The sequence below is a fragment of the Falco peregrinus genome, chromosome 16 (assembly GCF_023634155.1).
Source record: "Falco peregrinus isolate bFalPer1 chromosome 16, bFalPer1.pri, whole genome shotgun sequence".
Taxonomy (NCBI): domain Eukaryota; kingdom Metazoa; phylum Chordata; class Aves; order Falconiformes; family Falconidae; genus Falco; species Falco peregrinus.
In genome coordinates, this window is record NC_073736.1 from 4,564,776 (window position 1) to 4,667,638 (window position 102,863).

Sequence of the window (102,863 nt, forward strand, 5' to 3'; positions counted from 1 at the left end):
AGAGGGGACATCCCCTCCTTGCCGAGCCTGGTGGCACTTGGAGCCTGCAGGAGGATGGGGATGGGCCTTTTGCAGCTGACCTAGGGTTGGGTTTTGGTGTCCACGTGGCCGTCAGTGGCTTTGGGTCTGATGCCTCCCTTGCAATCAAATGGAGACCTAAAATTATAACAAGCCCACAAATGCATCTCTTAGAGCCTACGATGGGTTGGCAGTGGGATATCCAGTTCCTAGCCAGGGAAGGTTTGAGGAGGGTGGAGGGATGCAGGGAAGAGCCAGGAGCTATTTCAGGTCCCTGTGCCACCCCCTTCCTCCTGCTGCTCCAACTTGAGTGCTAACAAATGCTTTACAGGGAGCTGTGCCAGCGATGCTCGGAGCACGCAGCACGAGAGCAGATCGTCGCCCTGCCCCGTGCAGGGAAATCCCTTTGATGCTAAAGTGGCTGCAGGGGGAAGGAAGAGGAGTGGGCACAAACGCATCCCGCTCAGAGCGACGGGCTGGTTCATTGAGCAGAGCCCTGGCAGACTCTGCCACGTCCTTCTGCTGCTTTTCAGTGATAGCTGTCGGATTTGATAATTGCAGCACGCTGGCTTTCTGCCGCCTCGCTGGAAAAATGCTGTCTTGCTCCGTGCCTCTGTGCACCCACAGCGAGTCGGGTCTCCTACAGCTGGGAGAGGAGGCTTGATGCATCCCTGCCCTCAGGGGCATGGAGGGGAGTCTGATGTTGGGGGACAAAGATGCTCGGCACTTGGGATGCAGCTGGAAGAAGGGGCAGAGTCTATTAAGGACAAAGCCCAGAGTTTTACAAGCATCCCGTTGTGCTCCCTGGTTTCCCCTTCCTCCTGCCTTCGCAGAGCGAGGGGAAGCGTTGGCAACCTGACAGGGCTCAAGTGGCCTCTAGTAGCCGCTGGGATATTTTCTGGGGGCGGGGAGGACCTGAGCAGTGATGCTGAGGCTGTTCAGTGTTGTCATCCGTGACGCAGATGTGTCACCGTCCCCCGGGGTCCCCATATAGCAGCTTGTGCCAGCTCCTGCCGTCGTGACAGTCTCTGACTCCGCAAGCGCAGGCACCTGGGGCCGGAGCGTCTGTGCCCGCAGTGGGAAGCTGGCTGGTCATGAGCCCCGGCTGCCCTGGGAAGGGCTGTGGTCCTGTCCTGGGGATGGACATCTCTACCTGGCCCCGGAGGGCTCAGGGGAGGTGGGGGAGAACATGCTGGTTCTGCCTTCTCCCTTAGACACCCCCCCATCAGCACGAAGCGAGGTGCTGGAAGCGCGGCGTTTTGGCCCTGCTGCAAAGCTTGCCTCTCCCTGGGTTTTGCCAGGGTTGCCTGCAGCCCCGGGATGGAGACAAAGCAGGAATGTTGGGTGCAGAAAGACCAGGGCACGTCACCTTTCCACGGGCGATCCTGGGAAATCCAAGGGAAGAAACATGGAGCCAGGGTTAAAGCCTTGCACCAGATCTCAGCAGACGGAGCAGCTGCTCCAGCTCTGACACAGCCTGTGTCAGACCATGGGCTCCCACACATGAGCAAACACCCAGGGACACCCGCAATCACCTCCTGGCAGTTCTGTGTGGGACCCACACTCCAGGGACTGATCCAGGCCCCCCCACCGGGCAGAGCATCCCTGGCGCCAGCCCCAGCGCTGGGTTTTGCTGGGGAGGGCAGTGGTCCTGCCGCAGCTGGGGGGATGCTGCTCCCCTCCACGGTGGCTCTGTCCCCCTCTCCCAGGCACTTTTCTGTCTCCCACGTACCCCCCAAACCTGCCGATCCCAAACCCCACCACATCTTGGTTCTCGTCATTTCTTGAGCCCTGGTTGTTGTCAGGGGTTTCCCCAGAGCCCTCGCTCCTGCCTTTCCCCAGCAGCCTCTCTGCAAAAACGCTTTCCTAAGAACTCTGGAATAAAAAAAAGAAAGAAGAAACAGCCCCCTTGTTCTGCTGCAATGAACTGGCTCTTTTTCCAGTCACAAGGGCGAGCTGAAGCAAAACTTTCCATACTGAGCAGGAACAGAAAGAGAGAGAAGGAACGAATCCTCCTTTAAAAAACCCCAACAATAACAACAACAACAACAAAAAAACCTAACAAAAAACAAAAGCCAGCAAAGCCGAGCACTGTCTTTCCCCCATCTCCCTCCTTTTTGGAACAAGCCAGCAAGTTTGCAGAAGTGTGTTTTAAGCAGGAGCAGATGCCTGCGTTCCTCGGGCCGGGAGGGGCAAGCTGAGCCCAGGAGGGACGCGGAGATAGAAAACAGATTGCAGCAAATATTTGTGTATTTAATTGCTGCGCGGGACGGTTGTGCGAGGGGTGCTGGGAGCCATCCTGCCCTGCCGTGAGAACGTGCCCTGGCACTGCCGGCTGCCCACCGCTGGCTCTCCTGTGTTCAGCACCTTGAAATATGGGTGTTTAGGGGGTTTTCTTGTCTGTCTGGTGTGTGTGAGTTTCCTGGCTTGCTTGCTTCAATGGCCGGAGAGCCAGAAATGTGGTTTAAAGGCTGAAGGTCCCCATGAAGCTTCAGGATGCTGGGAGCTGGGGCTGCAGTGAAGCCCTGGCTGAGGAGGGACAGGCATCAGGTGCTGCCTTTGGGGCTGGGAAATCAGCTGAGACCTGCCAGACGCTCTGAAGCTTTGCACAGGAAGGGAGAGATGTTCAGATCCAGGTTTTTTTGCATCCTGCTTGCCCTGCAGCATCCTGTGCTTGCCTGGAGGCAGGGGTGCACCGAGGGGTGCGCGGGAGGGTCCGGGGCCCTGTAGGATGCTGGGGAGTGATCTCTGCTGCCTGGAAAGCAGTAGTCCTGGTTATCAGCAGCACTATTTCCCACACCGTAGTAGGAACCAGAGGTCCCAATGAATCAAGAGCCGCACGGAGAAAGGCTCTGGATGCGTGCGGGGGTGGCGGTCCTTGTCCCACAGTGCTGGCTCTCCACGCACCGAAGTGATGAGCCAGTCCCCCAGGGAACAGCTTGCTCCAGGGCACCTCACAGAGCTTGGTTCCTTGACCCTCATTTTTTTGACGTTATAACCCTATTCAGTGAGTTTGTTGGGTGGTTTTCTGGTGCAGATGTGCCCATTAACAGCATCTACAAAAAAAAAAAAAAAAAAGCTAAGTCAAATTGAGGTCACCTCACTGGCTCACATAAAACCAGCTGCAATGCTAGCATCTGCCCGTCACTGCTGCTGCTCTTGTGATGCCTCTGGGGTCCTCAGCCCAGAGAAATGCCAGCCTGGCCCCTAGAAATTCAGTAAGTTTAAGGAAGGGAAAAGGGGTCAGAAGGAAAACTGGGCTGTACAAGTAGTGCTGGTGTCCTGGCACACCGGGACAGCAGCCGAGAGGCTGGCAGAGCACCGGGCTGTCTGGATCTGCCTGTCTTTCTCCAGTGTCAATCAGCTTTTCTGATGAACCTGTTCTTCCCAAAAACTCAGCTCTAGGTTCCTCCTATTAGCAATGCCCTCCGTCCTGCTTCTGCTAAATGATTCATCCCAAACACCCTCGTTATTGCTCCCATTAGTCACACTGACATAAATTCTTTGACAAAACGCTATATGTTTCTCATCAACTTTGCACAGCCCTGATGACTCGTGTCCCTAAAACCCCATCCAAATGATGTGACTTTTCCACAGCCCTCCCTCCCAGTAATTTAAAATGATGCACCTGCTTTTGCTTTTTAGCCCATGAAGGGGGAAAAGAAATAAAAGAGGGTAAAGAGCAGCCGTGCCACTGCTGGCTTGTCCCTAAAGGGCTCCAGGAGCTGGGCGACCCTGCCTGCACACTTAGTGGGGGCAGTGGGATGGATCCCAGCCTCCCAATGCCAAATCCTTCGGAATGGCTTCAAGAAGCAGCACATGGTGTGATGACATAGTCTGGCTGGAGATGCTCATTTCCAAAGGCTACCCAAAAACTCCGTCCTGCAAGAAACTGCCTCCTTGGGAGGCTGGTGTCCAGCTGCATCACTCCTCACCCTTTGCAAGGGACTGGCTGGGATGCAGGCAGCAGCAAGCCAGGCTCCTCCACCCCAACTCACTCTCCTGCAGCATCTGGGGGTGCTTTAGTCTCGCTGGGTCTAGGGGAGGCTTTGCCCAAGGGTATGGAGGGCGTCTTGCTGCGGCCAGCATTGCACTTCATCAGCGGCTGGCTCCGCAGCTCGGGCTCAGCTGGAGCGGTGGGCACACAGCCTCCCTCCTCCAGCCGCCTGGAGCGGGTCCCAGCCCTGCAGCACGGGAGCTCCGGGGACAACAGTGACAGCCTTAAAAGGGGTGACAGGAGCAGCAGCCTGGCCTTCGTGTGACCGGCTCAGGCTCAAGTAGGAGCACCATGCTGGGAGGAAAAGCAAGGACGCTCCAACAGCGACAATTCCCCAAAAATTTCCTCCTTTCACCATCTCTTTCCCAACATCAGCATCATGTGCCGGCTGGGGGACATGTCCCCTGCTCGAAGCAGGGCGATGTGACCTGCACAGAGCAGGGACGGTGCTGCTCTGGGGGGGCTGTCCCCTGCCACCACAGCCCTGCCGGCACTCTCGGAGCAGGGAAATGTCCTGGCTGCGACACCGGCACTGGGGAGCAGCCACCCAAAATACTCTCACCATTTTTCTCAGGAAGGTTAGAGGTTGTTTGTGGAGATGATGTGGGAAAGAAGAAAATCCCCCCCCCCCTCTCTTGAGGTGACCCTCCCCTGGGGAAGCAGATTTCACTGGGAGCTGATTTCTGTCATTTCTGGAAAGCAGCGCTTTGAGCAAACTATTTATAAACTGAGTTTTCTTTAACTCCTGAAATTGAGCCATAACTTCAGACAAACAGAAAAAAAAAAAGAGAGATGCAGGCAAATAAATGCAGGCAAAAATAAGTATACAGGCAGCCTAAATTTGCAAAGCTACTAGTGATTCTTGGGAAGGGTCTGGGTTTGAAGGAATCTGCAACGGGGCTGGAAAAGGGGCTTCTCAAAAGGCTTTCCCGTGGCCCTGGGGGCTGAGGACCAGCAGTGGCACTAGCTGCGGGATGGGGTTGGTGGGATTTTGCCCAGCTGCCCAGCACTGCAGCTACTCCACGACCGAAATCCTGCTGATATTTCAACCCTGCATCACCTCTGCCCACCAGTAATTGCTGCGGTGGAAAATGCCAGGCAGCATGACCTTCCTCAGCGCACTCTGCATCACTCCTACCTGAATGTGCGCATGGGATTTATGGCCCCGCATCACTCAGGCTTTTACGTTGGTTTGTCACCACCACCTCAAATGCCAGCGGGGTCGGGCGATGCTGCCCAGCCTGTGCCATGTGCCGCAGGGCATGGCCAGGAGAGCACGGGCTGCTGCATCCTGTGATGCTCCTGCATTCCGCATGGCACCAGGGACTCGTTTCATGCTGTTGGGTGGGTGACACCTTCCTTTCCTAGCAGACCACCTCTTTTATTTTAAGCCTTTTTTCCAGCTCGTGCTGCCATGGGACTCACTGGCACATGCTCGCCCACGGTGTCTCCATGTCCCCCTTCCCCCACTGGCACCCCCAGCTCATCCCTAAACACATTCATCTGTGTTTCTGCAGTGGGAGAGACCAGCTTCGGGAAGCAGGTCCATAAATCACCAGCAACGCCTGGAAATAAAAATCATTATTGTGATGAATGGGGTTTTACTTCTCTTTTAAGAAGAGGCATCATGAAAGACCAGGGCAGGGGAGAGCAGCGAAGAGGAGGTGTTGCATTTTCTATTTTTGACACGTTGAAGGGGATAAAGCTAATTGCATGAGAGCTGTTGGAGGAGAGAGGGGAAGAAACAAGTGTTCCCTGCATATCCCTTGCTGGGGATGGAGGGAACACGAGTGTGCGTGAAGGCTTACTGTACGACTCTGCATTATTAAGACAGTATATTACACTGCTCAGGGTCAAGCTCATGCCCCAGAGAGGTTGTCTGGCCATGGTGTGGTGCTTGGTGTTGTACAACCCCCCAACAAAACGTTATCCCAGGCCCCAGTCTGCGGGTAATTTTCTGCTGGCCCCACCAGCATCCGCAGTACCCGCATCCCACAGCACCCACATCCCTCAGCACCAGCTTGGCTCTTGCTGGCACCACAGCCACCGTGGGCTTGGGGAGCATCTCCTGCAGCCAAGGGGAAGCTTTGCCCAGAATGACTTCAGGATTTGGCCCCGGGCTCATGAGGATGGGAGTTTATATTAATTAAGCAGCAATGAGCCAAGTCGCAGGGCATTTCCCGGGGATTAATGACTGGCTGGGAGGAGTTAGTGACTTGAGACGAATCCAGAAATCCCATTTACCCCAACTAGTGCTGAGTCCCAGCACACACTTTGTGCCAAGGTCAGCACCGCCATTTTAAGTCAAGTTTTAAAATTATTATTAATAAGAATAATAAAGTGTTGGAAATGGATTCTCCTTCCCACCATGGTGATGCGGCTCGATTGCCAGGGGCAGGCTCTCAGGGAGAATGAATAACTCAGTGTGTCAAATGGAAAGAGCACCCCTCTCCCTCAGGAGCCCCTCCTGGGGACAGGAGGGTCTTGGGGACACCGTCCTCAGCCTCTGCGTGCAGTTTCCAGCCCAGCTGCACCAAGGTGGCGATGCTCAAAAGATGCAGGTTTCAAAGACAAGAGGAGCAGTCGGGCAAGAAGGCAACCTGCCGCAGCGTTGTGCCCGGAGTAGATCAGGATCCAGCCCCTCAGCAATTATCTCTGATAAATGTTTTAGGGTTGTCATGGCAATGAAAAAGCCTGGCTAATCCTTGGGTTTCCTTTCTTCAAAGGGAAGAAAGTTTGCATACCTGACTGCAGGCATGAGCAGCCCGGCAGGATGCTGGCTCTCTTGGCTGCCAGCCCTCCCACGCACGTACACGCTGGAGTAAATGCAAACCGAATCCATCCTGAGGAGCGGGAGGGCACCTTGCTTCTGGTCTCCTTTGCCATGTGGTGGTGGGTGATCCTCCTTTTGTGATCACTAGTTATTTATTTGCACTACATCCCTGTCTGCATCCCTGCCTTCCCCACCACAGAGGGGGACAGGCGGGCGCAGCACCAGGGTTAAGCTCTAGATGCGACCCCAGGCTCCGAGCAGACCACAAGCAGGGATGCAGTTTGGAGGTGGCTGCAGCCAACGTGATACTTGGGGAAATGCGATCCAAAATACATCGTGCCCAAGCATCTGCTATCGGTGGAAAACAAAACCCTGGGCAAATCCTGCCCTTGGCCTTCCCCCTTGCCCCAGCCAAAGGAGAGCAGCCCCAGCACGAGCAGACGGCAATGTCGTGGGTGCCGTGGTGAAGAGCATCCAGCCCAGCAAGCATCGCCGTCTCCTGGCCAAGGGGATAGCTCCAGCCAAGCAGCTCGTCTTTCTCTGCAGCCAAAAGGGAACTCAGCACTTTGTGAGCAACTGGGGACCGTCCCTCCTCTCGGCAGGAGAGGTGCTTATCTCCTAAACCCTGCAGGGAACAGCACTGCTCCCCTGCTACAGCTCCCGAGCTGCTTATCCCACTCGCACTCCTATTACTGGAAAGTTTTATAGCCACTCACTGTTTGTGATTAATCATTTTGTTTTAATTGCTGCTCCTCTGGCTGGCAGAGGCTCAGCAGAGATTTTATGCCTCTTGGCTGCTTCCCTCAGGTATGTTCCAAGACTGGCTGGCTGCAAAGCACCGAGCAGGAGCAGCCCCGCGACAGCGGACACCCAGGTTTGGCAGGGTGCAGGTTTGGGTGGTGTCCCTGCACCCGATGTCAGCTCACAAACCAGCATCCTGATGGAGCCTCAGTGCAAGAATGAGCTCCCTCCATCATGCAGCCAAACCTGCAGCAGCAGCAGTTCTCCCCAGCACTGCAGGCTGCAGCAAGGGATGGGGGGACTGGGGGTGCTCTGCACCTCCCCGGTGCTCCCCATGGATGCTGACCCCCTTCTGCTGAAAGCTGGAAGCGCAGAGGAGGGGTGAGACCCAGGAGCTGTTAAATATGCTTCGGTGGTGTTGCTGCAAACAGGAATGAAATGCTAGCAGCAGCTTCAGTAGGGAAATAAGAAACACCCAAGCTGGAGCATGGCCAAGGCGGGGTGGGATGCCCCTGCCTCTGCAAACAATGCGGCGCTGGGGTGTTCCCATGCTCAAGCTGGTCGCAGCTCCGCATCGCTCTGTTGTGGGAAACGATGGCATTTGAAAATGTGATTTTGATTCAAACAATGCTCAGGGTTTGATTGTCAGCTGGGAACCCAACAGAGCTGCTGGCATCCTGAGGATGGCCTGAGGTGCATCCCTCCGCGACCTGCCCGGTGCCATCTCGGTGGGTGACACCAGCCAGCCACACGTGTGCCTGGCCAGACCCCATCCCACCAGCGCAGGAAGGAGCCAGAGGGGCAGAGACAGCTTCTGCCAGTGCCCCGACGAGGCTGTGGCCCCTGTCACCATGGCCCTGGGCATCCAAAGCACGTGACGAGCATCCTCCGAGGGTCCAGCATGTTGCTGCTTTTCCTGCCTTTCCCAAACCTCCCCCAGGCAGGAGATGAGCAGGGATGTCCGTCCTCTCCTCGTAGACAGCTCAGACCCCTGCCCAGCCTGCCAGCTCTGCAGGACTGGCCCAGAGATGAGAGCAGTGGAAATCTTCACCTTGACCAGCCTTGGGAGCAGGGGGACTGATCCCCGCAGATCCCACTCCAAGCAAGCCTTGGGGCTGAGGACACACTGTGAGCCCAGAGCTCTGCTGCCAGGAGCAACTCCATGGCCAAAGCAACAAATCCAAGGAGCGGGGGAAACCAGGCAGCAAATTTACGTTTGCAGCAAGATGTCAGAGCATTGCCTCCACCCTAGCAAGGCTTCAGCTGGCTTGAGTGGCCTCTTGATCCCTGGGAGAGTTTTCAGGGGAATTAAAATGATTGCATTGGAACAGGCTGCCCAGGGAGGTGGTGGAATCACCATCCCTGGAGGTGTTTAAAAAACACGTAGATGTGGTGCTGAGCGACATGTTTTAGTGATGGACTTGGCCACGCTGGGTTCACGGTTGGACCTGATGATCTCAAAGATCTTTTCCAACCTAAATGATTCTATGATTTTGCCAGTGAAACAAAAATCATCCATCATCCCTGGAGGGACAAGTGTCCAAACCTTCGACCCTGGAGGTTTTTCCCCACACTGCGGGGTGGCAGGTCTCTGGCTGGCTCTGCCTGAGCTCCCCAGAGCATCCCCATCCCACGTGGCCACACTGCCACAAGGAGAGCCTGGCGGCTCAGGACACTGCTGCCAGAGCTGCCTACACCTTGCTTGTACTTTGATGCTGAATAATTGAAAGCTCATGCAACAGCCACAAATATTTTATAGCTTGTTCATCAAAAATTTACCCTTGTTAAAGCCATCATTTTAGATGTCTGACAGGGCTGGAGAAAAGGCAGTGGGGAGGCATGGAGAGGGCAGCAAGGAAGAGATGCTCTGGCCAGAGGGAGCCATAAATGATGGTGAATTAGGGGATGCCATGGTCTGTGGGCAGCTGCTGGCCTGGGCAGGGGGCTGCCCCAGTGGTGGAGCCCTCCTTGCTGAGCACAGGGGTATCAAAAGGCATCTGAGCATGATGGTGCCACCATCTCATGCTTTCCCCTTCCATCTGTGCTTGTACAACAAACCCTGCCCCAGGGAGGGCATTGCATGAACTCAGCCACTTCCATTAATTCCCCATCCCTTGCTCCTGGCTCAAAGCCACCCCAGCACCCTCCGGGACCCACCACGGTGCTGGATACATCCAGACGGCGCCCGTGGCTGGTGCCTGGGCTGGGTGCAGCCCCTTCCAGCGCTGGCACATCACGGCACAGAGCCAGCCCTGAGGGCAGACCAGCTGCCTGCACTCTGATCGCTTTTCTCCTTGGCTGCCAAGCAGGCAGTGGGGATGGTTTGAAGGCCTGGAGCCTCCACAGCCACCGGCAGTGATGGCAGAAAGAGATATAAAAGGCCGTCCTACTTAACAGGGTTTATGTAAGGAGGCGTCTCCATGGCAGGATGGGAAAACAGACGGGTATTGGAAGTGATGCTTTGAACACCGTCTTCACAGGGGCATCCCTGTTGATGGGTGATGTGGCACCTGAAACCCACTGTGGCACCTCGGGGTCCCAGCCACCCCCTGCTGTGTGTCCCCTGTATCCCTACTGCAGCAGGAGCAGTCCACAAGGGGATCCTCCAGCAGGTCAGCCAGCTCCTCCCCATCCCACCTGCTCTCCCAGAGCTTTCTCATCTCTAATTAACACTCCCATTAATTAATTTATGTAATGGCCTCTTTGCATTCAGCTTATGCAGGGCTGTGACCAGCAGGTCAGTCTTTGCTGCTGGATTCAGGGCTAGTGAGTGGAGGTGCTGCATTGCTGGGGGGGGGGGAAAGCTTTGGGAGAATGGGGGCTGCAGGTGGGCTCTAGTCCTAAGCACCCTGCAAAGGGTGCCCAGCAGATACTGGGCTTCAGGATGCACCCACTGCCCCTTCCCCACCTGGCCCCCAGTGACCCGCTGGCATGGAGGCAAGCCAGGAGAGAGCGGCACCTCCGCCAGCAGCGTGTGGTGCCAGCAGGTTCGCTCCCCTTATGGAAAGGCATGTCGTGAGCCGGCTCGGGGATGTGTTTATTCCCGTCAGCCCTTGGCCGGTGGCAGGGAGCAGGATTAGTCGGTGAGGAGCGGGCACCTGCTGCCAAGTTCCCCCCAAGAGGTGTGTGGGGCTGGGCATGGGTGACCCTGTGCTACAGAAAATAGCTGGGGGGGGGGGGGGGCTTTTTGCAGAGGGTGTTGATGGATGGGAGCCCTGTATCATCAGGGTCCATGCCTTGGCAGGGTGGGTGCCTTCCTCTGTCTTCCAGGGACCCGCTGTTCCTGGGAGGAGCACAGCTCCGCAACCACAGAGCCTGCAAATTAAAGTGAAGAAAAGGAAAGAGAAATGCCCGTAATCACAGGGCTCTGGGAGCAGAGGCTTTGGGAGACACACCAGATTTCCTCGCAGCTTGGCTCCTCCGACAGCCAGCGTGTCGGGGCACTGTCACCACTGAAGGCCAGGGGAGCAGCACGCGTCAGGAACGCTGGTAAGGCAGCAGGTGCAAGAGGATGATGCCCTGCAAAGGGGCAGGGGGCAGGTGCATGAGCATCAGCCCCAGCACAGAGCTCCACCGGAGACCCGGCACCGAGTCCCCAGCGCTGCCTTTGCTCGGGTGCAGGCTCTGCCAGTCCCCGGATCTTCCCACATGGGCTGCGGGGGATGCTCGGAAGTGCTGGGTCTAATTAAAAGCTGGCTGACGTGGCCGGCAGCCGCTGGTGGAAAAGCAGGTTAAAGTCCTGGTGGCCTCGGGGCTGGCTGAGGCACAGGGCCAGGGGAGGCAGCGGGCAGGCAGGGCTGCAGCAGCCCTGGTTCCCTCAGCCCCTCCGAGCCTGGCAGGAAAGCACAGCTGAGCCTGAATGCTTACCCATTATCATAATTAATTATTATTTATCAGGTGGCTCTCCTCCAGAGGTAGCACTGGTATGCATGCTCCTTGCACGCTGCCTCTGCCCACCCTTCTCCCCTCCATCCACAGGGCATCCACAGACCCAGCGCCCGCCGCCTTTCTGGCCATGCAGCCGTCTGGCCATGTGCTTGTCTCCCTGTGCCTCCACATCCATCACTGCCTGCTTCTGCCTGTCTTGTGCCCAAACATCATTATTGCCCGTTTTCCTCACAGCATCTATTTATCCATCTCACTCACCCCCCATCTGCCTGCCCAGGTGCTGGCTTAGTGCTGAAGGGGATGTTTAGGGGACGCTGCTTCCCTGTCTGAGTGCTCTCCCGAGCTTTCTCCAGGCTATCCTCATTGTCCTCAGCTGCCTCATCAGCTGCCAGATAGAAGCAGCAAACAAACTTCCTTTGGGGCTCCCCTAAGGACTTGGTGATGGATGGCAGAGCCCATCTGCTCCTAGGTGGTCGGCTCAGCCCCATCCTGGCTCACGGTGGCTGGGAAGCACAGGGATATTGACGAGCTGCAGGGGGGAATACAGCTTGGTGGGGCTGGCCAGGCTTGGAGCTGCTACCTAATGTGGAAATCTGTCCCCATGAAGAGCAGGACCAAAGGCACTCAGGTCCTTGCCACAGAGCCCATCACCCAGGGACTGGTCATCGGTCACTCAGCCTTGAGTCGAACCAGTCCCCAGGAGAGCTGGAACTGGTCGGCCGTCCTCAGCGTGAGTCACCCGAGCTTCCCCTGTCAACCAGCAGCAAACAGCTATTCCTGCTTTAGAAGTTGCGTCCCAGTTTCTCTTGCTGTTTACATTCGTCTACCTTCAAGGGTTTGCTTTGCTCCATTTTTTTAATGTAATCTCAGCAGCCATTAGCCCAGAATGCAGCTCAGCTCCTCTGTCACTCCTCCTTAACACGTCTTGTTTCCTAAACATCTTCAAGAAACTGTGGAGCTGCTTTGGTAGCAAAGGCACCGAGGTCTTCGGCCCCTCACCATGACCCTGCAGCGGCTGAGGGAGCACGGAGCTTGTGCATCACCAAAACAGCCTGATTATGGTAAAACTGCTAAAAAAGAGCCAAAACTGCATCCTCAGCCTGCTGGGAGCCTTCAGCTGCTGCTCCCCAGGCCCAGGGAACGGCTCTGCGGCTTTTTCACCTGCAAGCTGGTGATTTCCTGGGTGGTTTTGGGTGGAGGGGGGTTAATTTGTTTCCATGCAGATGGTATTAGGAGGGAAAATTAAATGCCAAGGCACAGAAACACTTTCACTTCCCTTAAAGCTAATAATAGCACCCAATGTTTTCAGGGGTGATGGCAGCCAACAGGCTTCCCGTGTCTTATGCACCCTGCGGTACGGGAGGGGAGGGTGGCGGGGAGCTGGGGAAACTGAGGCACGGAAGACCTTAACCTGGTTTTAGGGGGAGGTTAGGAAAGGGTTTGCGCTTTTCTTATGCCCTGCCTGTGTCACCCTGCTGTCTCCGGTGAGGCTGGTGATGCCACGTGCCAGGGGACGTTCCCTGTCCTTGCCTGCTGCCGGGTCCCATGAGCTGACCCCAGTGACTCCCCAGGTCTGCCAAGCGCCCGTGGCAAGGGGAAAAGCCTGGGAGAAGTGAGGCTCCTGCAGCCTGGGCAGAGCGCTCTCCCGAAGGCTGGCTGATACCTGGAGATGACTCAGAACAGCTAACTCGGGGTAATCGCTTGGGAAGGATCGTTTCAGTCGCAGCTCCCCTCGGGGCTTGGATGTGGTGACAGAAGCAGGGCTGGGGTAAGCCGGGACACCGGCTCTGCGTCACGCTGGGTGCAGCTCCTTGGGCTGCAGCGACAGCCCCTGGGGCTGGCAGCACCCACGAGCATCATCTCTGCAGCAATCCCAGAGCCATGCAAAAAAAAAAAAAAAAAAAAAAAAACACCCACAAAAAAACCCAAAACCAAAAACCAAGCCAAACCACCAAAAAAGACCCCAAGCCCACTTGTCCCAAAGCCAGGCACTTTCGGCTGGAAACCACCAGCCTCCACTGTCCCCCGGCCAGGTACGGAGGCTTGACTGCTGTTTTGACACTCTCTTAATTAGTCATGAACTGATTAACTACTCTGCTGCCTCCTTTTCCAAACATCATCTGTGATACCTGGTCACCAATGAATGATTCCAGCAATTAATTGCAGGGGTAAGTCCACTCCTAATTAAGAACAGATTTAGGGAAGGAGCACTAGGAGAGCTCTTTGGCTGTTGGTTGCCTCTAGTTGAGCACGGACTGGGGATTATAGTCTGTGGGGCTTTTTAATTAATAATTGAGAAGTTGATTAAGGCTGAGTTAGTGTACTGGAGGAAGTGGGCTGAGCAAGTCACGGGGCTGGAGATGCTGCTGCGGTTCGTGTCGGTGGTGTGGGCTGAGGAGCCAGGCTGGATCCAGCCTGGCTGGGAATCGTTCTGCTGCCAGAAAAGAAGGTGTGAAGGTGGCCGGGAGCTGCGGGGTGGCCGGGAGCTGCAGGGTGGCCGGCTCAGCAGGTCTGGCTCTGTCAGGGAGCTGGAGCAAGGCTCCCTGGCACCTGGGGGTGAGGCTGTTGCCAGCTGCTTTTCAGATGCCCAAAATGTGCTCAAGTGTCTGAATTTTCCATCGTGTTATCAGGCTGGTACCTGGTGGGGTAACAGGCCTGTCCCTTTTGGATGCTGAGGTGCTGGAAGCCTGCCTGGCCCTTTGGGTTGCTGCTTTTCTTCCTCTGAAGCTTGTGCTGCTGTTCCTGGCTCACCCAGACAAATCCCAGGGAAGAGGGACTGGCTGCATCCAGCTCCTTCCCTGCTCCCTGGCTATCCTTACGCTGCATCTCTGGAGCCTGTCTGCAGCAGAGCTGCACCCGGAGATGCTGGAGTCAGCCCCTGCCGTGCTGGTGGGCTGTGCTTTGTATCGTGCTGTGCCCAGGGCTGGCTCCCCTTTGCTGGGGACCCCCCGATGGCCCGTGTTGGAGCTGGGCGCAAGGGAATGAGGCACCTGTTCTTGTGGGTCTCCCATGCTCAGAGCAAAACCACGCGAGTCCCCTGCTCGGAAGCAATAGCTCAATGCCAGAGATGATGCTCATCCTCTGAGGGCAGTCAGTTCAGGGCAGATGATGCTAAGAGACAGCTGGGGAAAATAAACCCAAACCACCCAAACAAACCCCCTGGAGAAGAAATGGCCAGAGACTCGGCAAGTTTCCATCAGCGCTGCAGAACGATCGGTCACTGGAAAAATCTTAGTGGGGAGCAAAAGGGAAGGAACCAGCTTCTGCTTTCTGATAGTGGTTCCTGCCACAGCCCCTGGAGCAGAAGGGTGTGTAAAGGAGCGAGTTAGTCATCACGGGCAGATATGCTGCCTGCACCACGGGCCTCTTCAGCTGCTGTGGAGCCTTTTCCCTTTAAAGGCATTGCCTGAATTACGCTACCGGCGAGGCTGCGCTTCGTCTGGCTCCATTGCCCAACTCTGCCGTGCTGTTCATCAGCTGGTAACGAACGACAAAAAGCATCTGATCTATCCACAAGCTGGATACTGTTCTCCTGGGCTGCTGGAGGGAGTCACCTCGGTCCTGCGGCTGCTTCGTCTCCTCTTGCTTTGCTCTAAGATTTGGGTTGAAAGCCATGTTTGCTATCCCTGCCCAGGTCCGCTTGGGGAGGAAAAAGCTGATCGCTGGTGCTGCAGGCAGGGATGGAAGCAGGAGGGGAGGATGAATGGGAGGAAGGATATTAGTCACAGAGGGACCAGGACAAAGGATAAGTGATGGGGCTGTGAGCTGGGCAGGGCTGGAGGGCTCAAGCCTTCCCAAGCCTCGGTGCACATAGGCATCTTTGCCTCCTCTCCCTGCTGCAGACACCCCCTTACCTTGTTTCCTCCTGTGGCTGGTTTGCACGGGGAGACCTGAGCCCACATGTGCTGCCATGGTGGACCCGAGGGACCGCATCAGTCCTTTTCCTCCTCCCCATCTGCTCGCAGTGTTGCCCACAGCTAATGACTGAACAGTCTATTCTTCAGACCCAATGCCTGGGTAATGGTATCTGCAGCCAATTTCCAGCTTGGCAGAGCAGAACAATTTCTGTCGAGCTCAGTAAAGAGCGCAAAGGCTCCACTCCCCAAAGGTTACACTCCCGTGCAGACAATTGCAGGCGCTTGGCTCGCGTCTTCCTCTGCAAACCATGGGCTTAGAGTATTTACAAATATGCGTACAAAGCTCCACGGCTGCCAGACCACACAGCACACAGCCCTGGCAAGTGCTGCACCAGTCAGCTGAGCACACAAGTGTCCTGGCCACAGGCTTGCATCCCTGCCTCTGGCCACCTGGCTTGGATATTTGCATCCTTAAACACAAATGAGCAGCAGCCCAGTCCTGCCGGGATGCATGCAGCTTCATCCCTTGTCCCGACTGCTGCGATATCCCCTTGGCCGGGGCACAACCGTGTGCTTGGGCTTAGGGAGGGATGCTCGCTCACCTTCCTGTCTCCACACGCTGTTGGCTTCCCAGCGCATGTTGGTTTTCTCGCTCTGCTCTAGACTCATGCATACGCATCCTTTACGCATGCGATGGGTCACGCATGACCTGGGTTCACCGTGAGCTGCCAGGGACACTGCTGCCTGGCGAGGCCAGCCCAGCCCTTGGCCTCTGTTAGCTAATTGCTCCTCGGGAGCCTGGGATGTGCCAGCCTTTGGGCCTCCCAGCATCACTCAGGGTGCTTTATCACTGCCTGTCATGTCCTACATGGAGCAAACTGGGGCTGGCAGAGAAAAAAGGGAAGGAAGAAAACGTATTGGTGCCACTGGAAATTAAGGGCAGGTTCACACATCACAGCTGAGGAGCGGATCAGCTGTCTCAGCAGTCAGCGGGGAAATAAGTTGCTGGCGTCACCACTGATGTGAGACACATGCACGTCTTGCAGAAGAGATACATCTGTGCCATATTTGCAGCACAAGCTAATCCAGCTCGTGTATTAGTATTAGGCATTGCAGTGTTAGGTTTGTTGGCATTTGGGATTTGAGGTGTTTCCACAGCACCCTGCCCGCTGTCCAGTAGCAGTGAGGGGCAGAAAGTGCTGGTGGCCAGGAGGCTGGGTCTGGTTTAGGGGGAGCAGAGCCTTCAGCATCCTCATGGCTTTGGGGACCCCGGCGTTATAGTTGCAGTGCTACCCCGACCATGCTGCTCGCTCACACGGGTGCCTGGGAATGGAGCTCGGCGTCAGGCGGGGACGGCTGGTCGGGATCCAGGCGAGGCGTTCAGAGCCTGACCATTGCCGGTGCCATGTGTCAGGGCAGTGCCTTGCCTGACAAGCGGGTGGGAGGCTCCTGGCACCTTTCCAAATGAGGCAGGGATCTGTCTTTCCAAGTCTGGCGCGCCTGGACGCCGAGCCAGGGCTTGATGTCTGCAGGGCTGTAGAGAAAAGTTCTGCTCTTGATGGGAACGCACAAGACAGGGCCAGGGAAGGTGCCCTCACCCACAGAGTGGCTATCACCCAGCTCCCCCCAGCATGCCCCATCGGGTGTCCTGTGCCTTGACTGCTTTCCATTTAATCTCCACCCTTTCTCCCAGCGCATCAGAGACGGTCACGGCTCCAGCCAGCCCTGGCCCTGCTGCTGGCTCTCCTTCCTTCAGTGATTTGCAGATGCTGTGAGCTTCATCTCTCCCTGTCATGACTCATTTCTTTCTCACTGGGGCTTTAATTTTTAAAGAGGCACTCTGAGGCACAGAGGTTTTAATACCTGCAGAGGCTCCCAGCAGGTGCCGTTGAGTTTTTCCAATCAGTGTGGATGGGGATATGGGAGGAGAGATGGCTGGGGCTGGTGGCCCTCAGCAGCACTGCAGTCGCGCCCAGGACCACGCTGAGGGAGATACACAGTGGATGGCCACCAGGCTTGGACCTGGGAACGGGGGTCCCACGCTGCCTGTGGGATTGTCCCTCTGCTCAGCCCACAGACAAAGGAGGCAGAGAGGATGGGGATGTCCCCGCCGCCGCGGAGTGCCTGGGATGGCTGGGAAGCACTGAGAGCTGTGAGGGAAAGAGAAAACATTTTTGGCCTTGGGAGGGTTCTCCTGGTCCTGCCACGCTGCAGTTTCTGATAAGCCACAGCCTCCCATGGCATGGGGCAGCTGCAGGGACCGAGCGGTTTGTGGAGGGTGGGGAACGGATCCAGCTGCGCAAAGAGCCTCGACCTCCCCCAGCTCCAGCTCTGCTGATGCTCTGCTGATGCTCTCCTGGCTGCCTCGGGGCAAGCGTTTGCTCTCCAGCTGGAGACAGCGGGTGCTGTCCCCATCCAGGGTGACATTTGCTGGAGGGCTGGTTCCCGCTGCCTTCCCACCAGGGTGAGGAGGGGCAGGGGCAGAGGGGGTTGCTGGCGAGGGAGGGGATGAAGTGCAGCGAGCCCAGCACCCAGCCTGTTTGCCCCTCTCTGGATATCGGGGCTGCTGTTTGGATAGCGATGGGGGGGTTGCCAGCTGGTGTTTGCTCTGCCTGTGTGAACGTCGGGGTGCGAGGTGCAGGGGTGCTATCCTGCTCCCCCGGGCTGCAGCGGCAGCCACAGCCTCTCCTGCACCCGGATCCCACCGGCAGCTGGGAGAAGCGTTTGCAGGGTGCAGCGTGCTGCATGGCTCGGCTGGTGGCAGGTCACCCCCCTCCTGCAACCCTGGCGGGGAGGCAGGCTGTGCCCGAGCCCCCCGACCAGCCCCGGACCACCAGGGCCACGGGAGGCAGGACCCTGCACCAGACTCAGGCTGTAAAGCACAGCCCTGGCAAGGAGCATCTCCAGCCTCACCTGCTGGGTTTTTCGAGGCGGGGCGGGGGTGTCCCAGTAAATATTTGCACTCTTGTGTTTCCCAAGGAATCGACAGTGCCTGTCCTGGACCTGGTGTGCTGCCCACAGCACCTGGCAGAGGTAGGTCATCATTGCCAAGTCACATTTGCACCCTCCAGAGCAAACCCCAAACTGCCCATCCCCGGCACCCAGGGACCCTCCAGAGCTGCTTTGGCCGTGGGTGTTGGGCATGTGCTCCTCAAGAAAAGTTTCTCCTCCGTTTATGTGATTAATTCATCCCTCCCACCACGGACGCCCGCAATCGCATCTATATCCGTGGCTCCCCACTCCTCCTCGGCTGTAAAATATTTATAACCCCCCACATTAGGGCTCCTCTTCTTTCTCCTCGCCTTTTTTCTTCTTTTATGCCTTCCACCCGGGCTCCCCAGCTCTGCTGAGCCATGCCGCACCAGGAACCGCTTCATTTTAATATAACTCAGCGAGCAGAGAAGCTGTGAGGAATAATTTAGATTTTGCTCAGGGAATGCAATGCTTTTTTTAATTGCAGTCATCTGCAGCTTCTTAGCAATGTATTATTGATGGTTATTATTCAAATAAAACAGTCGTTTCTTTTTGTTTTCCTGTGGATGCCGTTGGCGGTGTTTATGGTTTTCTTTTCTCCCTCTTTCTCCATTTCGGGAAGTGGTCACCTTTTCATCTTTTACTTTTTCAACCCACCTCCACCAGCCCTCTCCCCAGCACGGTGGGTGTTTGCAGGGCCTGAGCTCACCCCACCTTTGCCCTGTGGCATCGACACCAACAAAATACCAGTGATGCCCCTTAATTATATATCCCCGGGGCCCAAGGAGCATCCTCAACTAAGGGTTAGGGGAGGCTTCGCCTTATGGCTAGTAGTGTGCTGGAGCCTGCCCTCGCGCAGAAGCACGTGGGAGTGGAGGAGGTGGATGTCTGCAGGCTCAGGGTGGCTTTGCTGGGGCAATGCCAGCCCTGCCAGGGCTCCACATGCAGCGCGGTGACCTGTGGCTGCTCTTCCCTGCTGCTTTGGGCTCCAAAAGCGGGGTTTTGGGGAGCAGCAGGGCAAATCAGACTAGAGGGAAGTCCCTTCCTCTCAGAGGGCTGCTCCTGATCCCACAGCATTACAGAGGGGCAGCAAGAAGGCACAAATGCCCCCTCTAGAAAGGGGCTTGCTGGGGTTAACCCTGTCTTTGTTGTGCCGTCCCCATCCCTGCCACATCCTGGTAGCACAGCCCCGTGTGGGGGCTGCAGCGTCGCCACACCAGGTACCACAGTGCCCAGGCTGGGTCCAACAGCATCTCCAGCCCTGGGGACTGGCCTCCGGCACAGCCTGGCTTTTCCCTGTCTCTGGAAGGCAGGCACTAAAGTAGGACTCGGGTGCTCCTCCGCCTCCCCAGCTCCGGGACTGACAGCTTGTGAGTGATGGGAGAGCGGCTCTCCCGCGCTGTCACTTCTCTCTCCTCTCTTCAGCACTACCCACCGCATTGTCACTCCTGGCAGCAGGGACTTTCCTCAGTCCCACTAAGGTCCCGGAGCTGTTACCGTGATGCAAACACCGAGTACAAGGTTCCTCCTTGATGTGAGGAATGAAACGAGGTCGGAACTGGAGGGAAAAATGTTCATTTTGAGAGGGAGCTGGGGATCTAGCTGTTGCCCTCCAACTTCCTCGGGAGGGGACCGGGGGTCCCCCAGATCTCAAGGTGGGGCACACGCATCACCCCAACTGCTCTGGTGGGGTGCTCCATGGAGAAGGAAGCAGCCCCGCCATGCAATCAGCCCTGGTGAGGCTTCATCACATCCCTGCGACATGGCATTCCTCCTCACCCTGCCCACAGGTTGCTTGGGAAGAAGCAGCTCAGAGGCTCTTCCTCAGCTGTTGCAAATATTAGGGATTTAATAACAGGCGCTAATAGATTTAGAGCCTCTCATGGCTCCAGCTCCAAATGGGAACGTGTAGGGGTGGGGAAAGGAAAAGCACCGTCAGTCGCAGGGCTCCCAGGGAAAACACAGCGTGGCTGTCAGCTCACCGGCAGTTTGGAGATGAATTCCTTAGGTGAGTGAACAATTTTGCCTCCTAATTACATCCATAAAGCAAAACTGGGCCCAAATCCCTCCTCTTCTCTTTTGCTTTTTAATTCCAGTCCCCCTCCCCAAATGAAGAGGCTGCTTAATTAGAAATTAACAGGGCTGTTAGAGTAATTGAGAGCAGAAGCAGACAGGAGAAGTTGATTAGCAATAGCACGGCCATGGGTTTATTAGCAACCCCACAGCTGTGGGACTTTCTGGGCGCTGTGAAGCCACGGGGAGCAAGGGGAAAGCTCAGAACCCAGCGAGGTGAAGCAGGCAAAAGGCAGAGAAGGGAATGGGGGGCCGTGACGGGACCTTTCCCACCAGCAGCACCAGCTCCGAGCCTGAGTCTGAGCCTTGCAAACCGGCACCTGTGGGTGCTGAAGCTCAGCAGCGCTCAGGGCTGAGAAGGGAGAGAAAAGGGGAAGAAGAAGCAGGAAAAAAAAACCCCAAACCCCTCTAGCACCAGCCCCACGTGGCCGTGAGCATCGCCTGGGAGCATCTCGGCCAGCCCTACCTCCCCGCAGGGACCCTGTGGACCCCCTGCCTTGCCCCACGGGGGGGGGACCTCGGAGCAGCGGGACCCCCTGTCAGCCCCTGGCATTTCCAACAAAGCCCCTCCCGCAGCAGCGATCGGGGGTTTATTTATCCCTGAGCACTGAAAGTCAAATCCCTGGCGCTCTCTCTCCCTATATTTAGCCCTTGAATGGAGAGAGATTTTACAGACGCCCGACTCTGCCTTGTGCTTAAGAGTCAGTCAGTGTTTCCATTAGAAACCCTGGGGGTCCAATCCTGCTCTCTGCTATCCGGCACCATGACAAAAATCTTCCCTGTTGATTCCAGTGGAGCGATGCTGGATTTATACCCATGGGGATGAGATCAGGATCTGGCCTCAGGTTTTGATGGGTTTGTAACTTGGCTGATACAACTTGGCTGATTCAATTCATTTTGGGCTAAAACTCCACCTACAAGTTCCCAGCCTGGGAGACATTAAAGGCAAATTATTACAAAGTTTCATACTGGTTTTAAAGGGAAATCATCAGTTAAGCCCGATTTTTACAGAAGAACCTGGTGGACTAATACTTTTTTTTGGTTGTTTTTTGGGTTTTTTAATTTTATGTTGCTGCTGGTGTCTTTTAAGACCAGACACCACTCGGGCCAGGGACGGCTGTCTGCTTTGGTTGCAAAGCACCCTGCAGAAAAGCATTTGGAAAAGAAAAGAGGTGCCAAAATACAGCTGAGGTTCCCATCACAGCGGGGCTCCCTGCAGGGTTTAGGTCCCTGATCCTGGGCTCTGATGCTGCTGGTCACTGTGGGAGCCTTTGCTCCTTCTCCGAAGCAGCAGCAATCGCCTGTGGGAAGGCATAGAAGGAAGATGCCTCCTGGGCTGGGCTGGGGCTTCTGCTCCTCTCCTGGCACTGCCCTGCCTGCCTGCAACGGGTGTTGAGGCAAAGTGTCAGGGAAGAGGGGAGAGCAGCGAGGAGAGGAGCTCTGGTCCGTGCATCCCACCTGTGGCTGGTGCTCGGAGCGCGATTCCTCGTGGCCGCATCCTGGCTGTGAAAGCTGATGCGCTCCCTGCAGCCACGTGCTGGGTGCGGAGATGGCCTGGCATGCGTGGCCGGAGCTCGCTCTGGGCAAACAAAAGAGAACAAATGAATATCCAGCCATCATCCAAGGCGAACGAGGAGGCCAAAGGCACAAGCACAAAGCAGTGGGGCAGCCCCGCAGAGACTTGCCAGCAGGATCCAGTGTCTCCCTCGGAGCTCGCCTGTGAGCGCCTGCCAAGAGCCAAACGAGAAGCAGCCTGTCCCTGCTGCCACCCCCGTGGGTGCCGCAGCCCGAGCCCCAGCTAATCCTGGGAGGTCCCTTCCTCGGGGCTGGCCGTGTGGGAGACGGTTAGGGAGCTTTGCTGGCTTGAGGCTTGCTTCCTTCTCCCCCTCCTCTGGGTGCAGGAGTGCGGAGCATCGCCTGTTTGCCCGGCAGAGCAGCGTGGGGACACCCCGGTCACCTCTCCAGGGATGGCAAAGCCTTGTCTTGTCCCAGGAGCAGGACCTGTGGCTCAGCGGGATGGAGGAGCGCTGGCACCAGCAAGCGCCAGAGGCATGATCCTGGGAAGCGGAGGCACACGGCGGGTCTCCACAGCAGGTTTAGATCAGCATCGCCCATGGGCCTGTATGACCCCAAAATAACCTACGGAGGAGCTTTCCGCTTGCTCTGCCCCGCTTTGCTGTGGCGTGTGGGGACGCATCGGTGCAAGCAGGGTCCGGCAGCTCGCTCAGAGGCGATGCTCCTGCTCCCACTCCTGCTCCCGCTCTAGCCAGGCTTCTGACTTTTCCTCCATGTGCTTTTCCTTAAATGTAAAATGGAAGGGGCTTTCAGCCTCCGTGTTTATGGTTGCTCTCGCTGTAATGGAAACACACCAGGCAGGAGCTGCTAAGTACCAGCTCCGTAATTGCAGGCTGCCACTGGATGGGAAGCACGGTTTTCAAACGGATTTTGGCTAGTTCCTTCAACGGCAAGTGCCCGGGCTGTAAAATCCACCTTTCCCCATTTCAGCCCAAGCCTAAGGAGGCTGCAAATTCTCAGCATTTCTGAGAGACGAATTGCCCTGTTAACAACAGGTTCCCCAAGGCAGGAAGGCTGATTTCCTTTCAGGAGTCCAAATCCAGATGGTCAGAGATTCCTTCCAAGCTCAGAAAACCTGTTTTAAAAGGCCATTATGTCTCAATAGCAGTTTTGCATCCCGGCCCACTGGAAGCAGTGTCTGCCGTCTGTACCACCACCTATTTTCCAAGCAGTTTCGCAGTCACCTAGACCCACTGTGGTCACTGCCATCTGGTTTTTATTTTGGTGGAGGGGGAGCCGGGCACCAGCTAAGAGCTGCATGTTTATTCCCACTTTCAGCAGTGGGCAAGCTGCAAAGACAAGAAACGGGAGATGCCTGAGCTTGCTTATTGACATAGGAGTTTCGCTCTTGTCATGAGAGCCTCCAGCCCTGGAGGTTTTATGTTAAGAAGGAATAACCCTGTTTAACTCCCCAGGAAAATGCCAAGGACCCCCAGCACTGAAGATGAGCGAGGAGTTACCAGCCCAGGCCCCTTCTCTCCCTCTTGCAGCAAAGCGCAGGAGCAGGTTGATGCCTCCTGTGCTGCAAACCACGGAAAGGATGCAGAGACTGTATCACGTCCAACACCGGCAGCTCAGAAGCCACTCAAGTATCTGCCTGTGCACCAGCACCGTACCTCCATCAGCTCACCCGAGCGGGCAGGTCTGCTCCCCGCAAGCCGAATGGAAGCGATTTTACCGGCACACATTTTGGATAGTGGCTCCGCAAACACCGGGAAGCAGGAATTCCCCCGGCAAAGGGCTCCATAAACACTGGGAAGGAGGAATTCCCCCAGCAAAGGGCCCAAAGCGATTGCTGGGGACTCCGCGCAGGACTTGGCTCACCCAGCGTAACCCGCCTCCTGCAGCACCACGTTGCCTTGGGACTGCTCAGGAATGCAAAATTATTGAGGTGCAGGCCCTCAAGGGGGGAAAAAAAACGTTACCAGCACTAATTAGGGCTTGTGCTTGCACAGATGTTCCACTGGTTTAACTTGAACCGGGTTGCGTGCCCAAACGTGGGGCTGCAGACAGGATTAACGCTGATTTAAGGTTGCCTACACCCAGCGTTGCTGCACCGATGCCACGCTGCGCAGTGTTTCACACGCTTTTCCGTGCGTTTCCATGAAGATTTATCTCCTGCTCGCTTCTAAAAAAGGGTGGGGGTCGGATCCGCCGGGGCGAAAGGGCAGCGATTTGTGCTCCAGCCTCTGTAGCTCGTGGGGTGGGGGTACCCCTCCCAGGTGATGCTGTCACCCAAGGGCACGGGCACTCCCAGGGGACCTCAGAGGACTGTGCCCCACGGTTTGCAGGGCTGGGCACACGCCAGCCCCTGGTGATCAACCACCGTGGCCACGAGCAACCCCAACCCCCCCCCCGGCCTATGAGGAACCCCAATATTTGCCACCGTTCACGGAGCGCTGGAGATTTGCCTTCCCCACACGTGGAGTGGGGAGGGCTTTGTGCATAGGGGTACCTCCACCTCTTGGGGTACCCACACTGCCCTGGGGGGGTCCCCGCTGCTTGGGGGTGCGCGCAGCTCACTGCTGTGGGGAGGAACCCACACTGCCCAGGGGGGCACACGCCGCAGTGCCATGGGGAGGGTCCCATGCTGATCGAGAGGTGCCCGCACAGCCTGCCCGGGGGGGTTCCCCACACTGTCTGGGGGTACACACACATTGCCCTACCTGGGGGGGTCCCACGCTGCCCAGGGGCACACACACAGTGCTGCCCAGGGGGTCTCCACACTGCCTGGGGGTGCACATATGGCCCTGCCCAGGGGGTCCCCATGTTGCCTGGGGGGGTGCGCACACAGTGCTGCCTGGGGGGTCCCCACACTGCCCACAGGGGTCCCCATGTTGTGTGTGGGTGCACACATGGCCCTGCCCGGGGGGTCCTCATGTTGCCTGGGGGGGTCTCCACACTGCCTGGGGGGTGCACACATGGCTCTGCCTGGGGGGTCCCCATGTTGCCTGGGGGGTCTCCACACTGCCTGGGGGTGCACACGTGGCTCTGCCTGGGGGGTCCCCATGTTGCCTGGGGGGTCTCCACACTGCCTGGGGGTGCACACATGGCCCTGCCCGGGGGGGGTCCGCACGTTGCTTGGGAGGTGCACACACAGTGCTGCCAGGGGGTCTCCCCATGCTGCTTGGGGGTGCGCACATGGTCCTGCCCCGGGGGTCCCAATATTGCCTGGGGGGCTCTCCACACTGCCCGGGGGTGCACACACGGTTCTGCCCTGGGGGGGGGTGCACGGACTCCTCCCGCTCCCTCCCGTCCCCCTTAAGCAGCCGACGGGGCGGGCCGCCACCTTAAGAGAGCCCCTCCCCCGGCGCGTTGGGGCGAGCCCTCCTCGGCTGGGCTCCGCACGGCTCGGCACGGCACGGGTTGCCATGACAAGCATTTTCTCCCGCTAGCTCCGGGACCGCTCCTCCGCGCCCCCCCCCCACATCCCATGGCCAGCCGCGGGGGCTCCGCCGCCAGCCGGGCGCCGAGGGGGCTGAGCCGGTGAGTGCGGGGGGGTGGGGGAGCGGGTGGGAGTGGGGTGGGGTGGGGGTCCTGTGGGTGCTTCTCGGATTTTGAGTGCATGGGGGGGGGGGGAAGCACCGCTCCCACCGCCCCAACCGCGGGTGGGGCGGTGGGAGCGGTGCTTCCCCCCCCCCCCCCCGTCCCTCCCAGTATGCAGCACTGGGGTGCTACACCTAGGTGCAGCAGGTGGGACTGGGGGGGGGGGGGGGTTGGCATGGCGTACCCCCACCCTGCTGCCGCTCACTGCAGCGGGATGGGATGCCCACAGTCCCTCCGCTTTTATGGGTGGGCGTCTGCCAGCCGTGCAACCCCTCCCCTCCCCCCCCAGCATATCTTGGGGGGTGGGGTGGGTGGGAAGCCTCTCCAGCCGTATCCTGCAACCTGTTGCCTGTCCTTGAGGGGGGGCGTGGGGGTCTCGGTCACGCGTGTTTGGGGGGCAGCGTGGTGTGGCATTGCAGGGAGGCTGGGGGGGGGGGGCAGGATGCGGCCCCTGTGGGTCTGGCCGATGGCTCCATCCATCCCAGGCCACGCTGCAGCTTGGCTCTGGTGCCGGAGGGAAGGGCAGAGGTAGCGCAGGCAGGCGGGGGGGTGGGGGGGGGCCTTGCGGCAGCCCAAGGACAGAGAGGGGGAAGGTGCTGCGTGGGTGATTCCCCCCCCCCCCCCATCCGTAGGGCAGGAGGGGGTGCTGCTCCCTGCAAGCAGCCGGGTGGGATGCGCCTGGAGTGGGGTACCCCGGGGAGGGAGGGATGGAGGGTGGGATCGTGGGGAGGGATGGAGGGTGGGATGGCAGAGCGCTGGCACCGCGGGGAGTGTGTCTGGGGAGGGGGGCTGCCTGGTGTTTGCCCACGCCAGGACCAGGCACGTCCCCCTCCAGCCTGCACCAAACCCACAGCCAGGAGGAGTGGGTTGTGGGGTGGGGAAATTTAAAAAAAAAATTTAAAAAGGGGGGGTTGGAAATAATAAACCCAGGCAGGCTGTGGCCCACATGGCCAGCAGGCAGGAACCTCTTCCGCCTCCTGCCTCTGCCTCCAGCGCTCTCCCTGCATCCCAGCCCTGGCTCCCGAGCATCCGCTGCCTGGCGCTGGGGTCGTGCCCCTGGTGGGGACCCGGCGAGCCCCCGGCCGTTGCGGGGGTGCGGAGCTGGGTGGTCCCTCCCTGCTTGGCCAGAGGCAAGTGGAGATCTTGAGAGGGGAGGGAGTGGAGGAGGGACAATAGGTTATTGTGCTCTTATCTCTGGAGACCTGAGGTTGGGTGGGGGTTTGGATTGCAAATCTCAAACCAGTGCAGCCTGTTTCTGCCCGTGGACTGGCAGCCCGGCCAGGACCCAGGGTGGGGTGGGAGGTGAGTGCTCAAGAACTACCCAGGGGGTGTCCAGACCTGTCCTGAGGTTGGGGGGGCACTGTTCTGTGCCCCCACCCCAAATCGGCGCGATGCTTGTGCTGTCGGCTGCTCCGGCAGGCAGGGTCTGTGCCGGCTGCCTGCGCTTCGCCTGGCTCCAGACAGTGCCCTCAATCTTTCGCTTCCTTGAGCACTGAAACGCACCTAAATTATTTAATCATGAGCGAGAGAGAAGCTGACGCCCCCGTGCTCTGCCAGCCCCACCCCGCAGCGGCATGGGGTTCCCTTCCCAGCTCCGCCAGTGTCCTGCAGGCTGCACCCTTGGGTGACCCCCCTTAGGACACCCCACCCGTTCCCTTGGGATGGCGTGGGCTGGGTGGTGGGGTCAGGGGTGGCTGCTGGGCTCTCCCAGGCTGGATGGAGGGAGCTGGGTGGTCTTGGAGGCCTCCCAAAAACCTACGTGCCCTTCAGTTGCCCAAAGCCTGTTGGGAGCGTTGAGTCGGATACGGGGGATTTCTGCCCCGCGCCAAGGTGGGTGCTGCCCCGGCGCAGTGGAGCGGGTGCCCATGCTGGGACGGCACTACGGTGGCAGCATCGCTGGGCAGCACCCAGGGCTTCGAGGCGCAGCTTCTCCGTACCTCCCGCTTCCCCATACCCCCAGAGCCCGGGCCCTCGGGGTGCAGGCTGTCTCCTCGTCCCACCCTCGCCAGCGGCAGGGCTGTGGGCGCTGCCCTGGGAGCGGCTTCGTGCGACGGGACGCGCAGGGACCTCCACAAAGCCTTGGCTCCTTCCCTGCAGGAGCGGGGCTGGCTGGCATGGGGAGGTGGTGCGAGCGCTGCAGGTAGAGAGGCTTGAGAGCGCGAATTGGGGTGCTGGGTGGTGGGTTTTTTTCGGTTGAGATGGTGTCGGAGAGAATCCCCTGCTCGGATGCCATGGGTCCAGCTCTCGCATCGCTCTGTGTGCCGAGGATCTCTTACCGTTAGCGTGTGCCGCTGCCGGCTGGAGCGTCACCAAACCTTGCGCCCCACGAGCTGGGACCCACCGTGCTGGAGCCCCCCGGGGCAGCACCAGGCAGAGGCTGGGGCGAGGAGGGATGAACCGTGGGGTGGCACAGGTCTTTGGGCAGGGTGAGTAAGAGCAGGGAGGGACTGCTACTCCTCTCCACTATTGTTTTGCAGCAGAAAGCGCCGGGGTGGAGCTGTGCCTGGAGTTCCCCCTCTTCCCCAAGGCCTGCTTGTGCTGGGAGATGAGCCTGCTCCTTCCCTGCCTGCACCTCGCAGGGGCTGCGGGGTCCCCGCACGCTCTCTGCTCCTCTCTCGGGTTTGGGTTTTTTTTTTCCCTTTTTTCCTTTGTGTTTTTTTGGTTTTTTTTTTTCCCCCAACACCCCTGGCTAGGCCACGAGCGGACTTTGCCCGCAGTGGTTGCACATGCCTGTTGCAGCAGCACTGGCAGGAGCCCACAGGGGTCTGGGGGACATGAGGAGCCTGGTGCTGAGCAGCAGCTCTGCAGCAGGGACTTGCTGCTGAGTCCTGTTTGCTGCTGCACCCCGCAGCAGGGCCCGAGGAAGGGCTGGCTGCTGCTCTGGCTTCCTCCTCGGCTTGGCAAAGGAGCTGAAGGAAAACCTGGGTTAACCCCCCAGTGAGCCACGGGGTGGGGACCCCGCTTTGCCCGCAAGAGATGCGCTCGCTGTGCCAACGACCAGGTGTGGGGAGTGGGAGCCCGGGGAGGGATGCGATGATGCTCGGTGTGACCATGGCGATGGGATGCAGATCCTTAGATGGGGAGCTGACCGCTGCGGCACCAAGGGGTGCCGCGTCCTTGGTGTTCCCCAAATCCTGAGTCTCGCTGGGGACTTCTGGAAGTGGATCCAGGCAGGGTGAGGGATGTTGTCTGATGCCTGTTGGCTGCCTGGAGCCCTCCTGGTCAGGGTGGATGGAGGCAGCGATGTCCTTTCTGTCGTACAGGTGGAGATCTGGTGCGCAGAGGAAATAAATCGGTGTGGGTGAGCTGAGAATTTGAACGTGTCGCGCTTGCCCTTGTTCTGTGCCTGGAAGGGCGTAAGGACCTGTTCCGTGGGGATGCTCCTGGGGGAAGCAGCTTTGATGGGGAGAAGGGCAGCAGCCTCCCTGTTCTCAAAACCGGTGAATGCAAAGGCCTCCTGCGATGAGCAGTGACCAGCTGGAGAAGAGGGGCAGGGAGGTGACAGCACTCTGCCCAGTGGTGGCCAGCCCAGAGCCTCCCCGCTGGGTTTCCCAGTGACACTGAGACAAGGACCGTGTTTTGGGGTGCGGGTCCAGCCTTGGGGTCCCTCGGTGCAGCCGGCCGTGGGAGCCACGTTCCCTGCCACCTCCTGCCAGCGCTTTCTGAGGCCGAACTAATGAAACATCTGACTTTGATGTTTTAATTAGTTGCTTTTGGCTTTAATGCAGAGGGATAATAGAGTTTCCATGGACTTATAAAACCTGCCCCTCTATTTGTTCATTAGAAAAAGGAAAGGGGAAAAAAAAAAAAAAAAAGGCAAGCTAACCGTGGATAGAGAAAGGAAGAAAGCAAATGCTTGAGACGTGCGGAGCACATGACAACCTGCTGGCGTGTCACCCACCTGGATGGTGACTCTTTTAAGGCAGTAATTAAGTAACTTAGATCCTGGGAGAGCTCTCTGTGAGTAACAGATGGGTTCGGTGTCCTCCTGCATTTGTGAGCTTCTGGGAGGGGTCTCAGATTTAAACGTGGGAAGCTGACGCGGAGTGATGTGCCCCTGGGGGGTCAGGAATTGGGGCCATGGGAGTCCTGGCCAGGAGCATCCCTCTGCCAGCATCTCCTCGGCAGCAGAGCGAGGGGCTGGCCCGCTCTCGAGGGTGTGGACAGGCCACCACTGCCCTGGCAGATGGAGAGGGATGTGGGGACCCTGGCGCAGGCGTGAGGGGGATGCAGAGTGCTCCCAGGCTGGCTCCCTGGGGTGTCTGTGCTTCTGCATCACTGCATCCAGTACGGACCTGGGGGGGGGGGGGGCAGGCTGGGGAGGGGGCCCCGCACAGCTGTGACGCTGGCCCTGTGTACGGTCCTCTGCCAAAATCCTGCAGCTAACTCACGTCGGAGCAAGGGAAGGGGCATGGGAAGGATCAACCCGCTGGGCAGTGCCAAGGGCTGGAGAACTCCTTGTCCCAGCACGCCCTTCCCTCCCCACAGCATGAGGGTCTGCAGCGAGTCTGGGGGACACACACCAGTCCCCTAATGCAGGGAGTGGGTCAGTCCCCCATCCCTCTCCCCCGCTGTGGGCACCCCAGCTGGGAAACAGCGGGTCCCCAGTGTGGGGACTCCTCGCCAGGGCGGCAGAAGCCAAGTCGAAGGTTTGGCCAGTTGTCCGTGGTTTATGCTGATGGGGAAACTTTTGCTTCTACGCTTCCATGGCAGGGATGAGTCGGCAGCTGGGCTGAGCCGAGGCGGCGACAGCCAAAGGAGCCGAGTGCTGCTGCAGCCGCCGGGGTGCCGGGGGCGCGTCTCCGTCCCCCCCTTTTTCTATTTGAAGCGATATCCCTGTTTCCCCCCTGCTAAAGCAGCTGGGGTCTGCAGGGAGCAGCGAGCTGCTGGTGTGGCTGGGCAGAGCCAGCGCGTAGGAGTCCCTACCCGGAAGAGTTTGTCCAGCGGGGACGGGGAGGGAGGAATCCGATCCCTCCTTTTCCCAGGCTGGGATCCCAGCGCACTTCGCTTTCCGTCGCCCTGGACGCTTCCCTGCTCCTGAGCCCCCCTGCGAGGGTCTGGCCCCCTGCTCCGTCCCTGCTGGTGGGAGAGGACCCCGCATCGCCCATCCTGCGGTGACTGCACCGCCACGACGGTGACATCTCTTTGTCTCAGGCACGGAAAGGTCAGCTCTGCCGAACTCGCCGCGCTCCGTTAGGGAGCTGTAAATAATCTGGATCCTTTGGCCGCGGGGCCGCGGCAGCCGCCAGCTCCTGGGCTGATCCCAGCATCCTCCTTCTCCTCTCTGGGCAGAGAAAGGATCGATGCTGGGAGGGATCGGGCTGGTCCTGGGGGGTAGCGGGGTGGGCTGAGGCCTGAGGCACTTGCTGCAGCAGTGGCAGCAGTATGAGCAGCGCGCCCTGTGCCAAGGGCAAGAGCTGAGAGAGCTGCTCGCAGGCTTCTGCCTTCCCAAGGCTAAAAATAAGCTGCTGGCCTTCGTGGTGCTGCGTCTGCTCCCACCGGGGGGGCCGGGGGTGGGCGGGGGGCGAAGCTGGGTGGGTGGCAGGGGGGCTCAGCCCTGCCCCACGGTTGTGGGACCTGCCTGGGACTTGACGTGACCTTTGCTCTTTGAGCATCGGATCCAGTGATCAGATTTTCAGGTCCGGGCTCAGATTTCGGACAGAAGGTGTCTGATTTTCAGCCTCGTTTCCCAAGATGCTAATTAAGGACCCTGCTGCAGCAGCTAGAGCTTTACTGTCCCTTCTCCACCCCTCGCTTGCCCAGGAGGTGCCCATCGCCCTGGCCAGCCCCATGGCGTGCCCTCGGCTTTTCTCTTCTCGCCCTTTGTTCCTGCTCGGAAATGCTGATGCTTCGTCTCTCTTGGCTTCAGCCCTCCCAGAGGCTTAGTGCCACGGCATCGCGACGTTCCGGCTCTTCATCTCTCTTCCCACCTTCTCACCAGCTACTTAAAAGTAACCCTGGCTTGCTCGAGCACTCGGCTGCGGCAGACGTGGGGCTGCATGGATGCTTTTTAACCGCCGCTGGGAAAGCTGCTTTCTTGCTCGTGACACCTCGCAGGCTGTCGCTGCAGGGACATGAGGGCGAGTAAGATGGTTCAGTCCTCGAGCATCTTTCAGTCTCCTGCCCTTTCCGCAGGGGCTGAAGCCCCCCCCCCCCCCCTTGTTGGCTCTGCAGGCTGAGCCGAGCCGTTTCTCAGGCCAGGAGGATGGCTCCAGGCGGGATCTGCTGGCTGTGCAGTTCAGGGCAGGGTGTCTCGGTGGCTGTGTGAGGCTCCCACATCAGCGTGGCACCTGTACAGCCCACCTGCTGGTCCCCTGCGCCGGGAGAGCCGCCTCAGCGCCGGCTGCGTACAAACCCTGCCGTGACATATCGCTGCAGCTGGCAGCCGGCAGCGTGCGGTGCTGAGCATCCCGGGGGTTCCCAGCCCGGTGTGCTGCACGCTCCGGGGGGGTTGTGCTGGCGCTGGGCTCTCCCATGGGCATGTGGCCATGCCGGGAGCGGGGATCCAGCATGGCCTCTGCGATGGAGACAGCCTGGGGGTGACCCAGGCTGGGAAGGGAGGTCATGCTCCAGTGTGAACCTGAGTTAAATATTATTCCTGCCTCTGGAGCGGGGAGAGGTTGGTGCAAGGAGGGGGGACTGCGGGGAAATGAGGGCGGGCTGGCTTTGTGGCTCTGCTGGAGGCTGTTGGGTGATGCCAGGCTGGCGGCGGAGGAGCGTGAGCCGCGGGTGGGATGGGCTGCCAGGCTGTAGCAAGGCTTGAATTGTGCCTCACGAGGGTCGCCTGGCTTGTGACAGCCCCGCTGCTGCAGAGCAGGAGGAAAGCTGTAATAACAACCCGCCTCTCCGCATTACTCAGTGCAGGGGATTTATCCCGTGTGCGGGCAGAGCTGGCAGGGAGGCCTGGCTGCGTTTGCCTGGGGACGCTGGGGGAAGCGGGGGTGAATCAGCTGCAGGGAGCCGGGACCAGAAACTTGGCTTGGCTGTGGAGAAGCTGAAAGCAGGGCTGAGCTTTCCTGGGTGTCCTGGTGCAGACGTGGCTGTGAGTCACCGCATCCTGCCTGGGAAAGTGCGGGGACCCAAAACTTTCAGCGGAGCAGCTGTGCGGGGTGTTGGTGGTCCCAGGGATGGATCCCTGAAGGATCCTTCTCGACCCACCCGTTGCCCCATGGGAGCAGGGCTGTGCCCATCGCCCAGGAATGTGTCTGTGGAGCCGGGGGGACCCTCCCCACAGCCAGAAACCCCCGTGTCCTGGCTGGAGCTGTGAAAGTGTGAAGCTCCACAGCCTGCATTTTCCAGTGTGACTAGTGCCGGCTATTTTTAGTTGTCCACATTAAGCTTGCCTAAATGATGTCTTTTGAGGTTTATTTGAGGGAGGAGGCCTGAAGTGGTGTTATTTCCCAAGTGACGAATCGCTCTTAAATCTGACCCCAAGTGGACTGTCCAAAAAAGAAGGGAAGGACCAAAACAGCTGACTGTGTTTGGGCAGTGTTTCCTCCCCGGAGAGCTGCAGGGCACCTGAGGGTGTTTCCCGAGCGAGCAGGAGATCTCCCGGGGAAGGAGAAAGCAAACAGCCAAGACCCACTCACATCCCCACGGAGGGGGGGAAAGCCAGCTGTATAACCTCATCCCACTACCTGCTTCAGCATCCCCAGGGATACGCTGTGCCCCCGGGAGCTGGCCTTGCAAACACCCGTCTGCTCTGCGGAGTATTAAATCCGCAGGCTGCTCTTCCCAGGGGCAGCTTGAATTACTCGGCGTGTGCTGGGTGCCAAATGCAGCCGATCGCGGCTCGCGGCTCCCGGAGGAGACGGCTGCTTTGCCAGCTGGGGGAGGAGGCTGGAGCCATAGGTTGCTCTGTAGGTGCCTGTTTGGGGGGAGGCTCAGCCGGGGGCAATGAAGAGGTGGCTGGTTTGGTACCCAGCAGATGCTCAAGGGCTGGATGCAGCTGGTCCCCTGGGTGCAGCAATGGCCCAGGCTCTGGTGAGCCAAAATCCTTCTGCAATGTGCTCCGGCTCCATATCCACTGCTAAATTCTGTTGTGCTAACTCCTGACCCGCTGCCTTTCATCTCTTTCTATTCGTTGCTTCCCTTCTTAGCATTGTTTTCCCACTCTTTCCATCTCTCTCCGTCTGCGCCTGCCATCTGCGGACGTGCTCATCTTCTGTGCGCCTGGTTTTGCCTCACTGGGCACCAGTTTGGGCATCCCGCACCGCCTTAGCCAGGGCTCGGTGTGGGAATGACCCTTCATCCTCCTTCCCGTCCCTTCCCCGCAGTGTCTGGGTGTTTCTCTGCAGGGCAGCAGCCGGGGGATCCTCTCACTCCTGCAGTTGAACGTGAAATGCATCAAATCCTTGCAAGATGTTGCAGATGGTGCTTCTGCAGCACTGGGGGGATTTGTGCTGCGTGCAGGTGTCCTCCGCTCTCCGCGGGCAGATGCAGCCTGGAGCGAGGAGGCTGGAGGTGTTTCCTGCCCTGCCTGGCACTTCCATTCAGGGGACTGTCCCTTTTCCCTTTGGAAAGGACAATGATGGATCCTCCCTTCCTCCTCCCGCTCCTCCGGACGCAGCTGCCTGTGCAGACTGGCCTCGCTGTTTCTCTGCTCCCGAGACCTTGCTGTGCTCCGTCCCCGCTGGAGGTGATCAGTTTGGGCAGAGCATCCCCAGGAAGGGACTCAGAAAAGCAGGCAGAGAGGGGAGGGGCTTCCCTGAATCTCAGCCTCCTCAGACCCTGTCTGGCTGCCTCCCCCCCCGAGGGGCTGCATGGGAGCAGGGTGCTCCCTGGGCAGAACAAGCCCAGTTGGTGCTGGGGGACCCCGAACAGTGCTGGGGGACCCCCAACCAAGCAGTGAGACTTGCTTTTTTGCATTCCCAGTGCCCTGGCTGTGCAAACTCACCTGCTCCTGCCCCTTGGGGTCAGAGGATGGTGCAAGAGGATGATGAAGGACCCTGCTATTGCAGGCGGCTGGGAAGATGTGGGGGCAGAGAAGAGGAGCCAGAGCCTTGGGAGTGGAGGGGTTTACAGCATGCTGAGTGATCCTGGGTAGGATGCTTGGGCCAGGAAGAAGAGGGGGAATCCTGTCCATGCAGAGCCCCAGGCACTAGGTGGGGTTTCCATTTTTCCCAGCTGGTCCAGGCAGCGCATCCCACAGCCACAGGCCAGCACGTCTACCTCCTGTTACCCGGGTACCAGCTGGGTGCTGGGTGTTGGTGGGGAGCTGCCAGGAGCTGGGTCGCGATGCCGGCCACTCGCTTTGTTCCTTGCAGATCACTGTGCCTCGTCTGCCGGCCCGCCACGCTGCTTACTGCCAAAGAAACGCCCCTAACACCCGGATTGCGGCAGTAATCTCTGCCCTATCGCTGCTAAAGCTGCTATTATCCCCAGATTAGCGCTGGTGCTTAGATACCCACCTGTATAAATGCTGGTGATAGGCAGGAACTGTTTTAAAGCCTGCCACAGCTCCTGCGCCTCCAGGTCCGGCCAGCACAAAGTGGCTGGTGTCCGGCAGTCACCTCGGGTGACCCCGGGGCTGTGCCGCGCTCAGCCGTGCCATGCGGGGCTGGTTTGTTCCTTTTGCTTGGAGGCTGGGCAGAGGTGGCAGGGCTCAGGCTGGCCCTGCGCTAGCAGGAGGCATTGCTCACTGGGGTGGGGATGCCAGGTGTTGTGACCCCTCCCATGCGGTGGGGTGTCCTTGTCCCCGTTGCATCTTGTCTCTGCCTGAAGCAGAGCTCCATCCAAGCTTGGGATTCTTGGTATCATTGCAGGTTCAACAGCAGGGGTTATTTTGGGGCGTACAACCCACAGGCTGCCCTCCCGCAGCACTGTGAGGTGCGATTTATGGGCGCAAGGCAGGTGTGCAGTGGCAAAGGCGAAGGGGCTGGAAGGCACCATTCCATGTGGAGGGATGCAGGAGGTGGGGAGCCCTGCCAGTGACTTCATGCTGGCATTTGAGGAAAGGGATATCCCAGTTTCTCTGGGTTACTGGTGCAGCTGGAAGCCTCTGGGGCGTTGCCTGAAGCGCAGAGGGAGGGAGCGCGTGGGGTTCGAGACGCTGCATAAACAGGATGGCAGGTCAGGACGGTGCTGGGCGCCCGGGGCACAAGGGTGTGTGTGTGCGCGGAGGTGGGGACGAGGCCAAGGCAGTGCCGGGAATGGTGGTGCCCAGCACATCGGGGCTCCATCGCCCGATCAGGGTGGCACGGTGGTGGGTCAGGTCTGGTTTTGGGGTGCAGAGGGGCCGGTCCCCAGCTGCCGTTGGGAGTAGAGCATGTGATGCCCCCGAGGATGTCGGCGATGGTGCTGTCTGCACTGAACGATGCAGCAAACCCCATGGCTGGGCGGTAAGCCAGCCTCTCCGTGAGGGCTCAGCCTAGGTAGGGTGACTTTTAAATATATCGGCATTTAATTAAAGCACGTTAACGGTTTTAAAATGCATTGACACCTAGTGTGGGCAGAGGACATAATAACGCTGGGAATGTGTTAGCTGGCTGTGGATTACCTTGGGGCTGTGGCTGGCGCTTGTGGGAAATGCAGCTCTAACAAAGAGGCTTTGAAGAGCAGATTGGGTGTGTGCCTCCCCCTGCGCCCCTCCTGCCCTGGCCGGAGATGCTGGGCAATGGGGTCCCCCCGGAGCATCGGGGCTGGAGATGCAGGACGACGGGGTCCCCCCGAAGCGTCAGGGTAGTGGGATGCAGCTGTGGGTGGGTAGGAGAGCCAAGGCTGGCATGTCGAAGTGGGGTGAGGCCTGGGTGCTGTGTGGGTCACCTCTGGCATTGGGTGGGTGCCCCTTTGCCTGCAGCCTCTCCCTACCTGCCACGGCAGCCGGCTCCTGCAGCGTGCCAGCGTGCCGCTCTGCTCCCTGGCATTTCACATCCCCCCAGCCCTCTTCCTGCTTGTGCAGCTTTACTTTAGTATTTATTTTTCAAGCAAATTCCTGCTATTTACTTAAGTAACTGGTTCTCCAGCTGCAGGATGCATGGGGTGGTTGGGGGACAGGGAATAGGGACCCCAGGAGGCTTGTGGGGGGCCGGGGGTGTATATGCACCCTCCCACGGCATTCTGGCTTATCCCAGCAACTGGCTCAGATTAGCTTTTCCTTCCCCTGCCCTCCCGCCCCCTGTGCTCTCCTGGCCCATCTGGCTCTCTCTTATTTATTGGTACGTATTTTCCAGGCTCTGATTCGCCTCTTCTACGAAGCTGCCGCTCTGCCCAGTTTTGATCTGCCGATGATATCACGGGCTTTGCTCTGCGAGGGTCTAATTTGGTGCCCGGGATGCAGGCTTGCTTCCCTCGTATAAATATTGCCTTTCGGTCTTCTGCGTCTCTCCCGCTCTCCCTCCCTCCCTTTAATTAGACTTCTTACTGCATGGAACAGTTTGCAGTTATATATGGAAAACAGCCTACACTTTCCCAGGAGCGGGGCATGTCGGGAAGGGAAACGGGAGCAGCCGGCGCGCTCTCCCTGGGAGCTCGTGTGTTTTTCCTATCGCAGACACACTTTTGCCAGCTTTATTTTTTAACCCTTTGGGGTGGGGAGGGGGCTCACAGCCCCCCCCCCCCCCCCCTTGTTGCTTACTCTTCCCCTTCGCCTGGAAAATCTCCTCTCTGCTTGGACTTCCCAATGGAAAAATATGGATTTGCTGCCGCTGCGGTCTGGCATGAGAGATACCTGCTAGCTGGGGTTGGAGAAGTTAGCTGGTGCCCAGCACGCTGTCCGTCTGGGATGTGATCCGGAGCGGGACTGCGTGGGAGCCCTCGGAGCCAAGACAGTCGGGACCTGCGGGTGCTGGACCCAGGGGCACCCATCCCACCCCCCCCTGCTGGTGTGGCGAGGGTGGCAGGAGGGGCACTTCTGTCCCCAGCCCTACACTGTGTCCCCAGGGCTGCTGGGGTCAGGAGCTGAGCATTGGGTTGTCCATCCTGCTGTCCCAGCCCGCTCCCAGGGGCTGCTGTGGGGTGGCTGGACTTGCTGGGGTTCCCCTACAGCCCATCTCAGCTTTGGGGGACCCCCTGCTCACCAGGCGGGCCGTGCCACCCAGCAAGCCACCAACTTTCCCTGTGGTGTCAGACAAGCTCCACTTCCCCTGCCTCAGTTTCCCTTTGCTGTGAACAAGATGGGTGTTGGGGTTTTTTTGTTATTGCTGCTGTTTTGGTTCTTGCACGGGCTTTTTCTCTTCACCCAGCGGGGCAGGAGGCAGCAGCTCATCGCAGTGCTCTGGTGGAGAAGGTTAGTGCTGTGCTCACCCACATGCCTCCCTGGGTCTTGGGGTGCCCCAGAGGCTCAACCTCTTCTCCTGGCTTCCAGAAGCAGCAGATGCTTCTCCTAGGCGCTGCTGGGAGGAAGTGACGGGACCTATTTTAAGTCCCTGGGGATCTTCAGGGTAGGAATCCCCTGTCCCTATGTAATACTGCTAAAAATACCATGGCTGTACCCGTGTGTCCTGGCCGATAGCTCGCTTGGTCTATGGGTGTTGTTTTGCTTGTGAGACTCCCTTGTACTCTGTAGGTCGGTTCCTGCCTGCTGGTTTTTACTTATTTTAAGCTAAGCGGTTCCTCTGCTTCCTGAATAGGATGTAGAAAGGTGGGAGTCAGGACTGCCGGAACCTCTTCCGGGCTCAGGGGCTGGGAGAGGGCTGATGCTGCGCTCAGGTGTGTTGCTACCTCAGTTTCCCTATCTGTGAAAGATGGAGGGATGTGTGGGGAGCAGAGTCCTGCTCCTGCCAGAAAGCATCTGCACCCTGCCAGAGAGCAGCTGCTCATAGGCTGCCCCATCCGATGGGCATCCATCTGCAGGAGTGGTGGGGATGGCTGAACACACCGGGGCAGGGCTGAGCTGTCTGGAGCACCCCTGCCTGCCCCCTCACTCCCCTGAGTGGCACAGTGCCAGGCTGGCAGCGAGGGCTGCGGGTGAGCTGGGTCGGGCTCCACGCTGCCTGAGCTCCTACCCAAGTGCCAGCATCCAGCTGTGCCCCTGCCCCAGGGACCGCTCGTGAGGTCTCCGGAGCAGAGAGCACCCGTCGCTCTCGGCAGGGCTCTCAGCTCCCCGTTTTGCTTTCTGCACGAGTCCTTGGGTTTAATCCTGTCCTTGTGGCCCGTTCCCTCTCCTCCAGACGCCTGGCTGGTGCGGACAGCTGCTCCAAGGCGTACTCTGTGCATCAGCACTTCTGCTCCGCTGGGGCCGGCTGGGAGAGCCCCAGCATCCGTGTGCTGGGTGGGAGCCAGGCGAAGCTGTGCGCGGACAGAGTGTTTGCCTGGGGATGGGATCCCCAGCTGCCCGCCCCGATAGGATTGTTTGTTGGGTGCCATCTCCCTTCTGCAGCAGGGTGCTGAGGCTGGCAGGCATCCAGGCGTGCCGTGAACTGGGAGGATCCAGGTTGGTCTGAGCGCAAGGTTGGGATGCGACCGTTGGCTTGGCGTCCATCCTGGGGGCAGCCTGGCTGAGTCGGTGGTGCTGCAAGAAGAGTTTGAGAGACAGAGCCCCAGGTGTGCTTTGTTGCCTTATTTTTAGCGTCAATTTTTGCTCCCTGGTTTTGAAATAGCCTAAATGCCAAACCTTTCCCTACGTTTCTTTGGACCTGCTCATTTGCTTGAGGCTGTAAAACAGCACTGAGATAAGCCCAGGACCAGGTCGGTGGCAGGGTTGAAGTGCGGGACAAAAGGTCAACCCTGCGAGTGGAGCGCTGGGGGGGAGCAGGGGGGAGCTGTCTGCCCCCAGACACCTCCACACCACGGCGCTGCAGAACAGGTTCAACTGGAGGGGGGGAAAAATAAGAGCAGGATTAAAGAGTTGCCCAACGTGTGCCGGCTGATGCCTTACTGCCCCGCAGCAGGTGCCCGGTGCCAGTTGTACTCCCAGGCTGGGAGGAACCTGTTTCCCAGTGCTGAGTGGGAGGGAGAAGAGGAGGATGAAACTTCATGCTGGGGTCCAGTGCAGCCCCCCAGTTTGGCAGCACTGGGCCACCCTGGGGCTCTGCACCAAGCCAGCTCCCCGGTTTTTGGCGAGGTGCCTGGTGGTGGGAGGGGATGCTGTGCCCCTCTTGATGGCTCCAGGGCTGCAGGTATTTGCTGCTGCAGGAGAGGCTGGGGTTTGCTTTCTGCATTCCTCCGCCGGCTGTGCTACCTTGTAAAGCACAAAAGAATAATGAGAGGAGCTGGGGTGATTTAGTGCAGGCGCCGGGAGAGAAATACCAAGGCCTTAGATGGAAACATTCCCCTTGACAGCTCGCCTGGAGACTCCCTCCTTTTTCTTTTTCTTTTTTTTTTCCACACCACCCCCCCCCCCCCTCGAAATTCCTGGACGCTGCACCCTGCAGCATGGGGAAGCCCAGGGGCTCGGGCAGATTCCTAAGGCGGATTCCTGAGACTCCGGCAGCAGCTGCGCTGGTGGCTTTTGCACATGGATGGATCATGCTGGGGCAGCGGGAGCCAGGCCTGCCCTGGCCCTTGGGCTGGCAGCGGGCTCCTGGCAGCAGGTTTTGGGGAGCCACGTCATGGATCGCTGTATCCGTGCTTGTTCCACGCCTCCGCAGCTCGCCTGGTGCTCTCCTGCCTCCAGCCTCTTCCCTGCCTTTCGCAAGAGCTAATTGCTGCCTTGGGCATGCAGAAAAACCCAACAGTTTTCCTACCTTCGTTAACAGGAGGCAAAATACTAGCAAAAACGGAGCAGCGGCAGCTGTAATTAGTGGGCTGACGGCAGCCGCTTACGTTCTCTGTGGAGCGGCCTGCGAAGAGGGATGCACTTTTGGAGAAGGTCGCCTCTGCCTGCCTTTCACTTGTGCTTTGCCCATGACCTTGGCCTGTGACGTGTGGCTCAGAGCTGCCATCCCTCCTTTCGGTCCCCGCAGCCTGGCGGGAGGCAGGAGAGGAGGAGGATGGTGTGATGTAACGCTGCTCTGGGTGGGATGATGCTCTGGTTTCTTCCCCATCTGTGGTCACTTCAGTGCGGGTGTTCGTGCGTTGCCCACCCTGCATGGGGACGAGCGTGCAAACCCGGCCGAGGGGTGACGGCTGGTTTGGGGACATGAGCCCTGACTTGTGCACTTGCACGTGGCAGCCCTCGGCGCGTGCGCTGCTGTCGCTGTGCACGACGAGCACGCCATGTATGCTAGCTGCGCTCTTGGCACCCAAGCGAGCGTTCGCCCCGCTCTCCGGCAGCAGGGATGCATGTGGCTCTGCAGAGGTGTGTGGGAGAAATACTACAGGCTCTGCCATCCCGTGGGCTGGTGCAATTCATGCTGTGGCGGCAGGGGAGGGCTGGTGACGGTGACATCTCAGGGCCAGCAGCTCCTTCCAGCGCCTCTGACGACGCGTGTCACTCCGAGCCAGCAGTACACGTGGCCTACAGTAACCGGGTGCTTTTTGTGTCTGTGTCCCCACCCTCGTGTCACCTCCGGCGTCCCAGCTCGCAGACGGTGAGGTGCGTAGGAGTCGGCACCGCGTGGGAGTTTGGGAAGTTTTAACTCGCTGTGTTGCGGAGCTGCTGCTGTGCCTGTGGGGCCAGTGGTTCCACCACAGGGATGCGGGAGAAGATGCTGCCTTTCCCGGGGGGGGGGGTGTGGGCTGCCGGTGGGTTAATGTAGGAGAAACCCTGAGGTCCTGGCTGCAGCAGATCTCCCCTGGAGCCGGTGTTCCTGGGCTGCAGCATCAGCCCTGCGCTGTGGACCGAGTCACTTCTGCACTATGACTCAGTTTCCCCATCACGGTGTTGCTACCCCGAGCTCTGTCGGGGCAGTATGAGGCCCCGGGGCTTCCTGGGCATTTGCTGGCTCCTTTTGCAACTGCAATGCCTTGGAGGGAGGGGCATGTTTAGTCCCCCCACTCTTGCAAGATGAAGGCTGGGAGCTTCTTACCCCTCTGCCTGGCAAGGGAAATGAGAGGGTCTTGCAGTTGCTGGGGTTTCTCCCACCTCAGGATTTTGGCTCTTGTGTTTACCCGTCCCCACGTGCAGCACCCTGGGATGTGGCGGCTGTGGGGTGGGTGTCGCTGGGGTGGGTGTCGCTGGGGGTTCCCCGCTGGCGGGCTCTGGGGAGGGAAATGCCCCCGGCCCCTCCCCTGGGGCAGCACGCAGCCCACCCCAGGCAGCGCGCTGGGGCGAAGGAAGCGGATGCCATCCACCGCAGCGGGAGGAAGCGTTGGCGAGGAGGTAACGTCCCGTGGGCGATGCACCAGGGGAGCCCCAGCGGGGGATGAAGTCTGGTTTCGGCACGCAGGGCCCAGGGGAAGGAGCAAGGAGAGGTGGACGCCAGTGTTACTGGGGGAGAGGGGACAGATCCTGCTCCATTGCTGCACACGTGCCAGCACAGGATGCTGTGAGTGGAACTTGTGCCTGGACAGGTCTGTCCGGGGTGCTTCAGGCTGACTTTGTACCCCCCTTGCCTCTTGCACCCTCCCCTGCTTGGGGCACAGCCCCTCTTGTGGCATTGGCGTGGAAGGTGCAGGTTGCAGGTGTCCGCACAGTGACGTTCACTGCCCGCTCCAACGCCTGCCATCCTGCCCCTCATCCTTGACTACAGGCGAGTGTTGGGAGAAGCACTTGGTCCGGAGGGTGCAAATCCTCCGTGGGATGCAGCAGGGGGCTGCGGGCTGCACGCATGCCCCTCAGGAACTGGCTTTGCCCCCCGGAGCATGCACTTTGCCACCATGAGTCACAGACTCAGCCCCTTCCACACATTTCTCTCCCGAGAAGGTGATAACGTCCGGTAGCTCCTGAGCATCCCCTCTGGGTGCCCTCCCCGGGCAGCCCGGCATGGCATGGGAGCGATTAAGCGTGCGGCCAAGGCTTGCCATGGGTGTTGCTGGGAAGGAGCAAGCCTGCATGCTGCTATCTGCACATTTCCATTTGGTGAGTGTGCAGGGGAGGGGCCCTGATGCCCCACAGCCCCCCCCCCGCTTCATGGGGGGAGATGGGGGCTCTGCTGCAGCACAGGGTGGGAGTTGGAGAACTTGGGGGCTGGGGCTGGGGGGTGTCACTGATCAGAATCCATCAAGTGTTGGTATCACTGTGGCCTGGGGACCACTTGTTGCGCTGGGTGCATCGCTTCATCTCGCATCGCTTCATCTCTTCATCTCCGTTGTGCCTCTGGCAGATGGACCCGACTCAGCCCCAGCAGGCACCGGGGTGGGGAGTTGTGGCCCCCCTGTGCCCCCCACACCTGCCAAGCAGAGCGTGCCCAAGGCTTTCATCTGTTGAAACCGGGCAGGGTGTGTTGTACAAAGGTCGCAGCACAGGGAGCCCCACGTGCTCCCAAGCATCTCCCTGCATGCCTGCCCCTTCCCCACTGCGAGGGGCAGCAGTGTCTGCCTGGGGGTGTCCCTTCGCCTCCTGGATCACCCTCCACCAACGAAAGCACTTAAAATATCTCTTACCGGTGATTTTCTCAGCAGTTGTAGCCGTTCCGGCAGCTTTTCATCTTCCTCTCCCCTCAGAGCATCACTCCCACATGGGACCACAGCTCCCAGCAGCTGGTGGTGGGTGCTGAGCGGTGGTGAGGTCCATGCAGTGGGGAGGAGAGCTGGGAGAGCTGTGCAGTCTTTCCCAGGACACTGGCAGGCAGAGAAAGGTGCTTCAAGCCTAATTTTCTGCTTTAATTGGCTACTTTGGCTTTTGGAGCCCATGTGTCCGTCTGCAGGGTCGGTCTTTCTGTGGGGCTGTGCTCCAGGGCTCAGCACTGCCTCTCCACTGGGGACAGAGCTCAGCTTTTAATTTCCAAAGAGAAAAAATCTTAAACCCGGGCCAGGAAGGGTAATTTTGGGGGTTTGGTGGTGGTTTGTTGGGGTGTTTTTTTCCTCCCCATTTGGCAACATAAACAGCATCCCCGACAGCTTTACATTGAGTTTGCCATGGCAACCTACAGCAGCCAAGTGTTTCCAATACCCCATCCCCGAAACGGGAGTTGAAATGGGAGTTGAAGCCCGGCGGGTGCTGCCTGAGGGGCAGCATGTGGGGCTGGGATGTGGGCAGCCTCTGTGCCGATGCAGCCAAGCAGATGCTCAGGGAAGGTGATAAACTTTGATCCAAATGGCCTGAGTTTTGCTCGATGGGGCTGATCTTGCCTGGCCGAGCTGCCCTGCCAGCCCGGTGAGGTTTGTGTCTCTGGGCAGGGGAGACACTGGCTGGTGTTGCTTTTCCTTGGCACGGTGCTTTCTGCCCTGGATGGTGGGAGATGGCCAGGTTGGAGCGAGATGCAGAAGGAGCTGAGCTGGGGCATGGATTTCCCCTTCCTTCTTGGGGGGAAAAAAACCAAACAACACCTGAGCGTGGTCAGGGCTTGCTCCATCGCTGGTCATCGGATGCGGTGGTGCTCACGTCTGCCTGCCAGGGTGCAGTCCAAGTGCACTGAGCTGAGCAGGCAGGATTTGTGCACGGCAGCCCAGCAATAGCTGTTCAGGCGGCAGCCGCAGGCTGGTGTGTGCCGGGCGACTGGTCCTGCGGGCTGTGCCGCCAGCATCACAGCGAGACTGCTCGTGGCTTGGCTGAAGGTGTCACCTGTGACGTGTTCGGCTAATTATTTATTTTCTTCTCTGTCTCTGAGCAGCCCACTTTCCTCTCCCCCATGCTTAAAAGCCAGTGGAGCCCTTTGCTTGTGCCAGCAGCTGCTCTGCTGCCCGGGGTGGGCACGGACGGAGGGCTGCTCCGGCCCCGGCGCTGGCCCAGCCAGGACGAAGGTGTAATGCAGCCGTTTATTATTCTGGGCAGGTTTGTCTGCAGCACCGCATCAGCTTTGCTGCTCCTCGCCAGCCGCTCCCTCCTTCCCAGAGCATGCACGTTCCTTCCCCCAGCTCACACCCTGGCCCACGGGTCGAGAGGGTCCATGTCCTTCACTGTTGCCACCCCGAAACTCCTCCTTGTCTGCAGCTACACTAGTCCTGCTCGGAGATGCTGTCTGGGAGGTGACACAGCGTTGCTGGCAGCTCAGGGGGTCCTGGGCAGCTGGGGTCCTGCTCGGGCTCTCCCACCTGGGCTGGGCTTTCCTGCCCTGTGTGCCAAGGGGACCCTTGGGGAGCGCTTCTTCCTCTCCAGTGCCTGGGGGGGTCTGGAAATGAGTTATTAGAGTGAGGGACGGCTTGCTGAATGCTGCTGGAGTCATTAGGAGCTCTTAGAGCACACGTCCTGAGCACAGCTCTCTGCTTGCCTGGGATGGATCCTTCCCAGCCTGGCCAAGGAGCACGGGAGCCTGTGCTGTGCCGGTGGGATAGGGCAGAGCCGGGCCAGGAATGGGTCTCTGTCCCCAACCTGAGGCTGGAGGAGGATGCTCAGAGCAGGAGCCTTCCCCTGCCATGGTCCCTCCTTTCTTCTGCGAGTCCCCAGGGCGGGCGCTGCTGGAGGGAAGAAGCCTCGCACCTGGGCACAGGCTGATGATGATCGGTGCCCAGTGGGCTCCTTCAGGGGTAATTACAGACTAGGCCATTACAGCATTAATTAACTGTCTTTCTCTTAACCTCTGAGCTCACCTCAGAAGATCTTAGTTGCTATGAAAGAGAAAAAAATATCAATGTGTTGAGGTAGGGGGAATTATCTATTTTTTGTCTTGATCGGCAGGAGTCTGCTTAATTGGAGTTGCCATCTCCTACCCCCTGCTGCCAGCAGCTTTCATGCCTTTAAATGATGGATGAGCTCAGGTCCACAAGGAGCCACTGGGTGACCAGGCTGGGCATGGGCAAAGATGTTGGGGCAAGGATGCTGGTAACCCCAGCTGGTGATCTCTGCTTTCTGGGGCAGCAGCAGCGCTCTGCCCTGAGGGTGCAAGTTTGGATACCCCAGGAGCCGCCGTGCTGAGGGGAGCACGTCCCCATGCTGCCCATCCTTTGCTGCCTGCAGCTGGTGGACAGGACCCTCCCAGGATGGTGGTATCGCTGGTGTCCCCGAGCTTCGGTTGGTGCCTGTTGCATCCTGATAATGCTGAGAGCCACCCAGGGTGTTGCTGGTGGGGAGGGGAGCTGCTCGCAGGGGCCAGGCCCTGGGTCAGATGTGTGGGGAGGGGTTTGCTTTGTTGGGGTCTTGCTGCCCCAGGGGTTGCAAAGCTGGCGTGACTGGGGCTGGAATCGGGGTTGCTTGCTGTGGCATGGTGCTGGGATGGCCCCGTGATGGGCTGGTGCCTGCCTGTTGGGTTTGGGAGGGCTGGTGCACCCCATGTGCTCCTGGGAAGCAGCGGTGGGTGCTTTCCCTCCTACCTCCCGTTCTCATCGGGCCATTTGGCTTCTCTGGCCACTTGTTCTGCCACCTCTGGACTTTTCTCTCAGTGCTGATGCTGCCTTAGTGGCCATTCTCCTGTTGTTACTCACTTATATTGCTCCAGGAAAGACTTATTTTCTCTCCATAAAGAGCCTCCCTTGCAGGCTCTTTGCGTCTGTAGTGCTGGAGAGGTGTCTGGGAGCATCGCTGCTGGCATCTGAGCTTGGGAGCAGAGCTGGAGGGCACTTGAAAGCCAGCCCTTTCCCCTTCTGGCCCATGCTGCTCTGCCTGCTCCCTCCGTGTCCCTAGCTGTCCCTAATGCCCATCCTCTCCACGCAGGATGCCAGTGGGGGACCCCAGACCCCAAACCCGCGGGGAAAGGGGAAGCTGCATGATGCTCATAGTCTCTGCCTGGCTGCAGCGCTTGGGTCTTGCGGCTTGAAGTGGTTTTGGAGCTCACCTGCCCTCGCTGGCAGGGCTGGGGTGTCACCTGGCTTGGGGCTTTGAGAGCCAAGGCTGAGAGCCTGCTTGCTGCCTGCGGGGGGACAGAGGGCTTCCTGAGACGTGGCCTGAAAGGTTGTTAATGCAAAAGCCATTTTATTTTAGAGGAAAATGCAGGTTTTAGTAGCTTCTCTGGTTCCTGCCTTGTCTCTCCGCTGATGAGAAGTCTGCTGGGTGCTGCAAGCCCTCTTCCATCGGCACCAGCTAGCTCAGCGGGATGCTCCCACTTACCTGTTGGCAAGTGTGGGAAGCTGGTGCTCCCGCCCCGGGACAGCAGCCTGCAGAGGAAGCAGCTGTTTTCCACTGCTGAGATGTATTTTTAACCCAAACTGAATGGGAGCAGTTTTTCTGGGCTGGGCAGCTGGGGGTTGAGCGAAGAACCACCTGGGCGCCCTTCCTGCCCTGCCCCGCGCGCTGCTGGAGCTGCTGCTGCCGGTTTTCCTTGCGGCATGGCCGAGCGCCTGTGAAACGCGCCCCGATTCATGCCGAACCTGTCTGAGCTCCCTCCGAGGTGAACTTGGGCTCACCCAGGTTTTTCGGTCGAGTCGTGCTGATTCCCAGGGCTGGCTCACGTTATTTCTGGCGGGTACCCACCCTTGGGTACCATTGCTCCCACTCACCCATCCCGCGGGGCGCGTGCCTTTATTAGTAGGCCTCCTAATGCTGATATTTTTGTTTCCCATCCTTGTTTTTGCAGCTCCAGTTGCTGTGGTATCCAGGGAGCCCTCCTCCTTCTGCGGGAGATGCACGCTGGTCGTTGCTAAGGTTGCCTCCGCGGTAACATGCACATCCTGTTTACACCTTTACCCGAAGAAGTTGGGCTTGGTTAGAGGCACCCGCTTCACCCGGGCAGCCCCCAGGGAAGGGGCCGTGCCGAGCATCCCCCCGCCGGACCCTCAAGGGTGGGTGCTGCAGGAGCCGCGAGCCGGCATCGCCGCCACTGCGCCAGCAAGATGACGAACAACGTGGCCGACCACCACCCCGGGAACTCGGTTGCTGAAGGCAACCATGAGGGGGACTTTGGGTGCTCCATGGTGGAGCTCAGGAACCTCATGGAGCTAAGAAGCGCCGAGGCGGTGGCCCGGCTCAATGACTCCTATGGCGGTGTGCAGAACGTCTGCAAGAGGTTGAAGACGTCGCCAGTTGAAGGTAAGTGACCATCTTGTGGTCTGCAAGGTGGGGGGCTGCCTGCTGGGGGCCGGCTTGTGCCTCTGGGCTGGAGCTGTGCGAGGTTCGAGCTGGTGGCTGCAGGGTGGTGGCTCAACTGTCGTGTGGCCGAGCTCAAAGTGCGGTCCCATCGCAGCAGGCATCCGTCGCAAGCCTTGTGGGAGATGGCTCCCCCCATAAAATGATCATTTAAGGTAAAGAAGGAGGAAAAAGAAAAAGAAGCATCTTCCCTGAGGGTTCACCTGAAGCGTAGCCCGGAGCCCCACATCCCCTGGGAGGATGGAGTGGAAGCGGGATGCAGGCAGGAGCAAGGAGCTGATGGGGCATAAAGGAGTGCGGGGGGGGGGGGGGTGCTCCTCTGCAGCCCAGCTGCCACCCCGCAGGTCGGCACCAGCCTTTCCCCTGTTTAATAATTTACAGTGCTAACGAACGGCAGGGCTGCACGGGGTGGGGCTGAAGGAGAGTGTAAAGGTTGGAGAGCGCTGGGGAGGCAGCCAGGCTGCATGGACCTCGCTTGCTGGGTGTTGGCATCTTGGACAAGGGATGGGCAGCGCGTCCCCGAAGGGCATCCATCGCTGCTGGGGGTGGGCAGAAGCACACGGGTCTCCCCCTGGTCTGTAGGGCTTCTTGAGCCACCGTGGGAGCTTAAAACTTGGTTGGGGGGCTTCTGAGTGTCACAGGTTTGAGCAGTGGCAGTGAGGCTTGCCTGCAGGTGCCGGGTCACTTCTGGGAGGCTTTGGTGGAAGGATGTCACCTGTCCTGCCCGCGGGCTGGGCTGGCCTTTGGGGCACCCCCTTATCGGTGAGCAGGGGCAGGCTCTGGGGCTGATGGCACGGGGTGGCCGTGAGCGCACAGCGATGCACCGCTTCCTTGGCATTACAAGGGGGACGGGAGGAGAGACGCCCTGCTTACAGCACCGAGGGTTTACCTGGGGCTGGGAACAGCCCTGGCAGGATGCGGCCCCACAGTGGCTGTGCGGGATGGGGGACATGGCTGTGCCTCAGCTCTGAGAACTTGTGGGTTATTATTAGTGCTGTAAGCTGGGGATTAGCGTGTTTCCCAGCTGTGAGTGGGACCGGGAAGGGGAGACAATATCGGGATGTCATTAGAGAAGGGGGGGGGGGAAGTCCCGGTGGAAATACCAAGTCCAGGTCGCAAAACAATGTGTTTGGCCCTGCCAAACTGGGAAGGCGCTCCTTTGGGGGTGGGAGGAGAGGGGAGGGGGGGGGGGGGCGGGGAGCAAACCTGAAAGGCTCTGCCTTGGCCCGGCGGCTGTTGCTGAGGGTGAGGCACAGGGCTGCCCTTCAATCCTGAGTGCTGCTTCCAGGCACTGACTGGCATTGCTGCCTCTCATGCTCCCAGTGTATCCTTGCCTCACCCCCTTGCTCTGGAGGTGAGCTTTGTTGCCTGTCCCAAACGCCATCCTGTTCAGATCAGAGAGCAAAGAAAGGTTATTTCCTATAGGTTGGGATTTTTAGGAAAAGCAAAAACCCAAGGCAGCCTGTGGCACCTCCGTGCAACCCCATTGGAGTGGGATGTTTGGTTCGTGCTCTGCCAGGGTCACCTTTCTGCGGGTGGCAGCCCAAGAGCCAAATGCACGGTGTGACACTGCCACGGTGCCACAACCAGGGGAACCCGGGCAGGTCAGGAACCTGAAAGCAGAGACCGTGTCCCCTGCCTCTGTGTCCATGAGCAAAGCCTGGGAAACGGGGAGTGGGGTCACCTGGTGGATGCTCGCCCTGGAGAGCACAGGGCAGCGCAGGTGAGCTTGGGCTGATTGCAGGTGGGATGTCCCAGCCGGGGCTTAGGGAGCGACAGGCAATCTGGGGAACACCAGCTGTGTCTCAGCATGTGTATTGTAGGGCTTTTTCCTTCTGGGAAGTCTTTTGCGGAATGCTGGGGCTGACTGGGAGCTGACCCTGCGCCCTGCTGTGCCTGCACACCCCGCCGAGCTGGCACCGGAGCTTTGCTGTGCCCATGGGCACGAGATGTGGCACCACCACCTGTGTGGGCACGGAGTGCATGTCCCAGCCCCGTGATGTGGTAGGCAGCCCCGTGCAGATGTTTGTGCCCAGCCCTGTGCTCGTTATCCCGACAGGATGGTACAAAGCTCCAGCCCCATGTGGCCAGGGAGCACATGGCCATGTGCCCTTCTTGGGTGTCACCAGAGGAGGCTGCTGGCAAGCAGAGCCTGCCCACGGAGTCCTCCCAGACCTCCTGCCCCACCATAAAATACAGCAGCCTGTTGCGGGCAGCATCTGGAGCAGTTTGATCCATCTGGGTGCCTGTGGCTCCTGCCCCTCGGTGCTGCCACATCTCCATGCTGCAGCATTGGCTGTCCTTGGTCAAGCCTGGCATTGTCCTTGTGGGGTAGATGCTGGTCACAGTCCCCCTGGGGGCTGTCTTCACCCCAGGATCCCTTGGGTGGTTTGTCCTCATAGAGTGGGTTCTCTGCATATGAATGTTTGTGCAGCGAGGGTCTCGGGGCAGGGGTCTGCTGGGACCTGCTGCTCTGGCCTTTGCCCTAATAAAAGGTGCCAGTGACCCCAACCCCTTAGGACCCCTCCCACAGGGGTTTGGTGGGGGGGTGGCTCGCTGCCGGGCACTGGCTTTCCACCACCTCCCTCAGTCCTGTCCTGGAGCCCGGTAGGGTGGGCAGGGGAGCGGGGTGGCGAAGCACAGGCAGCTTCAGTGAGTCACCCATTAGAGCATCGCCCTTCCCTGGTCTCCCCTGGGTGACAAATGTCAGCGAACACCGCCCTGAGTCACCCGCTGGCGATAGTGGATCCTGGGGCTGCCGCCTCCTTCCTGAGCCGGGGCAAGGAACCTGCTCTGGGTCTCCTGGAGCAAAGGCTTTGCCACCCAAAAGCAGCTTTCCCAGGCTGCAGTGTGTCCCTTCTAATGAGGGACTGGTGGCCACTCAGGGTTTTGTTCTCCTGCTGTCGCTTGTGGCCTCCATCCAAAATTTCTAACCCACTCCCCCACCCATCGGTCCCCGCAAACGCTCTGCGGTGGCCCCAGCCAGGGGTTTGCTGGCAGCCTGGAGCTGTGGGTACGTGCCTGGGGTGCGTACCCGCACCCCTGAGTCAGCACCAATAAATTGAAAGCCCCCCTGACTTCCCCCCCCAGTTGCCCCAGGAGGGCGAGGGGCAACTCTGGGGTCATGCCTGTGAGTGAGATGTGGGCTTTGGAGGGACAGCCTCCCGTGCCCCGTGGCAGCATCCCGCATCCTCGTGCGGGAGCGTGTGTGTGCCGGGCATGCCTGCCCGCAGCACGCGCCGTGCCTCCCTGGCACCGGCATGAGTCAAGCCACCCTGGTTAGCCATATTTTCCATCCATTCTGTCGGGCGGGGGAGACCCGTTGGGCGGGAATTAGGGTTGGGAGATCCCAGGATCCTGCTGCCTCGTCACAGCTGGGTGGGGACGCCCAGGCTGGGCTGCCAGGCATCCCCTCCCTGCAGCCTTGTGGGGTGTAGTCGCAGCAAAAAGAGGGGTGTGCGGCAGGGGGGAATGGGATTCATCCTGCTGTTTCCTTCTGGTTGGGATGACATGGAGCTGGCAGGTCCCTGAGTGGGAGGGCTTGGTCCCCCTGGGAGGGCATCTCTGCCAGGCTGCTCCAGGCACCGGGATGTGTCCAGGGCTGGGTGTTACAGCCGCCCGCCCGGTGCATCTCGGGAGCTGGCAGCAGCCCCACAGGCCATCTTAAGGTGGAGAGCAAGGGGGGCTCAGCACAGGGCTCGGTTAAGGTGGTGCTGGGCAGGGGAAGCTGCTCTCACCTTGGACCCCCATCAGCTTTTTAATGGCTTTGATGCAGGGGGTGACCGGGGGTGGGTAGCAGGGTGAATTGCAGCCTCCCAGCTGTGAAGGCTGCTGTGCTTGCAGCCCCGAGGCAGGCTCCCTGCACTCCCCCCTCTCTGGGGTTGCTGCATGCAGGCAGGGGGGAGCAGCAGCTCAGGGCTGTCCTGCTCCTTTCCTTGCTCCCACCACCCCTTTTCGGCAGGACCAGCCCCGTGTCTCCTCCACCAGCTCCCTGCAGGAGCTGGCTTGGCCACACGGTCCCAGCCTCTGCGGCCGGAGCGTGTCCGTGGGGCTCGGCTGAGCTTGGAGACGTTCCTGCTGCGCCGAGTCGCTCTCTGCAGCGGCTGTTCCTCCGAGCTGGCAGGAGAAGAGGGATCAGGTGGCTCCAACAGCTCCGAGCGCCACTCGCGGTGCCAGATTTATGGCTAATTTGATGCAGCATGTAAACAAGCCGGCCAGTGCCAACTGGCATTAACTGGCACTCGGGCGCTTCGTGAGGCTGCAGCACCGGGGAGAGGCGGCTCGGCATGCTGGCCCTGGCCCCCACGTGCTCTCCTGCCAGCAGCTCCGGCAGTGTCCTGTCCCACCAGCTGCATGTCCCCTGCCCCATGGGCGGCAGGAGCAAAGCCCTGCCTTGGCTCCCCCCTACACCTGCATCTCGTGCCCCTGCACGGGCAGGGAGCTGCTCCTTGCACTGGTCCCACTGGTGCTGCTGGGGGGCTGTGGGGCAGCGGTGCGGTTTGCCCTCATCTCTCTTTGTCCCCTCTCCAGGCCTGTCTGGGAACCCAACCGACCTGGAAAAGAGGCGGCAGGTCTTTGGCCAGAACTTCATTCCTCCCAAAAAGGCCAAGACGTTCCTGCAGTTAGTGTGGGAGGCACTCCAGGACGTCACACTGATCATCTTGGAAATCGCAGCCATAATCTCCTTGGGCCTGTCCTTCTACCACCCTCCGGGTGGTGACAATGAATGTGAGTCCCTGGGGTCCCACATGAGCTGCCATGCCCAGCCATGCAGGAGCAGAGCTTTGGGATAGGTGCTGTCCCTGGAAGGTCACCGTGTGGGTGTCTCCATCCTGGTGCAGATGGAACTGGGAGCTACTTCTGCTCACGCTTTAAGTGGTGGCTTCTCCCTGTCCTTGGCATGGTCCCGTCCACATCTATGGATGTGTTTGGTCACAGCTGGCACCACGGCAGGGCTCAGAGCTGCTCCTTGCTGCTCCCAAAAGATGCTCTAAGGCCAAAGGGCCCGTCTGGTCTGGTGGCTTCCCAGGTCTCATGGAGCTTCTCTTTTGGTTTGGGCATGGAAGGACAAGGCTGGCTGTCCCCTGGTACCTCCCTCTGACCAGGGAGTGCTTCTCCCAGCCCTCCCTGTGTGGCTGAGGGACAGCGTTGGGTGAGTTTCTCCTCCCCAGCCCTGGGTCTCTGTATTGCTGGAGGAGTCGAGCAGGGGCAGGGATCCAGAGATGCAGGGAGAGGGTGACTCACTTGAGGGTCATGCAGCAGAGCTGCAACTGGAAATAGAAGCCAGTTGTCCCAGTTCTCTCAGCCCAACCTCTTTCAAAAATGAAAAGTGAAAAAAATAAAGGGAAAAAAAAAACCAAAACACAACCAACCAAATGTCTCCAGGGATGTAAAAACCCTCTCCTGAGAGCAGGGGAAGCCCTTGGACCAGCTAGGGAGGAGGAGAGAGAAGTAACTGTCTTCCAGGCTTTGCTCTGTGCACATTGCTCAGAGGAAAGCGGTTGTCCCGTTGTGCAAACAAGTTTTCTCCTCTGCCGGCAGTGTGTGGCCAGTCGACGGGCGGCGTGGAGGACGAGGGTGAGTCTCAGGCTGGCTGGATTGAGGGGGCAGCTATCTTGTTTTCGGTGATCATCGTGGTGCTGGTGACCGCTTTCAATGACTGGAGCAAGGAGAAGCAATTCCGGGGTCTCCAGAGCCGCATCGAGCAGGAGCAGAAGTTCACGGTCATCCGCAAAGGGCAGGTGATTCAGATCCCGGTGGCTGAGATTGTGGTGGGAGACATCGCACAGATCAAGTACGGTGAGTGGAGGCGGTGGTGGCTGGGGTCTGTCCCTCCACCTTGGTAGCCTGGTGGTTCCTCCTCTGCTTCGCCAGCCCTTTTGCCTCAGGGGGAAGCGTGGCTTCCTCCAGCTACTCTATTTTGCAGCATGCTGTGAGCGATGGGAGATGCTCCCATGCAGCTGATGGAGCTCCGCTCCCCTTGTCGCTGGCCAGCCTGGACCTGAGCTGGCAGAGCGAAGCCAGGCTCTGCACACAACTTTGGGTTGCTTTAGCAACCTGCTGGTCTGAAAAATGATTAATTTTCCCAACCACGTCCTTGGTGAACATTTCCTTAGCGAGGAGATGCAGCCTGTGGGCTAAACCAGGTCCTGCTCCTTGTTTACCTGAAGGTGCACTGATCCCACGCAATTCCCATCAGGAAGGAGATTCATCCAATGTGTAGCATTCATTTTCACATGGGCTTTTTCCTTCCCCAGCAGGTGGAAGATGGGATCATGTAGCGGTTTGGATATATCGAGAGGCTTTGGAAAGGATGTGGTGTTGATTCAGTAAAACCAGATGGGGGAAGCACTGTCTGATTGAGCAAAAGTCCCTGCAACAAATGCTTTTGTATATCAGTGAAGATTTGGGAGCTATTGGGTGTCATCTTTTAATGCCCATCTGTCTTGTAATACCCATCTGTTGCTTCTCCTCCCTCTAGATTTGGTCTGAGGCTGAGTTTTGAGTCCTTTTGCTGACACATGCGTTCTCTTCCTGGGATGGAGCCGGCAGGACTGAGCTGCGGCTGTCCGGGCTGGGGATGACCCCCCTCGTTGCTCCTTTCCTAGGTGATCTCTTGCCAGCAGACGGGATCCTGATCCAGGGCAATGACCTGAAAATAGATGAGAGCTCGCTGACGGGGGAGTCAGACCAAGTCAAGAAGTCGCTGGATAAAGACCCCATGCTGCTGTCAGGTGAGGATCCTGGGCGGCTTTCGTGTGGTGGGTGCAGGGCTGTGGTGGGTTTGTGCTGTGGTGGAGAGATGATTGCTCCCGGGTGCTGTGCCCCGGTGCTGGGCAGGAGGTGGGAACTGCATGCCAGTGTCCTGTCTCACTGTGGCCTTCTTGCTGTGCCAGGTACCCATGTGATGGAGGGCTCCGGCAGGATGGTGGTGACTGCTGTGGGTATTAACTCCCAGACGGGCATCATCTTCACTCTCTTGGGTGCAGGAGAAGGAGATGAGGAAAAGAAGGTGAAGAAAGGTAAGGAGATCCACTGAACCTGTTTTTTCTCTCCTTTTGCCTTTCTCCCTTTCCTGGGAAGCATCCACCGGTTTGCAACAAGCTACGCCCACATCCGTGGGATGCGGTTTGTGTGTTAGAGCCCGTGACCCAGGCAGGTACAGTGAGCTCGCAAGGCAGTGGGGGGCATCCGTCCCTCCCTGCTGCCCCTTCGCCCGCAGCGTGGGGATCGTGCTGCCTGAAGAAAACCCCCGTGCACCCAGACCTCTGCTCGCCACCTCTTTCAGACATGGCTCCAACTTTCTCTTCTCCAGCCGGCTGCAGCCTGGGGTAGCAGGGTAGGGGAGGTCGAGGCTCAGAGGGAAAAGCGGCCGATAGCGATGCCCCGTGGTGCTGGGGCACGATGCTCATTGCCTGCCCTGTGGTGGGAAGGTGAGTCCTGGTTGTCCGCAGGATGTCAGTAGCCCATCCAGAACCTTGAGGACTTTGAAGATCTCTGCTGGCATCCCCTGAGCTCCCTGGAGAGGATGGCAAGAGGGAGAGGAGGGGTTGTGTGCGAGGGGGTGGAGCGTGGGCGAGCCGCCAGGCAGGCTGAGGTGTTCCTGATCATGCTGGGACTCGAATGCATTCCTGCCTTGGCTCTCGCATCTCACTGCTTATTCCCCTGCGCTGTGCCAGCTCTGATACCAGCTTTAAAGCCAGCATCGGTACAAGCCAGGCTTGGGAAGCTCCTGCTCTCCCCTGTGTCCCCGCACCCCTGTTCAAGCAGGTCTGGGCTCACTGGGAGCGGGTGCGAGGTGTGAGGAGTTGGCAGGAGGGAGCTGCCGGCTGGCATCGCTGGCTGCACAGGCATCCCTGTGCCAGGAGCCCTTCCCGGGAGGCGATGCCAGGCGGGGAGAGGTTTGCCGGGCTGTTCCTGGCAGCCGTTTCAGCTCTGGGCCGCATGTGCGCTGGGTTGCTCCAGGTCTGCTCGGCTGGCTCGCATCACCGGGGTTCGGCAGCTCGGGAGCTCCTGGGGTTTAGCTGCCTGCTTGGAGGTGGGAGTACAGGGTGAGACGTGGGAATGGCACTGCTGTTGGAGCTGAGCAGCAGCTCGCCAGGTGCCCGGGCACAGCGCTTGGTGTTTTTCCAACCTTCAAGCTGTCGCTCAGCCCCGCAGCAAACCCAGCTCTGCGCCTTGCAGCCCTCGATTTGGGAGCAAAGTGAGGCAGGGGGTTTCACCGGCTCATCGCCCACCGTGGTGCTGGGGGGATGGTGGGGAGAAGGTGTATAAACCCCTTGTCACTCAAGGCTTGTTTAGACTGCTGCAGCCCTGTGCTTCCCCTGTTGTGGAGGCACGCTGGAGGACCCCTGTGCACTTTATGCCCACCGCAGCCATGGGGGCAGAGACCCCTGCTATGGCTATAGTGCTGCCCGTGGCAGGGGACAAGTCTGTGCCACCTGGGTGGATCCACTTGCACCCGGTGGCAGTGGGAGGTAGGGAGCACTGGTGCTCGGCATGTGCTGCACAGAGGTCAGGCTCTGCTGTATGGTTTCTTCTGCCTGAAGGTCTGAGATGCCACTGGCACCCTTTGAAGCAGTGGCAGGGGTTGTAGTGGGTGCTTTGCAGATGGGGAAGTCTGAAGCCTTGGGGACAGGGTGCCTGGAGGAGCCAGGATGCTCCAGAGCCTCCCCAGTGCCATGAGCGGTGGACCAAGGCATGCGTGGTGTCCGGAGGGTGACTGCAGGGTGCTGAGCCCTGCGCACAGATGCTGCTGGAGCAGTGCGTGGCCCCTCGGAGCAGGGCTGGCCCCGGGCCATCCTACCAGCTGGACGGTGAACGTGGGTCCACGTGCTCAGCCCTCCACCCTTTCTCTCTTTGAACAGGTAAAAAAACCGGAGCCCCCGAAAATCGCAACAAAGGTAACCAGCCTCTCCATCCTTTGAACCAGCACCACACTAACTACTGAGCATTCCTCCTTCCTTCCTTCCTTCCTTCTTCTCATCAGTCTGTGCTCTTTGCTGCTCCGGCGGGACTCTCGCCTCGTTGTCCTGGGAGAGGGTGCAACGGTCCCACAGCTGGTGGCCCTGGCACAGCAGCGCGGTGCCGTCCAGCATCCCACCGGGGGGCTGTGCGTACCTGGGATGAGGCTGGCCAGCTTCCTCAGGGCCACACTGACCCTGTGTGGGGCAAAGCCTTTGTGCAGGGAGGGCAGGGCTCTTCCAGCAGCCTGGACCACTGGCAGAGCATCCCTTTCTTGGGGCAGACTTCATCCATGTTGACATGAGCTGCAGCTGTGACCTGGTGGCTCTGAAGCCTTTGTGCCCGTCAGAAGCCATCCTTTTGCAGGGTTTATGTTTGGGCATAGCTGGGGGAGCGATGTGGGTCCCCCTCCTGCTGACTCTGGGATGAAACGTCCCAGAGGGCCTGGCCGATGTGATGGTTGCACCCTCTCCTCCCATGGCCTCGACTCCGTGAGCGTCTCCTCGCCAGTGTTTCTCACACTGTTCTTTGCAGGCTGTGGAGGAAGCCCATTTCTGCACCTCTCTCTCCACCTCTCTCTCTCTCTCTCTCTCTCTGTTTCTCTCTCCTCTCAGCAGTTTGAGTTTCCCTCCTTCCCGTCAGACTGTGTCCGGGTGCTTGTTTTGTCCGTGTCGGGTCTGTCGTAACCGTGGAGGTGTCCGATATAGAGCTGCCGTGAGCTCTGGGGTGTCTGGAGCCACTGAGCAGCAGCAGCCATGAGGGGACAGGTCCCGGGGCATCCGTGGGCAACCATGGGGCCACTGCTCTTCCTCCAGCCCTGACGGCTGAGGAGGAGCCTCTTGGGGCAGTGGGGGGGGAGTCTCACTCTCTTCCCACCCCTCTCCAAAACTTCCAGCTGACTCCGGTCTCCCTGGTGCAGACCTTCAGCTGGACTAGACCAATTTTAGCAACTGAAAGCCTGGCTGTCTCGGGTCCTACAAACGTGATGGATGTCTCAGGGCTGGGATTCAAGGAGCTGGCTCATTCCTCTTCAATCTCCATTCAAATTTCTAACTGTCCCCTTCCATCTCACCCCCTCAGTCGCTCCCCTGGCAAATGATTCCTGCTGAGCTGCCCAGAGGGCACCGCAGAGGTAGCATTGGGAGGGAGTGGGGATGCTCAGCAGGGGACCGGTGGGACCGGAGCCTCTCTGGGGTCAGCCCAAAGTGCTCCCCATCTGCTGCAGCATGTAAAGCAGCCTGCAGTGGGGGCCAGATGAGACCTGCCTCCACCCCAAAGCCTGGCCAGAGGGTTTCTTGCAGTGCTGCCTTAGAGGTGTGGTCGGTGGCAGTGTCAGCTGTGAGGATCCTTTATCCGTGGGTCTGGGGTAGATGGCAGAAAACTGCCCCATAGAGAGGTGGCAGGGCCCCAGGACACGGGATTTCCATGTGCTCGGATGTGTGTGTCATCGGGAATGGTTCTTGTTCTGGGTTTTCTCTTTCTCTCCCACCACCATCTTTCTCAGTGGTGTCCTACAGGTTTTCCTGGTCTCTCTGCTATTCACACGTGGTGTCTTATTTTGCCCTGGACTGTAGCTAAAACTCAGGATGGTGTGGCCTTAGAGATCCAGCCCCTGAAGAGCCAGGAAGGGGTGGAAAATGAGGAGAAGGAGAAGAAGAAGGTGAAGGTGCCCAAGAAGGAGAAGTCTGTGCTGCAAGGGAAGCTCACGCGCCTGGCAGTCCAGATTGGGAAGGCGGGTGAGTGGTGGTGGCCTGGCGCGTGCCAGAGCCCTCGCTGCAGGTGGCACAGGGAGAAGGGGTTGTCCCCTTCCCCTGCGTCCCCTCACCTGCCGCTCTGCCTCTTCTTTCCCCAGGGCTGATCATGTCAGCCATCACGGTCATCATCTTGGTGCTCTACTTTGTGATTGACACGTTTGGGGTGCAGAGGCGGTCCTGGCTGGCGGAGTGCACCCCCATTTACATCCAGTACTTCGTCAAGTTCTTCATCATCGGTGTCACAGTGTTGGTGGTGGCTGTGCCTGAAGGGCTCCCGCTGGCAGTCACCATCTCCCTGGCTTACTCCGTGAAGGTGAGACCGTGGTGCAGTGAGGTCACTGGGGGCATGATGAGGAAAGTCAGGCTTTTGGCTCTGACCTTCCTGGTCATGGTGCCTGTTGCAGAAAATGATGAAGGACAACAACCTTGTGAGACACTTGGATGCATGTGAGACCATGGGCAATGCCACTGCCATCTGCTCGGACAAGACGGGCACACTCACCATGAACCGCATGACTGTGGTGCAGGCCTACGTGGGGGACACCCACTACCGTCAGATCCCTGACCCTGAAGCCATCCTGCCCAAGATCCTGGACCTCATAGTCAATGGTGTTGCCATCAATTCAGCTTACACGTCCAAGATCCTGGTGAGTTGGAGAACCACAACCTCATGTCCTCTGGCCTTCCCACCACTGGCCACCTCTGCAGCTCCTGTCCTACCGTTTTCAGGTTTGACATTGCTTTTCCTTTTCCTTTCTCCTTTCCAGCCACCTGAGAAGGAAGGAGGGCTACCCCGGCAAGTGGGGAACAAGACTGAGTGCGCCCTGCTGGGTTTTGTGCTGGACCTGAAGCAGGATTACCAGGCCGTGCGGAATGAGGTGCCGGAGGAGAAGCTCTACAAGGTCTACACCTTCAACTCTGTCCGCAAGTCCATGAGCACGGTGCTGAAGAACGGCAACGGCGGCTTCCGCATGTACAGCAAGGGAGCCTCTGAGATCATCCTCCGCAAGTAACCGTCCTCCTTTGCTACGCTGGTCCTCTCCCCGTCCCGTGGTCTTTAGGCTCTCGATGCACCATGGAGCTGTTTTGCGGGGCTGCAGGGTGAAGGGGTGTGCAGCCGCTGTGGAGTGGGGAGGTGGGTGTCGGGAGGTGCTGCTGTGGAGAGTGTTGAACTCTTAAAAGTGGCTTTGGTAAAGCTGTAGGGAGCTGTGGGTAGGTGGGATGCCCCTGGTTGGTAGATGGGGAACGTGGGTGACAGGGGGAGCAGATTGCTGAGCCAGCAGTGTGTGCCACCGCTGGTATCCCTCACCCTCCATCCTGGTCCTGCATTAGGTGCACCAAGATCCTGGACAAGAACGGAGACCCCCGGGTGTTCAAGGTGAAGGACCGGGATGAGATGGTGAAGAAGGTGATAGAGCCCATGGCCTGCCACGGGCTGCGGACCATCTGCCTGGCTTTCCGTGACTTCCCTGCTGATGCTGAGCCAGACTGGGACAGTGAGAACGAGATCCTGTCCGACCTGACCTGCATCGCTGTGGTTGGGATAGAGGACCCTGTGCGGCCAGAGGTACTGAACCCCAGCTCTGCCCTGGCTGTCCTCCACCCCAGCCCCATGCCTGCGCCAGGAGCCCCTTTCCCCGCTGCTCAGGACCACGAGCCCCTTACGAAAGCTCAAGCAGCCCCTCTGCATCCATCCCCAGAGTGCCCCATGCTACCAGCTCCTTGCTGCAGGCGGTTCTATCCCATACCTGGACAAAATGCCCTGGTAGCAGGGTGTTTCCACCCAGACTTTCCCCCACCAGCTGCTACCAGGGGTCTGTGCACCAGCCTGGCTGGTTCCACTCGCAGTTGAGAGGTGTATGGAGACACCACCTAAGGGTGATGGAGGAGTGCTGGAGAGGGCCAGGGCTGATCTAGTTGGTTCCTGCCCTGCAGCTTGCTGTCCCCCTCTGCCACGGGGGTGCTGGGCAGGCAGCTGGGCTAATGCAATCAGCCCTCTGATACCTGCCTCTTGATTACATTTTGGAGCTTGCCCCTGTGCTCCTGCCATGCTTACATATTTCCTGATTAGATGTTCAAGTATCTGGGTCTGGGAATTGCATTACAGATGCCCCGTCTGCACCAGCTCTGGAGGCCGTTAATTCAATTTGCTAATTTCTCACTAATATCCTCTTCCCCCACCGCTCCATAATAGGTAAACCCATTAGTGCAGCAACGTGCCGCCGGGGTGGCGCGGGGGGAGCAGACAAAATGCCCACGTTTTGATGGATTGCCTGGCCATGCCTCGGCGCCCAGCACTGCGGCGTGATGGGGAGGAGGAGGCGGTGATGTTGCCTTCCCCTTGGGGCAGGGGCTGGAATATCTCACGCTGTCTGTGCCGGAGGAACCACTCTGGACACAACACACACGAGTCTGGCTGGAGCTGCGGTGGGCACAGGAGGCTGCAGTGGAGCAGCATCCAGCCGTGGCAGTGAGCATAGACAGGCATCCTCTCTGGTCCCTGGTAGCCCCCCCACCCTGTACCCCAAAGGATAAAGGGCTGAGCAGGTGCTGGAGGGGGAGTTTTCAGTTCAGTATCTCATCCCCAGCGTGAGTACTGAGCTGAGCTGTGGGTGGATGCAGGTTCCTGACCCCACTGGAGCCCTTTCCGGATCCTTTTAGGGAGGATGGAGAGGAGCTGCCTGGCTCCCAAGATACCCAGTGCAAACCCAAGCACTCTGCCTGTCTGCCCCCCACACTCTGTCCTTGTCCCCCAGGTGCCAGATGCCATCCTGAAGTGCCAGCGTGCGGGAATCACCGTCCGGATGGTGACAGGGGACAACATCAACACCGCCCGTGCCATTGCCACCAAGTGTGGCATCCTGCTGCCGGGGGAGGACTTCTTGTGCCTGGAGGGGAAGGAGTTCAACCGGCTCATCCGAAATGAGAAGGGAGAGGTGGGAGAGCAGCCCTGGGTCCTGCTGTGCAGTGGGTGTGGGTGGCCACCTCAGTGGGTGCTGAATCCTGCTGGGTTTTCCTCCTCTTGGATACACGTAGCTGGTCCCTTTGCTTGCTGGGACCCTCAGCCAGTGCAGCCGCAGGGGTGTCCAGGTGCTTGGAGGTCCTGTTGGGGTGCGCTCTCCCGTGGGGAAGAAGGTTTCTGGGGGTTCTCTTCCCTTTCTCACCTGTCTTGTCCTGCAGGTAGAACAGGAGCAGCTGGATAAGATCTGGCCCAAGCTGCGAGTGCTGGCCCGCTCCTCCCCGACGGATAAGCACACACTTGTGAAAGGTGAGCACCGGCCAAGTCCCCCAGCTGCTGCCTCTCACCAAAGCAACTCATCCTGCTCTGCCAGGGTGCTTTTGCAGTCTAATTTGTGCTAAGAGCCTACCCTTGGGGCTTATTTCCTCTGAGCTGCTTGTCTCCATTTCAGGAATTATCGACAGCACCGTTGGTGACCAGAGGCAGGTGGTGGCCGTGACCGGGGACGGGACCAACGATGGCCCAGCTTTGAAGAAAGCCGATGTTGGGTTTGCCATGGTACGGCTGGGTGGTGGGTTTTCCCCAGGGGCAGCTTTCGCTCTCTGGGGTGAGAAACTAATGGCATGCTTGGTCATTCTCAACACTGAAATTATTTCTGGTTCTTTGAAACTCTTTTCCAAATCTACAGGATGTCTTAAAAAGAAACGTTCTTTGGAGGTTTGGTTTGATTCTCGTGAACTTTGTAGGACTGTTAGCAAAAGATTTGATGGGAAGCAATCATCTGAGAGCCTGGCTTAGGGCTGGGCTCCTCCATCCCGTGTGGAGGGACCGTGTCAAGCTGAAGGTGACACAGTGCTTGCAGAGCACCCAGAGCAGGGACCTGCTTGGCCCCAGTTTCTGAGCTGTGATGTCCAGGAGAGCCGTGGGAGCCCAGTAACTCAGCATGACTTGGTTTATCCCAGCAGTTCACCCAGGCCTGTAAAGGGCAGCCCAGGCTCCAAGCACGGTGCTGGCACTGACTTGGGGAGTTTATTTATGGTGAAGAACTCCGATCTCCTGGTTTGCTTCTTTTCGTTGCCCTGTCTAAAAGAAGCAAGGAAATAAACCTGTCAGTTTTAACGGGTTTCCTGTGAATTGTTTAAGTTTGTGTGTGTGGGCAGGAGCCAGCTCCTGGGTAGAGCCTTATGAGGGAGCTTTGAGCAAATGAGAAATTTCTTGGGAGGAGATGTTTTTGGGAAGGTGTTAAATATCCAAGTGCAATTCTGGAGCCTTTAGGATGAAGAGCAGGAGGCAGTCTGTTTTCTCTTGGGGACCATACAGTGGGGCTCTCTGCCCCCTGTGCAGGATCAGACCCTGGCCAGGCACTGGGGTTTGCTGGGGGCTGCGTACCAGGGCTGCGCATCCCTTGGGTACCCAGGGAGTGGGGAGCAAACAGCACATGGATAGCTCCGTCCAGCTGCCTCTGAAGTTCATCCCCTGGGGTTTCCCACCTGAGACCAGTCTTGCAGATCTCAAGAGAGCTCCTGGAAAGCACCAGGGAACTAGCTGGTTAAGGGCATCACTTCGGTGCCTCGAATCGCTGCAAAGCGAGCGCCTCTGTGTGCCAGCAGTGAGAAACGCAGTGAGCCCGGCTTCTGTAGAGCCAGCTGGCCTTCGGAGATGCTGCAGGTGACTTTGGGGAGGCTGCGGGCAGCCTAGCTCGCTGCGGGGCTGCCGTCCACCCCGCACTGGACAGAAGGCACTGGCATTTCAGGCTGCTGAGCAATCTCTCATTTGGGGATCACAACCCTCACTTGCAGCAAAGATGCCCAGCCAGGGCTGCCCGTGTTCCCTGGCGTGAGGAGGAAGCCATGCTTGTAAGCTGTTACCCAGCTTTGCTGTGGTGGCCCTGTCTGGGCTATGCACGGCGACAGGCTGAAAAGCTGCGCTGACTCAGAGCCCTGCTCTGGAGCTGAGCCGGTGTCTGTCCTTGAAGGCATCGCTGCTTTGGAGCCTCCGCTCTCGGGTGTGTTGGCACAGCCGCAGCAGGACTCACTGTCAAACACAGGACTGGCACCAGCTCCTCTGGCTCTGGTGGATTTTTTTTCTCGGGGCTCGTTCTGGGAAGAAGCAGAGCTGGGCAGATAGTGAGCATGGAGCTTGCTCCATGACTCACCCCATCGTTTTCTCCCTTGTCCTTAAGGGCATTGCAGGCACGGATGTGGCAAAGGAGGCTTCGGACATCATCCTGACGGATGACAACTTCACCAGCATTGTCAAGGCGGTGATGTGGGGACGTAATGTCTATGACAGCATCTCCAAGTTCCTGCAGTTCCAGCTGACTGTTAACATCGTGGCTGTCATCGTGGCCTTCACGGGTGCCTGCATCACGCAGGTACGGGGCCGCTGGGCATGGCAGGAGAGCAGAGGCTCCTGCAAAACAAGAAGTGAAAAGAGGGTGGTTTCGGTGGTGTGACGTGTTGTGTCCCCTCTCTCTGCAGGACTCTCCCCTGAAGGCTGTCCAGATGCTGTGGGTGAACCTGATCATGGACACCTTTGCCTCTTTAGCCCTGGCCACGGAGCCCCCGTCCGAGTCCCTGCTGCTGCGCAAGCCGTACGGCCGCAACAAGCCACTCATCTCCCGCACCATGATGAAGAACATCCTGGGGCACGCAGTGTACCAGCTAACAATCATTTTCACGCTGCTTTTTGCGGGTGAGCTTTGAGACACCAAGAAATAGTGTGGGAAGAGGAAAGGGGCAGAGTCCCAGCCCTGCCTCACCAAGCCACCTTTCCTCACCAGTGTGGGCGACCCTTGTCCTCAGCTGTCACCCAGTAACCTCATGTTGGCCGGGACAGCCCATTTAATAATGGATGGGAAGTGGAGGAATGATAAGGAGAGGATGTTTAACTCTAGAGCTCGCCGTGTGCAGAGAGTTTTAGCCAAGGAAGCAGCTTTTCAATGTTTTTTAAGGAAATAAGGGTTCAGTGGGGCTAGTGGCGGGGATTCCAGCTGGGCAAAGGGATCTTCAGCAAGAACCTGGGATCCTAATTCCACCTTCACCAGCACAGAGCAGAAGAAGCAGGATCTCATCTTCTCTTCTCTGCCCTTCCCCATCCCCTCCCCAAACCCCCTTGTCTGCTCAGGGGAGAAGTTTTTTGACATCGACAGTGGCCGGAACGCCCCACTCCACTCCCCACCCACCGAACACTACACCATCGTCTTCAACACCTTTGTCATGATGCAGTTGTTCAACGAGATCAATGCACGCAAGATCCATGGGGAGAGGAATGTCTTTGAATCAATCTACCGTAACCCTATCTTCTGCACAGTGGTGCTGGGGACGTTCGCAGCTCAGGTGAAGCTGTGGGAGCTGCATGGGAATATGATAGTGGGGCTGGGAGGGGACCATGCCACAGGCAGGACCTGTGTCTGCTGCAGTCACTGGCCACAGCGCTCTTCTGTCCCCTTATTCTTCAGCAGCTTCTTGGTGACATAAAACCTGAATATTGGGGTCTAGGGTGTGTTGGGAGGTGTCAGGGCTGGCCAGGTGGCATGCCTCTGATGTCCTGTTACTAGCCTAGAAGTGATGTCCTTGCTGCTCTTGTGATCCCAGCAAGGGGGGGAAAGATGTAGGGGACCTTTTCACCCCATGACTATGCTGTACAGCCCTTGGCACTCCCCAGTGCGTGACTTGTTCTCTCCTGTGCTGTAGATCATCATTGTGGAGTTTGGTGGGAAGCCGTTCAGCTGCTCTGGGCTCACCCTGAGCCAGTGGTTCTGGTGTATTTTTATCGGAGTGGGAGAGCTCCTCTGGGGCCAGGTAAGAGCCAGTCTGAGAAACATACCACGTGCCTCCGTGCCACGGCATGCTTGCAGCCCAGCTCACCTTTCCCTTCCCCCTGCCTCGCTGCCCTTTTTCTCCCCACTATTTATTCAAGGCATCTTTGGAAGAGGGTGATGCTCCATCCCAGTACTATACCGGCAGTGAGGAGAGGAGGTTGCTAATTTACTCCTTGTTCCCACCCTGCTTGCAGTGGGGCACATCCAGCGGTGGCATGTCTGCACTGCATCCTGGCATCTCTCGGCTGAGTCCTGGCAGCACGCTGCTCCCCCTGGGTTGAGGCTGCCCATGGTGGGCTCCATGCTGCTATAGCCTCCAGGCTAAGGAGCTGCTCTCTCCCTGTCTCTCCCCAGCTGATCTGCACTGTCCCAACCAGCCACCTGAAGTTCTTGAAGGAAGCTGGGCATGGCATCACCAAGGAGGAGATTCCAGAGGAGGAGCTGCCTGAAGATGTGGATGAGATTGACCATGCTGAAATGGAGCTGCGGCGTGGGCAGATCTTGTGGTTCAGGGGTCTCAACAGGATACAGACGCAGGTACTGTGGGGCAGCGGGTGCTGTGGGGCTCTTCCTTCTCTCTCTTTCTTTCTTTTTCTTTCTCTCCAGGGGCTCTGTCTGGAAAGAGGTAACGGCTGCTGCTTGAAGGATGCCATCACCTCCGGGGCTAGACTTCTCCCACCGCCTGTGCCTTTCTGGGTCTGCCCTGGTTGGGGAACCAGGACAGCCTGGCTTTTGGGACAGCTCGGGGGGGGGGGGGGGGAGGCATGGGTCTGTTCTGCTGCAGAGGACGGTGTCCTGCAGCCTGAGGCCAGGCTGGTCTGCAGGAGGCTGGATGTACTGCTGATGGGCACCTCGTGCAGCAGAGGGGGGTGCTCAGAAGCTGCAGGGTGGCCACGGAGCCACCCGGGCTCTTAGAGTTGTGCAGTGAGTGGGTCAGCATTGAAACTGCTCTTGGTCGCTGCTGGGATGCTGCTTCCAGCGGGGAATGTGCCCAGGAGGGACCTGCCTGTACGAGACCCTCTCCAGTCTCACTCCTCTGCTGCTTTCTGTCCTTCCCAATGGCTCTTTGGCCAAGGGCTCTTGTCACCCTTCCCTGCCAGCTCTCTGGGCTCCTCGCCTGGAGCTTTTGGCCCCACAGCACAGAAGGAGAGGAGACTCTATCTGTTAATATGGGTTTTATATCAGCTGTTTCTCCCTGACTCAGTTTTTCCTGAAAGGGTGGGGTTTTTTCCCCAGACTGCTGGCTGGGCAGGGCAGGGAGCATTCCCTGCAGCAAAGTCAGTGTCCCTCATCTTTCCTCAAAACCTGGGCAGAGCTGCCCTGTGGAGGAAGGCTGTAGATCCCCAGTGGCCCCTGGCACGCAGGGCTGCTGTGTTACCTTTCGTTCCTCTTCCTCCGGCCCTTTGGTAAATACAAATAACCAAAACAGCCCAGGCGCAGGGACTGGAGCGAGCACAGCAGCTGCGTCGTGCCATGTTAACTTTGCTTCTCCTCTGTGAGATGTTGCCTTGGTGGTTTCAAGGTGAGGTTCAGCCTTGATTCCCTGCCCCTCGTGAGTGGTGAGGGGCAGCTGGGCTTTTTGGGGGGCCCAGGGCAGTGCTGGTCGCTGGCACTGCAGGGGGCTGAGCTGTTGGCTCGTTCTGGTTCGTTCACATGAAAGATGTGCTGGGAGCACTGGGCTGTTTCGGAAGCAGTCCAGATGTGTCGGAGGCCTGGTAGATATGAACGGCTGCAATACCGGCAGCCAGATGTGCCGCTGGGGCTGAGCCTGGAGCCTCTGAGGTATCTGCCAGCAGCTGTGGTGGGCCTGGGCTGAAACAAGCTCTGGCTCTTGCAATGTGAAAAGAGCTCCTGGATGCTGGCACATCCTGGAGTCTCTTTAGCAACTCCTTTCCTGGCTGTGGTGCATTGTGCAGAGCAGCCAGCAGGTCCAACCGGAGCGTCTTGGGGCTTCTATCCTGATTCAGTGTGTCTTAAGTGGGAGCACACGGGTTTTCCCCATGGGCCAGCACTGGGGAAAAGAGGGTCCCTCTATGGAGGGAGATCCGACTGGGTAAGGAGCGAAGCATGTGTAAAATACCTCCATGGTGAGCTAGAGCTGCACGTGGGTCTGGAGGAGGTGTCCCTTCCCCAGAAGCGGTGCAGGCAAGCTGGGGTGGTGCAGGGCTGTGTGCTCTGCCAAGCGGGCTGGCTGGCACAGGGCTGGGGACAGTCCAGCTGCAAAGTGTCTGGGAAGCCACGGTGGCACCTGGATGTTGCTTGGTCCCTCTGGCCTCAGCGTGCATCCACAGAGCAACTGTGGCCTGCCACCAAGGGTGCCTCATTGCTGCATCCCTGCCCACCCCTACCAGCTCTGCTTCCGAGTCCTGTGCAGAGCCATGAGCCAGGGGGAGAGGCTGAAACATCTTCCAACATGGCCAGCTACTGTGGGAGCTGCGGGCACATGGTGTGTCCCAGGATTTGGCCCCTCAGTTGTACATCCCATGGGGCTGAGGGACCAGAAACGCTTTCCCAGTGCAGTTTTCTGGACCACCAGCTGCCAGCTCGCACCTCTGCCCACCCTCTCTCTTTCTGTGCTCCTCCTGCAGATTGTCAGGATAACCCAAGGTGTTTCCTCTGTCGCTCCCTCCCACCACAGTCTCTTTCTCGGTGGTGGGATAAACACTGCCCCTCTCATGCCTGCGAGAGCGGGGTGGAGGCTGGAAGCCGACCTCTCCTCTGCTCCCAGAAACACCAGCCAAACGTGGTGTGGGTTTACGGGGGCGGGGGGGCTTTCTCCTCCGTCCTCCTTCCTTCCTTCCTCTCCCTGCTCCCCTCCATCCCCAACCCCTCTCCCTGTCTCTGGCCAGGGCGATGCTATCTCACTCTCTGGTTCTTTGCAGATGGACGTAGTTTACACATTCCAGACCGGCGCCTCCTCTTTGCAGGGAGCCCTCAGGAGACAGCCTTCCATCGTGAGCCAGCACCACGATGTAAAAAATGTTTCTAGCCCAACCCATGTAGCTCTTTCCTCCGTCAATTCCACTCCCACCACTTCTGCTGTTGCTGCTGCTGCTGCATCTCCTCCTGCGGGCAGTGAGTGATAGTCTATTACAATGCATGACTTCTAATAACCACAGAGAGCACCTGCACCAACCTAACCCAGCCTGTTCTCTCTCCCTCTAAACCTTGACTCACACACTGATTTCCGAAATGAAGGATGGGGCGGGAGAACGTTTAAAATATTAGGTTTTATGCTGTTGCCTCTTGTAACAAGTTTACGATACTTTCTGGTCCTTCTCCCCACCATTCCTTGTTGCTTCCTCAGTTTTTTTTTACCTCTTCTCCTCCTTTGCAGGACTGACGTATGAGTCCACCCTCTGAGGGGTGCAAAAATTGGCGGTTCTTGTTAAAAGAACTGTGTGTTCATGAGCAACTAAAAGCATTGCTGTGAAAAGGGCACAGCGCGCCCAAAAGCTGCCGTTTCCTTCCACTGTGGCTCTGCCCAGCCCCAGGGGGGCAGGGATGGGCAGAGGCATTGCTTTACCAAAGCTGTAAATCTGTTTGGAGGCAGAGTGGCTGCTCAGATCTTCCCACAACAGTTAGTGTGCCATTGGGATCGGCTGAGCCACGGTAACGGGCTGCCTGTATGCTCTGTGCCTCTTGCACGCCTGCGAGAAGGGGTGTTTGCTTCTGCCTTGGTTGGGAGGCTGGAGAGGGTGTGAGAGCAGCCGGTTACTGGGGCTCAGCTGGCCGGTGGTGACGCAGCGGAGCTGCTCGGAGCCACTCACCTGCAGCTCAGCCTGTCGGGAAGCCAGCAGCCTCCCCTGTCCTGCCTGTGAACTTGCATGCCGTGCGAGACAAAGCTGAGTGAGCCCACGCACGTAAGCGTGCCCTTTGCTGCCCTGGAGCTCTGCGGGGATGGCACAAGGCTCCGCTGGTCCCCCCTCAAAAGCCAGAGCATTGCTGCCCGTTGCAGCAGCTCGGCAGCGCCCAGCTTGTTCTGCACACGCTGGTTCTCAGTGTCTGCAGGAACACGCAACTCCCTGCATGCAAACGGAGATGGAGACCGTGGCCCTGCTGAACATCAGTGGCAAAGCTGGATCCTGGATCTGGCTGTGGGTTTCCAGAGCCCTCTCTGATGCAGTGCCCCTCTCCGTGTTCATTGTGAGCTGTGTTCAGAGCCTTGTGAGCACGTAAGCGTGAATTCTCTCTGCAGGGCTGTGCCAGGCTATGAGTAGGTAGTGTATCTTTCCCGGATAATTGGCTTTTTTATTGCACAGTCATTTTCCGTGTTCTCCTCATATTAAAGAAATACCCTTGGTGACTTTCTGAATAGCTTTCAGTCTCCACTGTTTATGCACTGTGGGAGAGAAGAGAGAATATCTGATAATTTTGTTTTCTCTCTATTTAGCTGACACTGATGCTTGAATTTTGTTTTGTTTAACCCCAGTGATTCTGAAGCAGCGCAGCTGCCTTCTGTTCCCGACTGCATCTGTGCACCACCAAGACTTTCTAATCAGAAGAAAACCTGCTTAGAGGGGTCTCAGGGTAGTGGGCTTGGGTTGTCAAGACCAAAAAGCAGGGGCTTTTTTTGCAGTCTGTGGATTAATGTTCTCCCCGATTTGCAGCAAGGGGATAGATAACTTGGATAGCTTGTGCCCTTCCAGGCAGCAAACAACTTTACCAGAAGCTAACCCAGGTCACTAAGTCTTCCCTCTGTTTTCTGCCTAGATTTCTCTGTTTCCGTCTGCTGCTTCCCTTCCCTCTCTCTCTCTCTCTCTCAAAGCTCCACTTCCCTCCATACAGATTAATGGTGTCCCTCTGTCTTCCACTGCACTTCTGTGGGATGAGTTCTCCAGGGCTGGACCTTGGCAGCCCCGGCTGCTGTGCCCCTGTTGGGGTGGTGGAGGAAAGGGAGGTCTCAGGAATGACCCTCCGGAGATGGTTTGCAGAGCTAAACTGGTTTCCCTTGGGGGTTTTGCCCCGGTTTGAGTGAGCTGGGCGATGCAAGCCCTGGGGTCAGTGATGGAGGTGATGCTGGCTTCATGCAGAAGGTGTAAATTCCACCTCCGTGGGAGCAGTGGTGTTTGCCCAGCACATTGTGGTGCTGCAGCGATGGTGTGAAATGAGAATAAATTCCAAGCTTGGAGGTTATGCAGGTTATGAAGGTTTCAGGTGGAGAGGAAGCAGGAGCCTGACCATGGGCAGGGGGGAGGTAGGTTTTCAGCTTGGTCAGGGAGGATTTAATTTTTGTTTGCACTGCCTGGCTCATTCAAAACACATTTCCTTGCTGTTAAGTTCCTTTGACAAGGGAACAGCTGAATTAATTTCACAGCAGTTGCTGACAGAGGTGGTTAAATCAAAGTAAGAAAATCTGAGGAAAACCAGCAGAAGCTTAGTGATGGAGCTGGAGGCAGTGATGTGGTTAGATAGTCTGGACTCAGCAATGCTTGAGGTGGTGGGGCAGGGAGGGCTTCTGTGAAGCTACTCCTACCTCTGAGCTTGTACTAAACTGACCACCTGGTTGCCTGGGCAATCACCTAGGTTCTCGTTAGCTTGTCCAGGTTGATTACAGTTGGTTTATTTGGTTTTATGAACTGCATTTTAGGGGTCGGTGTTTTTGTCAGTGCTTGCAGTTGTTGTTCTCAAGATGCTGATGGTGACATTATCAGTCTTGGTGGCCGGCTTGGTGGTCTCCCTTGTCCTGTGCATTCACACTAAACACTGAATTTATCCAGGATCTTACTGTGGTCACTAGTGCAGCAAACACAGCTCTGAATTTCTGTTCCCAGCTACATAAACTTTCCATTTTTGCAGGCCAGCTGGTGCTCCAGCATCATGGGGGGGTACTTGGCCCACGCTCATCTTCTCATGAGTGTCTGTCATCCAGCTCGCGTGTGTGTGCCGGTCCGTGTGTGCATGCAAGAGCTGGCTTGTTTGTTTCTAGCTGGGATGTGCTGAGCCTGTGCCAGGGGGATGCCACATTGCTGCCCTATGTGGTGTAGCACCATCTTTCTGAGCCAGATGGAGAGCGGACTCAGAAGGGCATCCCTCACGAGAGGGGAACCCTGGAACATCTTGCAGGTAAAATCTCCAGGGTTCCAGGCATGAAACTCTTCTTTGAGTAACTTCTCTGGTCTGGTTGTGTGAGTGCTGTTTGTGCTGAGACCAAAGATCTCTAGGAGGCTCTCACTGGCTGTGCTGGTTGGTGACTTCCCTCCTAGCCTGTCCATGTACCAGACCGAGGTGGACAGTTTAACCTGGCTCATCTCACCAGGAACAGGGGTATCGTCTCCATTCACCCACCAGATCTGCAGTCCATTCGCAAAGAAGTGGCAGAACACACACCTATCTTTATTCGCCTCATCAGCTTGCAAGGGGATTATCCACATCATTCTCCCTCCAGCAGCTCTGCATTCTCTCCACTCCCTCAGCCGGCAGCTGAATGGTGGGGAGGCTCTCCAGGGTGTAGCATAGGGATGCTATGGAGGAGCACCCCTTTGGTGGGATCTGTGGCTCTCCTCCCCTTCTTGCCCCAGCTTCAGTCCACAGGGATGCCATGGGAGGTGGGGACTGGGTTCCTCAGGTATTGGGAGCAGGTGAAGGTAGCTTGTGAGTAGCAATGCTGCTTCCACAGGGCAGGAGACAGAGCAGGACAACTGGCAGTGTTTGGGGGAGGTGTTACTGACTTCCCTGCTGCACCCACCATTGCTGAACAGTCTCACAGTGGTCTGGAGGTATTTGCTTTGGAGAGAGGGTGAGCAGATCTGGTCCCAGACGAACCCTGCTTAACAGAGCAAAGACTTCTGTTGCTTTCATAAAGCACCCACGAGCTTGTGCAAGATGCTTGGTCCCTGCTGACAACTTCTGTCAGTAGCTTCCCCCTCTATAAAGGGAAGAGACGGCCCAGTTCCCAGGTGGCTGGGAAGGTGCCACAAGCCAGGAGGGTGCTGGTTGTGACCTGCTGCAGCAGGATGGGGGGATCTCTAGAAGGAGGCAACTTGCTGGCTCTGGCCCGCAAGAGTCAGCGGGGAGAGCATCACTGTAAGACAGCAGAGCAACCAGAGGGATGCTTTGGAGGGCATTGTGTGGGGGATAGCAGTAAAAGGCAAAGGTGTATGATTTCTCCTGGTCCTCTACGACTTGGGAGACCTTCAGCTGCCCTGTTTGCTGTTTCTGCTTTAAAAGCCCACGCACTGCATCGCTCTCCTTCAGTTTATGCCTTCTGATATCTTTTGAGTGATTGTAGCCCAGAGTCATCTCCAAGAGCTGGAGCACTCTGCTGCACCCAAGGTGCACATGTTGGTTGTCTCACGCATGCCAGCGTCTGCCCTGGGGTGGAGAGGTCTGCTGCAGCCCCTGGCACTGCCACCTCCTTGCGCCTTCGTTCGCTGGATCTGACGCTTGTCACCCACCCAACCGAGTAACTGCAACTGGGCTGCGAGGCGGGGTGAGAGCTGGAAGAGTTCGAGGCTGGATTTCCAGAGGAATTGGAGGGAGCAGTGAATCTGCTGCTAGCCACCATCCGGGCTTGTTTTCAGACTTCTCCCTTCGAGTGCAACGGAGGGAGCAGAGCCATACCCTGGTTGTCCAAACTGGGCTCTGGATCTCCTGCTTGTAATATGTTGAGCCTGGTTTTCGGCAGTGCTGACAGCCTATGGGTTTCACAGGATTAGTGCGTGGCCAGGCTTTCTAGCAAAAGTTTGAGATTGTTTTGGTTGTTTTTTTGTGCAGAGCATCCAAAACAATAGCTACCTTTGGAAACCGCTGTGTTGTCTCCAGTATGTTGGTGTAGGGAAGGATCCAGAGCTCCAGCCCCGGATCCAGGCAGCAGCCATGTGGGGGAAACTCGCACAGATCTGGCTTCCTTCTTGCATGTTTAGCTGGGTCTGGTTTTACTGGTCATGGCATCCACTTGGACCTCCTGCTTCACAAGGGCTTGAAAAGTTTGTGACAACATTTTAAAGCCCATTCCTTTCTATAGGTCTAGAAATGAGCTAGAACAAACACACACATCACTCCCACAGTAGAGTTTTTTTGCCTTGAAGTGAACCTGCTGTTTGTCTAACCCACCTCTTTTTTGAGTTGTAGTTCCACTTTTTTGTCCTCGTTTATATACACAGATACGCGTGCGCACACATAATGACAACTAATGCATTTTGGCTTCCGTTCATTTGAAGTGATCTGTTATTTTGAGTTTTTTTGTGTCTTTTCTTGCAGCTTCTGAAGTTGCCCCATAGTCGGTTGATTCCCCATCACACTCCTAGTGCCTGAGTCTGATCCATGTTGGCCCTCCTAGTTCACCATAGATCTCTCATTTTGACTTAGCTGTCTGTTCAGTGGTGGTGACTTGTTGTTGTTGTTGTTGTGCTTTTTGGTTTATTGTGTCTGTATTATTTATTTTTACTTTCTCCTGGGAGCTCTGGCCTCTCATAGCTGTTACTAACCCCTCTTTTATTTATCCCCCATGCTGCTCGCCTCCCGGCAGATCAAAGTGGTGAATGCGTTCCGTAGCTCCTTGTACGAAGGCCTCGAGAAACCCGAATCCAGAAGCTCCATCCATAACTTCATGACTCACCCAGAGTTCATCCTGGAGGAAGACGAGCCTCGAACACCATTCCTTGACGGCGCTGAAGACGACCCTGAGACTGATGGACTCAAAAAGCGAGGTGGGGGTAGCCTGGGTGGATCTACATCCCTCAACAGAAATAACAATGCAGTGGACAGCGATCAAGCTGAGGTCACCGTCCCGGAGCCCGAAAGCCCCTTACACAGCTTGGAGACATCAGTTTGACCTTAGAACTTCGAACCCCCCCTCCTCCTCCACCTTCGCCCCTCGCCCTGTGTGATATTGGCACCAGTAACTGATCACACACTGCGGTCACTTCGTGTCAAACTGCTCATACGTATATCATTTTGGTGTTTTGTTTTGGGGTTTGTTTTTTTGTTTTTTTGTTGTTTTTACCATTATTTAGCAGTGGGAACCAGAGTACCACGATGCTGGGTGTCGGGAGAGAGGCTAAGCCAAAATTGTGCATCTCCATCCCTAATTTTCAGTGGTACTCACCCAAGTGAAGCAGCCAGGTTATCTCCTCTCCAAGAGTTGGGCTCCATGCGTCTGTTGGAGGTTTTCACTTTGAAAAATGCATGTTCAAAGAAAGTTCAAATTGTAGTCTTACATGCACGCTCTCAGCCTGAGGGCTGGGATGCACTTGTGACTTCTTTTTTTTTTTTCTTTTCCACTTGTGGTTTTTAGAGTTTTATTCTAATGTTGGGGTTTGTTCTTTGCTTGTGGGATTTGCCCCCAGTAACTTCACAGTGGGAAGTGGGGGAGTTAGCACTCTAGTGCGAAAATTCAAAAATAAACAAAAAAAAAAAAGCCCCAGCCAGGGGGAAGGTGTTTACTCACAGGTTGATAGATACAGGGATGTACACCAGTCTTCCACCTTGAAAAATGGTACCTAGCCTTTACAGTTCCTCCTCTGTGTGCGCACACACACTTTTCTCTCTCTGTTTCCAAAGCAGCAATTGGTAGACAAGGAACGAAGGTGACTTGGCTGTAGCCTTGCTGGATGTAGAATTCTGATTTTTCTACAAAGTAAGGTGGCGGTGAACTGGCAGTGGAAGGGTGGTGAAGAAAAACTCCGTGGCTGTGAGAAACAGGGCTCCTTCCTGGGGAGTCTTGAGTTGCATCTCTTCTGCTCTTGAACAGCTGTGAAACTTTTGGCAAGAGCCTTACAAAGTTTTAACAGCTCCTGCCATCAAGAGCAGAGGGATTTTTGCCCGTGCTGGCTTGTCTGTGCTGTTGGGTTAAATAATCCATCAGCCTTGAGTACAAGCTCCAGTTAACTGCTGAGGAACCCCAGAGGATGCTCTAGCCGTGCCCACCAGATCTGTACATCGCTGCCAAAGCGTTAGCAGGCTCAACAGAGAACAAGCATGGGGTTATGGAGAGTACAGTGGGTCAGCTCCTAGATCCTGGAAGGGATGAGTCGGGTTGTCTCTGTAGCCTGTGGGAAGAAGGCTCTATGGCCAATGGGAGAACTTTTGATTTCCGTAGCACTTCTGTAGCCGGTTTGCCAGCGGAGGCAATTCCTTGCAGAGGTAGCAGGTTGGTTGGTTTGCTGCAGGTCTTCCAGAGAAGGTGCCGCATGGAGGCTTTGCCTCACTTGCTACTTTTTTGGAAGGTCATCTCTTCACCTTGTCTTCTGCCTCACCTCTGTCTCTTGTAACCATTCAGTGAGAGTCCCATTTTGTCAGAGCAGAAGCCCCAGGTGTCCTGGGCAAGTTGGCTCTGAACTGAGCCTCTTGTGAAGCCGTGAGACTGAGCGGGAGGCAGGAGTTTGCTTTGCTTGGGCTTAGTTTCTTCCCTGTGGGCTCTTGCTGGTGGCCCCCTGGTTACTGGCCCCAGGCAGGCAGGGCTGGAGGAAGCTCTGCTGCCTTCTCTCCTTCATTCTGTTCAGCTTGGTTGGAAGCAGAGAGAACCTGGTTGTAACTGGCTGTACAATGTCATCATCTTTGCCCAGCCTCCATCCCTGGAAGCAGAGAGGTTTTTAGCGAGAGGGTGGGCTGGCTGGTTTCTTCTTTTCTTTCCTTTTAAGAACGCACAGCAGAATCTCCCGTGCCTTCTCCGAGCACTGCCTGCAGCACCACCTGCCACGTGAGACCCCAGTACTTTGCCAAGAAATAAGTGTTCCTTAAACGACAACACAAACCAAGTGTCTTTGTTTTGTTTCCAGCCCAGAACCAACTCGTCCCTTCCTTGGGGTGGGAGGAGGGAAGGACGAGGTTGCCCCATTCCTGCCCCAGGTAGCTGAGGAAAGGTCCTGCTCCCAGGTCTCCTGCCTCGGTGCTGGCAAAGGGGGTGAAGGCTGGGCTCCGTACACTGCCAAAAGCAAGAAGAAATTGCCACCACTGCCCATCTCAATTGCAAATTTAGTGTCAAACCCCTCCCCCCCCCCCCCCCTCCACCCTGCACAGACAAACCCATCGCTACCCTCCCCATTCCTTCTTCACGCGAGCTGAAAAAATAACTTGGGCAGGACCGGGGTGTGTGTGGGGGATGTTTTCCTCAGTTACACACAAGTGGGGTGACAGGAAAGACAACAGGGGTGGTTGTGGGGTTTGGTTCTGTACTAAAGGTGACATTGCTTAAAAGATCACTTTTTCTATTTTAAATACTTGCAAAAAAAAAAAAAAAAAGGATGAAAATATGGTGTTCTTATAAACTTACATAAATATTTATTAAATACTTTGGGGGGACACACACCGATTTTTCTTTTGATATTTTTTTAATACCTCAGACCTGTTTTAAAAGAAAAAAAAAAAAAAGACTTAAACCAACAAAAAGCCAACTTTGGAGGCTCTCAAAGTCACTCCCAGAAATCCGTGACTGGCAGGTTGCCACAAGGGTCTGGTTGTTCTTTAGTTGATATATTTTTGTTGTTCTAGTTTCCATATTAGGAGGGGGAGAAATAATTATATATAAATATTATGCAAAAAATATAGTTTTCTTTAGATCAGAAACTGATATTTTTACGTCAGCCATATGTATTTTGTTTAAAGAAAAAAAAATAAATAAATCTTGAGTCCCGCGTCTGCCACGGCGCGTGACTGTGTGACAGCAGTTCAAAGTGACAGGTAATTAATTCAGTGTATCAGCGATCGGATGCCAGTCAGCTTCCTTTTCTCTGAGCAGCCATCTTTATACTAGATGTTAGTTGGATGACACAAATGTTTTTTTATATAAATTATGTTGGTATGGCTGGTTGCTTAAAGTATAAACGTTTATTGTGCATACATCTTTCCTGTAAAGTTTTTTTGGTTGTTGTTTTTTTTTTTTTTCTATTTAGTTTCAGTGATATACTGGCAGCAGATGACTATTGGGTTAAGTTATTGAGGACATTACAAAAAAAAAAAAAAAAGAGTTGGGGGAGATTGGTGCTCTACGCTGAAAGGCATGGTCAGCAGCACGAACTTCTGGGGACTCTCTGCAACATGCCTTGAAAAAGGGGGAGTTTTGGTGGGTTGGGTTTTTTTTATTATTTTTTGCTTTGTTTGAACTGCCACGAGTGTGCGTGGGGGAGAGTGCCATGCCAGACAGGAACCGAAGTCATACCCTGTGATACATGTTAACTTGCCTTGGAATGCTTTTGTTATTAAAACACTCTGAACATAATTTTGCATCCAGTTCTTAATAACAGTAGGGTCTCTGGTGGTGGTGGTGGTTTTCTGTTAAATAAATTGGCGGATTGGTACCAAAGACATTACACCACGTCCTGTGTGCATTGCTGAACAGGCATTTTTAGGCATTTGCATTATGTGATAAGGTTTCCTTTGATTTGCACAGGGGTTATACTTAATTTTCAAAGGTTTTGTGCAATAAGCTTTGAGGAAAATTTTGAAACAATCTCAAGAAGGAAAAAAACTAAACCAAATTTTAGCATGGGCAGCCTTTGGCTTTCCCCAGTCGAGAAGTAGGCATCCTGTAGTGCTCAGCCCCTTCAGAAATGCTTCTCGGGGGTGACATGATGTTGGAGTGAACAGAAAAGCCCCATCCCAGATCCAGGGAGGGCATCTCCAGGATGCCATTGCCAACTCCTGTTGCCCTCCATGACTGCAGGGACCAAGCACTTCAAAGAAGAGTCCCTGCAAGCTTTTGTACCTCCCGGGGGAAGGACACATGTACCTGCCTGCCATTGCTTCTCGCTGCTCCGTCCAGCTCCTACAAGTTTATCAACCCGTGGAGCATGCAACCTGTAAAATGTTCTCCTGCAAACCCAGCTCTCCCTGGTGGCTGCAGCGACGTTGGGGTGCCGTTCTCCTGGTCCTGCCCCAAACAGCAAGGCTGTGGGGCGACGCCGGCGTGTTTCTTGGCACCTGGCTGTTTCTCTCCAGCATCTCTCTGCCAAGACTCTCCCCTGCCACCAAGACTGGCTGATTTCTGGCTGTCCTGCCTCTGATATCTTCCTGCTCAACAAACCCCACAATTTTCATCCAGCAAAGCCCATGACTAAAACTGCCTTTAGTTTATTTCCTCCCCTTAAATAAATATATATATATACAGTATTAAATCAACATTTATGTGTGTGTATATATATTTATCCAATGCTCTCACAACAAAACTTTCTTTTGACGAGGGCACGCAGATCTGAGTTTTTCTTTTCCAGTAACTAAGTATAATAAGCACTGGTATTTTTGTATAAAAACAGAAAAATACAAAACAAAAGACTGAATATTATGTGGTATGCATGACATTTAAAAAAAAAATGGTGGTTTCAAAGCAATATGTACCCTGGTGTGTTTGCCATATCCTAGAGTCCAGCTTAAAGTGCACCTGATCTGTATTGCATTTTGATATTAATCTCTATGTACAATGTTTTGCATGTAATTTATATGGTTCTTGGGAGAAAAAAATTTTGAAGTAATTGTCAGTTGGCTTCTTCTGAGAAAACAGACTCCAAGCAGAGATAATACTCAAAGTGGAAGCAGAAGAGTGGTTGAGGGGTGGGAAAGGGGGTACATAGTAAAAAACATGGAGCGTGCTGGGGGTGGGGGAGAAGGGTAACGGTTTTGAATCAATAAAGCTTTGGCTGTTGAGCAGAAACAATGCGCAAGTGCATCCAGAGAATAAAATGTGCCCACGTGTAACTGTGACGTCCTCAGTGTGTCCACCAGCTTGTGAAATCAATCCCGCATCCTCTCCTAGCACTGGATGAATGGCTGGGCTTCCTGTCGGAGCAAGCCAGAGGATGAAAGTGGGGCCTGAGGGGTGGAAAGAAGGATGGGGATCAAAAGCACCCGTTAGCGTGGGTTTTCTCTCTGCATAAGCCTCTCTATCGAGAGGCAGGGGCTGGCTGGTTGCACCCAGCACTTTCTCTCAAGCATGGTTTCATCCCATCTCCAAAAAAAGTCCAAAACTGGCTGTCAAATGCCATCCAAACCAGTGCTGCTGGGCTGTGCCAAGCTGCCCTTGAGCAAAAATCCTTGTCCCCTTCCCCAGTGCTGTGCCTGCGGTGCCTCTAAGGGGATGCAGGGTGGAGGCTGTGATCCCAGTCTCCCTGGGACTGCCTTTGAGCTGTGTCCTGCCTCTGCACTGAGACTGTTTTGCCTCCATAGAGGCACTTTGCCCAGAAGGACAGACAATGGGAAATCATAACCGGTCTCCAAAATACTTTTATTCCCAAGCAGGTTGTTTGCACTGGAGCTGTTTTAATTCCCTGGCTTCAGTGGAGAGGCTGTTGCTTCCCTGTGTCTTTAATAACTCCAGAGCCCAGCCACGATGAGAAGATAGAGCTGGGCGAGGCTGTCGGTGAGGAAGCTCAATCTAAAACTTCTCAGCTGAGCGTCTGACCGTTGGAGCTGATGCCAAGTGACACAAACAGGGCATAAGAGCTTTGCTGTGCAGTGTCACCCTCTTTCCTGCTTTCTTGAAGAGGTATCTGTGCCAACAGTGTCCTCCAGCTCTTAATTAAACAGAACAGCCCCAACTGCTTCTGTTTTTTAAACCTAGTCCAGGCTGGATGCAATAAAACAAATCATAGGACTTTTAGTCATTTAACAGGGATGATGGCTGTGCCTTTTGTACCTGTGCAGCAGCGGCTGCCCCAGGCACCTTCTTCCCCAGGATGGACGCTGCTCCTGCCGCCAAGGTGCCAGTTTACCACAGGGAAAGCAGGACACCATCACGCTGGGACAGAGAGGAAAAAAGCAGAAGGAAGCAGGTTCAGGCCTGTGATCCACCATGAAGCCTTAGCCGGCCCATGCTGGCCTGACAGAAACGGCTGCTGCCCAGAACACCCCAACCAGGCCCAGGCCTGCCTCCCTCCCTGGGGTGCAGCACGGCCTGAGGTATCCCGAAGCCCCACGGTAAGTGGGATAGCGGGTTGAAGACATAAAATTGCTTCCAGCTTGGAAAGCGTAACCCTGAGGCAGCACCCAGCAGTGTGAGGGAGGGGTGGGTACCTCAGGGGCTGCGGCCATGGTGGGCAGACACGCACCCTGACAGAAGGCGGGCACGGGTCTCTACAGCCGTGGTGGAGGGGAAGGGGCACACCCACTCCGTGTCGTCCCCCCCCCACACACACACACAGTGGGGGAACTTTGCCTGGGGTTAAAGGTGCTGGCAAGGCCCCTCCGAAAAGCAAAGCACAGAAAACCCGCCCGCTCCACTTTGTTTACGGGCCCCGCCCGCCCCGCTTTTGTCGGTGAGGGGGGGCGGTGCCGCCCGCCCGCTGCGTCCCCGCGGAGCCCCGCCCACGCCCGTTGCAGCGGGCGGAAGTGGGCCCGGGTGGAGCCGTTTAGCAACGGGCGGGCTGAGTTGCCCGTGTGTTAGGCGCCATCTTTGAGGCTGGCAGAGAGGAAGGCAACGGCCCGAGCGGCAGCCCCGGTGAACCGAGGCGACGCAGCGGCGGCAGCGGCGGTCCCCTGGGGTTCGGTAAAGTCCCAGCTCGCCGGTAACTAGAGCCGTTCGTAGACCGCAGGGGCTGGGGAATGGTCTCTCGCCAGGCCTGGGTCCCCTCGGTTCCCCTGAGGGGAAGCAGGCCGCATCCCCCGCGCCCGCCGGGGCGGGCGGCCCAGGCCGCGTCGCTGAGCCCTCCCCGCCGGGGTGGCCGTGGACGCTGGGGCGGGGAAGGCCGCCGGGGCCCCTGGGGCAGTGCGCACCCCCGGGGACGGGGGTGAGGGGTTCTCCTCGGTGCCCCTGGGCTTTAGAAAGCGGGATCTGCTTCCCCGTTGCCTGAGGTAGGCCCAAGGCAGGCCCGTCTCCCCCCGGGTACTGGGGGAGCTGCTTCCCCGTTGGCCGAGGTAGGCCCAAGGCCCCCCTCTCCCCCGGTTACAGGGCCGCGGCCCGGGTCTCTCCCGTTCCCTGCCCTTCTCTCGGCTGTTAGCCCTTCTACAGGGCCTGGCTGCGGCCGCCCCCCCCCCCCCCCCCGCCGCCTTCCAGTGGTCTCCTGCCGGCAGTGTACGTTATTTTCAGTCAGAACCTTGTACCTGCCTTTTGTAGCAATGCACGTAAGGGGCGGGCGTGCTGTAACGTAGTCGTCTGACAAATTGCTCCTCTGTCCCCCAAAGGAACTGCCTTCAGGATCTGACTAACTCTGGATGCACCCGGTTGTCACGGTTAATTTTTCTCCTTTAGGTTGTTTAAAACAATCCAATTGGGTGACGTTTGTTTTTATTTCTTCAGAATTGGATCAAAGAGGTTTCTGTTTTCTTAATTTGATGTTTGTAATGAAAATGTAAAAGTGATTTTTGCTGTTGCAGGGATCAGTATGTGGAGCCTACAGAATGTTCCCAAAACTGGTGCTTTGGGGTGCACACTGCACGCCAAGAGATTGAGCTCTGAGCCATACTTTCAAAATAAAAACACTGGGTTATTTGATTGTAAAAAAGGAGATCTGGGGATGGGGGATTCTGAAATGATATCAGGACTGCCACAGTGGCACATGGTTGAATTGGACACACATTAAAATGATCAGGCTGAACAGGTAGGCTGAAATTGCTGGATGACCATGTGTTTCAGGAAGAAAGCTAGTCTAGAGAAAACTTACTCTTGCTATCACTTCTCATCTAAAATGGCACCCTTCCAGATGGCTGCTTCCTGGGGAGACTTGACTCTTTTTGAGATTTAATAAAACATTTCAATGAGGAAGATGAATCGTCGCAGTAAATTGCTGCCAGGCCTTGCAACGTTGGTTTCAGAAGCAGAAAAAGGATGAGTGTCTTTTATTTTAAGTATGCTTGTCTCACCCAAGAGTAAGATGTAGCAGCTTTAGCAGTCCCCTTTGTTCAGAATCGATTCCCGATGCCCATTTGGACATCAGGGAGGAAAAGCTGGCAGACAGAGAGAACAATAAAGAAGAGCCACCCACTAAAAATACAGGAAAGAAGGGGTTATGCATTAAGAGAAAGCCACTACATTAAAAATAGGTGCTATCTAAAAATTTTTTAAGTTTTTGGGACCTGCGGGTACTGCTACACCTGCATGTGCTGCAGTTGTGCCTGTTGCCGCTGAACAAGACGGAGAGAGCTTCCTTAGTGCAAACTGTTAAAGCATGCGCTGTTGGCTGGAAGAAGAGCAGAGACTTCCATTGTGTGGAACTTCAGATTGATGGTTCACCTGGTGTACCACATCCTGGGGGGAGGAAGGGGGGAACCTACTTGTGGCAATCCTGGTACTCTTCTGAGGACATGGAGTCCTTTGTAACGTCTCCAAGCAGAGTGTTGTGTACATTGGGCCATGGCCAACAGCCAGGGATCACAACTGTAAGTGCTGCAAGGGAGGGTGAATGTTCCTGGAACATGTCTGTGTCAGCCATCTCCCCAGACAGCGGTTTTAGCAGTGGGAGTTTGACGTATGTTCCCAGCTCTCATGTGTTCTACAGCTCTTGTCAGTAGTGATGGTGTGGCAGAGCCAGCAGGCTGGTTTTTTGGCTGGAAGAGGAGGAGTGGACTGCAAATGTGCCTGAGTAAAGGAGAGCTGTCAAACAGATTTGCCTTAGATGTGGGTTGTACTGGTGCAGCTGTTGCAAATGCAGCAATAGTGGATTTTGGAGAAGATAGAGGGATTTTTCTTCTTGAAAGTAATGCTGTCAAAACACTTGATGTCAGAAATTGGGAAAAACACATCTGTTGTATGGAACTTCTCAGCTGACCCTCAGTATACCTGGCACACTCCTTGCAATGCTCAAAACGTGTGTCAGGCAGAGCAGGGCAGGGACTCACCTTGACACTTGCATGTTGCAGCAACACTTGCAGACCACACACCCTGCGTGCTGGGCCAGGACCTAAATGTGATGGTACTGTTGGTAACCTGAAGCTCAGGAAGCACTTCTGGATTTTTCTGCTGTTCATGTGATGTATTGAGCTATTTCTTTTCAGCGGATAGGCTTAGAGCCTGTAGTGGTTCAATGTCTCCAGGCCTGGGTGTTCCTATTCCATCTTTGCTTACTGAGCAGGTGCTTGGTAGGAGAAAGGACATGAATCTTAACTATGGGACTCAGATGGTCAACTACATACTGCTATGAAGGAACTCGGAGGTGAGAATGCACTTAACAGATAAACAGAGCTATTACAAAATTAATGACTTTTTTTTTTTTTTCTTTTCAAAGCCAACCTTTTGCAAGTTCACGCAGATTGTGACACTAGGGAGTTTCAATCTATAACATGGCTGTACAGCATTGTAGAAGAAATATTTTTCATGGCTTTGGAGAAAGCACAACTCAAAAATACACATTTAACTGTTGATACAGGGATCCTGAACCAACCACAGACTGCTTTGACAGTGACGATCCACTCAATATCTTTTGATACATCTTCTGCACCAGCAGAAGTCCCCTTTTAGAAAACAGGCAGCTCCCTCCTGCTGGCTTTGCAAAACTTCTGCAGTAGGAAGTGTCCTACAAGAACCAAGTTACCATATTGATGTGTGGCTTTCCCTTAATCTGCTCACCCCTGGCTTTCCAGAGTGGCGTTGTACACACAGTGCTAGGTGCCAGCTGCCGTGTTTTAGATATATTTTTAAATTAATTATTCAGGACTTTGAGCATAGGAGCATTGAGAACAGGTTAGCAGGTACTTGAGAGATTTCCTTGCTCATTCTGCTTAAGCCTCTCACATTCCTCGGGAACTGCAGCATTCAAACTATCTTTCACAGGATCACTTGAAGCAGGAAATAGCTGTTCAGTGAACCTCTCTCTACCTTTTATATGGTAAAGTGACTAAAACAGCAGAAGGTGGAGCAGTCTCCTCCTAGGAGGGGGAATGGCGCTAAGCTCGGCTCATTCTGGTGGTCCCAGCTGTCTGAGGAGCGCAAGATTCTTGCCCTGCACGTGGAGGCCAGTGGGGAACTGCAGTTCTTGGTCAACTGCTGCCATTGGTCACGTCCTGGCTTTGCAGAGCACATGGAAAGACTTTCAAATCAAAGGTGTCCCTGCCGCTTTTGGACTGGGAGATGGGTGAAATATCTTAGACTTGAACTGATTTTCTACAGAGTGATGTGCTCGGATCTGAACGCTTTGTCTTGGCCACTTTACTAGATCCCTGCTGTAAAGGTTGCTTTGAGGAATTCCTTCTCCTGCATCTCGATGTGTCAAGCTAAAAACAAATCCGTACTGAAGCAGTGTCTGATCTCATGAGTGCTGCAGTTCAGGGTTATTTTTAGAGTAGAAATTTTGACTGTCTTCTTCAGCTTTGGACAACATAGCTTTCCATTTTCATACAGAGAACCTTGTTCTTGTACTAGCAAGAGGTTCTGTGCTTCAGATTGGTGTGATGGTGTGGTTTGTGTACGCGTCATAATGCATTGTTCCATATGTAGCTGGTGGCGCCAAGTGCAAGCTAGCAGGTAAATCAGCACCAGCTGTTTTGCAGCTGGTGTAAGTTTAACTGCAGTCGGGGTTAGAACATGTAGTTCCTGGTGCTCTTCCTTCCTTGTCATCTTATTGGACTGTCTTAATAAGTAGGGGTGTTGATCTTTTAATATTTTTTTGTAAGAAATCAAAGGTGTAAAGTAGAGGAGCCAGGGAGATTGTCCAAGTGATATACTTTGTGCTGTATAACCAAAAATACCCATAGGTAGGTGGAATAATACTTCTGTCATACGTGCGTTGGGGTGCAAAAAATTTTGTTTCCTCCTTGCGCTTTGATACAGGACAAAGGCAGGTCAGCAAGCTGGAAAGTTAGACCAGGGAGTACGACTGTTTCTTCAGTACCAAGAAAGACAAGCTTGTAAAACAAAAGTAGATGGACTTTCATTGTACTATTTATCTTCCCTTAGCAAAGGTAAATTTTATGGCACTTGTGACATGTTTTTCCTGACCTCTAGCTACTGCATCTGTAATTGTTTATTATTTTTTTTACAAAATGAATTAAAAATCTCTTGATACAAAAAGTTTCTGGAGAAAAAAAAGGAGTGTTTCAAGTTCTCATCAACTTCCGTTAGAGACCTCCTGAGTGCACCAGAGTTACTCATTTTTGCTCAGTTTCAGGGGTTAGTTCCATTGACTTCTGTTTAGCACTCAGATAGCCATGTTAACTGATAGCAGTTTAGGGAAAAAAAAGAAAGGTTTTGAGTGAACCTGTTCTAAAATGAAAGGATTCTAATGGAGTTTAGAACTTTGAGGTTTTTGCAGAGTTCTTTTTGTTGGGTTTTTAAATTTGTTTTTAAGTTTTGCTTTTTTCCTGTTCCTTAAACAAAATCCTTTCAAATTCTGACCAGCTGTGGAAGTCTGCTCAGGAATATGAAGGCAACAAATGCTGCTGAGCTACTTGGGCATTCAAAAGAGCTACATCTGAGGGTTGTTGGTTTTTTTTTCCCCTCCCAAGGTGGTAGATACAGTAATATTGCATTATACAGGTGTCTCTGACTTCCTAGGGAAAAGAAATGCCGCCTTCTAGACTGTATTCCTTCCAATTTTTATTTGAATGCCTCTGCTCAGCAAGGTAGCAGTCCTTCAGTTGCCAACTATTTAAGTGTTGGCTTGTGCAAACTGAAGAAATCACGCTTGAAATTCAATTTAAGAATCGATGGTATTGGTAACATGTTTGGAAAGATGTTTCTTGTCAAATTTCTATGTGATGGAGCACCAGTAATCTTTAGAATTAGATGCATAGGAAGTAGTATGACACAAAGCCTGCTTTTGAAGGTCAAAAGTGAATAGTCCCGTCAGTACTGAAGAAGGGAGGAAAACTGTGCACTTAACTACTGTTTTATTCCCTTTGTCAAGCAGTCTAAAAACAATAACTAATATGAGAACCCAACTTCTCCTCTCTTTATTTTAGATTTGGGAAAATTCCCTGCCAAAAAAAAATATCCTGGAAAATTCACTAGTGTTTGTGTGAGTAAAAGGTTCTAACCTTTTATTATTAATTTGTAAGAACTATTTCATTCAGTTTTGTCCAAAAGAGTCAGAAATACTTTGCACAGGAATGTGCAGCATTTTAATGAAAAGGGTCAGAATCACTTCAATTTGAACTTTATCTGGTCTGGTTGCAGATTTTATGGCATTTAGTATCTCTAAAAAATAAGAATCAAAATATCTGATTTTACATTACAAAAAAAAAAAAAAAAAAAACCAAAAAAAACAAAACAAAACAAACAACCTGCTTGTGGCTAAATAAATCAGTTTCAGCTCTGGTGGCACCAAAAAATCATCAGCTGTTGAATTGGACATAAGCCATCTTTTCAAACCTTCCGTGATCTTGCAGTGATGGATAATGATGGATATATGGGTTAGGGAACAGCGTATGATGGCAAACTTGTAGTATTTGTTCTGATGTAAAAAGAAAACAAATTATTTCCTAAAATCAGAGTAATGCAAAATTATCAGTATCATGCAGCCATGCCACTTGCAAAGTGAGCATTTCCCTGCCTCTTAAAGCTTGCTGTATCCTTGATCTGCTGTCTTCCTGCTGTTAATTGATTGCAACTCTACGTGTCTGGTCAGGGCTAAAAGTTGTTCTCGATACGGATGTCATACAACATATACTGTGCACGCTTGTGTGTATAGATATGTTTATACTGTATGCATGTACATATGTATGCATATTTGTGTGCTGGCCCCCAAATCACTCATGTTATAAAACATCAGCCTTGAAGGCATATTCATCAAAATATTATTGTAGATCTTTCATTTTTTCCAGTTCCCTCAAAATAAGAGACTTCTAGCAAATAGCCAAAAATTCTAATTTTTTACTATCACTCTTGCTGACTTTATTATCACTTACTCTTGGTGTGTGTGTATAAACACATATGTGTATATATATATACATATTTGTGTATTTATACACACAAGTATGTTTTTGCTGTACAGGTAATAAAGATGGGGGAAGGTTTTTGTGTTTTCTTAATAGGTGAAGAAAACTTGAAGACCAGAAATTGCATCTTACTGAATTTTAAATTAAAAAAAAAAAAAAAAAAAAAATTATAATTGCCCGGCTGTGGAAGATGGATCCTCATTTTTGCAGCCACTTTGAATCACAAGCTCATCTTTAAAAGCATTGGGTTTTTTTGTTGTTTTTTTGGCTTTTTGGTTTTTTTTTTTTTTTGAAGAGCTAACTACCCCTGGCTGTCTCCAGTATGACAGTATCCAAATGGACTTGCTTCCTCCATTAGTTGTAAGATGTTTAAAAGCACATCCTATGTTTGAATTGTGGATGAGAGGTTCCCTTGGCAATGTGAGGAGGAAAATTCTTTCTACCCCTTTATTATTAATTCACGGATTCAGTGTTGGTTCGGCCTACAGGAGAAGTTAACTGGAAGTCTTTGAAGATCAGTATCTTTGCTGAAGTTATCCAGGTACGTGAACTTGAAGATACATGGTGATTGGAAAATAATGTTTAATATGTCAACTGTGTTTTATAGAAATTATTAGTACCCACAGTTAGTCATCGGCTGGTAACTCAAATGTATAACCATTTTTTTAAGAAACGGCTCTCATCGGGTGTGCAGCCACATGCAGTAGTTTTTTCTGTGCTCTGAGGCGTATAACTACTACTAATGACACAGCAGAGAATGCTTGCTCACCAAACCCATGCAGTTTTTACAGAAGTTTGATTTAGGATTGGGGTACTTACCGTGTACAGCTGATTTCAAGACATTGTCTCCTGCTCAAGAAACTCATTTGTTTAACAGAAAGATTTTTTAAATCTGTTTTTACATAAGTAAAAACGCTTATTACTTTATTATTTTTCACCTATTGCTACCTTTCTTTAGGGTTACTTTTAAAAAGAAGATTTCACTGTTCAAGCCAGTAGAAGATTTTCAGGCCAAGAAAGAGTGAAACCAGCTCTTGCCAAAACTGGAGGAAGTCCCTGTTGAGTGAACCCTTAGAACCTGAACTCATTCTAAGAATTTGCCCATTATGTCTAACCAAGGAGATGACTGCTACTTCTATTTCTATTCCACATGTAACAAGGTATGTTCGGGTTTCTTTTGCTTTAGGGTTATTTTTACCTTTCTAGTTTTTATGAGGACAGGGAAGAGTGGGAGGAGACATACAGATTTCTGTTAGCTTAATAAGTAAGATTCCGCTTCCAGTTCTAATAGCATGGACATTTTTTTAGGCTGTACTCTTTTATATTCCTTTTTGTTGATTTCCTGTTGGTTACAGGGAGACAGCTGTTCCTTCCGCCACTGTGAAGCTGCTCTGGGAAGTGAAACCGTCTGCACGCTCTGGCAGGAGGGTCGCTGTTTCAGGAATATCTGCAGATTCAGACACATGGAAATTGATGTGAGTGTTTGTGTAAAGATGCATTCTCAAACTAAATCACAGAAAGCATTTTTCCTTGCTGTAGGTGGACTGAATGTGCTTTCCCTGATGGATTTACTTACTTTAATATGATACTGGTTTCTGTTACTAGGAGAGGGATGGGAGAAAGCTGGGGAAAGAAAAAATGATTTCTTAGGTATAGCTCAGCAAGAAATTCTTGTGTTAGGTGCTGACATTTATTTTCTTACAACCTCATTGATCAGACTGCTTGAATGTGCTGTGGCAGGGTGGCAGTGAACAGCCTGCACTAGCCTCCTAAAGGCTAGGCTTTATAATGGCCTGTCAGGTCTTTTCTGCCCTGGATTTCTTCAGATAATATTGTTCTGACCTCTTGGGGTCGTAGAAGGTGGGAAGAGAAAAGATGTGAGGGAATTAGGCTCTGAAAGAAATTCCCATAGATTTAACCTAGGCAATTTAAGGCATTTTTTCCCTCTGAATAATCCTGGTATTTTGCATGTTGTATTAGTTTAACCCACCCTGAATTGACATGTTAGAGTGCTTGTCTTCTCAGACTGAACGATGGGCAGGCTAGATAATACGTGGTTGTTACAGCTTACACAAACTTTGTGTGTACGCCCTGAAATAATTTGAGTGATAAATAGACCTTTGGAACAGTGTTGCAGCACTGCACTGCGATAGTCCTGTCTCTGGCATGATGTGAAACTGTCTCTTTGCCAATCTTAAGTGAGTGTTACTGTGAGCTTTTCTTTCTTTCCGTCTTCAGAAAAAACGGAGTGAGATTCCTTGCTACTGGGAGAATCAACCAGTAGGCTGTCAAAAAGCCAACTGTGCTTTTCATCATGCAAAAGGACGTTATGTTGAGGGACTCTTCTTACCACCAAGCAAAAGTGAGTTTCTTGGGTCCTTTTTCTTTAAGTATTAAATAACTAATTTTGAATATTGCCTAGGAGTGCATACAGTACCGTAGAAGACATCGAGTAACTGCTCATTTATAAGTGCAGGGAGAAGTCTGCAGTTGGAAGCTGTTAGCTAAACGGAATGTAATTCTGGTGTTTAATTTTTTCTTTTGTGCTTGGCTTCTCTGTGCTTTGTGTGATCTTTGCCTTTCAGGTTGCTTTCTCCTCTTTTAATCCTTTCTGGGTGTAAGGTAATGAGTTTTTTGTGTGAAGGGAAGCCATTGTTTACAGTGTAACCAGAGATGAAGAAGAAACAACTTTAAATTCAGTATCCAAGTGGGTTATCTGCCTTATCTACCATATCTACACAGTGAGTGCGGCGTTGGGGTCAAAGTGTTAAATGGCCAAATTACAGATGGTCCTCCTCTTCCTCTAGCTACACTTCCAAGTCCACCTGAGTCTGCAGAAGACGATGTAAAAATGGCTCAGATATCACTGCAGCAAAACAAACTTTCTGTCCAGTCAAATCCCTGTCCACAACTGAGGGGGGTGATGAAAGTGGAAAACTCTGAAAATGTCCCAAGTCCTACACATCCTCCAGTTGTAATCAATGCTGCAGATGATGATGAAGATGATGATGGTGAGCGTTTTTTACTTACTGAAGGCATTTCTACTCTGAATGTATATATAAATCACAAAATAGTTGAATTGTGTAGTGTTTAAAGCAGGGGTCCTCAAACTTTTTAAACAGGGGTCCAGCGCGCGGATGAAGTGGCAGGCAGTCATCTGCGGCTGCTTGGTTCCTCCCCCAACCCCCCCCCCAGCCCCAACCCCCGGCGGGGGGTGGGTGGGGGGGTGGGGTCTGTAAATACCGGAGGGCGGATTGAGGACCCTGGGGGGCCGTATCTGGCCTACGGGCCGGCCGTAGTTTGAGGAGCCCTGGTTTAAAGCTACAGGCAAGACTTTGGAGTCCTAAAAGTTCGGGTTTTTCCCAGTGTAGCTCTTCTATTGCATGAGTTTGTCAAGTCAATATAGCTGTTTTAAAAAAAAAAAAAAAATCCTTCTATAAACAGTTGTTTGTGTTTGTAGCTAAGAATACGAACAGAACCTGAACCATGGACTGCAATGTCATTGTATGAGCTATGTAAACATGAAAAATCTTGTTTAATCCCTGCTCTGTAACTGAACAGGTTTATTTTTGCCTTTTAGACCAGCTTTCTGAAGAAGGAGATGAAACTAAAACACCCGTCCAGCAACCAGCGACAGAAGCCCATAATGGATTGAGGATAATTTCCACTAGGAAATCCAATGCTAATACAAAGCAAGGTAGTCTTTAACTGCTGTAGTAGGATGGATTGGAAGGAGAATTTGATAATTAACTCAAAAGCAATGTGTTCCGAAAATATGGTAGAACATAGGGGAGCTGGATGGAGTCAGTTATTTCCATGAGCTTGTTCTTATCTAAACATGTTGTATGTCCCTTGGCTCAGACAGATAAACTCCTTGTTTACTTCTGTAGAGCGAAACAGAGCTGCAGAGTGGAGTTTAAATGCCTGCAGTTGTGTCCTCTGAAAAGTTGTGGAAAGCCATGTCTAACGATAGAGCAATCTAATATCATGTAGATGGATTAAAAATACTTAAAACTATAGGTTTTACCCTGCAGGATGGGAGGAGGGGCAAAGAAAGGTCCCAGCTGCTTACTAAAATACCCCCGTTCTATGGCTTTTTTACTTGTTGGGAGTGTTGACAGGGTTCATTTGAAATACTTCAGAAAGGTTGAGCTGTAAGAAGCTTGGTGATCTGTGCTCTTCAACATGTGCCTTTTAAGTCTCACTTTAACCGTTTTGTGTTTTCAGATGTCAACTTAAATTTTGGAATAAAAACACTGGAAGAAATCAAATTGAAGAAACTAAAGGAAAAAACAAAAAAACAAGGTGGTGAGTTAATATCCCCTGTTATCCCTCTGCCTTCTGTTCATGTGGTTTTTGGTTTTTTGTTTGTAATCCTTCTGATAGAACCTGGCCAGCTGTCTGTGTATGGGCAAATACAGTTAATTTGCCAAAAAAAAAAAGGGGGGGGGGGGAACTTTTTTGCACTGTAGTGTTCAGGATGGGAGATTTCCATGTTTAGCTGGGGATCTTGAGCTACTTTGGCGTGCAATCTGTTTTGTTAAACTGGAACAGCTGGTATTCCAGACAGGAATTCCAAGGGCAAATCAGAGGGAAATTGCTCAGCGCTTTTTTTTTTTTTTTTTTTTTACATGCACTGGTCATTATGTGTTTGACAGTAATGAATAACTATGGTTTTGGTCTTCATGATAGTTCTTGTGTTCTGTTTTGTTGGGGTTTTTTTCCTAAATGTCCTTATGTTTTGCTTGCTATGATCAGAGGGTCCTTCAGGAGTTTCTGTTCATCCACTCCAATCTCTGACTGTTCCTGTGCCAGAAAAGGAAAATGAACGGACAGTAGTGAGAACTGTGACTCTGTCTACAAAGCAAGGTAACAGTGAATACTGTTGTTTTATGGTTTCATGGCTTCTAAACCAAAAGGTTAGGTGATAATTAAGGTAATTCAGACACGTTAATCTGCTGGGTGCTGCCTTTTCTTATTAAAACTGTGCTTTTATGTTTAAAGGCCCTGGTTGTATTGGAGAGACTTGGCATTTGTTGTATTGCAATAAAAGATCAAGAAGTGCTTTTTTTAATCAGCTTGACGTTAAGCCATAGCTAATCATACATTATCACCATCCCACAGAGTCTCAAACATGCTTCATTTGACTTCTGTGTTCCTGACGTTGAGTGAGATTTGTGAATGAGCTAATGTGTTGACGGCATGTGACAATGTCAGTGCTTGGGTTAAGTGCATTAGCAGCAGAGGGAGAGGCTGATGTCAAAACAAGTGTCAGTACACAATAAGGGGATAACGAGAGTAATGAAAGGGAAGACCTACAGAAGATGGCATGACACAAGTAGTGCACCTTGGAAGCATTGAAGAGGCTGGCAGTGGCAGCTGCAAACAGTAGTGTGATATGAGTCTGTATAAATGATTGTGTCTAGATCTGCACAATTCCTTTTAAATGCAAGAAATGCGTGGGACTACTTGTAGTTGCTTGTTTATGTGGTTTGGATACCAAAAGAGTGTCTTTTTACTGGGACGTGAGCTAGAAGACAATGTTTTTACTGGCTGCTGGTTTCTGTGCATTAAAGAGATGATGATTTGTTTTAGGGGAGGAGCCTGTGATTCGACTGAACCTTGCTGACAGACTGGGAAAACCGAAAACATCTGTAGGTAAGAGCTTTTTGTGAGCTGTTTGTTTGGGTGCCCTCATCTAAACATGACTATATTTAAGGGCATTTTTCTGTATGTGGGAGGGAAGTTTTGGTGGAGATCTGTATTGGCTGCAGAAATGGCAAATTTTATTACCAAGCGAAAGACAAATACAAGAAAGTATACCTGGAAGGATTGAAGTCTGTGGCTGACTGTTCTAAAAGCTTCCTCCAGAGGTATGTTCTTACAGTATTTCTTGTTTCTCTCTTTCCAAAGGTGGTAAAAGTGTCCTTCCACTAAGGCGCAACCTTGCTGAAAGGCTGGGGAAGAAGATAGAGATTCTGGAGAATGCTGACAAAGCACCAAAGAGAGGTACAGCTACTAAACAGACCTCTGGATTGAATGCACAGATTTTCTGTTTGTCCTTTCTTTTAATGGAACTTTTGCATCTTGGTTGAGGGCTCAGGGTAACTTGAAATCTCGGTGAAGTGATCTCCTGCCTCGTATCAAGATGTGAACACAAAATTGAGATTTGTGCAGTCTCCCTAACTTTTACCGTTCTGTCTTGTAGTTCAAGTCCCCAAGTCTCTGAAGGAGAGGCTAGGATTACCCTCTGAACAGACCAGTACTGAGACAGGTAATAACTGGCTATTAAATATGCCTTCCCCTTTTTTTTCTTTTCATGAAATTCCATACAGCCCTACAAGTTAATTTAAAAAACCTGCCTGATTTCTTTTGCTCAAGTACTGAAGCTGTCCTGATGGCTGCTGTCAGAGATCTGACTCTGGGAGGGGGGGGGGGTGGTGTTTCCACTTGTGCCTTGTCAAGGTTTCATGCTCCTGCTGTGGACAATCAGAAGCTGCAGTACACTTAGACGTAGGTAGAATAGAACCACTACCAGGAGCAGGAGTTTGAGATGCTAACAGAGAGGCACAGTCTGAGAAAGAAACAAAATGGGCTAATGTTTTTTTTGTGTTGCAGCTCTCTGGAGAGCACTCATTTTCAAAAGACAAGTGGCTCAAAGGAGGAGAATATTAATGCAGTTATATTGTCCTAAGATGCATTATTAGGAACGGTCAAACCTAGTTTTCCTTAGTACTGTGACAAATTCGGGAGACTTTAAATGTTGTTGGACTCTGTTTAAATGTTGGTGCTTATCTGTTTTTTTCTGATGATGACAGAGAAGGCTGCTAAGCCAGCAGGAAAGATCCATGTGAAAACACTGGAGGAAATTCGTCTTGAGAGAGCTAATCAGAGACGAGGAGAGCCTCAAGCTAAACCCCAGACCGAAGGATGTGGTAAAACAGAAGATCCCAGCTTGGGGGCAAGACCTCCTGCAGTTCGCATCAAAGCTTTCTCAGGAGCCCCGGTTGAAAAAAAACGCAAGCGAATGGAAGACGAGAAGCAAAAACCAGAAGAGTTGCCTACCAAGGTGAAAGTTGAGAGTGAGCCCAAGAAGCAGAGCACACTTGCTCCACCTGTGCCCAGCAAAGTGCAGCTGGCAGAGTCTGCAGGTAAAGCCAAGCCAGCAGGAGAAGTGCGTATTAAAACCTTGGAAGAAATCAAGCAGGAGAAAGCTCTGCGAATGCAGCAGAGTGGAGAAAATGTGCCAGCTCCACCAGCCCAACCCGAACCTGCCCCGACAGGGAGGAGATTGTTACGGATCACAAAGCTAATAGGTAATAAGATGATTTGGTACCTGCCCTGGTGAAGTGCTTCCTCTGTCAAGCAAATTCAGTTTGCTCAGGATTCGCTTTGCTTTTTCCTTCAGTCTGTACTAGAGGATGAAAGAGTTTTAAGGCTGCAAGGTACAAGACAGTGCTGAAATACGCAACCATATTATTTTCCATGCATTACACTATAGTTTTCTGTATTTCCCACTGGAAATTTCATTCATTGAGGAACTTTGTAATCTAATTTCTCTTCTGTTTTTTTCTGCCATCTGTTTGTGATATGGAATCTTGCCTGTGCTGAATCCAAGTTTACCTCCTCTCTGGCATATGTGGTGTTTAACTTGGCTATTGAGGTATATGTGTTTGCGAAGCTTGCTTGGATCAACTTCTGAATGTGAGGGCCAGTTTTTGTCAAAAATGACAGAGCATCAAAGATCTCATCATTAAGATCATATAAGCCACGTAAAAAGAGTGAGTGTGATTGAGGGAAGGATGGCTCAAATACTGTGGATTGCTTACTGTAGCCTTTCCCTCTGTCCTGTTACTAGACATGAGGAAATAAACACACCAAGGAAACAGAGGTAACCAGATTTCTTTACTTCTGCTGTTGACAGATTTATTAATTTTTTTTGCTTGTTTTAAAGGACCTGGAAGGGAAGAAAAGAAGATAGTGGAATTGAATAAGCTTTCTCCTAAAGCAGTCTCTGCACCTGCAGAGGTGAGTCCTTTGTAAAGACAGATATATTCATAAAATTTCTGATAAATTTTCTCGCTTTTTGTGTAACTCACTGCTTGCTGCCAGTTTGAGTGTGCTCCTACCTTTTGGTGTTTGGTAAGTGCTTCAGTAAAGTCCTAAGTCCTGTCACTTTCAATAACATTTCCAGACAGTACTGTAATCCTCAAGCACTGAATTAATCTGATTATACCTGATAATGAATAAACCCCCCTATTAGCACCAGATAAAATCTGTGAGGTTAATGTGGAGGGAATGTTTTTCTTGTCAGTGACTTTATCTGTCAGACTTGAAGAATATCTTAAAATCTTGAGGTGTTTCAACAGAGAAGGCTAAAGCTTTTTATGAGAGGGAATCAGACTTACAGTGAATGCTGTATTGGGGAGCTTGTATGACTGGTGCCTAAAAAGAATGTAATAGGTTACAGCTAGAGTCTTCTGCTCTATTAAAGAAGCTTGCTGTGTTGGGAATTGCAGGCTTTTGAAACAGTATTTCCATAGTAAAGCATGGATCTTGTTACAGGTAATGTTTTATGGAAAAAATGTCAGATCTGAATGGTATTAGCATGCTCTGTTCCACGTGGAGCCATTTTGGAAGCGTTGCCACTCAGATTTTCTTAACAAAATCTCCATAGATTTTTGTGCTATTAGTCCTCTTTTTGTTTTTTTCTAGCCCTCTGATCAGAGTGCACCTAATGCTAAAGTTCAAGTGAAGAGCCTTGAAGAGATTATGAAGGAAAAGCGGCAACTGAAACGATGCCAAGAAGAGAAACTTCAGAAGGAAGCAGCTGCTGTGCCATCTCCTGTTGAAAAAGCAGTGAAGGATAAAACTCCAGCATCAGGGAATCCTGAATCCACCGTGGTTTCAGGGCCATGTTCCCAATTCATGAAGAGGGCGTTGGTGAAACCTCCAGAACATGGCGTTCAAAGCCCAGGAAAGGATGCTGCTGTACCCCCAGGGAAACAGGCAGCTCAACTTCCAGAACGGAAAGCTAAAAGTAAGCGTTGGCTGTATGTTAGAGAGTTACTTTAGGTCATGTTTTGAAAGAAAGGCAGATCATGACAATTTTCATGTTGTAACTGGCTCCTTTTTGTAACTTCTTTGCTCCTTTTATGGCTTGTTGGTAAACAGTGTTTACTATGTGGAAAATAACTGCTGTGAATCTGGGAAATTGGAGTGTAGTTGTTATGGCCAACTATATTTAACTAGAAGGATCATGGGACTGTTAAAGAGAAGCTGTTTGGGTTTTTTTGTTCCTGAGGCAGAACAACTCTCTTTCTCTTACTCTAGCCAAACCGAAGGCGTGCCTGAAGCCTTCTGATGGGAAAGCCACCTGCCTGACAAAGCAGACACTGAAACGTAAAGCAGCTGAGAATCATCCCTCTGCTGTGGCGGCAGTGAAGCCACTGAGTACCACTGGTGGTGACACGCAGGAGCTTCCAGCTAAAAAAGCAGCTGTGGTAAGGACAGTGACAGTGGCTGAGGCAGTAGTGGGTCCCTAGTAAAATTTATGCCCAAGTTTTACCCTCCTCTTGGAGAAAAGATGGAAAGCTGAAATACTTGGCGCGTCTCTGTTCTCTTTTAAATCCAGAAGTGGTCTACAGGATGGCTGTAGTACCCTTCTGCTTTTTATTAGATGAATGGCAGCATTTACATAATACTCTGCTATGATTTCTCTGTGCTATGAAGGATTTTGTCCATTAACGCTGTGTTCTTACAAAAGACACAAGGTCATTAGTAAACTTCAAGCAAAGTTTTCTTCAGGAGTGCCCTGGTTCTGTATTTTGGTTAAGGTTCAGCTATGCCAGGGGAGAAGCAGCAGAGGAAGGATTTACTAAGTCTTTTACCTGCGTATCATGAAAACTGTCTTGTTTCTTCCTAGGCTGTTGTTCCTGCTTTGCCAGAAGACAGCCTGGTCTCCGTACCTGGGAGAGAAAAACCCAAAACTAGGTAACAAGCACAACTTGTTCTTTTTCTTGATCAGTGTGTCTTTCATGTGAAACATAAGGGGGTTTTGCATGTGGAAAAATTAAGAGGTTTGAGATAATTAATGTCAAATTCAACAGAGGAACAATTAATCAGGAATAATTTTCTAGCAGCTAGCAGGAACGCTTATTTAGATATTTTTTTCTTGAAATGCTGCAAGTTGGCACAGCTTTTCAGTGACTTTTTGGGTTTTCTGAATGCCTGTAGAGTTTGACTGCTTAATCTTTTTACAGTCAAATTAGTAAAAGTGGCAGAGTGTCTCTGATCACAAAAATGGAACTGTCTTGGCCAGACCCAGGCTGCTCTGTCTTCACGGATAAATCTCCAAACTGAAAAATGTACCTGCTGATACATTGGACTCTTATCAGTACTGCCCCAGGTTAATTGAATAACAATCCCAGTGTAAGGTTGAGGTGTCAGAGGGATTAACTACAGCTTTAAGCGCTGGTTTGCAGAAAACATCTCTCTGGTTAAGGAATGTCATTCACTGATTTGCTCTTTCTTGTTCTTCCAAGTCCTGAACTGCATATTGGAAGCCAAGCAGACTTCATGGCACAGTCCGAGGTCTCAAGCTCAACTTCAACTTCTTCACAAGTACCGGTGAAAACACGCCGGCTGAGCTCCACAGGGGCTGGGAAAGCACCCTTATCCGTAGAAGATGACTTTGAGAAACTTATTTGGGAAATCTCAGGAGGCAAACTGGAAGCAGAAATTGACCTGGACCCAGGGAAGGATGAGGATGACCTCCTCCTGGAACTCTCTGAAATGATTGACAGCTGAACTGCATATTCTTAAGGCTTTAAAAAAAAAAAAATTAAAACTTTATATTTTATTGGATACCCAGAGGTGATCCTTTTTCTAGCTAAGGCTTTGCAATGAGTCTTAAAGCACAGTTGAACTGGTAGAAATTGGCAGTATCTGCACTCCTTTGTCCTAAATTTCCCTGCTGGTCAGAGTCAAGGTCCTGTGCATCCATTCTGTAACTATCGGTGGTTACCTTTGACATTAAGAGGACAAAGCACTTGTTTATTTTGGGACAGAGAGATGCCCATCTGCAGACTGTGGTGGTCATGAACTGATGTACTGATTCAGTGATGCTCCGAAGGCTTAAAGCTTCCTTCCTTCCTCTCCCACCCTTGGCAAAACACCGTTCAGCGCATTTCCAAGCTTTTTCTGACTTCTTGGACAGTTGATATCTAAAGCCTGGAGTTACTATGTCAACTCTTGAGTTTTATTTATGTATGTTATCATTTTGACTTTAATCTTTTAGTGTAACTTAATTAAATGTTGGGGTGGGAGGGAGCAGAATAGTTAATATTTTGGACCAAATGTGCTGCCAGGGGTGGTGGTTGGGGTCAGTCCATCCAGCCTCACTTGGAATTATCAGGGATGATACAATATCAGTGTGGAAAAGCAGCATCTCTGCAGTACAGCTAGAATACCCCCCTCTGATTTTGTTGTACTGTACCAAAGCTTGGGGAGGTTTGGTGCTTTTTGCTGATGCGAACAGGATTCTGGGGTGGATAGTTGGGATTCCTCTCGCAGTCTGCAGTAAATCGGCAAACTAAGAATTGGTTAACTAAGAATTGGTTTAAGTGCCTCTTGGTTCCAAGAATTGCTCTGCTGAGCTGCTGGCTCGTCCTCTGTCGGGAAGCGGTGGCTGCTCGGACTCGTGCTCAAACACCGTCGGCTTCGTCTCACCTCCTGCCCGCTGTGCCGTGCCACCGCTGGCACCGACCCGAGGGGGAGCGTGTGCCTGGGCTGGAGATCTTGGAACCTGGTACTGCTGCAGGACCAACCATGCTCTTTTTGGGCATGCCCCAGGGATCCTCCCTTCGGTCTCCCTGGCACCCCCACCCCGCCACTGAGGCTTGAGCTCCGTGTATGAGTACATGCTGGAGGCTGCTGCTCTGCCACAGGTTCTACATGCAGTCCGAATTTGGGACCCTGAAGAAAATAGCTGAGGCTGAGGTGTATTGTGTACCCTGCCACCAGTTTTCCCTAGCAGGCATATTTTGAATTGTTTTCTTGAATTCTTTGGAGAACTTTAGTCTCTTCTTACTATGATTTGTGAAGCCGTAGGGGCCCTCAGGCATTTGCTGCTGGCAGAGGAAAAAAAAAAATGAGTTGTTTTGAGTTGATTGTAAATACTTTCTCTTTGGAAGAAAACACTTATGTGCTTTGATAATCCACTGTGATGTCTTAGTTCCTAGAGGAAAGGTTTGAAACCAAAATTTAGGAAACTGCTGTTCTGGCTCCAGAAGGGTCACCTGGCTCCAAGCTGCCGATCCTTTATCCTGCTGAAGGACTTTCTCACGGTGAGACGTTACCAGCGGTGACTGGGGGAGAGAGGAAGAGTGTGCCCGAGCCTGGCGAGGAAGGCTTCCCCCCTTGGCTTCCCTCCTCTTGCTCTGTTGTCAGCCTTTGCTGCTCCCTCTGCCGGGGTGAGATTTGGTGTATGCCATGGTTTCTGTAAATATTTTATTCTTCCATTTTATATTTGTATTCTATTTAAGGTATTGTATTAAACATAGTCTGGCCTCCTCTGCCTTTACCGGTAGTTGAACTATTCCACGCAACAGCGGTTAGCACTGTTTTTAAATAAATATGGCACAGGAAAGGTGTGGGTGTGTAGTCTATTGGGGGGGTGAGGGGACACCCCTCCTGCTGGCCCCTGGCTCCTGTTTGCCCTCTCCCCTCCTCTGCTTGCCTCCCCACCTCCTCCTCCTCTCGTCTCCTCTGCTTGCCCCCTCACCCCATCCTGCTGGCCTTCTCTCCTCTGCTTGGCCCCCACCAGCCTACTGGCCCTCTGTTCTCCTCTGCTTGCCACCCCCTCCTGCTGGCCCTCTTCTCTCCTTGCCCCCCCCCCCCCCCCCCTCTTTGCTGCTCGCCCCTTTACCCCGCTCCTCTCTGCTCGCCCTCCTGCGCGGAGCAGTAGAGACAACGGTCCTCCCAGCCTCCTAGAGCGGCCAGGGCCGTCACCTTCCCACGACTCCTTGCGCGCTCCCGCCGTGCTCAGCGGCTTCCGGCGGCGGGGGTGGCGGGACGTGTGCCGGGCAGCGGCAGCAGCAGCCATGGCGTACCGCGGGCAGGGCCAGAAGGTGCAGAAGGTGATGGTGCAGCCCATCGTATCCTTCCTGTGGTGGGGGGCTCGTCTCGGAGCCGCGGGGAGGCCGGGCCGGCGGGGGCGGGGCAGGAGGGAAGGAGCTGGGCTGTGAGGCGCTGGTGGGCCGCGGGGGCCGCCCCCGGGGCCGTGGCGCCGGGGATTTCTTGCCGCGCTGTGTCCTTAACACCCCGCTCCAGAACCTTATTTTCCGCTACCTCCAGAACGTGAGTACCGTGGGGCGGGCGGGGGAGGGCTGCGGCCGGGGGAGGGGGCTGTGGCAGGGAGCGGGGGGCCCAGAGGTCGCAATTCGCCTTTTGAAGCCGGTTTCTGTTGAGCTGAACGAGTTGGTACCGCTCAGGTACGTGAGGAGAGCGGCTGGCTCCCAGGGCAGCGTTTCCTTCACTCCTTGAGGAATTACCTTCGTAACAGGCGTTGGTCTTGCAGGCCAGTGCACGGGGATATTTTTCGTGTGGTAATTTTAAAATCTGTGCTGTTATATGTTCATAGTGAACATGTGAACTATTTACAAAATAGTATAATACCTTAAAATAGTATAATACCTTAAAACTGTGAGGACCTAACCAAAATCATGTGTGAGAGTTAGCCCTGTGAGCGCTGCAGAGCTATAGTGGCTGTCGGTAGCGAGGATCACTTAATACGTAGGAGAAAATAAAATTTCTTGGAGTATTTACATTCCTGGTTTGCTCTCCTCCTCCACCATTTTGCAGAGGTCCAGGATCCAGGTGTGGCTTTACGAGCAGGTAAACATGCGGATAGAAGGCTGCATCATTGTGAGTATCACTATTTCCCTTTGTTACTCTTACGATTGTTTGAGGGTTTCTTTTTCAGATTCACAAAACTATTTCTTCCTGTCAAGAACTACCAGGGGTGGGGGTGGTCGCAATGGTTAATGCCTCTCCAATGAATAGTCTTAATTGCCCAGCCCACATCAGCACAGCTAATGATAGTTTATGTGGTTGTCGCTGAAGTTTAGATGTAGCTGAGAGGAGTCTGCCTGCCTTCGCTCACTGACTGCTTTTGTTGCTGATTTTTAGGGCTTTGATGAATATATGAACCTGGTGCTGGACGACGCAGAGGAGATTCACTCCAAAACAAAATCAAGGAAACAGCTGGGTATGTCCCTGTGTCTGTGTAACCTGAGTGATGCCTGAAAGCTGGTTGTGCGAGCCTTCCATGTAGCAATGCTGTAAAGCACAAAACATGTGAAAAGTGTTGAGTTTGAAGTGTTTTTTCCAGAAGAGTACTGACAGAGTTTTTTCCAGAGCAGGTACTGGCCAGGTCTTGGCTCCTGCTGTTTCTTGAGCCGGTTGGTTGTGTTGAATGTGCAGGGGAAGGTGTCTCTGCCTGAGACACTTGCCAGTTTTTGTCTTTCAAGCACGTCACAACATATGGACTGCACTGCGCTTTTTCTGTAGCCAGGGTGGTGGCAGGGGTCCAGTCAAGACTCCTCAGCTACATCTAATGTGGGGGCCCTGAGCAGTTCTAACACTTGCTGTGTCACCTCTGAGTCGAAGCCAGGAAGCACTTAAGTGGTGGTATTTAATAACCACCTGCTGATGAGGACACAAACAGCTGTCTGTGACAAGTGACATGTTTGGGCTCGCAGTGGAAACAGTGCTGCTCGAACGCCGAGCACAGGAGCGGAGCATGTGTCTGATGCGTTGTAGTGTGAATTGTGAACGTGGGCAGCCATATGGGAAGGGGCTCAGCGCTACGGATAAAAACCTGGTCGGTTGTCATGTGGGCGACTTCGTGCCGTTGTGGAATGCTTTTTGAAAACACAAGGTTATCGTTAGAGTCTGGGATCTCTCTAATCCCCTATTTCCTTTCTCTTGTGTTGCAGGTCGGATCATGTTAAAAGGGGACAATATCACTCTTCTACAAAGTGTTTCTAACTAGGATTTGTTGTTCACTTAGAACAATGGCTACGGTGCTTCGGAGTGAATAAAGTGCTAGTGGGAACAGGACCGTCTTGTAGAGAGGAAGTTATGCGTAACCGGGATGACATGCAGAGTTGAAAACTGCACATTCCTTTGTGCAAGGTTGTTTGGGGTTTTTTTTGTAGTTTGAAACCATGCATGATATATTTCACAAATAAACATTTTTACATTAACTGTAAACATAAATCTGCTTGCTTTCAGTCTCATGCCCTTCTCTGAGTAGAACAAGGGGAGATAGGTATTCAGAGTGATTTTCACCGTGGATCTGTGCAGTCTGTGATAAATATCTGTGTGTTCTGGGATGCGTTAGGTGGGCAGGGCGGGCTCATTCAGGATACTGGAGTGACGTGCAGTCCTTGAGCTTGTGTGGTTCTCGTGAGGAGCCTGGGGCTGTGGTATAGTAATTCAACATTTACCAGCTTTACTGGTAGGCGTGCTCATACAATAACTTATCTTCAGCTCGGAGAAGCAGAGAGGGCAGTTGGTTTGGATTAAATCTCTTGCATCTTTGGGCAGTCTCTAGGTTAAACCATGGCACTGTGAAATAAGCTGGGATATCGGATGTATCAGTTGGGGGTTTATCATACTGGTTTCTTTTTATTATCTGTTTTAAGGATCTGGCTGTTCTATTCAAGTTTCCACAAGAGAGCCGATTTGCTTATCACATCAACAAAAGATAAGTTCCCTAGCTTATGTGGGGCTATCAGTCCCCTCTGCTGCTTTTCTCATGTAAAGAAAGAGAGAAAAAAAGAAAGGTTTTGGCTGTAATTGTAACTTGGAGACTAAGATTACCTGGATGGAAGAAAATGAATCTTGGTAGTCAGATTGCACTAGAAATCATTTAATAAGCATTCAGTATTTCAAAACTTAAAATTGTGTATCGCCTTAGGCGTGAAAATTTATGTTCAAGATGGAAGATTTCTCTGCCAGAAGGCTCATGTATTTCTATCCTTTGAGGCAAGACCATCCAGTGTGCTTCCCCCATTCCAAGAGGTTGTACATCAGGAGTACTGTAGCAGACATTCATGGTAAGAAGCTTTTGAGAAACCACATGACCTACTACAGTGGCTAGAACAGCTCCAGCTGTACAGCCTGCTAACGGAGTTGGTGGGTTTTCTTATTTCTTATTTTCTTCTTATTTCACAAGCTGCAAAGTCCTTTCGACACAGTCAACAGAAATAACCCGCCGGTGTCACTTGGTAATAGAAGTC

The 102,863-nt window shown here is 54.5% G+C and overlaps 3 protein-coding genes across 14 annotated transcripts; all 3 read left to right on the forward strand.

Annotated features, from left to right (window-relative positions):
- The first annotated feature begins 25,215 nt into the window (after positions 1-25,215).
- On the forward strand, positions 25,216-76,978 carry ATP2B4 (ATPase plasma membrane Ca2+ transporting 4). Of its 6 annotated transcripts, none has more exons than XM_055819749.1 (22): positions 25,216-25,381; positions 46,810-47,261; positions 51,849-52,046; positions 52,860-53,117; positions 53,927-54,052; positions 54,215-54,340; positions 56,186-56,221; positions 57,857-58,018; positions 58,135-58,349; positions 58,441-58,683; positions 58,804-59,045; positions 59,369-59,603; positions 60,793-60,972; positions 61,217-61,304; positions 61,447-61,553; positions 63,178-63,369; positions 63,476-63,689; positions 64,122-64,333; positions 64,691-64,798; positions 65,173-65,355; positions 67,701-67,893; positions 73,289-76,978. In XM_055819749.1, the coding sequence occupies exons 2-22, from the start codon at positions 47,066-47,068 to the stop codon at positions 73,312-73,314; spliced, it is 3,540 nt and encodes a 1,179-aa protein (XP_055675724.1). In that variant the 5' UTR covers positions 25,216-25,381; positions 46,810-47,065; the 3' UTR covers positions 73,315-76,978. The 6 variants fall into 6 exon arrangements, with proteins under 6 accessions (XP_055675724.1, XP_055675727.1, XP_055675723.1 ...); XM_055819752.1 differs by having other exon boundaries at positions 67,701-67,790; XM_055819748.1 differs by lacking the exon at positions 67,701-67,893.
- A 3,128-nt stretch (positions 76,979-80,106) lies between these two features.
- Positions 80,107-99,205, forward strand: ZC3H11A (zinc finger CCCH-type containing 11A). 7 transcript variants are annotated; one of them, XM_055819627.1, is made up of 19 exons: positions 80,110-80,255; positions 85,582-85,637; positions 87,045-87,097; positions 87,515-87,716; positions 87,912-88,031; positions 88,795-88,918; positions 89,364-89,567; positions 90,137-90,253; positions 90,784-90,864; positions 91,315-91,425; positions 92,152-92,214; positions 92,470-92,565; positions 92,765-92,830; positions 93,375-93,872; positions 94,511-94,584; positions 95,272-95,596; positions 95,890-96,059; positions 96,482-96,549; positions 97,101-99,205. In XM_055819627.1, exons 4-19 carry the CDS (start codon positions 87,663-87,665, stop codon positions 97,363-97,365), a joined length of 2,436 nt encoding a protein of 811 aa, XP_055675602.1. In that variant the 5' UTR covers positions 80,110-80,255; positions 85,582-85,637; positions 87,045-87,097; positions 87,515-87,662; the 3' UTR covers positions 97,366-99,205. The 7 variants fall into 7 exon arrangements, with proteins under 7 accessions (XP_055675599.1, XP_055675602.1, XP_027638363.1 ...); XM_027782562.2 differs by having other exon boundaries at positions 80,112-84,582; XM_055819624.1 differs by having other exon boundaries at positions 80,107-80,255; positions 84,452-87,097.
- A 363-nt stretch (positions 99,206-99,568) lies between these two features.
- On the forward strand, positions 99,569-101,838 carry SNRPE (small nuclear ribonucleoprotein polypeptide E). Its single transcript, XM_055819629.1, has 5 exons — positions 99,569-99,713; positions 99,889-99,915; positions 100,420-100,482; positions 100,747-100,825; positions 101,556-101,838. The coding sequence occupies exons 1-5, from the start codon at positions 99,660-99,662 to the stop codon at positions 101,609-101,611; spliced, it is 279 nt and encodes a 92-aa protein (XP_055675604.1). The 5' UTR covers positions 99,569-99,659; the 3' UTR covers positions 101,612-101,838.
- Positions 101,839-102,863: the final 1,025 nt, after the last annotated feature.

Coding starts and splice junctions, on each gene's coding strand:
- ATP2B4 (XM_055819752.1), top strand. CDS start 47,066: ATGACGAACAACGTGGCCGACCACCACCCCGGGAACTCGGTTGCTGAA. Junction 58,019..58,134: donor AGTCCAGATTGGGAAGGCGG/GTGAGTGGTGGT, acceptor TTCTTTCCCCAG/GGCTGATCATGTCAGCCATC. Junction 63,370..63,475: donor CGGGTGCCTGCATCACGCAG/GTACGGGGCCGC, acceptor CTCTCTCTGCAG/GACTCTCCCCTGAAGGCTGT.
- ZC3H11A (XM_055819624.1), top strand. CDS start 87,663: ATGTCTAACCAAGGAGATGACTGCTACTTCTATTTCTATTCCACATGT. Junction 92,566..92,764: donor TGACAAAGCACCAAAGAGAG/GTACAGCTACTA, acceptor TCTGTCTTGTAG/TTCAAGTCCCCAAGTCTCTG. Junction 95,597..95,889: donor TCCAGAACGGAAAGCTAAAA/GTAAGCGTTGGC, acceptor CTCTTACTCTAG/CCAAACCGAAGGCGTGCCTG.
- SNRPE (XM_055819629.1), top strand. CDS start 99,660: ATGGCGTACCGCGGGCAGGGCCAGAAGGTGCAGAAGGTGATGGTGCAG. Junction 100,483..100,746: donor GGATAGAAGGCTGCATCATT/GTGAGTATCACT, acceptor GCTGATTTTTAG/GGCTTTGATGAATATATGAA. Junction 100,826..101,555: donor AAAATCAAGGAAACAGCTGG/GTATGTCCCTGT, acceptor CTTGTGTTGCAG/GTCGGATCATGTTAAAAGGG.